The sequence below is a fragment of the Rhipicephalus sanguineus genome, chromosome 11 (assembly GCF_013339695.2).
Source record: "Rhipicephalus sanguineus isolate Rsan-2018 chromosome 11, BIME_Rsan_1.4, whole genome shotgun sequence".
Taxonomy (NCBI): Eukaryota; Metazoa; Arthropoda; class Arachnida; order Ixodida; family Ixodidae; genus Rhipicephalus; species Rhipicephalus sanguineus.
Genome location: NC_051186.1, coordinates 134,422,438 through 134,566,616, shown reverse-complemented (window position 1 = coordinate 134,566,616; position 144,179 = coordinate 134,422,438). Strand labels below are relative to the sequence as shown.

Here is a 144,179-nt window from a genome sequence, read left to right as displayed (position 1 = left end):
ATAAAGAAGGGCGTACGGCAGGGAGACACGATCTCTCCAATGCTATTCAACGCGTGTTTACAGGAGGTTATCAGGGCCCTAGCTTGGGAAGAATTAGGGTTAAGAGTTAATGGAGAGTATCGCAGTAACCTGCGATTCGCTGATGACATTGCATTGATGAGTAACGCGGGAGACGAATTACAGCTCATGATTACTGAACTGGATACGGAAAGTAGAAGAGTAGGTCTGAAAATTAATATGCATAAAGCTAAAGTAATGTTGAACAATCTTGGCAGAGAACAGCGCTTTGCGATAGGGGGCGAGACACTGGAAGTTGTAAAGGAGTACGTCTGCTTAGGACATGTAGTAACCGCGGAGCCGAACCATGAGAGTGAAATAACTAGAAGAATAAGGATGGGATGGGGCTCATTCGGCAAGCATTATCAAATCATGAATGGTAGTCTATCACTATCCCTCAAGAGGAAGGTATATAACAGCTGCATCTTACCGGTACTTACCTACGGAGCAGAAACCTGGAGACTTACAAAGAGAGTTCAACTTAAATTGAGGACGACGCAGCGAGCGATGGAAAGGAAAATGATAGGTGTAACCTTAAGAGACAGGAAGAGAGCAGAGTGGGTCAGGGAACAAACGGGGGTTAAGGATATCATAGGTGAAATCAAGAAAAAGAAATGGATATGGGCCGGGCACGTAGCACGTCGGCAGGATAACCGGTGGTCATTAAGGGTAACTGACTGGATTCCAAGAGATGGCAAACGCGTGAGGGGAAGACAGAAAATTAAGTGGGTAGATGAGATAAAGAAGTTTGTAGGTATAACGTGGCAGCAGAAAGCACAGGACCGGGTTGATTGGCGGAACATGGGAGAGGCCTTTGCCCTGCAGTGGTCGTAGGCATGATGATGATGATGATGATGATGATGATGATGATGATGATGATGATGATGATGTGACCTTCCAATGACATGTAAAAACCTCCCATTATTTCTCGTGTGCGCTGATCCCTGTGCCTATGCAAAATTTCTGTCCTATCAAAACTGGGATTACAACCACTTTTGCGACAATTAAGAGCCAAATGAGAACCTGTGCCATTTTTAACATTTTGCGCATGCTCTTGGATCCTAATGTTTATGCACTGACTTCAGCCTTGCGAAGAGGCTCGCGGGAACGCTGCTCGCCCGGAGCCATCAGCGCTTCCGGGCCGTGGCGGCAGATGGCGTTGTCGGCGCTTTGCGCATCGCCTATAAAGTTGGGATTCCATCTTGTCACACTTTAAATGTTTTCATTACTCATTTGTACCCAGAACTTGTGTCAGTTGAAATGCCCTTCCCCATGACATCGCCGGCATAACAGATATAAATATGTTTCGTAAAATAATTGCTATCTTGTGAATATATTTATGCTTGTTACTCTTTGTATAATTTTTTCTCTTATTATCAAAATTGTTGTCGTGTATTCCCGCTGCTATTTTCCCTTGTCTTGTTGTGAGTTTTCGCCAGCAACTTTGTACTTTTACTTTTTTTTTCCTTTATGATTTGCTCTTTATTGTATTCTTTATGTATCCCCACTCCCCTCTTAATGCCTTCGGGCCCTGAGGGTACAATAAGAAATAGATCGTTCGCGCGCACTTCCCGCGGGCTAATGGTGCTTATCTCCCGCAGGATGGAAAAAGCGCTACCTTTTACCAGGTGCGGTACCATCTCAGTACCTTCCCGTGCGACCTCTTGATCGTCGAACCCGTGCTCAGCGTCCACAAAATCGGCTGCAGATACTTAAGTCCTTGTTTAGATACGTTAGATTTTAAAAACTCACAGGGTCCCTTATGCATTCCCCTGAGATGACTGGAAGGCGAACGCCATCTTCTTCTTCGTGTCAGTCGATGTTCTCCCCCGCCACCCTCCGAAAGCTTTCTGCGCCTAACGCGGTTTTGCACTGCCTCCGTGATCGGCCCGCCGATCACGGAGGCTGTGCAAAGCGACGATTTCTTGTGAATATGCCATCATGTGACGTCACGTTATGTGGAGTCATGTTGATGTCATAATGACGTCACAAATATCGGCGATCTGTGACGTCATGATGACGTCATATGGTAACGCCATCACGTAATGATTTTTTACATCATGTTGACGCCACCGACGCGGGACGCCGACGGTCAATCTTCCCGTTTGGTAAGGCATCTAAGGCTTTCGCCTTCATAAGCTACACGGCGCTTGCGGGTAGATGTACATAGTGATCGAGTCAAAAGCTGTGTGTGATGTGTACTGCATTTATGTTGGCAATAACATTCTTTCAGCCAAGCTTGCGTTCTCCTGACGCAAACACTATGTGCTTTTTTAAAAAGCCCAAATTTATTTGTGCCACTCTGAAACTCACGTTGGGCTTCTCCAACCCCATGTATTTTCTTGGAGCGTTATTTATTTATGTGGGAAAGATGCCGCGCTGTTGACGTTAGACACGACACTGCATAAATTGCTGGACAACTCGCCAAATAATGCTGCGCATTAAAATCTTGCATTACTCTTTACGCATTGTTGTTACCCTGCTCTGCAGCTGCAGGTTGCTGCAATAACTTCTCTTTCTTTCACCGCTCTTTCAAGTTCATGTGGGTCCTTGTTCACAGCCGAAGTTTGCAGAACAAGTCCGGCGAACGTTACTGTATTTTCTTTTTAGGGGCGAAGCTCCTCAGGGTGTGGGCCTGTCCCTCCTTTGTAGTATGTAGTATGTAGCCACGCATAGTGGGATGTATCCACTCCATGTGATAAAGATGACGATGACCACTGATGACCATGAAGAATAAGCGCGTTCCAGTATAGTGGAATGTACCCACTACACGTGATAACGATGACGCTGATGACCATGAAGTATAAGCGTGTTGCAGACCACACATTCTCTTTCTGCCATGGATGAAAACAATCGTGAAGGCGCTCTCGCCCCCGAAAGGCAAAACGTCAACGTCGACAATAAACTTTCCCCTGAGCTTAACGTCATGTATAAGGACCCCCGCGTTTGTGTGTCAGGTCTTTGTATGATGATCGAGTGGGCAAAATTTACGGGGATTGGCGGTTTACGAGATTACCTCCGGAGCTTCGCCCACTCATCATCATTCACTTCGTGGATATGGCGTGATTTATTTTTTTTCCTTGGCGTTGCATGCTACTACATGTTTGGCCTCGTAGACCGCTTCTCCTTCCACCAGCAGTCTCGAAGTGGTGAAGCTTTGGTCTATGTTGATGGTAGAGAGCGGCAAGTTCACTGTACTGCAAAATGAACGATAATTAAAGAGTGTATTGTTACGGTGAGAGATGTTTATTTTACAAGGCGGGATGATGGATGGTTGTTGTTGTTTGTGGTTATGTGGAGGAAGAGACGCTTATTTCTGCAGCCCTGTCGGGAGCACGGCGCAGAATCCAACTCCACTTCTTCCTTCTCCTATTTCACCCTTCGTCGAAAGTCCATGGTATCAATTCCATCGTTGTAGACCGGGCGAGTCAGTCAGTGTCGCGCGTGGTACGGCTTCAAACGAGCGACATGCACGACGTCAGTTCTTCTGGAGCGACGGCCAGTAGATGTGAGCCGTGATACGACGTACGTGCTAAGGCGCCACAAAACGACGAAGGGACCTGTGTAGCGGGCCAGAAATTTTTGGTACAAGCCACGATTGCGGTATGGAGTCCACAGCCACACCATATGTCTCCTTCGCTGTCCGAGACAAGTCGATGTCGCTTATCGTAGCGAGCCTTTGAACGGCCTTGGGATGCGAAAGTCCGGAGACGCGCGATGCGCCTGCCTCCTCTGTGTGACAGAGTGTCTCTCCAGGAGGTGGCTTTTCCTGATCCGAAAACGGGAGAATGGTGTCAAGGAGAAGTTTAAGGGCTCGTTTTTCTTTGTTAAGTTCAAAGAAAAACATGTATATCTCATAAAGTGGACCGGGGGATGACCGCCGCTGTATCTCAGTTGGTAGAGCATCGGACGTGTTATTCGAAGGTCGCAGGTTCGGTCCCTGCAAACGGCAAGTTACCTTTTCGTCCACTTTACTTTCTTCACATTTACATCATAATTACTACAAATAACATCCCCTATAATTTCCTTAGCTATTTTGTCTGTTAGTTCTAATTAGAACACATTGTATTTCGCGACTGTCCTCCTTTCGTGCAACAGCAGCAGACGGGGGCCTCTATAGGCTGGCTGACGTGGGAGTGCAAGCATTAATTGAAAGCTGCATTTCTCCAGGGTCTGTTAGAGTATTTTCATAATCCGCGAGCGCGCTTATTTGCGCTGCATATTCGCCGAACTAAAGGCGGCACCTGTTGTGCTTCAAGTAGACATGTGCGCCGGACCCAAAATCACCGGCGGCGGCGCGCCGGTGTTTCCACTTCCGGCGGCGGTGCGTGAACGGCGCGGGGTTCATCGGACCGGCGGCGGCGTGGCGCGGGGGGGGGGGGGGGGGGGGAAAGGTGAAGCAGTGAATGCGATAAGTACACGCAACGCTACATGAACGAGGGCTAGCAGCTAACTCTTTTTGCTCCGATCTCACTTAACTCTACAAAACGCTGGTGTATGGCAATACGGCCGCTCCCGGGAGAGAAGCGGGTTTCGGTCAGTTTGTCGTATCACTGGTCCGAGTGCGACGCAGTGAGATCGCAGCGCTCACAACGCTCACAGCGCAAAGTAAAGGAGCCGTTCGCTGGGGGATGTCTGCCGAAATCGCGCGCGTGCCAGCGCTCTCGACCGCGCCCTTACAGTCAAAGTTCACAGTTGCTGCTCGAGTTACGCAGTCCCATTCCCCAGACATCCCTTCCTGCTCCTTCGCCCAGCAAATGAAGGGCGGGGCGTTTCCTTCTGCTTGAGGAGCAATCGACGGCAGGCCTCGCACGCGGGTTGATGTTATTCCGTGTGGCTTAGATGGCCAGCTTGTTTGATCCCTGCTTTAGCCGTGCCAACGCTCGCGAGCTTTTACTCGCTGGTAGAACATACAATGTGCAGAGCGATGTTATCGATTTAGAGTTTATACGGAGCATGACGGCGACGGTGAAAACCTGTCCTGAGTGTCCATACAATTGCTAACGCAATAAAAATATACAAAAAACCATCGAAGTAGGCTCGCCTTTTTCCTGGAAAGCTGCATCGTCTGCGCTGTAAAGACTGCGTCCGTTAGAAGAATCATATAATCCGGAGCCTTTTCCATTGGTTTCGTTCCCTCCTTCAATACCCTTCTTAAAGTGGACATCTCCTCGCCACTACTTTCTTCATAAAGCACGCGTACAATGTCAGCACTAAGCGTTGAACCTATCATGATTTCGCGCTTGTCGGCTACAGTCTGTTATGTCTGCATGCGCGGTCGCAAGCGCACAAAATAAAGCGAAATAGTTAATCGCGCACGATAGTCGTGCGAGAGAAGCAAGAGCGGGTGGGCGGCTGCATAGCGAGGCAATATGGGAGACAATTCACAACTATTATTTCTCGTATATGGAGCAGTCGAGAGTATGTGCCCTGATGACGTCACGTGAATCACTGTTTTGGCATCACGAAGTGCACAAAAAGACACGAAACGCCAATAGAGAATAACGCGCTCGTTGTTTTTGTTTTTTGTTCTATTTTCAGAGGCTGTTAGGGGCCCTTTATAAAAACAGGGCTAGCAAACACGGACACAGGAGAGTAGTCAAGACACCAGAAACTCCGCTAACAACTGAAAAATCACACAGCGGCGGAACCGAAGGTAGAAACAAATATTTATCTGCGCATTCCCACGCAACAGGCCACACCTATCAATCAAGTGCGAGTAGTGGTCTACGTGAGAGATAGCTCTTCACTCTCTCGACTTTTCTCCTATGTCCGTGTTTCCACGTCACGTCTTCTTAACATGAATACCTACCAACTAGCTCAGCTATATTCTAAGTTTGCCATTCTTTTTATTTCTGTATTTATTTATCGATTTACTCGAGTAAGAATGAAAGGAAGAAGTGTACTAACTCACCGAGATATATATTTAACTTGTCTATTTTATTTATTTATGCACAGTGTATTAGGTCCAAGACTCCAAGAATATGCTATCCAGCGAGTTGGGTCGACGCCCTTTAACGCGGCAGCGTTAAGGTCAGGCAATACTCGCGATATTTCTGGAGAAGAAAAAGATACTACAACTTCTGGGGAGCTACTCTCGATGCGTTCATCCAAAGGACATGTCCACAGTCCATTTCGGCAGAGCGCATTCAGTTATTCGAAAAAGCGGTGAGCCGTGATGTCACCTCGCTCTTGACCACGTCGCCGCACCGAACCCGCCAGCGCATTCCTAGCGTAAGAAGAGAGTGGACGAAATGCGCAGAAACAGGAACTTTTCAAGTCTGAATTTGCATATGAATGTGTCCCAGATGCTTGAGGACGATGCAGGGAATGCGTACCGACCTTGCAGCTGCGTTAGACAAGCGTCCGCATTAAATCTAAATCAATGGCTAACACGATCAAAAGATATGTGCACCGAAAATCGGATCTCTGAGGGCTGCGTTCGTTGCATTGAAGCGTATTCCGTCCCTATCATTCGTGTCGAGATTGTTTGAAAGCTTTGTGATGTCATGATGGCGCTGCAGAACAAGAACCGGAAACAGGGGGCGCGCTTCTCGCCGAGCTCCCGCTATTCAGCGGCCGCTAAAGTGGACAGTTCATTACATGTACACATCGAGAAGAGCTCCTCCGGCGAAGTGCTGTATTTGATTTCCAGATTCCCCATTCGAATAAAAGAAAACATTTATTGCGCGGCGGCGGGGGCGGCGGCAGCGTGATCTCTCTTGGGATTTCTGCGACGGCGCACACCTCTAGCTTCAAGTGGAGACGAGGTCGTAGTTGCACGTGCTGGGGTTTGTCTATTATGCGTGTTTATGTCAAGAGAGCTGCTGAGTCTACATTTTCCGCGTCATAGCGCACGCAAACTGCGCTTGAACACGCTGTTTGCGGAGGTTACTAGACTAACGGCTATGAACTGGGCTAACTGCATCGCAGGAAAGCTAGCTTTACAATCATGAAAAGGATATATATATATATATATATATATATATATATATATATATATATATATATATATATATATATATATATATATATATACACGCTATAAGGCGGACATTTGGGCTAGTTGGTATATAGTATAATAAAAATATTATTAGCTTCCTTGACCCCTTTGTTTTATTCTATATATGTGTGTGTGTGTGTGTGTGTGTGTGTGTGTGTGTGTGTGTGTGTGTGTGTGTGTGTGTGTGTGTGTGTGTGTGTGTGTGTGTGTGTGTGTGTGTGTGTGTGCGTGTGTGTGTGTGTGTGCGTGTGTGTGTGTGTGTGTGTGTGTGTGTGTGTGTGTGTGTGTGTGTGTGTGTGTGTGTGTGTGTGTGTGTGTGTGTGTGTGTGTGTGTTTTAACTCATCCCCTGAGGAAAGGAGGTCCCCTCCCGAAACTGTTGGGAAATAAATATTTATATCACAGCTGACAACGCCTCCGTTGTGTTATACCCATTACTCGAAAAGACTATATATATATATATATATATATATATATATATATATATATATATATATATATATATATATATATATATATATATATATATATATATATATATATTCTTTCTTCTTTCTGTCACCATCATCATACTTCATCGCTATTTTTCCCCGTTGCCTTTTCCCCAGCGCAGTGACGTAGGAGGCCGGGGCGTACTAGCTCAGGCCACCCTCCCTGCCTTGTAGTATATTTTCTCTCTTTCATTTATTGGTAAACAATAATCTTTTATTTGCTCAGGAGTAAAATATAACGGCAATAAGAACCAGTCAAGAAATAAACAATGCATATTACGATGTCGCACCTCTTGGACCACTGTATAGTGCAGTTAAACAAGATAAAAACAACAAATAAAGCCTGAGAGTTAAATGATAATAATATGTGAGGTTTTACGTCCCAAAACCACGATATGATTATGAGGGATGCCGAAATGGAGGGCTCCGGAAATTTTGACAATCGGGTGTTATTTAACGTGCACTACATTGCACAGTACACAGGCCTCTACCAGGGGCGTAGCCAGAAATTTTTTTCCGGGGAGGGGGTGCACCTCCTTGATTTGAAGTAGGGATCGGGCAGGCAGATGTGATCGAGTGTCAATTTGAGCTCTGTATGCCATGGCAAAAAAAAACATTTCGGAGTGGTCATGGGCTCGGTGTACAAATATGCGCTAGCGCTACAAATATGCGCTGTAGTGGAAAAGAGTAGCTGCGTTCGACTTCTGCGTCTCGGCATCGCTCGCCTCGCACTCATGCGCACCGGCCAAGGGGCGGTTTTGGGGGTGACCGTGGTGGGGTTGCCGTAATCGATTAATCGAAGAGTTTTCATCGATTAATTCGATTAACTGAAAGGCGGAAATCGATGACAATTAATCGATTAACAGTGCTCCTTCAATCGATTAATCGTTAATCGATTTTACCATCCCTACTGAATCGACTGTGGGCTGAAGGGCAGGACGAACGATGCGGTCGGCTAATCCCCTTCTGTATTTCATGCAGGTGAGCAGGCGTTTTGAAAAATGCTTTCGCTCTGACGACCCATTTTTGATTATGCTGCCGTGTCCGCGGCTCTATTGCTCGCTTGTAACTAATATTTGTAGATTGTGCTGGAAATTTAATTGTCCGGAGACGTACAAACTAACCCCGGTCCTGACATTACCCAGTTCGCCAAGAAGCTACAAAGTATCGCTGATGATTTGAATATTATACACGTGTACTTCTATTGAGTTGAATATTATATACTTATTCTATTCTATTATACTTCTATTGAGTTGAAGCTAACTTATATTAGTGCCCTAGACAATAAAATAGCAAACTACGTAACTGAAATATGTACCCTTCAGCAAGTAGTTCACAAACTTGAACTACAGATCGACGATCTTCTCAGCTCGCATTCGTAACATAAGGAAGAATTATGGTAAATTAAGAAACGAAGCAGTAGAGAAAGTGACCTTAAATTATGACAAGCTCCGCATTAATGGTGAACTTTTTTCCTTATGTGAAGAAAATAATGAAGCGGTTCCCGTGAGCCATGATGCAAACACCTACCTTTGCGGGGCTGTAGAAACTAGAGCCCCGCAAAGAGAAGTAACCTTCATCAATCCAAACGCGCGAAGTTTATGAAACAAATCCCATTTGCTTGAACCTTTATTACGGAAACTAAACCCGATTTTCCAGCCATTACTGAAGCCTAGCTGTCAAGTGACATTCATGATCAGGAAACGGGTAGCCCAAACAACGCGATAATACGGAAAGACCGGCCCACACGTGTGTGTGTGTGTGGGGGGGGGGGGGGGGGCTATTTTTATCAGTAAAAGTTTACCTTTCAAAGTTCTTCCAGATGTTGAAGGCGTAGAAGTAATATTTAGCAAATTGCTCATAGGTTCAGGTGCCATCACTGTGGGTTGTGTATACCGTAGCCCCTCTGCTTGTAGTGACGTTATAAGTTCACTTTGTAACTATATGCAGAGTCATGTGTGAAATGCCAAACTAATCCTTCTTGGTGATTTTAATGTGCCAGAAAGAGATTAGAAATATATGCATTTCAAGTCTGAGAACTCTCAATTAACACGTGATCTAATGCTCAATTTCAGTTTACATCAGATAGTGACTCAGCCCACGCGAGTACATGAATTATCATCGAACATTCTTGATTTAGTTTTCTTAAGTGATTATTTCTCGCATGACAGTACTAATGAAAATTATGCCGGGCATATCAGATCATGATTTGATTTACTGCACTGTAACTGTGAATGATACGAAATTTCATCAGCAGACATCGCTTTATTATCGTAACTTTACCCGTGCTAATGATACGAGCATAATCGACTGTCCTTCTTTCGATTACGATTCATTCGTAGCACTTTCACACAACCTATCCACTGACGTCGAAACACTTTGCAGTAGATTTACAGTCGTCGTGACGTCATGCATAAAAATCTACATACCGATCAAAAAGAAGAAAACCGGAAGAGTAAACCTCTGAATAGCACGTGACGTAATACATGCTAAACGAAAGGTAAAAGGAGTAAGAAAAAAACTGAACACGAAACCAACTAATCTAACTAGAAAGGATCTGACTGTAGTCGTTAATCGTATTAGAAGTAGCTGAACTTCAATTGATGGCGCAAATGTTAAGACAGGAACGTAGAAGACACGTAAGACACGGACAAGCGCACACTAGCAACTAAATTTTATTCTTCCGAAAGCTTAGCTTAAGAACCCTCAAGCATGCGCACAACACCACAAAAGCAAAATCAATCTCTGATACCCCCGCTTAATCAAAACCTATCCACCAAAAAACTATACTCATTTTGATAAAGAGTTATAGAAGGAACACTGACACACAGATCGCCAGCTTTCTGTATGTACATAGCCTCAGCCAATTCCCTTGCCACTTTGTCTTTGCTTTTCCGCAAAATGCGCGCGCTGCCCAGTAGTGGTTTACACGTGCAAACTTTACAGTGATGTGGCAAATGAGATCCGGTCCCATTCCTCATAGACAGGGCATGCTCTGCTAGTCGATCATTAATACATCTGCCTGTCTGGCCGATATACATCCGGCCGCAACTCAAAGGAATCTTATAAATAACACCCGTAGCACATTCCATAAAGCGCGTCTTCTTCGTGTGTTCTTTCCCACACCCAGAGCTCTTATCTGACGACACACGAGCACAAATACGAGATAGTTTTTTCGGAGCCGAAAACACCACCGGTACATTATATCTAGAGGCCACATTTTTCAAAGAATGAGATACCCTGTGAATGTAGGGAATGACGACGGGACGCCTATTTTTAGCATTCACTGGAGGAGCACCACTGACATCACGCCGAACTTTCTTCAATAAAGCCTCGCACACAGATCCTAAAAGCAATGAAGGGTAACCCGCGGAAACAAGTCCAGAAACTTGCAGTTCAAAGCTTTCTTGAACTGCATGTGAGCAGGACCTATTTAGAGCCATCGTCACCGCCAGGTGACGTAGACACGTCCGAGCGTGTCAGTGTGATGCCTGCGACAGCCTCTTCTGCAGCGGTAACTGAGGGTGTAAGAAAGAAGAAACCCGCCTCGTTTGGAGCATTGAAGACATCCACTATATCTGTAGCTCAGCGGCCACAACGGCCACAACGGCCAAAGGCCATTTTTGTTACGAAGCTGAGCCCAGACACCACTGCTGCTGACATCAAAAAACATATTGCTTCATTCGATATGTCTCCCATTTCCTGCCGGCGACTTCAAACGAGATTCCAGTCATATTCTTCATTCTATATCGAAGTTGACGAGGAAACGCTACAACGCCCGAATGACCCTTCGATGTGGCCCCTCGGATGCCTCTTCAAGCCATTTCGTGGGGAGCTGCGCGATGACATGCTTCATCCCTCTGAGCTAGTGCCCGGAATTTCGAAAGTGCCGTGTAACCTAGACATATTCTACCAAAATGATCGGGGTCTGCGTACCAAGACACTCGAGTTTTTCTCTAATGTTCTTTCGTCTTCTTTTCCTATTATTGGTATTTCTGAAACTTGGCTCGGCACTGAAATTCCCTCATCGGACTTTTTTCCCCCGACCTACACCACCTTCCGCCGTGACCGAGATTTCAGTGAAACCAAGCAGAAAGGCGGTGGCGTGCTGATTGCCATTGACAATTCACTGAAATCCGTTAGACGGAAAGACCTAGAAACTGTCGAAGAATCGATCTGGCTAGAAATCAACCTTGAGCGCCGTGAAAAATTGTTGATTGGATGCTTCTATTTACCGCCCAGCATTTCCCCTGCCTCGTTTCACGATGTCATGTCTTCTATTGAACTTGTGATATCTTCTCATAGTGGGCACAGAATTATTGTTCTTGGGGATTTCAATGCAGCTGGAATTGACTGGAGCACGCTTACCTTTTCTCATTACAATCATTTCACAGAGAAAAAGTGCAGCCTGCTCTTGGATTTTCTGGCGTTTAATTCCCTACTGCAACATAATTCAGTCGTCAATTCCAGTGGCAACGTCTTAGACCTGTGTGTGTATGCCGACGAAATCGTTCTGATCTCTTATTTCTTTACAAGCTAGTCCACGGTATCATATCCTGCCCTGTACTTCTCAATTGTGTTAATTTTCGAATTCCGCGTAAGTTAACCAGAGAGAACAGACCGTTTCATGTACCCGCCTGCTTCTTCCAACACTCTACCGTTCACAGAATACAAAGTCTTTATAATATTAATGTTCTTGATCTTGACGTTTTTCATAGTCCACAATCATTGTTTTTATTCGAGCTTTGCACTGTTTTGACATAGTATGGCACAATGTACAAAGTCTTCCCTTCTCCGTCTTTCCGCATAGTTGTATATGTGCAATCTAATTTTTTATTCCCCTTCAATATTTCTCATATTGTCTTGTTTTACTCCTCCCCTTTTGTGTTCATTTCTCTTTGTCTACATGTTTTTGCTTTTTTTATTTCTGAAGACTGTCTGTATTGTATTGTTTATTTTTATTGATTTTTTTTGCGTGCGCCTGCACAAAAAACCTCACGGTTGTTCCTGGGCACGGTAAATAAATAATTGATTGATTGATTGATTGATTGATTGATTGATTGATTGATTGATTGATTGATTGATTGATTGATTGATTGATTGATTGATTGATTGGTTATTCCTGCTACTGTGATTGCGACTCAAAGCTACATGCGGAAAACAGTGGCTGGCCATTATGCAGTGACTTTCATAATAATAAAGCACGAATTATGATGCCTTCAACAAAAAATGTGCAATTTTGTTATTTTCAAGTACGCCGACGACCGACATGTGCATTTGAAATACACGTTTCCTAAACATTTTTCCCAAAGAATAAGTTTTGCGTCATTTCTTACGCCGGTCAATGACGGATCATACGGCCGAGCCTTCTGAGTGCGACGCACAATCACGCATGCGCGCCAAATGCAGTATTCATCCTCTTACTTATTCTCGAAGTTACAGAAAACTAAAAAAAAGGCTTTGTTATAACCGCGTCGATGCTCTGCCGAGCAACAGAAGAGGGCGTATGAGCTGCCTGCGCCACCCCTTCTGAAAAGCGGAAGTTACCATAGTCATCATATATACTTGTTACCCATGCATACCACATAATGTAACTTCATAAAGGGCCACGGTAAGTCTGAAGCCAAGCACTCCTTGCGCGCGCTAGCCTACGCAACGGCCGGGGGATGGATGGATGGATGCTATGAGCGTCCCCTTTATAACGGGGCGGTGACAAGTGTGCCACCAGGCTCGAAAAAAAAAAAAAGAAAAGAAAACCTTTACTCTCTTTTTCCTTTTTTTTAGCGTTGGCCTAGTGTCTTTACTTCAATTAAAACTATTTTACTCCAGAAGACAAAAAAAAACCTTAAGTTTTCAGCTTCGTTCTGTGCCCTTTACGGCAGAATGTCCTTATTTTTTTTTTTCCCATTATTTATTTTTGTCCTTTCTCTCTAGTTTTCTGCCACCAATACTCTAACCGTCTCTTACTTATTTCAATCGCGGGTGTGTTCAGCTTTCCATTGTCTCTAAAACCCAAGGCGTCATGTAGGCTCGTGCCCAAACGTACACCTGGGTGGATGTCTCCACATTCAATCAGAACATGCTCCGCCGTTTCCTGATCTTCCCCGCAGCACGTGCATTGTTCTTCTTCTTTACTGAATCTCGCTTTATAACTACCCGTTCTAAGGCAACCCGATCTCGCTTCAAACAGTAAAGCGCTTCCCATTGAATTGTCGTAAAATGCCTCCCTCCTTATTTCATTTTTGCCCTTCCGGTAGTTACTCAAAGCCGGTTTTTTCTCCATAGCTGTCATCCAGTAAATCCTCTCCGCCTCTCTGACTTTTCGCTTAACGCTCTTTGTTGACATACTGCTTACACTACCAGCCGTATATTTACTAGTGAGCCTCCTAGTTCTTTTTCTCCACTGTGTGTCCACGCTCTTCCTATACAAGTAACGGAACACCTTCTCTGCCCATCTACTCTCCTTCATATTCCTTAGCCTTTCTTCGAACCTTATTTTGCTCTGAGCCTCCCTCGCCTCAAAACCTGCCCATCCCATATCGCCCTTTACAGCCTCATTTGTCGTCTTCCCGTGAGCACCCAACGCGAGGCGTCCCACAGTCCTTTGATTTATATCCATTCCCGATTGCACCTCTGCTCTCATGCACACCACTGAGTTCCCAAAAGTAAGCCCCGGAACCATTACACCCTTCCACAGACCTCGAAGCACCTCGTACCTATTGTATCCCCACAATGCTCTGTGCTTCATTATTGCAGCATTCCTCTTTCCTTTTGCTGCTGAGGCTTTTTCCTGTACCTCCATGTACCTGTCACCCTCATTTATCCATACTCCGAGGTACTTGTATTCGCTCACTCTCGGTATTTCTTGGCCCTGTATTGACACCGCCTGATCACAAGGGTCATTGAATACCATCAATCCACATTTTGTTACACTAAATCCTAGTCCTAGAGCTTCCCCTTCCCTTCCGCATATATCCGCCAGCTGCTGTATATCCTCTCGACTGTCAGCAAATAAGACAATATCGTCAGCATAAAATAATCCTGGAAGCTTCTGCTCAATCATCACGCCGCCCTGTTTGTGTGACAGATTAAAACCAAAGTTGCTACCTTCTAGCGCTTTTTCCATATTCACCATGTACAGCATGAATAACAGCGGGGACAAAGGACATCCCTGTCTCAGCCCCTTGCTAATTTCAACGCTGTCCTTGCTACTTATTCCTTCCCATTCTATACAAACTGTATTTTCTCGGTATATTTCCCTCAAAAGCTGTATACAGTCGTCACCTATGCCCACTTCTTTCAGTATATCCCACAAAATTTCCTGATACAGAGCGCCCCCACGAAGTTCCGGTCATAGGTAGAAACAGCCCCCCGTGCGCAGGCCGTAAGGAAAGGAGCGAGCGCGCGCGCGCCTCCAGACCGGCCGTGCCACGACAAGCGAGTTCCTTCACGGGGGCAGGGAGGCTGGGAACATATGCATTGTATTTTGACTATGCTTGCTCTTGGGGGGGGGGGGGGGGGGGGGCAGGCGGAAATTTTGGGGGGGATCAGCCGCCCCAAACCCCCCACTGGCGCCGCCCCTGCTTGTTCTGTGTGTAAATTATTAGAACATATGATAATGGAACACGTACATTTATACTTAGAAGAACAACATATCCCTGTGCAGCATGGTTTCCTAAGGGCCTGTCACAAACGAGCGCGTTAATAAGGCGCGCGCACGGCCGCTTTCAGACGACAGCGGGAATTCACGGCGCCAGCCGTTCGCTCAACAAGCGCACGCAACGAAAAAACAAGTATCAAAAGACGCCGGCGCGCCTCGCCTCCTCAACCCCTCGAAACGGCCACCGTCGAACAGCAGCCTCGGATCAAACGCCCGGCAAAGTCTGGAAACATCGCGAAAGAAAGCATGACGCGACCCCGAGTGACGCCACTGCGAATGGAACCGACGAGAAGAATCTCGCCCTTTCCCTAGCTTTGGCTGTGCTTCACGCCAAAGAACACACCCGACGCTTCTGGAACACAGGAGCGAGGAGATATAAGCGTGCACCGACGACCAGCAGTCAGACAGTCGGTCCGGAGATGATGAAGTTATGTTGAGTGTGGTTCCGTCGGCCAAATACGTGTTTTATGATGATGTGCGTTCAGTCGATCGTCGATCTGGAAGAATCGGATGATGGCGCCGTGTGAGCAGTGACAAGTTACGTGAGTGTTTCCTGGAAGAGAAGCATTCAAGTTACATTCCAAAAACTGTGGTCTGGATACGTTTAGTGAATATTCAAGACTTTAAGTGTTCTTGAATAGTTTGTAATGCATGAGATTGCATTTGTAGCGTGTGATCTGTTTGTTTAGTTCCCGTGTGTTTAAACACCATAAAAGTTATGTTGTGTATTTTAATTGATACCAGCCGAGTGTCCATGTCTGCCTTAACTGAGAATATCTGAGTTATCAACTCTTGGCTCTGACTCGGTTTTTGACCACAACCGGCGTTCGCTGGCGCACTAAAAGGACCAACTCTAAATTGTCCGCGCTGTCGTGGTGCGTTTAACAGCAGACACATCAGGCGTACCACAGGGCAGCGTCCTAGTGCCAGTTTTATTCACAATCTTTATTAATGATCTGCCCCTCTCTACTAATGTAAAACTTAGGTTCTTTGCAGATGACTGCGTACTCTACCAAGAAATTAATACTCCTGCCGATCTCCTAATTCTTAACGAAGCATTAGATTACGTAAACAAGTGGCGAAAAAAATGGCAAATGTCCCTCAATATTGGTAACCAGAGTCAGTAATCACAAATATCTAGGCATAACCATTTCAAATGGTCTGAGATTAGAAACTCACACTGATAACATTGCAAGTACAGTCCTGAATAAGACTATTTTTACTGAAAAGACGTCTTACGCACACACCACCGAACTAATAGCTTATACCACGCTCGTCTGATCTGTACTAGAAATATATGCTAGCCCTATCTGGTTCCTGTTTACCCACCAACAGATTATAAAATAGCAGTTCAAAGAAAAGCGTGTGTCTCTTTCTTGTTCTTGTCTTTTGTGCGCGCTAAAAAAGGTTAAATGTGATTAAATATAAAAGCGACAAGGTTTATTTTCAACAAGTATAGACTGACAGACATAGGCGCGCGCAGGGTTCCCCTTCAGGAGGGGGCGAAGGCTCGTCGCAGCGCCCCCCCCCCCTCCAAATTAAGTCAATGTGTGGCGCTGACATTACGCCCCCCCCCCCCCCCCGAGTCGCAGCGCCCCCTCCCTATTATGTCAATGTGTTTGGCTTAAAGTCCATCTATCTTTCAAAAGTAGCGAAAGGTCTTGATCCAGCCGCCGCGCCCTCCGATAGGCCGGTTGGCGACACGTGACCTTTTCGCCTTCGCGCCCCGCCCAAAGGGTCCGGCGGCGGCAGCGCTGTGCCGGCGATAGGTAGGGATTCGCTCGCTGGATTTCAAGCAAGACGGACGTGCCTACCGCGATGTCCTGGATTACTCCTCGTACCTCTCGCTGACCGGTGCCCCGTGACGGACTCCTCGCCCGCTATGCCGTGCGCCGCTCATCGTCGGGGCCTTCGCCGCTTCGCCGATGTTGTGCATTGTGCCTCTAGCTGTGTTTCGCGGACCCGTCCCTGAACTCCCGTGACCGTTTCCACATCTTTCCTGTCCTCTTTTCTCTTCGTTGGATGGATGGCTCTCTCACTTTTCTCTCTAATTTCCTACTATTCTTTTATTCCCTCCTTACCCCCACCCCTACAGGGCGCTTAGCCGTGTCGCCACTAGGCAGACAGAAATTAGCGCCCTTTTCCTTTCCTTAAGAACCACAGACAGACAGACAGACAGACAGACAGACAGACAGACAGACAGACAGACAGACAGACAGACAGACAGACAGACAGACAGACAGACAGACAGACAGGTACGGATCACTGTGTTTTCAAGCGTGGAGTGGGGCGATTTTAGCATGTAAAGAGTACTTCACGCGCCTCTGACTCACTGCTGTTGCAAACTAGAAGCGTTTATACCTTGAAACTGAGTGGGCGCAGGAATTCCTTGTTTCAATTTAATGTTTGGAGCGTGACGTGCTAGTATGTCGGGTCTCTATGCCTTCGGTTGCCTCCCCGCGCGGAGGACAGAAAAAACGTTCCTTTTTTTTTTCGTTCCTCGCGGTGACAAAAATATATGCTGAAGGAAGGCCCAACAAGACCAGTCGCAAGAAATTTGTGCCCTCAGAAAACACCCGGCTATGCGAAGTAAGTGATTTTGTGATAGTTATAACTTCAATCAGTCTTTCGCCTGGCCCGCGTGCTTTTGTTCGTGCATATGCATGAGCATTATCTCAGCAACGCTATTATTGCTTCGGCTTTCCTTATGCCGTGGATTTGTGCGTAGTAGTCAATGCAGAAACACACCCCGTGTCTCTAACATTAAATAGCTCGGAACCCAATACAGCTGCCTTTGTCTTTCTCACTGGGGTGGCTTCAACGCTACAAGCTCACAGGGAAATGAGCATTTGGGATTACTTTTTTGCCACACATTGCCGTGTTTTCCCACACTGCTGTGTGCGAGATCGATTAAGGCTTCTTCGTTGATGCATTCCGCGTAATGTTTTCCCTAGAGGATCACAATGCTTTTCAGAAGTTTGAATAAATTATACTGCAAGACACTTGGAGGAAAAAACTGAAACCATATATGCCGCACCAAGCATCTTTGCTAATTAGCAGATTACCTGCCTATTTTATTCGAACAAGAAAACAAGCACCTTTAACTGACCCAAACACCACCTGTTCTTCAAGTTACGCTCATTTTCAAAATATGCGAAGTAACAAAAAAAAATGCCCTGCATGACAGCTGCTGTGGGGAACCCGCTCGGCACCTGCTTCGGAAACGCACGCGTTTTATTTCTATATTGAACGTGCTCCGTGCTCATTAAACTTATTGTTCCTGTAGTTTGATAACTGATGAGCATCTTAGGCCACAAATATTAATAATTTAATGGTTCAAGCGCGCACCGAGTTCGGTTTTAGGCGCCCGCTATATGCACGGGAGCGAGCGGTGCACGTCTGCTCCTTGGACCCCTCGAGAGGCCGCGCGTGTAGTTGTCGCTACCTTTAAAAATATAGGGACCTTAGTTGGGCTGACTTTGCGCCCCCTCTCTCTTAGGTGAATAGGGGGGGCGGCCGCCCCCCCCCCTGCCCCCCCCCCCCTTGCGCACGCCTATGCTGACAGACTCACCAACACATCTAGTGTACTTAACAACGCTGGCACCCTCACACTAGAAAACCGATCGAAACTATTTGACATCTTGACCACACAAAAAAGATGAGGACAGAAGGACGTACGACGACACGGGCGGTAAACTTTCAACTCATTTATTCCCTGAAAGACATAGCAATATATAGCGACTTATGACATGCGCAGACACAGTTACGTCCGCTCATCAGTCTAGCGGGGCAGCCACTTATCGAAGGGTGAACTTGTTGGCTAGTTGTATAGTGTACTAGAATATCCTAGTTGGTTGATCATATCGTAGGGGGAAACAGCGCGAGGACCAGGCAAAAAAAGGCACACACGTAGCGCTGACTGGCAAGTGGAGTTTATTGCGGCGAACAACGTAAATAAATCGGAACGCGTGAAATAATTGAGGCCCACAAAATTGCCATGTTAAAGGATAGATGTGTCAGCACTCCTTCTGTTTTATTAGCTGATAAGGAAATTGTGTATCTCTCTGCTGGCGATTCATGGTAGCCATTGGTGTCATGCGCTCAAAGCGTTTTTACATCGGAGTAGTTTTATCGTTTTTCGTTTTCCTTCTTTTCTTTCTTCTGTTGTCTATTCTTGATTTCTTTGACGTTGGCTGATACGTGGATATGTATTTAGTTACGTTGTTCGCCGCAATAAACTTCAGTTGCCAGTCAGCGCTACGTGTGGTTGTATGTGTGCCTTTTTTTGTCCTGGTCCTCGCGCTGTTTCCCCCTACGACACTTATCGAAGAAAGACATTTCTGATTGAAATAATCTGATCCAAGTGTCACTGACACATTCATCACTTTTCTTTCTAATAAAATAAGCTTCTAATAGCTCTCGAGCTGTTTGGTCCTGGCTTCTGCCCAGAATCTTTATCCCCTGAAACTTTCAGGGAATAAATGAGTTGAAAGTTCACCACCCGTGTCGTCGTACCTCCTTCTGTCCTCGTCTTTTTTTGTGCGGTCAAGATGTCAAACAGTAAGCACGAACTAGGCCAAACGCAAGTTCTCCCGAACGAAACTAACACGACTAAAACTATAATGTTTCAACTACTACACAACATATTAAAATTTGATACTTCAAGATACATATATTATTCACATGGCTGACCAACCTGTCATAAGCACTCCTATACACTTACTGAATACTCTTTCAACACTAATTGCTTCAAATGTTCATTTTTCCCTTTAAAAATACTGGGACTGATTGAAACCTACTGTAAGCAACGAATCATCCATAAATTGTTTTACAACTGCGATTGAAAATGAATTGCTTGGTTCACAAAAAGCACTAACGACATTGCAAAATCAATGAACCCGCTAAGCGATGAGTCTAAGTAGTGTTACTAATACACAACTTTTTTCTTCTATATTTATGATTTTATTATTTTAAGTGACATATTGTTCGATTACTTTGATGTCCTAAAAATTTTTTTTTATAATGTGGAACTTCTAATAGTAACGTGTAATTGCTCATCCAAGGCCATGTTACAAATGTATACGTTATTTTTTTATTTATTTATTTATTTATTTATTTGTCGATACTGCAGGCCAATATGCTGGCCCATGCAGGAGGGGCAATACAATGACAAGGTATTCACAAAAGACTGACAATGCATAAAGAATAACAAACTGTACAAAAAAAGATACAACCTATACTATAAGCCATAAAAAAAACACGCCTAATACTATAAGCCATCAAAGAACGAAATGCTTGCTTTGTACAAAGTTTACACAGGTGAAAAACTACGCGAAAAAACTCTTCAGACAATAGCAAGGCACTGTACACAGCATGCGATTCATGACGGAATTGCAAGAACACGCCTAATACTATAGCCATCAAAGAACGAAATGCTTGCTTTGTACAAAGTTTACACAGGTGAAAAACTACGCGAAAAAACTCTTCAGACAATAGCAAGGCACTGTACACAGCATGCGATTCATGACGGAATTGCAAGAACACGCCTAATACTATAGCCATCAAAGAACGAAATGCTTGCTTTGTACAAAGTTTACACAGGTGAAAAACTACGCGAAAGAACTCTTCAGACAATAGCAAGGCACTGTACACAGCATGCGATTCATGACGGAATTGCAAGAACACGCCTAATACTATAGCCATCAAAGAACGAAATGCTTGCTTTGTACAAAGTTTACACAGGTGAAAAACTACGCGAAAAAACTCTTCAGACAATAGCAAGGCACTGTACACAGCATGCGATTCATGACGGAATTGCAAGAACACGCCTAATACTATAGCCATCAAAGAACGAAATGCTTGCTTTGTACAAAGTTTACACAGGTGAAAAACTACGCGAAAAAACTCTTCAGACAATAGCAAGGCACTGTACACAGCATGCGATTCATGACGGAATTGCAAGAACAGTTTGAAACACTGCTCAAATTTATACTCAATTTTGAGAAAAATGCTTTTCTAATTCTTTTGTAAAATTCCTTGATTGTATGACGTGAATAGGTAGAGAATTCCATTCTGTTATGGTACGCGGGAAAAAACTGTTCATGTGAGACTTGGTTTTGGCAAATAATGGGGTAAGAGAAAAGTTGTGTCTGTGTCTAGTCAATTTCAGTCAGTTTCAGTAGTCAACCGTGTTTTAAGGGGTACTAAAAAACGAGGCAACTGAAGGCCAGTTTCCCCTTTTATGATGTTGTGTAGAAACTGAAGGCGACTAAGTTTACGGCGATGTTCCAGTGAACTTATTTTATTGGTAAGCATTAGCAGTGACGGGGAATGTTCTCTTTTATATTTTCCGAAAATAAATCTAACAGCTTTCCTTCGCACACGCTCCAAATTCATAATGTCTTTTTTGGTGTGTGGGTCCCATACAACCGCCGCATATTCAAGTTTTGAACGCACAATTGTGTTATACGCTAAAAGTTTTGTATTCGCCGGCGCTTTTCTAAGTTTTCTTTTCAGAAACCACAATTTGCGCAAGGCTGCAGAGCATGTAAGAGATATATGATCTGACCAAGTAAACCTGTTATTAAATGTTACGCCTAAGTATATGTACTGGTCAACTTCCGTAGTTTCTTTGTAGTTTTCAGTGATAATCTCGTCCATGATATTTGTTACCGAAATTGTTTTAATATTGTGTTCTTCTAATAGTAATGTGTAATGTTAACCATGGATGATTTTGTGTAAACAAATAATGTTTTACTTGTGTTTTCCCTGCTATAATCTCTCAAGAGATTGGCAGTATTGTTAAATAAATAAATAAATAATTCCGCCCCTCTCTTGTTGGTACGTATACATATCCCCAGTCTACATGTGCGCAATTAAAGCCCCCTAAGATAATGAGAGGGTGTTTCTTTGCGTCGGTGGAGGCGGCTTTAATGAGTGTATTTAGTTCTGAAACCGGTCGCTCTGGAAGGAGGTAACAGTTTAGGATGAAAAGGGGGCGGGATCTGTGAGTTGACCTGAGAGTTTAGCACATGACAGGTGTACGGTACATATGAAGGTGGAAACTTGGGCAAGTTGGTAGGTCATAATTGAATATACGAACAGCGCAACGCACAAGGACAGAGGAAGGTAACAACACACAGCGCTGATTGTTGAAAGTCAGCGCTGTGTGCTAGCTGTTACCTTCCTCTGTCCTTGTCAGTTGCGCTGTTCGTATATTCAAGTACGGTACATAGTTTTGAACATACGTGGTAACCCTGGGGTTTAAAGTGAAGTCAGAGGGCACCAAATTTGCGCAGAGGCGTACACAGAAATTTGTTCGGGGAGGAGGGGGGTGAGGGGAGGCACCTCCTTGATCTGAAGTGAGGGCCGGGCATGCGGATGTGGTCAAGTGTCAGTTTGTGCGCTGTATCCCATGGCTGAAAAAAAACTCGGGGGGGGGGGGGTTACGTACCCGGTGTGCCACCCCCTGGCTACGCCACTGGGGCAGCGATATATTTGTAACGGCGTCTTGTAGTGCTACTATATCAGGGGGTGTGGAGGAAACAGTAGCTGCTGCAGAGGGCCTCGTTTGCGGCTAAATCAGGGCGGAGGATGGGAGCTGCTCATTTTCAATCATTGTGCTTGATTGCACAGTTCCACCTATCAAAAAATAGCAGGCAAAATTTTATGTGAAAATATTTATTAAAAGGAAAGTTAGCACTGTTCGCGTAACTGTAGGATGCAAAAAATCACTCAATGTATCTAAAATTCACCGGGCTCGTAGCTTGGGACCGCCTTTAAAGCAGCACAATCTCCTTTTGAGCGAGCTGAAGCAAGCATTCCTTTTTTTTTCTAGCTCGTTTTGCGTCACCGGCTGCCTATCATCCACGTGCTCTCCAACGGATCCACGCTTGGTATATTGCTTCCATAACTTGCGGTGACGCTTCTTTTTCGTCCTATAATTTGCCATATTTCATGGAGTTCTATAACGTTCTCCTTGAAAGGTTAGAACTAAGTACAACAGCTTGAAATATTAATGAGAACTAACAGACAATAACGCCAAGGAAAGTACAGGGGGTGTTGTCTGTAGTATTTAGAATATAAATGTGAAGAAAGCTCGTTTTGCGTTTAGCTCGTTTTGCGTTTAGCTCGTTTTGCGTCACCGGCTGCCTATCATCCACGTGCTCTCCAACGGATCCACGCTTGGTATATTGCTTCCATAACTTGCGTTGACGCTTCTTTTTCGTCCTATAATTTGCCATATTTCATGGAGTTCTATAACGTTCTCCTTGAAAGGTTAGAACTAAGTACAACAGCTTGAAATATTAATGAGAACTAACAGACAATAACGCCAAGGAAAGTACAGGGGGTGTTGTCTGTAGTATTTAGAATATAAATGTGAAGAAAGCTCGTTTTGCGTTTAGCTCGTTTTGCGTCACCGGCTGCCTATCATCCACGTGCTCTCCAACGGATCCACGCTTGGTATATTGCTTCCATAACTTGCGTTGACGCTTCTTTTTCGTCCTATAATTTGCCATATTTCATGGAGTTCTATAACGTTCTCCTTGAAAGGTTAGAACTAAGTACAACAGCTTGAAATGGCGTACGAAAAAGCACAGACAGCCGAGCGAAAACGCGCGCCACGTAAAAAAACAGAGTGCCGCAGCTGTGTAGTGGAAACTTTAAAATACATCGAAAATACCATGTCCTACAAGCTTTAGAACAGTGGTTCTCAAGTGGGGGTCCGCGAAACCCATCCTCGAACAAAAAAAAATTAAGGCAGCTTCGTACTAGGGGTGCCAAGCCTGAAGGAAGTGCGCAGCTGGACAGCCAAGCTTTGTTTCTCTTCGGTTTTCTCCTCCTCTCTCTTTCTTTTTCAGTTTTTCCGCGGTTTTTTTTTCCTGTCTTTTTTCTCTATTGATATTTATTTTATTTCTTTCTCTTGTTCTTTCTGTTTTTCTTATTTTTTCCCTTTCTCTCTTTCTATTCCTCGCTTGCTTCCTCTTTTTCTTCTATTTTTATACGTGGTTTTGCCAGCGTTACGTCAAGCGACGACAGTATGCGACAGCGTACGACAGGCCGGGCCCCTAAAGTGCTCCGCACTTATACCGCCTTTTTACAGCGAAAGCTGTTATGAAATCACAAACACGGCCGTTTTTGGCGCCGTAGTTGTCCGCCGCCGCCGCCGGTGTCCGGCCGCTATCGCGCGAAATATAAAAAAACGAAGTAACAAAACATATCCAGAATGGAACGGGGTTCGAACCTAGGCCCTCTGCGTGAAAGCCCAGTATTCTACCTCAGAGCCAGGCCGGTTCTTTTTTTTTCTTTATTTCCAGACATTAGGAAACACTTTCCCACCGCAGAGCCATGCCGGTGCTTGAAACGCCTTTGCAGAAACACCCTACACAGCCTTCATGTCGGGAAGGAACCACATTAACATACGTAATATGGCATGGTAGAAGAGTAATATAACAACCAGGCGTCAGACAATGCGAATTGCAGAGCGAGTGGGTTGGTCAATGCGTCCGACCCACTACAAAGGCTCTGCCATATTTCTTCACCGTCATCAGCTACAGCATCAACAAAGTGCACAGCGGGTACCATGATTCTCCGCAGAATGACGAAAAATGGCATAGTGGCTCCTTCCCTGCTTCACAAAAATTATGATCATTTATAGCCCATAAGGCCCCCATGATCCATTTCCTCAGGTTCTCAATAAAATTCTTTTCTCTATTTCTCACGTTAACGTATACATGTTAATTATATAGCGTGGTGGGCATAGGCGTGCGCACAGGGGGGGGGGGGCCGCCCCACCTAATCACCTAAGAGGGGGGGGGGGCGCAAAATCGGCCCCGTACATTGACTCTTCTAGTTACCTAAGAGGGGGGGGGGGGCGCAAAATCTGCCACATACGTTGACTTAGTAGGGTGGGGGGGAGGGCGCTGCGATGAAGCTTCGCCCTCCCCCCCCCCCCCCCCCCCCCGGCTGATGGGGAACCCTGTGCACGCCTATGGTGGTGGGAGAGTTAAATAACGACCGGGCGTCACACAATCCGAATTACGTAACTAGTGGGTCATTTAAAGCTTTCAACCCATTACAAAGGCCTCAGCCATAATTCTTCATCGTCATCAGCCGTCGCATCAACAAAGTGCACATAATGCCTTAGAGATGTGTAGCTGGTACCTCGCTTCTCCGCAAATGAGGAATAATGGCGTAATGGGTGCTTCCCAACTTCACAAATATTATGATTTACGGCGTAGTGGGTACCTTGCTAGTGTACTTGTATAGTAGCCCCAAGAGAGTTTATAACGGGCTCTAGAAATGCCGCTCTTCTAGCTTTCGCTGCGACTGTGCTTTCCCCGCAGGCCAGGCGTTGTTTTGAACGCACACGATGTCTAGTGACAGCGGCTCTTTCCGATTTGTGTATGCTTCACCGCATAACGGTTTTGCATTGCGGCGAAGCTGACTCATGTTTTCCCTTCTTCACGAGATTGCTGTAAAGCTTTTGCCGCAATTTTCTACGACATATGTTTTTTTTTTTTTTTTTCAGGCTTGCATATTTGAGGAGCAATCATAGCTAGAAACAGGTAGATTGTGGCTGCAGACCGCAAAACGTATTGACAAGCTGTTGAGATCAAATTGGCTTGATACTTTAGTTTGACCATTCTTTGCCACAGAGAAACAAAGGGCACCTATTTCACGCTGCATGTTGTGTTAATTTAGGACACCTCCTCCCCGCCCCCCTTTTTTTTCTCTCTCACTGCAAGGGTTTCCTCATCACTTCCATCAGTCCACAAGGGGCCCCCAAAACATCCATGACTGAGAACCACTGCTTTAGAGCATACTTAGCATCAAGTAATATGTATACGACGAGACATTTATGACGAGATGGCAAGTGTTGTGGAATCAGAAACCTTCAGTTTCGGTTTCGGATGCGTCTAGGAGGGGCTGAAAAAATGGTCATAACTTTCTAACGGCTCACGATAACTACATAATTATTTTTGCTAAATATCCCTGAGCAGACAGGAAGCTTGAAAATGTTAAATCCCCTCCAATTTTTTTTTTTTTTGGAAAATGTGTTTTTGAAGGTGGTGACCTACCTTAACGCGATAGCGTTAAAGAGCTCCTTTCGCAGAAATTCCGGTGTCGGCGGCTGTGAGCGAAAGATCACCGTCGTCCATGAGAGAAAATTCGAGAGTGATTCAAGTAAAAAATAATAAAATTTTCCTCTTCGAATAGGAATCGAGCCCAGGACTTCTGCGTGAAAAGCAAGTATTCTGCAACAAAGCCACGCCCGGGTTCGAAACTGTTGAGGAGTGTCATTAACATGTACAGGGATGGTCAAAGTTCCCAGGCCGCAACGATATAGGCCAGAGAACATCTAGGCCGCGGAGCAGCAGCTCGCTGCTATCGGGGCGCTGCCATCGCAATCACGCCTTGGCGCACGCTGGCGTCGAGCGTGTGCGAGGAGGGAGGGGGGCGGGTGTATCTCCCTCTCTTTCTTGCTCTCCTTGATAAAAAAGCGAGGTATAAACTACTACTGTGCAGCGCTGCTTATTCCACTAAGATGTTCCAACTAGACCCGACACAAGCTCTTCTGAATACATTTCGGGTTCCGACCATGTTCGCATCAGCGAACATGGTCTGCGCAGACGGCTGAGAGAGCCACCGCAGTGCGAATGGAGCGTTAAGCGCACGATATTAGATGCGAAGCAGCTTATGGCCGAGTTCAGTCCGGTGGTGCGCGTCCCGACCTCCGGACCACCCTTACTGCACATGCGCAGACCCTCCCCACACACCTTTGAAACTTTGAAACTTTATTCATTCCAACATTCCATAATTTGGGATGCTGAGGGCCGGGGTCAAAAAGCCTCTTCACGGGCTTGACTAGGACCACGACCCCATACAAAATTAATACAAAATCCTCCCCTCTCCCCCTATTTCCCTCTCCACTCCCCCTCTCGCGCGCCTGTAGACCGCGTGACCGCGTTCTCCGCTCGTCATGTGAGAATTAACGGCCAGGCTAGAGGAAAGACACAACGCGCGTAGCGTCCCACTTCGCGTTCCACGACGCTTTTAATGGATGGATGTAGCTTACGGCGCGGGCCTGGCGAGCCAGCTCCTAAAAATAATTATACCATCTCCCACTCAAGCGAACCATCTCCCCGCTGCTTCGCATCCACACATGGTTCCCTTTAGCGGGAGATGATGTTCTCCAGGAAGCCAAAAACCATGGTAATGTATATGGTGTCTAGCGAAATGTGGCCTCAAGCATGATGCGCGTCAGTTTTCCGAAAAACTGCCGCCTCGCTACGCGCTGCACAGTAGCGAAAAATCGAAGAGCGGACAGTGAGGGAAACTAAATTCGAAACGCGCGCCGATCTGGACTACTTCGCGGAAGTACATGTGCAGTAGCTCCGCTCCCGTCCCTAGCAAAAATTCCCAATAGAAAACCAATAGCCTATTGGGTTATTGACACCTATTGGTCTATTGGTTCTATAGGTCTATTGGAACTGTATTTGGCTATTGGTCTATTGGTTCTATATCAGCCTACTGGACCTATATTGGTGTATTGGTTCTCTATTAGGCAATTGGAATTATATTGGCCTATTGGTTCTGTATTTGCCTGCTGGCATTGTATTAGTTTTGTATTTGCCCACTTCTCAGCCCCATTAGAATTAGTCTTGCGCAAGTGTTTTACGGGTGTCTTGTCGTCATGCAGAAGGCCCACACTGTGGCAGCGCCCCTGCAATGATAATCACAGTGGATGAATGAGACATATGTTCAAATATATTCTCATAATCAAAACTACAAGTGCTTCTTCTGGCCCTTGATGATGTTGGCGATCTTGCGGGCCTCATCCGCACTCGAGGAAGTGCCTGAAAGATTCTGTAAATAAACAAAGCCATGAAATCAGAAAACAGTAACACATGTTTAATTAAAGTTTACCTTCAAAGCAATGTATAGAAAGTAGACGGCACAGTGAGAAATTATCTAGACCTTAATTCACTGCACATGTTCACAATGTTGCAGGAGCTGAACTATAGCAAAAAACTGAGTGAAATATTACACACCCAACTGTGGCTTATTGCGTGGAAGAAAACAGTATATCGGCAAAATTTTGCGGCAAAAAAGGAAGGAAAAGAAAGGGGCAAAATTTTTTTAAAAATAAGCAGCACCTTATCCCGTTTACACGCTTGCGTCCTGTGTTTTTTGAGCTGTACCCAAGAATGAACTGCAAACTCGTCCTTAAATTACAGCAAACTCAATAATCACTATCTGTGACGTGCTCTTTTTCACGGTGGTGGTGCGACTATCATATTAGAGCATGCCACTAAATCTTAACTTAAAGATGGCATGAAATAATTAAGCTAGGGTAGATTCACGATGAGGCAACGGTAATATGTAAGACAGTAGTAAAGGCAGCCTAGATTCCATATCGTTGCAAGCCCAACACAGCAGTCAGGCTGCAATGAGTTGGATATAACACACGTGCTGCATGTTACGTGCTTATGCAATTAAGCCAACAACATTAATAAACCCACTCCTGCGATAGCCCTAATTGGGCTGCAGTATGTAAAAATAAAAAAATATGAAATAAAAAATCGCACCAGTGCAGTACATATGCTATGCACATTTTGTATAATGAATTATCATGTGGCCTTCTGTGGTTCTTGTGACATTATGTCGAACAAGTATGATAAGCCGATTGGCGCGCACTACCACACACAAACAGCATCGACTAGAGCGTTTTACTATGAGGCGATAAACGCGTTTTCGGCTTAACACGCACGTTGTAAATACTTACAAAGGGCTTGCGAGACTCCAACTACACTCACGAGCAGGGCGCCTGTCCTTTACCTCTAATCTATGCTACGTTTTTTTGTGCATACTGACAAACACAAAAACAAACTGCAATAATATATGCGCTCAATCATTCAACTTCTGAGAGCGTGTGGACTTGCAATCGAGGCGTTGCTGGTCTCGCTGTCGTCAAATACCGGAGACAAATGACGAGGGACTTGTTTTCCTGACCTTTCAGCTTCGTCCCAAGTTTGAATACAAAAAAAAGGTGATATCAAATAAATACTAAATAGGAGTAACTACCATGCCCACTCAACTCACCAAACAATCGGAGCACATGGGCCTTGTTGCTCGTCTTGCCATTATTCTTGGTGCCACTTTGTAGAGTCGAAATCGGTCGAAATCCAAGACATTTATGGCTCAGAACGTCTCCATCTGGTGCACGCTGAACACAGTCTTCACGTTATCGTCGCGGAAGCACACTAAAGCAAACATCGTGTAAGCAGGCTTACGTGAAGCATCGAGAACACACAAAGCGCGCGCTATGGCGACAGACACAACGTTTTGGCTTAGCTTGGCCGCAGGCTGGGCTTGTCTTCGTATCGGCCGAGCGCGGATGGCGCGCCAAACGCACGGTCGGTCGCGTTTGCAGATCCACAATTCTTTCTCCTGTATCTTTACAGCACTACTTATATTGCTTAGCATAAATAGTTATAAACTTTACATATTATCCAAAGCTTATCTTAAAGCTTAGCACATGGCTTAGCCTGCTTAACCAAGGAACTTGTAAAAAAAAATGTTCACACATGCAGCGTCGCCACGCCGCGCACCGTCTCACTTTTTTTTTTGTTCGTCACCTGGCTGGTTCTATGCCGGTTGTGATCTCATGGCGGTTTCTTTATTATTATTCTGTGGTGTCTGTGTTGTCGATTCCTTCGCAAGTTCTTCTTTAGCGTGTTTTACTATAGTGCCCGTTTACCGCACGGCATGTACGGAGACACCGTACCGCCGTGGTCGACACGCAGCCTTTTTATATAACTCTTTTAGTCGCGTGAGTTGCTAACTGCACACGGTGTCTCACGGTGTGCAGTTAGCTCAATCGGGATCAGACTTATCAAAAGTGAATTGATCCCGTCTGCAGCTTGCGTATAATATAGCCACTCATGATCAAGAAATTTGATCGGGATCGGGTCCGACGCGCTCAATCAGTCATAAGATGTTATAAACAGCTACCAATAGGCGGTAGCTGTTTGAACAATAAAACTCCTGTTGGCCTTATACATCTTCTGTTAGTACATTAAGAAACCAATAGGAGTACTTATTTGACCAATACAACTCCTATTGGCCCAATAAGTCACCGATAGGCGGCACCGATTTGACCAATACAACTCCTATTGGTCCAATAAGACACCAAAAGGCAGCCCCTATTTGACCAATACAACTTCTATTGGTCTAATAAGACACCAATAGGTGGTGGCTGTTGGTGTCTATTGGTACCCATAGAAGTCTTATACAACCAATACAGCTCCAATAGATGTCCTATAGAACCAATAGTGATTTCCTATTGGACCAATAGGAAATCCTATTGGCATTTTTGCTAGGGGTAGCCTTTCCTTCATTGCCAAGAAAAGTTGTCCGCGAGTAAGATAGCTTGAAAGGGCCAGTTTACAGGCGCACAAACGTTCCTTTCCTAGCGGCACGGTTTGGGCGTCCACCGAGAAACGAAGCCAGACTGGCGATTGAGAAGGCGATGCAAACAGGGTCCGATTACGCTCTCGCGTTTTACTCTTGAAGGTGAAGCTCAAGCGTCCTCCAAGTTTTTAATTTAAGTACCAAGGCAATAAGCTAACTTTAAACAAAAAGAAAATTTTTCGAGCTTGGTGGCGCACAGGTAAACAAATGGTTACCTGCGCAGAGATAACAAGAGCCAAATAAAAACTAGAAAACTACGAGAAGGTTTTATTGCCCTTTTCGCGACGCGGGCCTTCTTGGCCACCACTGCAGAAACTGCAGTTTCAAGCCCAAGTACTTGCACTACTATGCGGTAGCAAGAAGCGCTACAGAACTGACACGATAATAGAGGCGGTGCATATCGCTAAATTGAGGGACACCTGATTGGGCGCACCACTGGTTCATTTAACAAAAAAAAATATATCTTAACCACAAGCCACGAAAGACTTGGTGAAAAAAGCAATAAAAGCGTCTAATAATCTTTTTTTTTACTTGGCTTTTATTTTGCACTGATCGTCGTATGTGGTGCCAAACGTTCCAAATGCGGTTGCGCATGCTTCTGATCATCCCCACATATATGACTCCCTGAAAACAAATCTGTTGGAAGTGAGTGCCTAGTCTTCATTGGTTATCACTCCGTCATTGTGTTGCATCACACGCGTCTGTGACTTTGACAACAAACGCGCAATGGATGAGACGTTACAGGGAGCCTTTTTAGCTCACGGTAGCCCGAGCAGCCACTAAACGTGACGTACTGAAGGCTATGTGAGCTGCTAAAGAAGATCATCTCTCTCGCTTACTTGAAAAACCCAATGAAATACATTTATAGCAGTGTTTGCCGTAATACTCGGTCAGAGGAACCAACACGTGTAAAAAAATGAAACAGTAGAGACATCTCCGAACTGAAACATTGGACTTGGCAGATCTGAAATTGAAAATAGACATAGCTGTTTTTCAGAGCATGGGGCAGTTTAGGAATTGCACAACTTCACATTGAGCATTTCCTTAGTGAGAGGGACGTTATGTGTTGGTCAGTGCCTGTGCGGTGATCTTTCCTTGTCGCGATGTTCTTTCCTAACGAGAAGTTATATGACTGCAGTGGAGCATCTGCTTTTACTTTACATGACGAAATCATGCTGAGGCACACAAAAACTGTGAGAGTCTGCATAAGCATTTGTAGAATGTGCTCCCACAACTGCGATAAAGTTCAGGCAAACAGATATTAAAGTGCACCTTTATGTGGGAGGAACCCACCACTCCTGAACCAAAAACAAGCGGACGAAAAATGCAACACATTCAACATGAAAAATCTTGCATGCTGCTGGTGTGGAGGCAGACACGGGCAGAAGGTATAAAAGAAATACTATGTACACTATTACTAGCCCAGTGGTTTGTCGTTCTTAAGAAGAAGTGACCACAGACTCGCTTAGAAATAAGTTTTTATTATTGATTTACGCACATTATTCTCTGTATATGTGGTTACACCAGAAGCTTCTCCACTCAGCCTAGAACACGTCTTGTTTCAGGCAACAAAGACCACAAAGATAATAAAGAAAACGATGAGCACGGCGAACACCTTGATCATGAGCCACCGGTTAGAGGTCACCGACTGGAAGTAGCGCAGGATTTCCGAATGTGCAGCCTCCACGTTTAGCGACGTGTCCTCCACATTGGCATCGATCCTGAAATGGTATTAGTGTGTCAACTACTCAATACACAAAGCTGCTCAAAATGGAGCCGCAGCTGCTCCAGAGCATAGCAAAGCAAGAATTTCCTTACAATGGTGTGATTAAACGGCACGTTGTGCCCATCCTCCTCGACAACGGCCGCACAAAGCAGATGACCGCAAGTTAAGCCCATGTACGTGGCTCAGGCCTACTGTTCTACATAAGCAGCATGTCATCGGTACATTCTGCAGCACGAAACCTGCTGCATTCACACCCATGCATGCTGTCCTGCCAAGTGACCCTCGTGGCGCAAGTCCACTGCTTGGAGGTGAACCTTTTCAAACGGCTTTGCCACATTAAAAATAATTTGTGCCCCCAACATAACGCCTCAGTGTATTTCTGTTTCATCAACAACAGCCGAGTATGCGACTGCGCTGATTGTATGAAACCGTTCAAAAAATAGGAGTTACCGAGCACTATTTTTTATATGCAAAGGACAAAAAGTGCTATTTGAACAAAATGCTGCTAATAAGAAGTAGTTTATAGATCAGAAAAGCAGGGATGCATATGATATGTTAATGTACAAATTAACAGGTATGGGCAAGACAGGTTCACAGAAACAAGGCAATCGATAACAGCAGAGGCCAATGTTTTAAACAATGCCAGGTGCTTTCCTCAAAGGGGTGCTACAACACCTTTCCAAGTAATCATGAAATGAACTCACTATCGGAGTTCATTTCCCCACAAATCAACTGCCGCAGAAACTTTTAGAATATGTCAAGTACCAGCGAAGTTGCAGGGATTTGTTGCACACTTCAAGTGCTTTCTCTCTACTTTCATCCCAGCGAGCACGCTGAAAGCTAGACAGGGAATGATGACAGGGGGGCAAGAAGCCAAGTCCGTACATCAGTGTGCGTGACTTTGAGCACTTTGAATGTGCAGCTCATTTGCAGCAAGATCACAAGTGCGCTGGTGCAATGCTATAGAGTAACTAGCCCTGTTGAATGCAGTGCGGGCACTTCGTGGCACACCATGGCAGCCGTGCTAACTATGAAGCACACAATGCTCATATCAGCCAAAGGCCGTCCCCATGTGCCTCTGAATATCTGACGCAGTTGATCTCGGGTATACGGCATCATTTGTCAAAAGAGGAGTGAACAATTTCTAGCTCATTTTGACATTTAATTGCCAATTCAGTTCCACGTGCTGCGCTATAATGTTTGGCTCACATCTTCACAGAAGCCTCAATGAAAGGGCTAGTAAACAATGCCGCGGTCCAAAACGTGCAATGAAGCAATAACTGTGCACTCATACGATGTGAACATGCTGCCACAAGAATTTCGCAAATAAGTGCTATATAATAAGGAAGTTACAAGGTATAAAACAACCCACTTCGGCTGATTTCGGTTTCTCGCTCAGCCTTCCCACCCTTCTCAGCAGTGAAGAGGGGTAGGCGTAGCCTGCTGTCATGACTACGCCCACGTCAGCAATGCAACACGAAGTCAGCGAATACATCATCGGCACGCAGCCAACAACCGAGCAAGGCTTCTTTGACGTGCTGCTCATGTCTGAGCAGCGCTATGGTCACCCTAGCGGCACGGTGAAGAAGCACTGTAAATGCATGGCCAAAATCACATCACCGTAGGGCCGAGGAGCCGTTTCGTAGTGCAGAGCACCAATCGATGAAGTCGGTGCAACGTAATGTTGCCCATGGGCAAGATTAGGTCACTTCGTGGATGAGGAGGATTGAACAGGCACTGGAGAGGGACGCCAGAATTTTTTTTCAAGATGGAGCGTCTGTGCAGCGCACAGTGCTGTGCTATGCATAAAATGTGTTTGTCACGGCTGTCTACACGAACTGGCGAGCTTGTTTGGGATATGCAAAAAAAAAAAAGAAGTCTGAGCTTATTTACTGGCCCTTTAACGATCGGCAGCATTTTCTGACAATGTTCAAAAAGTGTTGCAGGGCCTCTTTAAAGAGACATTAAAGCGAAACAATGAATCGGTTTAGACTGATAAATTGTACTCTGAACAGTCTAATGTCGTTAATTTCACCATCATATGTTTATTAATAGCAGAGAAAATCGGGGTCGAAGTTTCATTTTTACATCTCGTGCCGAAATCTCTGCTTTTTCGTATTTTGGTGACATCGGCTCAAGGATATTTTCTAAAACTTGGTATGTTAAGTCTATGGCCCCCTCAGAGGACAATGTACTTCATTTTTACCGATTAGAGACTACGTATGACCTTGCAAACGCCGCCAAAATCTATGACATCAGGGCGTTCGGTGCGGGAATTTCCAAGTGGCATCGCCATCAACATTTTCTTTTCGCGTGTTTTCTCGCTTACCAAGCGTCTTCTTGCAGTAAGAGTGGTGTTTTTGGTATTGTGAAATTTTACTCTGTCATGTGAAAGTTTACTCTGCCATGGAAACCTGCTGTGCATACCTGCCAAGTTTGGAGAAACGGAATCCGGGAGATCTACTCAACGGGGGGAAGGGGGGGGGGGTTACTGCGAACCCGTTTATAACGAACTCGAAAGTGTCGCGAAAAGTGGTCGTTATATCAGTAGTTCGTTGTATATGGACTCGCCCTTAAAAACGTGCGCTTAGCGGCCAAGCCGTTTTTTTTTTTTTGTGCACTTTTGTTAAAGTGCTAACAACCCCTTCGGTGACAAGCTAAGCCTTTTCGCGTCATGAAGCGACGCCCGCTGCGTGCTCACGAGTGAATTAACCGCCTTTGCAATGAGCCGACACCGTTTCACCGAAGCGCGGTACCGCGACGTGGAGCCGATCATCCCTGGCTAGTTGCGTGCAGCGCGTCGCCTGCTCGGGTCGCGGAGTCACTGCCGGGCCGCTTGCTGTATGCCGTATGCGCGCGTTTGTACGCTCTTCGTGCTTGCTTCACTTCGGACCGTGCACGGGTGCGGCGACTAGCCTCTTCGTTCAACGCGGCGAAAACAAGTATTTTCCAAGCAACGCGCACTCTACGTCTCCGCGATGCTCTCGCGGCCCTGCACGACGATGCGCGGCGCACTTGAGTTGTCACCTAGTCAAACACGCAGTATACGCTCGCTGTCAGTACATCGACGTTTCTCGCTGCCCGCGCCGCTCAACAACAGCAAGCTTTCGTTTCTACAAAGCGATGCGCACTTTAAAGCGGTCTCGCACGACGCGGCGGCGGCGAACTTGCGAACGGCAGCATGGCGCGCTCGTACTGCCGTCAATCTGCACAGTGTACAGTGTACGCCGCACGCGCAGCCGAGCAGATATCTACAGATGACTGTGATAAGGTTGTCGGCTATAAGGCATAATGGCACGTTCATCGACGGCCGCCACCTCGCCTTCGCTCTTTTCTGATGCTTATCCGCGAAGGCATCGCCGCAATCGCGCGGAAATCGTTATCACCGATCGACCGGTCTCTGCCGTTACCGGAAAGACGGACGACTTTTCGCGGCACATTGTGGCGTCGACGAGTTTAGGGACGCAGTGAACCTTTTTGCGATGGAAAGTTATCGCGGTTATCACTTCAATTGCATTTATGCCTTCTTGCGTTCCAAGGCATTGTTTGGTTCATCGCAGGCGGTCGTAGCTGCAGAGAACGGCGTCAGGAAAGGTTACTGTGCGAAAGCTGACCGCAAGGCTTCATGATGCCTACTATTTTTTTTCCCCACTGCCATTCTAGCACTGAAGAAACGCCTGGAAAGTGAGCGACCTCGCTCGCAGCGTCCGAAATCTGCGTGCGGTGCTCGCCGATCTGGGTATCTTAGTCGCGAGTAAACTAGAGCGGGGCACGCGCGAGCGCGCGCCCCTGTCACGCTTTAGAAGGCATATTTTAACTTTTTTTCGCTTCGTATGCACCATATTTTTACCGCGACCGTGTCTGAAGTGTTCGTTGTAAAAGTAGGAGGCTTTGAAAAATGTTCGCTATATCTGGACGCAGCTTCAATGGTTAGCATAGGAAAATCGTAAGTGCACCCAAATATGGTCATTATAACCGATAGATCGTTATATGTGGGATCGTTATAAGTGGGTTTATATGGACATTGTCGGAGGGATTTTGCGGTCGCCGCTGATTTGCACAGAGTCCAAACCTCGCTTACGCATCGTCTGTTTCACGTGCGAGTGAAAGCGCGCTAGGGACGAACGCGGTTGAAGCAGAGATGAAACGACCCGGCCGTCATGCGATAACATCGCTCCGGGTGCGAGGCCTGTCGTCGCTTGCTTACCAGTTATTTCGTCGGGCAAGATTTTTTGTGCACAAACGCATCATCTACGAGATATTAACGGCTGATATAACCTATAACACATTTAGGATGTAGCCAGACGTGGCCAGACAACTTTGCTCATGTGGCCAGACAAAGCATTGGACGCGCGGGGCTAAACTGGATTTCCGGGAGATTTTCCTATGACCCGTACAACCGGGAGAAACGTTCAAAATCCGGGAGTCTCCCGAATAATCCGGGAGACTTGGCAGGTATGTGCTGTGTAACGAGATGGCTCTAAACAAGTGAAGAGCTCAGTAAATGCTGATATTTTATCCTGACATTAGAGTCAATTTTCGCATGGCACACCTACTGACATCAACATTGGCATGGCGTCAGGCTACAGTATCAATTCTGGTGACTTCGCGCACCAGTATTCGTGTCCAGTTGTGATGACATCAGGTACTGAAAAATACAAAATGGCCGCTTTTGCACCACCAACAGAACCCCGGAGCAGAGCAGCCATGGAGATGTCACGATATCTTGTGCAAGCACGTGACGAGAAGCTCATACCGTGTCGTGACGTCAGCGTACAGCAGGAACCAAAACCAGCTTTTGAAAACACGTAATTCATTTTTCGAGGTGCACTTCCACTTAAAGGCCAACTCCGGTGACTTTTTTGACCACGTTGAAGTAATGGTGCTTTTATGTTTCTGAAATGCTCTAGTCACAGGCCGGATAGCATAAATACTCAACAAGTCGGAAAATAATTTTAAATAAGTGAGAAAGTGCAACACCAAAATCGAAACCCAAACGAGCAGTACTGTCTCCTCGTGACGTATAAGATGGTGAAAACCGGAAAACGTGCAAGGCATGCCGGTCCTGCCAGTGAGGAGTATGAAAGCCGTGAGGAGCAGATATTTGCGGAAAGGTGACCACACCGCACCAGCAATATCATGTCAGTGACTTGACCGTGCCGCGTGCAGCAGCTCCTCGAAGCTGTCTGACAATTACAGCTGCGATTTGGTTGCATTTGGAGGTCAACTGGAATCACAATTCCTCTTCGATGAAGTAGAACACACTTATTTATTTATGTGCTTGCCTGGTTGCGCACTCCACTGCCAGATGGCACCACCTGTCCAGCCTGCTAAAGTTTGTGGCTGCTGGGATTGGGTAAAGTGCTAACACTAAGAAGTTTGCAGACAAACTACTAAAACTTTTTTAAAAAGGTGGACCTTAATATTTTTAATATTAAAGGGGCCCTGCAACACCTTTCTTAGTTATATTGGAATAGTCTCATTATTGACGTATGACTCTTCATGAGTCATATGCCGCAAAAATTTTTCGAATCCGTCAAGTCTAAGTGGTGTTACCAAATTATAGAGATCACATTCCGCAGCTTTCTCCCTCAACTCAACGCAGCGAGCGCGCGGAAAGCTGCGCGGGGCGTGAAGGGAGGGAGGGCGGAGGTGCAAGGAGGCGCCGAAGAGTTACGTCAGTGCTGGCGGCATTTTATTTTTTCATTTTTTTCTATCTGGCGTCTCGGCGCAACCACGTGGTCTGTGGCGCCACTTCCGGTCGGCTTGCGTGGACGTCGTCTCGATCGCACCGTGTATCGCGCATGCTTGAAAACTACGAGTCGGTTTGGTAATGTTGGGTGTGCACCTCGAACTGCCGTAGTGTTTTCATCGCTCTGCCAACCATGGACGCAAACTTGCGTGTGCGTTTGGAACGAATGACAGCTGAGATGGGTATCGACCCACACTCCGATACACCGCCTCGTCGCACTGCTCGCGCTTGAATCGTATTCAACACGGCAAAGCTGCGTGCACCCTTCTCCCAGTGGCGGTACTTCGATGCTGTTTGCTCTTCGAATGCGGGCGCACAGCGAGTGCGGGCTGACAACAAAGAACTAAAGACTAGAAGAAAGGATCGTGGGGCATCGGGCCGGCGTGGACCCATCCCCCGGCTGTCTGCAGCTACCGTGAAAATGCGAGTCTGCTTGGTTGCTGTGTCACGGTTTCTCAGGAACATGAGACTATGGGGAGGATACACCGAGGTACGGCTCGATGACATACTGAACAGACAGCGAACGGGACTCTCGCCATACAGCAAACACAGGTATCCTAAACTAGCCGGCGCCAGCATTGTTATCGGAGAAATGCTGCACCGCTGCCTCGGTCGGTCGTGAGAACGTGCCGACGATGCAGTTTCCAGCTGACGAGGAAACACTCGAACGGCTGCCACTCTCAACGACAACCGGCGATGGTCAAAAGCACAGAAATATTCACGATTTCGGCACTGCGCGTGGTGAAGAAAGCGCAACCGCGCAACTACAAGCAGACGAGCTGTCGGTGAGACCGGAAGTGCTAATATTAATGTTTGTTCGGTGTTTCAACGGCATAACACCATATAAACATACATATTATCTACTTATTGAACTCAAAATTAACAACGAAGGTAATTATGAGGGTGTTATGATTATAACATCAGCCAATGGTGGAACTGCTGACAATCGCGTCATATATTGCGGACTAATACATTATTTGTCGAGAGAAGAGGGAGCGATTTTCAGCTGACTTTGAGAATTTATTGTAAATTCCAGGCCGCTCGCTTCACTATAATATTTGGCTCGCGTGTTCTCGGGAGCCTCGACTACCGATTGGCAGCATTTTTTGACCCTGCTCAAAAAGTGTTGCGGGCCCCTTTAAGGCTCAATTTTTAATATTGCTATGGGAAGAGTGCATAAGTTTGTGAATAGCGGCATTTGACACTGCGTCGTTAGGATTGACAAAATTTAATATACTTTCGCATGATGCACGGCCTACTGTATACGGATAGACCCGGTTACGGCTGTCGTGTTGGTCGTGTGTTCATGCGGTGTCTTCTTAGTGCTTCCACGTTTCCAAGAACTGAGCGCGGCACTGCCACGTGGCACTGCAGCCACGTGGCACTGCAGCTGCCTGAGAGATGCCTTGTAGGGATCGGGCGTGAGAAAATGTGCCAGGCAACGCTGCACAATTTCTCCGAGAGAGATTTGAAACAAAATTGTGCGCTTCTCGCCACTACTCTAATTTCTCATTTTTTCCCGTTTCTCAGTTTTTACGTTTCCCGGCTCTTTCGCTGTTTTTTTACGGTCCCGTGGAAAACGTATCAGTGGCGTTCTACTCAGTACGCACCGTGCAAGTGCTTTCAGGACAAGTTGTACAGAGGAAGCCCAATAAATTGACATACGAGGAAGCAGTCAAAGTTTTGGATGAATGCTCCAACCCTAAGTGTCATGACATAATGGAAAGTGTCTGCCTTTGCATTCACTGCCGGTTGGCAGGTGAGCCCATTCAACAGCTTCCCATTGGAATTCACCAAATTGCAGGTCATTGTAACTTTGGTGGCATGCTAGTCATGTGGTCGGCCTGTTCTGTACCTTTGCGCCAAAAGTAATCTTTCACGACTTTTAGTGAAAATTTAAATATATAAATCCACATCTAATGAGAAAAATAGGGCTCATTTTAGACAATGCGACAGACAATTTTTTCATTAGGGGGGTTATCTCAATTCGTGTTGTGAGCACTTGTTTGTCTGTTCTGGGTACTGCTTACACACAATTTTGTTGCTTTCACTTTTAGAAATACAACTTTTTCACTGCATAATGATCTCACTCACGTTGTGATCTCACCCAGAACGTGGTCCATAATACCAATGCCGTTTTTCAGGTTCCCACGAGCGAAAGCATAGCCTGCATAATCTGTATTTGCAGTTAAACTATGGTACCTATCACGTATTTTACATATAATTAGCAAAAGTAAGGCCTTCAAGACCTGTGTCACTTGCCCTCATCATCATTGTAGGTGCTTCCACGCTTCCCACGGTCTGATCCTGATTGCATTCCTTCTCCTGTGGAGCTGAGGCAAGGACTACATTTGCAAAATCATTGCTTTCAGAGGTACTTTTGAGAGGCATCTGGCTGTCTACAAGCCACTGCAGTCTTGCACTGTGCCAACTGTGCTAATCCAACAGGCCGAGAATGTCATTGCTCAGAGATGCCGACACATGCGGCAATAATTGTACGAAAATATAGGCAAAAGCGATCGCATGAGAATCAAAGTCTTCAACGGTCATAGCGGTACAAGATTAAGAAGATGGCACTGCAGGTCCTCAAAAAATGCTTTGTGCTGGAGATCATGGGTTGCAGCACAAACATGGCCGCGCGGCTGCATTAGGCAGGCATTTTTAAAAGGTGAGTGTGGCTCACACGAATAACACTTTTCTCACTTATTTTGTCCAAAAAAGAGGCGTGCGGCTTTTACTCGGGCACATTTCTTTATGCACGGCATTCCTTTTCTCTTGTGGAGTAGTTTTCTTCAGTGCAGAGGAATGTAGAACATGAAGACAACAGCGCAGTCCATTTGTGTTCAGAAGGATGGAAGAGAAACCGGGGACAAGTGGCCAGCACAAAAGGAAGATGGAAAAATAGTTCTATTCTATGAAAGCGTAGAAAAGAAGGGTGAAGCAGCTCACGTTCCTCTTTCCTTTTGTGCAGACACAAAGAAGCCAGGGGAACATGGCTGCTGTTCATGTGGCATAGCAACATTGGAGTAAGTGGGCTTACGTCTCCATGTAAAAAAATTCGCGGAGCTTTGGCTGCTTATATTGTAAAAAGCAGGTTCCTTATAAATGGGTCGCTAAGCCCTGCTCCCATCTCACATAAGCAGTGAAATTGCTACTCAGGTCAGTCCATGTGCTGCAACCTGCATGTGGAACACACACCTCTGCACCATCTCCTCCTGCTCCTTGACCATGAGTGCCAGCTGCTGGAAGATGGAGCCCAGTTCCACAATGGTGCTCTCAATGCTTGCCATGGTGTCTGCACGACTCTGGATGTACGCATCCTGCATGTCATTCACAGCATGCGTTATTCTACTGCTTTTTTTTTACTCTACAGGACAGCCATGCTGAAGAAAGCCTGTCATTAAGAACAGCCACCAATGAAGCAAAAAGGGCAATGCTCCAAAAAGCCACACTTTCAACCACGCACACACAGTCAAATCCCCCAACAAATTTAAAGAGCTGAGCATACAAAGTCCTTCGAACAGAATTTTGTCGTTGCAGGATTCGTTGTCCACACACATTGTGAACTGAGGATCAAAAAGCGTGACTACAACGAGGACACAAAGTAGCAAATACACTGATTCGATGCTTTAAAAAAATGCTGACTTCTGAATGTGTTTCATTGGAACTTTGAATGCTGGTGCCTACGCAGACTTTTATTAAAGAAACTATGAGACCGTGGTCTGCATCCCCTCCTTTGTCCCGTCTTTTAGTGCTGTTTATTATTGCTCATAACTTAAAAGACCAACCTAAACTGAGAAAAATGTTTTCCAGCAACCCCAGAACGCCCCGCAGGCAGGCAGAGCACTACGGGAAAAGTGTGTACGTCGAGCGAGGCAGCTGCTCGCTGGCCCCATGGGAGCACGAAACGAAAAGAACACGTCGCCGCTTCTTGACTATTACAGTAGAACCCCGCTGATACGTTTCTGAAGGGACCGTAGAAAATAAACGTAAGAGACGGGAAACGTAAGAGCCGAAAAACAGGAAAAACGGCAAAATATTTAGTGGTACAGAATTTTATTTCAATTCTTACGAGCAGCACGAAAATTGGCACGCTCAGCCGCGATCTAGTCGATGGATAGAAACGCGGAGCTTAGGACGGCCTCATCCACAGAAATGTAATTAACGTATGTGATTTTTTTAACACCAACAGCTGTAGGCATGAAAGAAATAAGCACACGCAATCACGACCGGCGCGGCGAGTCCGACCGCGAACCGCACGCACGACCGTGCGAGCTCCAACCAGCTCGAACTCCTCCCGCTCTCCGACAAATAACGATGATGATGAGTCTACGCCAACCCGATGGCAGAAGTGAATGCCAATCTCGAAGGCCTTGCTTTTGCATGCAATTACGTCATACACGCCATGTTTGTGCAATACAAATCTCAAAGGCTATGCTTTTGTCAATAGTAAGTGCCAATCTCGAAGGCCTTGCTTTCGCGAGCAGTTACGTCATAGACGCCATCTTTGCAATTTGAATCTCGAAGGCCATGCTTTTGTTTGCATCAATTGAAAGATTCTGTTGCTTGCGCCTCTCATGCGGCTAATATTACGGTCAAACGAGGCCAAGCTGCGTGAAAATGCACCATGGCGGCTCTCTTTGGTAGTCACTCGGTCGGCTCCGAGCACACTTCGCGACGTATCATACGGGAACGGTCCGACAGTTACGACGTAACAGCGGGGTTCCCAATACATTGTATCCTATGGGAGCTATGCCGGGACCGGCGGAAAACGACGTAACAGCCGGGAAAATGCAGCAGTGAGGAACGTAACAGCGGGGTTCTACTGTATTCAATTGTAAATGCTACACATTTCATCTGTAAACTCGTCACTTTAAAAGTTTTAATACTACCGATCTGAGCATACGCAAATGTTATTTGGGACCCCTTTACATAGATTAACAAACATAAGCTGGAAAAAGCTCAGAGTAAGGCTTTACAATTTATTTTTAATAGTTACAGTGCCTCCTCTATCACTCAGTTACTTTGCTCAGTTACTTAACCAAGCAGACTTGAAACGTATAGAAGTAAGAAATAAAATCGCTCGCCTTAAGCTCATTTTTAAAATTGTCAAGGGCAAGTTAAATAGCCGAACATGCGACTATATATATATTTTTTCTCTGGTTATTCTACTAGGCAACGACATCCTTTTTCATTAGTTCCATTTTAATCCAACAACCATGTTTTTAAATATTCTTTTTCCCCCGAACTGTAACAGAGTGGAGTGGCCTTGATGTACATGTAGTCACAGAAGAAACAATGAGGCTCTTCTCAAAGTGTAACTCAGTTGTTATTTGCATCACGAAATTCAATTGCTTTACAATGTAACATATTGATATTTCACGTTGGTGTTGACTGCTGTATTACTTTATATTTCCTGGATTTATAAAGTGAGTTAACAGATCTTGATATATGCTTTGTACCACCCAGCTAGAACCTCTATCATTGGGGTTAGCCATACTATAAATAAATAAATATCCGAACGCATCTGTATGTATCTCTACGCATGAAATGTGTGGCAGTCAATGTAGGTATTACCGAGCAGATGTATATCGGATGTAGCAGTTAAGCGGCATGCGCGTTATCACGTGCCGATATCGTCAAGACGTATTAGTGTAAGCAATATGAGCTGGCACACCGAATTCAGGTTTATTCAATGATTACTTGTAATGTACTGATATGAATGTGACTTGTGGAATTACAAAAGATACCTTTCTGCTTGAGCATTTAGTGTCATGTACACTTTGCGCTTGCCAACTACGTTTACAAGGCAAGTTCAGTGTTCCATCTCATATTGCTCACAACTATACATATCTACGGTATATATGGTCACCTGTGAGCCAACACACGAAAACACAAGCGGCGCTTATATAATCCAACACCTGCAGATAGTGTCAACAAAGGGTGGTAGATGTTTATCGTTTGTCACCTATGGTGCGAGCGACGCAGAAGTTGTCTAGTTAATCTATCTTATTATACTAACTGCCAACTATGCACTCTCGCGGACTCTAAATATCAGAACCTCACCATGTGCTTGTCGACAGTGGCGGTTAACATTGATTCCAAATGCCATCCGCGAATTTCATAGACTGCTCCTGAACTTCATCTAGTAAACCCCTTTGTATCTTTTTTATTTAGCTTATGCCGTAAAGCACACCGGCGCAAAAAAAAAAAAAAAATGACGCTTCAGAATTGCTCAGCTGGTGCAACAGTGGCACGTCGAAACACTAGACAGAGGGAAATTGTAGAGGCCATTGCAGCTAAACACAGAAGATCGTGATTGAATTATGCAGTAATACGGAGCAACTTGCCAAATTCACTTGATCTGAGAAGTGGTGGCGTGGCGGAAAGCTATAGCGTGAGCTCGTCGCAGCTGCTACTGCGGTGTACACATTTCCCCATGAGCGCTTGCACAGCCGCTGGTGGCGCTCGTGTGCTGGAAAAAGGTCTATTGCAACAGCAAACTACATAACTCAATAGCCAGGACTATTTGGCTGCCACTTGAAGCCCACAGGGTGCAGGAAGATTCACTGAACGTCCAAAATTTTACTACACACCACTCATAAAAAAAAGCACACCCGCTGAAATGCAACTTTTCATGTTTATATTACACCCAAGACTGTATTTAGTTCTTTGATGATAAATGGGAATCTATCTTACAAAGGCCACTATGTTGAACTGTTCAAAAAAAGTTACAGTTTCACCGCAAGGGAGAAGCAATGAATGCGATAGCAACAAATCGTAGTGTTATACGAAGTGAGGCTGGCAGCTAACTCTTTTGTATCCGATCTCGCGTAACTACAAAACGCTGGTGTAAGGGAATACGGCCGCTCCAGGGAGAGATGCTCTTTCCGCATAGTCACTTCGCGTTGAGAGCGCAGCACGCAGAAGGGGGTATATGAGCCGCCCGCTGATAGCTCCCGAGATAGTGCACGTGCCAGCGATCGCGACCGTGCCCTTAGAATCAAAGTTCAAAGTTGCTGCTCGCGCAACAACCCCCCTCCTCTCCCCCCCCTCGCGTCTTTTCATGCTTGTTCAAGACGGGCAGGGGGTTTCCTGTCTGCTTCGACGGCAGGCCTCCCGAGCGGGGTAATGTTATCGCATGTGCCCTCCGAGCGACGGAAATGGGCCAGCTCGTTTGATCTCTGCTTCGGCCGTGTTCCGTCGCCCCCGCTAGCGTGCTTTTACTCACGGTAGAACATACGATGCGCGGGGGGGTCTTACCAATTTGGACTTCATACAGGACGTGACGGCGACGGCAAAAACCCGCTGAGACTGTCCATATAACTGCTATTGCAATAAATGTGCCTGAGTTCACCTGCTCGTCTAGCAGCTGCTGTTGCTGCTGCAGCTGCCGATGCCGTGGTCCCTCGTCCATGTTGATGGCCAGAAAGTCTCCGGCCGCCCCCTGCTGTGAAGCATACTCATCCGCTAACAGCACCGATCCACCTCCCATGGCCGACGGGGGCAGTGCTGCATTCACACCCTGGCTGCCAAACTGCTCACGGCGGCTCTTCTGGTGCTTCAGGTTCTGCAAGGCAAGGTATCCGCAATCTCATGCATCGCTTCACTATCATCAAACAGCGTCATCACAGGTGACAGCAATGTCCTTTGCTTTTTGGCACAAGGGTCAATTCAGCCTGTGACTGGAGACGGCAGATGTATCGTGGCGGTAAAGAGCCCCAAAATCATTAGCTACACAACGAACAAAAATGAGAGCAACGAAAATTGCCAAGGTCCTGAGGCCCTTCCCAAAAGACAACAAGGCCAGATATCAATTTCGCATCAATTGATGTGTCAGCAGGACTCCCGTCAAGATTTGTGAAAAGGTCACCCACCAAACTAAAAATTTCAAAAAGCATGCCAAATTGTTGCAAACATGTCTGTCAACCTGACCAAAACAAAGAAAATTTCGTTTAAAACAGGTGCCCAGCAAGATCCAGTACAAACACTGCTTTTCTGCGGGTATAAGTATCCATACCATTTTATACAAGTACAATAACAACACTGCAGGTGTACAGTAACTAAAAGCAAATTAGCTGCAGAGAGTATGCAACCGAAATAAGCTTTCTAGTCAAATTGTCTAAGGAAGCCTTTTATCCTCGTAAAATTTATTCGCCATGTTGAATAAGTGTCAAAGATCCCCTTTCAAAGGATACTAAAAAGAAAAAACATATTTCTCGTATTAGTAAAATTGTTAACGTAGTGTTCTGAGGGACACAAAGTTGCGACATAGCAAGTTCCAGAAATTTTCATTGAACAAATGTGGCCAGAATACAAGACACTGAAGCACCACGCTGACGTTCACGTGCCGAAGCGCAAAATTCAAAGAAACTCTGACCTTCAATTCCTCTTCTAATTGTCCTATTATGGCAAAGTTAACAATGTAGTTCTGAGAGAATAATTTACTGTCTAAACTGATTTAATGTTTAGCTTTAGTGTCCCTTTATGATAACAAGGATCATTATCACCATCAAACAATAATACAACACTTCCTCATTGCATTCTCAAGAGTATGCAGTTCACAATATCAATTTCTGCCATAATTTTCAAAGAAAGCTGAAGAAAATTCTTGGAGAAATCTGCAGTGAAATCTCCAAAGAATAAAACGAAAACGATTTTATGCAATTCCACAAAAAATGTTATATAAAAATCCATGCAAAGAAAAAGCTTCCTTGCCAGTATCAGTGCTAAGCATTCACAATAGCTCATAGTTGCTGTTAACATTTTTGACTGAACTCTGAATTGAGTAAATTTTTTTAGCAACTCTTGGTGTCTTGGACAATTGGCTCAAGCAGTGTTTAACAGGTTTTGTCGACTAGTAGGTTTTGTCGTTTTTAATGGCAACACAAAAATTCATTGTGCATTCAACTATGTCAAAAACAAAGCACTTTACCTCTGTACGAACTTCTAGGATGCTCTTGAAATCGTTGGACATAGCTGCCAGTTTGGACTGCAAGGAAGCAAATTGAGGTTGTTGACACAAAGCATCACAAGATTCAGTTAAAGAAAGGTGCACAGAGCTCTCCTGCGATCATTTGATCACAGCAATGATTGCGATACATTGGCCAACTTTGGCATCGCTAAGGATGTTCTCCCAATAAAGAAATCAGCCAATACTTGTTGGGCCTGTTTGCTGTGCAGCTGCTAGCGACATTACACAGAAGAAAGCAAATGACTGTGGGCTTGTTTTGGTGCAAAACTGTAAACACCATGCTGGCACATGTTGCTTGGTATTTGGCCATTTGAAAGCGCTTCAAAATGTGCCATCTCGACTTGGCTGCTATCTAGGATCCGCATTTGCTTACTATGCAGGACAAATCCACGGTGCGCTGTATTTGTCCTGCCTTAGTAAGCTCGCTAAGCTAAGCCTGGCTGAGTTCAAATGCTCGCTTGTTCAAAACCTAGGCTAGTGTCTCTGTATATATTCTATTTATTTATTTATTTTGTGACATGACTTTCATACGGATGCTTGCTCTGAACATGATGGCACACACCCAGTGCAATCAATTTCTTATTAGCACGCTTACACTTTGCATAAATAATAAATGTCAAACTTGACCAAAAATGAACTGGGTGTCTGGCAAAGATCCAGTTTAAATTTTATTCACACTGATAACCGCATCACTATAAATGAAGAAACAAAATTGGGGGATGCTTAAGCTTCGCCTTTAAGAGTTGAACGCGATAGCGATATCTGGCCCCGTCCCTATAGTCCTCTCTTTTTTGCTTTCCATGCTCTCGAGTCACGCAACCACGTAATTATCATAACACTCCTTTCTTGGTGTTTTGCAAAGTAATGATGTACCCACTATGCGTTTGTAAGGCAATACCTCGTTGCTGCACACTTTGCTCATGATGGGTTCCATGATGCTGATAACTAATGATGTGAGTCCTTTGTATGGTGGCCAGCTTTGAACCACCTACTAGTTACAATCTATGCTTCTGACAAGCAATATTAACGTGATATTGCATGACTTCTTGCCCAACGTGGCGATTGTATTGCTGAAGCTTGAAAGTGCTCCGATCTTCTTTCGAAGCAGTTCCAAGCACTGGTGTGGCTTTGTGGCAGAATGCCTGCTTGCCACAGAGAAGACCTGGGTTCGATTTCGGCTTGGACCCATGATTTTTATTATTTGCACCTATCACGATTTTTCAGTCATGGACAGCAACACCAGCGCCATCACCAACACCAGAATGTCTGTGAGACGGGCTCTTCAGCACTATCACATTAGAAAAACAATTTTGTCTGGTACTGGGTGTCGCTCGGGAGGTAAGTAGTAGATGCCACCAAAGTAGCAATGAAGGGGCATAATCATCGGCACATTCTTCCTAATCGTGTTGGTGTGATCTGACTCAACACGGCCAGTGCAAGGTCCCAACCGAATGCGAGAAGAGCACACAAGAATATAGTAAACACTAGTATCCAGACAGGCATCAACACATCTTCAGTAAGCAAAGGCATGTCGACAGAGTGAGCCTGGAAATCATCAGTTATGGTGACTGGAATTTAGAGAAGACTTTCTCCAGTCATACTGACAAGCCTGGCGCCACATTCACAAAGCAAGCCTACATCTAATATAACATCATGAGTTGCACGGGCCAATAGAGTGAATTCGACCTTCGTTACTTCCATCTCTTTTCTATTTATCATAAAGTATTTATGTGAAGAGCACAGCACATTCAGTTGGCCATCAACCAATCCAATCTTTATTTAAAGTCATAGATATATATACATACATATATATTACATACACACATACATGACGGCACATATGCAGTACAATTCTCCTTGCGTTGTCTCTTGTATTTGTTTTTGTAACACTTTTCATATAGACAAGTTCGTACCAACTAAATCATACAAACACCCTATTAATGACAAGTTATGAATGTCATTACATGATATCCAAGCGCACAGTCCTAGAGTTTTCATTTTCCTGGGGAAGAGGGGCAGCCTGACATTCTGTCCTTATCATTATACCTACATGGTTAGGTAGCGCACTTTGGACGGGGACAAAAGAAACAGGAAGTAGCAAGTGTCGTGTCCTTCCTGTTTCTTTTGTCCCCGTCCAAAGTGCGCTACCTAACCATATAGGTACAATGATCAGTCACCAACTAGCCCAGCTCTCAACCTTACTGACATTCTGTATCACCTTACATTCCCTCCATGCATAACACACACACGCACACACAACACACACACATATATATGCGCAGGCTGCAGGTTTCGTCCCTGCCTGCGGCAAGTTATCTTTTCGTCCACTTTACTTCCTTCACATTTATATCACAAATACTACAAAAAACATCCGCTATACTTTCCTTGGCATTATTGTCTGTTAGTTCTCATTAATATTGTGTCTAACAAAGAAAACACGGGCCCTAAAATTCCCCTTCTTTCGCGTTTATATATATATATATATATATATATATATATATATATATATATGTATATATATATATATATATATATATATATATATATAGTTAGGATGTGATTTTATTTTATATTATGATTTTATAATAAAAGTCACATCCTAACTATATATATATATATATATATATATATATATATATATATATATATATATAGTTAGGATGTGACTTTTATTCAGCCTTAATCTACAGGCAGAGCATTTCAACCACCTGCGCGACAAGTCGGTGCCGTTCTTCCCTTTTAGCGCCAATCCAGTCGAGTCAGGTGGTGATGGTAAGGGAAGACAGAGGGCAGGAAGCCGATTGCTGGGAAGCTGGGCAGCAGAATAGGGAACATGACATACCACTACTTCTGGAGAGCACAACCTCCAAATTCGCTATTTCAACATAACTTCAGTCTTTTACGTGCCAGCATCACAAACTCTTTATGATGCACTGTAGTGGGAGACTCTAGATTTATTTTCATCTCCTCGAGGTTACTCCTTTTGCGAATCAAATATGGCGCACGTGGGTAGCGCATCATCCGGAGGGCCAACCGTTCTCTTCCAAACAGGCTTTTGTTTCAAAGCAGGGTCCCCTTGTTTTTGTTGTGTTTTGCTATGCTACTATTTGGCTTCTTAGGTGTTTTTTATTGTCATGGTTTCTTTAGTTTGTTAAATGGACACTGAAGCGGTTTTCGATTCTCAAAATTACTGGTAATTCGGAATCTTTGCCTTTTATAACATATTTATGCAGATATTTTTCCAACAGCGCTACAAGCGGACAAACTTTGGCTGGGAGCATAGGAGAGGAGGATGGTAAAGAGTGAAAAGTAGAGAAGTGAGCAGGGATGCGCAAGATCGCTGCGTTCGTCTCTGCCTTTACCTGCTACAAATGGAAGTGCTGCAGTTCACGGGGACTGCTTGCCGCCGTCCCGTGCTGCTCGCTCACTTCAAGATTCTTACGATACCAAGTTCACCGGTGATATCCGAGCGTTTCTATGGCCTATGCGCCCTGGTGAAGCGGGCTCACGATGTTGAGCTCTGCGCGGCATTTGGCTGCAAAGCACCTACAGTCACGATAAAATCACATTTGACAAATTTCCACGAGATCAGAAGATGGCTGCAAAGTTGGCCAGTGCTATTACGAGCAAAATCTTCAAACCTACGAAAGCCAGTGTGCTATGCCCGAGGTAGCTCCAAGACGGTGGCTACACACAAATGTCGAATCGAATGCAGTCACTATCTTTGACAAAGTCGGTGCAAATGAACCGTGGCGTGGTCCCTTCTGTATTTTCGCAAAAGAGGAGGATCTTGCTGGCACTGATACTTGCCTTCACGGAAAAGAACAAACTCAAGTGACAACTCTGATCAGCAGTATTGCGTGGAGTGAAGAGTTGCAGCAGGGCCCGCCCTGAAGGAGCGGTGGGCGTGCTCGTTTCTTATACGAAGGTTAGTGATTGCTCCGTGGGAGCAGTTATGTTAATATTAAATAATACTTAAAAATGAGAACCCCAAGGAATTTGCAAGAAATGCACTATTTGAACTAACATCATTGCAGCACTGAGTGGTCCACGATGCATTAGCCTGCTGTGCCACCAAACTTGTACAGCTGGAACGAATAATAGGCTAAATTTATTTGTTAACACGCTGTTTATCACTACGTCTGAGTGCAACGCTAGACACTTTCTTCTGCAAAACGCTCATTTTGAATCCTTATTGAGCACGTTATGGATTGTGCGCTGTGACATGAGCACTTTCCATCATGCTTTCAGTCTAAGATCCAGTTGGCCATGATATTAGGCTGTTAGCTGCATTGTCCTGTCAAATGAGATCAACCTGCTAGAAACCGAGTGGCTGTATACACGTGTAGCAGCGACAGTTCTCGATCATGAACGAAGATGAGGCGGCAGTGGAGGTCTGAGCTCATGACAATATTGATCAGAGTAGGGTTTGATCGACAAAGAATGTGGCCATGCCACATCGATGTAACACCAGCAATTTCAGTCAAGCCCAACTCTGGTAGCATTTTTCGATCAAGATAGAGAATTGCCACTGCTACACTGTACGGCAATCACTCATTTGATGATGTAAACGTCAGCCTATATTCGCTACAGAGATTTTCGATGACGACCTAATGTCATCACATCAAACAAAACCACTATCCAAAGTATCCATGTAGCATCACCTGATGCAACAAAGATCCACATCGGGCTCGACCAAGATTACAGCCTGTGTGGCAGGTCTGATTGCAGTAAATTGGCTATTAGCGACACACTTAAATATTTTCAACCTGTGCTTACCACTGGTGAACGTTGCGGGTTGGGCTGCGCTTTCTCGAGCCGTGTTATCGACGATGGCAGCATGTCTGGCCATCATTCGTATAGTACACACGTGACTGGATTGATCTAGTACGGATTTACAATGAGCTCATTGAAACAGCCACACATCGCCATATTAACAACGATGAGCTTATTGCAGACGAAAAAACACTTACTACACGCTATCACATGCTGCTATGCGCAACAAGTAGCCTTGGCAACAAGTAGCCTTGGCGGCATCCCCGATAACGTTACGAAACTTAAACCAATCGTATGCGGCAGACAGATTCGCGGTGCCATCAGAAGTCCGTGCAGCACGTTTTTGCCAGAATACTGTCATTCGCACTAGTTTATCCAAATTTCCGACGTGATTTTCGAGCTCGCTGTGCGATATTCTATTACACGACACCAAAATCTCACTTTCTGCGAAAAGTGCTTCAGTGTCCATTTAAAACATGCACCAGCAAGGGGAGAGTGGGGTAATTAATGCTGGCACAGGAAGCTTTTTATACGAGTGAAATCAACTTAAGATGGGGAAAAATAATTCTCAGGTGGTAGCAAATACCATTTGGTACCACGCACCGGGTGCAAAGCCAGGGTTACAATTTTTTCACCGCATGAGTATTCGTGTCGATGTTCGATGACAGAACTGGCAGTAAGACCCTTTGCTGACCAACCTAAAAGGCGTACTATCTTCTTTTCTCAGCACTTCTATGGGCACATTGAAGGGACACCCACTTGTAGACACTCGAGAAATTGCACTTCTTTTTGGCAAGCAAGTCTGTCCAAAAGCATTCACTGACTGACTGTGTCGGGGATGCCTTCTATTCTCAGAGGCATTTTTGTTTTCATAGAAGCAAGAGATGTCACTATGTGATTAAGACTCTTTTTAACCTGTCGTAGCTGAAGTGGGCACTTGAGTTGTTCGTCCAGACAAGATATTGCAGACATAAAAATCCATTTAAGGGGCATTTTCTACGAACATTCGACCTGTCACTGTCCCAAGATCCAAACTTTCAAAGCCTGAAAGGAAACAAAGCGGGAATGAACAGGCCCCTGTGAAATAGCTGCCGAGTAGGACGGCCAGCAGTCCCAGTTTCATGTCCTGAGCCGAACTAAGTGGGTCTAAATGAGTTCCGAATATGCTGCTGACCAATGGCCTTAGCTGCAGTGCTCCTCAACATGCGAGCAACTGGAAAGTTTCGCTTGGCCTATCTTTCTTGCACCTGAACCTTTTCAACTCGAATTATGCTGCATGTTGCTTTACAGAAGCAGCAGGAATGCATCTTTTGATAAGTCTTTGCATGTACGATTCAAAAAGCCACCAATTTCACAAAGTGCGTGAACTCAGTTAGTTCCCAGTTAGTACTCTGGTAATCACTTCTCTCGTAAAGAACCATCATTCATCTAGATGGATCTGTGAATCTGTGAATGGTCACATGCCAATTATTTCACCAATATAAGTGACAGGGGATGTGTTATTGGAATCAGTCGTAAATATCAGGTCAAGAATGTTAGAAGAACGAGTGCTTTTTATAGTAGTCGAAGTTACAACATGATGTAGGTTAAATGTGTGGCACAAGTTAAGAAAAACACTTGCAACGCTCTGTTTTAGAGTTATAGACAATAGATTGGACCAAGTTGCTGACAAACAAAATGCTAGCATCACTGATAAAGGACATATCCAGGTTGGGAAGGGGCCGATAGCAGGCAGGCAGCCTTGATAATGACAACAGCCGAGTTGAGAAGACAGAAGTATGGGTGCACCCTCTCCTCATCTGCTCTCGCATCACGCCTAAATATATCAAAATGAACAAGGGAAGGAGGCAATACATTGAAATGGCAGTCGACAATTGGATGGAGCCATGTTTCAGACAGACCACAAGTTGGAAACAGGATGGTTCGATGACAATGCACAATTTTACACATTTAGGTAAATCAGTAAATAAAAATAATAAGGTGCTTTTTTTTACACACCTGGATGGCTGTTTCAATTGCTATGTTTGTTTTAAAATAACTTCCTTTCAGTGCCACCAAATATGTACGTGTGTTTAGCAACAGCAACTTTGTTATGGCAAAGCTTCTGTTGCAAAATTTGTGATTTTTCAAATTTTATGAATGCACATTACAAAGCACATGTACATGCATCAATCACACCGCATAAATGACATGCTATGTCACAACATCTACATAGACAGAGTAACAGACATTGCAAAACATAAACGACATTACACGTCATACCGTATTTACCCGCATAATTTGCGCCCTCGCATAATTTGCGCACCCCTAATATTTCGCCAGCTTTGCTAAAAAAAAAATATTTACTCGCCTATTTTGCGCTCCCCGCCCCGCTCGAGCCAGCTCGCCGGCCCGCGCGCACGGGGAAACTTTGAACGGCCGCGCCCCCGAGGCCCTCACCGAGCAGGCGAGCGCAGTCATACACAAGACAGGCCGCGAGTGCGAAGTCCCTTCTTCCGATTACTTCGTTCTATTCTCCGGAAACGGCGCCGAGACCGTACCAACCGTACCCGAACACCCAAACCTGTTCACGGGTTGTCGGAACTGTTCGAGCGTTCTCCCGACGCGACACGGCACGGACTACTTTCTGCATCGGAGGCGTGCGAGGGCCAGTCGCGCCAACATTTCCCCTCGCTGACCCTCCTCCTCTGCGTCCGCGCTGCGACGCAGCCTTCGTTGATTTCGGAAGTTTAGGTTTCGCGATCAGCCAGTTGCGTTTTCACTGTTTTCTTGCGCTGGGCTACAATAACTATTCGGCAAAATCCAAGCTCACTGTTATAGAATTTGCCTAAGGAAACGGGAACCATGCCGCAGAAGAGTTCGCTTTTTAATACAAGACCGGGAAGGAGACCGTTCCGAGGATCGACCGAAGCGTGGAAAGTTTCCTGCCGTTGAAGAATACCTTTTCAAATATGTGCTAGAGCTTAGGCCCACCGGTATCTCCGTGCCGTGGCACCTCGTTACTCCCAGCATTGTCGCGAAGAGCTTCAAGAAGACGCCTCAACGCACTCGACGGAACCAAGGACGACGCGCTTTGGGAGGGCGGTGACAGCGGCCGCGGCGATGATTCTCAGTTGGACTTCTCAACCAGTGATTCTGACTAGACCGTGCATGACCGAATCTGGCTGGTTAAAATACGTGCTAATTCTGTTAAAGACCCTTCGTTTGCGCTATAATTTATTTTCTTCTTTAATGTATTATATCGCGCGTGTTAGGACTATATATCGTGCGTTATTTCAGATGTGCTCGTGAAATCTCCGCGTAATTTGCGCACCCCCTTTTTGGTGCTCCAAATTCGCGAAAAAAAGTGCGCAAATTATGCGAGTAAATACGGTATCATGTGATGTCATAACTAGGCTTGTGCGAATAGTAAATTTTAGGTTTGAAGCGAATAGTGATTTCGTCGAATAATTTCAAAGCGAATTCGAATAGTATATATTACATATAAAGAAAAATGAGCGTATTTGTCATGACCCAACTAACGTGCACAATATTTTTAAAGTTGAAACAAGGCATATGCAAATGTCATTTTTTTTTGTTCAAAGGGAAGTGGAAGCAACTTTGAGTAGTAGCTGGATTTGACTTTCGGTAGAATGCAAGTGATAGCTTGTAAAATACGTTATGTTTTAAAATTTACTATACTTAGAGCATATAAGCCTGTATAACAAGCTTTTTACCTTAAAAAATCGATTGTGAGGGTAATACGTACAGTAAAACTTCATTAATTCCGACTCGGTTATTTCAAAATCCCCAAAATTCAATGGATTTCTGTGGTGCCGTATTTTGCAATGTAAATTTAAGTGGATAATTTGAAACGGCAGTTAGTACCAGCCCGGTTAATTCGAAAATTTTAGGTGCCGTGTGCCAATTCTTGATCTTTATTTAGCCGCAAATCTGCAGAAACAATGGCCCTTAGAAGCCACAAGGCAATGCAATGTAGCGATACTAATGAGTGACAAGTCGAGCACTTCAGCCTCACTGCTGCCAGTGCAAGAAAAAAAAAGCGGTTTCGTGGTCAGCTGAAATGTGCAGCTGCGGAAAAGGCGTGCTTCACTACAAGACTGCGGTGACACGTGGGCAGCATGACGCATGCTTCTCGCAACGTCAGCGCATCATGATTTACCCATTCTTTCTGGGAAACTAGAGAAATTATTAAAGGGTGGTCTGACGAAATTAGCAACGTATGCGAACCTCCGATTGGTGGTTCTTCTGGCAATTTGTGCACCTGCACTGCTGGTGGAGTACTTGCCTGCAACGCCCTACTTCGAAAACTCAGTTCGAAAACTTCAATGATCGACTTTGCCACCCAGAACACATCGCGAATTCCGTCACACTGGTCATTATTAAATTCTTCATTTTACCAGAAAGAATGGGTGAATGGTCGCATAATGACGCACTGATGCTGCGATCAAATCATTTGCACCACAAATTAAGCGGCGTGCCATGTACCAAGGCCGCTATGGACAATTATATGTATACCCTCCTTCTCACCACTGCCTTGCCTCCTCAACTCATGATACACGCTGGCAATCGCAGCGCTCTCACGAGCACACTCGACAGTTTGAGCTTCGCCCAGTCATGGCCTCTGAGATTGCGCGCCGACAGGTTGCGCGCAATCTCGAAGGCCATGATGGCCCAGTGCGCCCGGCAGCACGCCGTCTGGAAACAGAGACAAAGCTTGCGGAGTGATTGATTTCTGCTCTGACAGGTGCCGCCACACAACCAGCCTTTTATTCTCCTGTATGGCGACAACCTGCAAAGGCATGCGGAAAAACAAAAAGAACTCGAGAATGATCTCCGATAAGTGCAAACTCGGGCAATCTGGTTGTGTCTCCAGGGGTGAAGTTACAGTCGCAGACACGTGGATCGTGGCGTTGACCGGATAGCGAGAGCGCAACACTCATTGCATCGACGAGCCGAAGCGATTCCACTCGCAAGATGCCTCACAAAAATTACAGACGATGTCGCAGCTTTACAAGTCACCAATTTCTAGACATGTGGTACACAACACGGCTAGAGCAATTCATTGTGTCCAAGAAAAGAAACCTCGAGATAAACACTGCCGCTCAGCTCACGTCAACACGGAGCATGTTGTAGCACAGGCAGACGACGCTCGCAGTCTACAAGAGGTTCAGTGATGTGGACTGGTCATATCCAATCAGATCGGTCGCTGGGTGCTACGTGTATTGAAACAATTCTACGTGCAAAAAGCGCGAGAAGTTGAAAACTCGTTCGGCTGAGCTGTTGCGATCTGTAGTGATTCACATGTTTAAAGTCTTGTAATAAATTACACAGCTGAAGCAGAGAGCTTGGATCGGCCTTCAGTTGATTCTTAGGACTTGCTTTATCGGCTCAATACGTTTATACAAAATCGTCAAAACCGTTCCAGGGCCCCTCTAAGGTGCAATGCAGTTGAGCCAGCTGCCTACAGACTGCTTCACATTGACCCTCAGTGCGTGGAGTCTGCTGGCAATATTTTTTCACTCCTACTTATTCAAAGCCGTTTGTATCACAGGTACTATGTAGCGCATTAAAAGACGACACATAATTTTCTCCCTACTCCTGTTATTTTTATTTTTTTTCCCTGTATTTCATGCTTTCTCCCCAAGCCCACCACTTGTTTACCGTGCAAGAATGCTCACCTGGAGGGAGACTACCACAGAATTGGAGTGGGATTGCATGTGCTTGCCGCCCAGCTGGTTCCTCGAACGGGCCACCTGCATAAGACTCTCTGCTGTACTGAACCACAAAGGCCCGCTTCCAAAAACACATCAGGTTTCACTCACTAAGTGCATTCTACAGTAGCAGCAGCAGAACCTGGACAAATTAGATCCACAGAATACTGCACGTGTTTGCACTTCAGTGCAATACAAGCCACACCAGTTCAATGAAAAACATCTGACCCTGTCTGATGCAAGTGACAGAAGACCAAGTCCACAGAGTGGAAGACCACCACAGCAACAGGGCAGAGAACATTTCACGATGAGAAGCACTCCGACTAAGCTCTATTTATTTAAACTGCCACGAAGGACGGGCTTGTTAGCAGACATCTATTCATAGTACAGTGCCAGGTTAGAGACATGGTTAAGAGTGCGTTAGAATATGAATGTAAAGGTACATATTCTTGTCTGCCCTGTACAATAGAGTTCCAAACTAAACAGAAGTTCATAGGTAAGCAAAGGACTGGACAGGGCAACTAGTAAATCGCACAAATCAAAGTCCCTCACTTTTCCAGCTTTTTCACTGTCCACGTCAGCTAAAGTTTTCTGAGCAACGCAATAAATGCAGTTTTGTAGAAATTGGCCACGAATCAGGTAAAAATAAAAGAGCAAATAAAACCGAAAGTATTCATTGTAGCTGCCCTTATTCTCCAAATTCACTTGTACAGTCATATCCGATTTTTCTGACTCCCTAGGGACCGTGAAATCGTCCGAAAAATCGGGCAGTTCAAAAAAATGAATTCATGCTTTTTATTCCACTCAAGTGGTCAAATCACCACAGCCACGTCCAAAATAGTTTTAATGCCTCCCAGCACACTTATCAGGCATTTTGGTGCGTGCCCGGGCCCTCGCAAATACTTTGGTACCTGGCGTGAACACCACTTAACTACGCGCCAGCCGCCACTTGCAAATTTGCGCCTCATGATAAGCGGCGCTGATACCAGCAAAGCGCGGAATAGATTACGGCTCTCTCACATGGAGCGTTCGGAAAAGAAGCGGAACACAAAGACTGTGGCGGAAAAGCGGTCAACTCGTCCGACTTTCCCCGGTGCATGTGCGCATGTAAACGATGCACGCACACATCGCCGAATCTCCACCGATACGCAACATTTGCTGCTGTGCGAAGCCAATCGTTTCTAGTTGTGTGCAGCAGATCGCCAACTAAGCTGACGCTGTCACTGTACTGTTGCTGTACCGTGTGCACGCGTTTGTCATGAAAGGGTTCGGGATGCCCACTCCGTGCCTGACCGCACACGGGCGTGGCAATGGTGAGCTGGTTTCGTTCGTGAAGGCAACGCATCTGTGCGGTGCACTTAGCGGTCTTGCACAAAGAGACAGCAAGAATGGGAGCGCGCCGCGTTTCGGTTCTTGCCTATTAAATGCGTGTAGTACACATGCAGCTACGCTTGGCCACATGCACTACCAACCAGTTAACTGAAGATGCTTATCATAAGGGTTGTCAGCGATTAAGCCGTACTGGCGCATTAGCCACCTGCGGCCATCACGCCTCTGTGCATTTCCGCTGCTTATCCGTAGAGACATAGCCGCACGACACCGTGATAGCAGCCCCTTTGAATTTCTGGTCTGCTTCACCCCAAAACACTTTGGCGTTGCGGCAAAGCTGACTTTCGGACTCTGCTACTGTCGCAAACAGATCGACTCGCGAAAGCACTGGTTTGAACCTACGAGATGAAAGAAGCGGAAGAGGTGGGGGCTTCAATTAATGCCATTTGCACCCGCAATTTGGGCAGAAAGTCCGAAAAATCAGACGCCGAAGAGTTTCAGCGCCCGAAATTTCAGACGTTCTTATACACTTGCCGCGAAAGCATCTTAATTTTTCGAGCTTGTCCATAAAATCGGGCGTCCGAAAAATCGGCAGTTGACTGTAGTATGCTTTCTGAAAGACAGAAGTTTTAGACGAGCACCCTCTATGAGCACTTCACTTCACTATGAGCACTCTATGATCACTTCTATGAGCACCCTCTGCTTTTTTTTTTTTTGTACCTCTTTGATTATCCCTGCTGTTCTCTTCTTTTTGGTCAAGAAACAGCCATTTCTGGTGTCTCCTCTTTTTAGTTTCCAGCTGCTCTTTGTAGAAGCTCCACCATCCTGCTGATAATTTCTAATTTCGTTACGCCACCTGCTGCCATGCTCAACTCTAAGAGCAACAAGTAACTTTCCCAGCCCACTCTCAAAAAGACACTACCCTACCAGCAGTGGCCGATGGCCGATCATTGGACACATCTTGGATTCCCATCGGCTTCAGTTATCATTGGCCAATGCCCTGACAGCGTGATAGAAAAGGGCATGGCCTACATGCAAAATATGGATAAGATGGCAGCGAAAGTGGCCAATTTATTTTTTAAGTGCGTGTTTCACGTAGTTGTTGGCTCTTACCACTTATTAGAATGAAACAAAAGGTTTGAAAGATATCTGCCACATTTAAGATGGAGGCCAAGGGCTTTTCTGTAACGTGCCATGGTTGCTGGCCAATGTTCTCGGAATGTGCTTGGCCATCAAGCATACTCACTTCTTTGTATTATTCTTCTCCATGGAAATTCGTGACGCACGAAGACGTACAAGCGGTTAAAAAAATGAGACGGAAGAGCGGTTGTGTCCGTTTCTCTAGCACAGTTTGTCGTGAAGTCTTACAAACAGCTACCGAATAGCCACGTGCTAATATTTTTTCCGGTCATTAATTCAGTTCGCTCTGATTGCTTTACGGAATACTTCATTTCTCATTTCTTTTTATCCAGAGGACCAGACCTGTACATGCGCTCGCGCGCAGTGCGACCGTGCGACGTTTCAATTTCGCACCTTTTCCCGCGCGCGGCACGGTTCGGCCTGTGCACAACCTTAGTGCGCTAAAAAAAATAGTTCACCAATGCATCCAAACAGGCAATTTTCACGAATTTACAAACTGCAGCGGCTGTTATGCGCTTGTGTAATAGTGCACAAGTCATCAAAAATATTGCAGTTAATGTGGCTTTAAGCGTGTATTCGCATGTACCGAATACACTCTCCAACCACGCGTGTATGACTGCGCGGCGCGGCCGGCGGCGGCGCCAGCGGCGCCTTGTTCCTTGTTCGCATGGCGTTGGTGGAAGGTGGAGGTGAGCTGTGCAGGGGGGCGACGAGCTTCTAATTCAAGTTGAAATAGAAGGTGAGTAAATTTCAGCAGTCTCTCTATTTGCCCCTGTTCCCTCTATGCAATATGGGATTCGATGACGAGGTTTACTGAGGCGAAAATCGCGGATGCTGCGTACGTAGTGCATGTGTAGTCCTAACTCTTTTCAATGTGTGTGATGCCGTAGTTTTCCCATGTTACCAGCGAAAACCGGGCATATGTCAAACGTTCTTCTGTACGGTGTTCGAGCATCGCTTCAATTCGCCTTAATTTTTCATGAGCGATCCACGGTTTTCTGTGAAAACTATTCGCGGTATGACATAAACTGAACGGACTGCCACCTGAGGTGTTGCCCGCTGCATGGTCCGAAAGACAGTTGCCGAGCCGCTGACGCAGTCTGTAGCTGCTACATCTCGGTAAATGCAAGGTTCCACTTAGTATGCAGTATGACCGTACTTTGTATCAAGCAGCGTCGAGCTTCGTATACTATGCCCTTTAACACGTAGCAGCGAGTGGCGTGTGGTCGGCGTGCGCGGCTATTTCTCGTTCGCTTCTGGAGGAGCGCCTCGCGTTGCCACATTGCCATGCTGAATTCTTACTGGGTTTTATTACTTTTAATCACAATTTTCCACCATGAAGGCATAGATTTTGTCAGTCCGCACAAGTACTGCGCAGAATGTATAATGAATATTTCAAGTGATGAAATAATGCTGTTTTATCACTGCAAGGTTATCTTTCTGTTGGCACCACAACCTCTGAATATAATAAAGACTTCTTTCCAAGCTTTTAAACATGTGTAACATTTCTTTGATAAACTTAATAATTTATTTATTGCTTTTTTTTTTATTACAGATCAGCTATTTCTCCCTAGAAGATGGCAGCAGTGCTAAAGATGCCATGCGCAGAGAGCTCCAGCACATTGTATCTAAAATGGTCGTACAGAAGTACAGCTGGGTTTCTGAGAACAAATTAGCATTTAAAAGCCTGGCAAATGTGCTGCTGTTTCTCCTTGGTAAGTGTCAATAAAAAACAAATTCTAGTTTTCTCTCCTGCTCTGCAGGACAACATCCTCATTATGAGGTTCAGTATTATGTAGACTTCTCCATGTTGTGATATTTCGGTCGTAGTTGTTTAGAAGATGCTTCACCACGACCAGTATATTTGCACATACTGCATTACTGATGTTTGTTTGGAAACTTGTCCAACTGATAAAAATTTTTCAGAGTTTATATATGCTGCCTTCATGAATACTGCCAACTTGTGCCATCAGGAGCAAGAATCAGCATTGAAACAAACAGTTTCACTACTACCAAGATGCTTCTCCAGTGCAGTGTTCGATCATCTTATTTTCTGTTTTATTGGAGTTCCTATTTTTAGGAGCCGAGAACCAGAGCACATAACCAATTTCTTTGTTTAACAGTCAGCAGCACTGCTAAGCAGCAGGACTCAACAGTAGCTCCCCGGCAACTACAACATTATGGTACATCGACTATCCCAGCAACGTTCATAAATCTCAAAGGACATACGTACAGGAAGAAAACAAGGACATAATAGAGTGCTCGTGCGCCAATGCTCCTTCCATAGTGCTATCAGCAAAAAAAGTATGATCTTTTATAATTTGAAAGAATATATTTGTTCTGGAAGAGGGTGCCAGAATAGAAGATTAAGTGGGTCATTTTTTGTTGTATTTCTTCATCTTTTGTTTCATATTGATGGGGTTCTCAAAAAACTACGCAAGCTACTCCATTAATAAACTTGTAGTTGAAAGTGAAAAAAAAATATGTATTATGCTGTCCAATCAACTCTTCCTGTCCGTGCATGTGTTCTGATCTTCATAATCATGCATAACCGATTAGCCTTCCAACAAATGTTCCCGCTATGTGTTGAAAATTGTTGAAAGCCTGAGAAATGACTTTTTAAAGAGAAGCTCATGATTTTTTGTCTCCTTGTATTTCACAGGTGCCAGACGTATCCTGTTCAACACAACTGACGCAGCTGTTTCGGACATAACAAAAAGGTGGCTCATGTTCGCTGTGGATCAAGAAGGTGCACCTATGCAAAGACGGCGTGCCACCTTGATGAAAGACTCAACAGAAGCCCAAGCAACACTTTATAATCGCAAGAGTTCAGGAAGGAATATAAAAATGGCGTATTGCCTTGTATATATTCAGTGTGTAATAAACCTGAAGCACCAGAAATATTTGCCTTGTGACTTGTTTGGGGGGTGGGGGGTACAGACAAAAATGTAGAAAAAAGTAGCCGGGCATCAAATTTTATCTAAGACAAAAAACTACAAAAAATGTGCCAGAAATTACATTGGCCAAAATGCTTGGCCTCCATATCTAGAACATGCTTGGTTATTGCATGGTGTTCCACTACAGTGCCAACCATGGCAAGAGGTGTTTCCAATGATTTGCCAAGCACGGCCTTCCTTTGCTTGGCCAATGGTAGGCTTGTTACAACTGCCAAGCTCATATTTTGCTTGGCCTCCAATAACTTTCCATTCATGGACAGCTTGGCCACTGATGATTTACCATGCTTGGGCCAAGCAAATTTTGCTGGTAGGGTAGAGTATGACAAAAAAGACCTCTGTCTTTACCAGTGTTGCTGTGAGACAATCCTGAGACAAGTTTCACAAAGAACTGCAGCTCTTTGTGATACCGAGAGGACATCTCTGTCCAGAGAGTAACAAACCTTTGTTGCTTTCTGACAAAATGTACGACTTGTGCCTGTTCGGTGCTTCTTGAGCACACCTTCTAGTAGGAACAATGGGGCTAACTCTGCCTGCAAGGCAGTCATCCACTGGGGCTCAGAAAGAACACCAAATGCCAGAGTAAGTTGCCTGGGGCAAGCGACCAAACACAATGCACATAAACAGGTATTTAAAGGAAAAGAGAGAACTCCAACCAAACTTTATCTTAAAGGGCCCCTACACCACCCAGAAGTCGAAATTTAGTTGCAGTGTTGCACTTCTGTTTTGGTTCTTTTTGTGGTTCTTTTTATGGATGACATCAGCAGACATATTGACATGAGGATGACATATTGACGCCACAACGAATGCTATGAGACTGAGGATTGCCGAAAGGCCCGGAGAGAAGAGATTGTTTCTCGGAATTTGTCGGGCACCCACGGCTCGTAGCGCTGCCGCGTTTCGCATTGCTGATCGTGATGGCACTTTGAACTCGATGCATGCGTTTACTTGAAACGTTAGAACATTATCGGAGGTGGTTTAGCGTGCATTGAAGCCGTTTCGGACATGCTGTGGTGATTCGACCGCTTGAGCAGAATACAAAAAGATGAATTCGTTTTTTCTGACTGCCCAATTTTTCAGGCGATATCGCGGTTCCTAGGGAGTCTAAAAAATTGGACGTTGACTGTATTTGCAATGTGTATAGCAAGCTCTTCTGTATTAGCAGTGTAAATACACACATGCTTTATACAAAAGGTACAAAGGAGAAGAATGAAGTCTCTGGCACATGGTATTAAAAAGACCGACCTAATGTTGTTCTCTTTATCTGTGCGTTAAGACCTCTGTTTTGACATCATGACACTCTGTCGTACCATATAACTGAGAAGTCTGCGCAAGCGACCACCAATGTTGTCAGGTGATGTCCATCTATGAGAACACTAAGATGGTACTACTTCACTGGTGTTAGCATTCAACGTCCTTCGTATTAGATATCATCTTCTTGTGGCGATGGTCTTTTCGGCGTCTCAACGATTGCCAACCTTGCCCCTAAAAGTTACTGCAGTTAGATTCTCTGGCGCAGGATCGGGAAACGGCCTCTCAAGACGTCAGCGTAACTCTGGCTGTTCGTGGAAGTGTGACACACAGGTGACAGAGATTGCCAGCAACCATGTGGTGAAGCTACTTGGCTGCTTGACAGGCAATCAATGTTGCGGGCGTGACCGTATTCAAAGCGGACAGAAGCGGGACGAGAAATGCGTCGGAACGCCACCTCTCAATGATGGCAGTACACAGTGGAAAATGTGGCCCGGTTCCATGCAGTGGAAGCGAAGAGGTCGATAGCTGGCTGTGCACCACAAGTCTGCTCAACGAACTGGTGGTCGTCTCACAGATTGTCATTGCCACTAAGGCACAGTAACGGGCCGTAGTTGGAAGGGCACTACCTCAGGTGAAGGTGAAAGACGACGGACCATATCGTCATAGCTCAACGAACGTTGCATAGGCTTGCCTCAACTCCTGGCATACATTTTGGTTCCTCATGAAGTTCCTCACGCAGTATTTCCCCGATCATTTGTCGTGGGGAGCTTTTGCAAACGGCAGCGTTTTGAGCTGTGGAACTTACTGGCGGGTGGTTGGGCAGGTGGTCAAAGTGGCAGCATCGTCGCTGCAGTCCCCACTTGATGAGAGTCGCCTCTTTTGTAAATTATTTACTACTGTTAGCGCATATCGTACAAGGACCGTGAACATCCCGCATCAGAGGACACTCTTTCTTTGCCTGGGACATGTCAGGGTCAGCTTGGCAAAAGTGATGGGCCATATGATCCTCTGCAAACATGGCGACGATTTCATTTTGTTTTTGCATGCAGGCTCCAATCAATTGTTGTGTGTGATCCTGCCTGCCCAAACTGAGGATGTTTCGAGGAACTTGTGGCAAAGATTGTCCCACATTTGGAAACTAGCCTCCCTGCTCCCGTACCATGTGTGTGTGCTATTTTCCAGCGCGAAATAGGCTCGCGCAAGTTTTTTCTTGTGTGCTCCTGTGAACGATCACGGCAACGTGTTCAAACTGCTCAAGCTAGTCCTAGACATATCCTTACACTTCCCACAGAAGAAAGGAAAATAAAGAAAGAAGATTCTGTGAATGCAAGGATGCTGCGAATGCAAGAGTCACCTGGGCAAGAAGAGCTGTCTCTGAAAGAAGGAGATCCACCGATGTTGTGGGAGCTGCCATGCTGGTAAGAGCAGGAACAGTCGATAACTCTGGGCTTAGGCCTAGTAGGCTCCAGCTGAGTTTCCAGAGTGGGTGTACAGTTGTGTGAAGAGTAAATTTTAGGTTCAAAGAGAATTTGAAGCAAATAGTGATTTGGCTGAATAATATCGAATTGAATTCGAATAGTATATATATCACATATTATTAAAAAAATGAGCATATTTGTCGTGACCCAGCTAACCTGCACAATATCTTTTTAAATTGAAGCAAGGCCCATTCATTCTTTCTGGCGCAAAGGAAAGTGAGAGCAACTTTGAATAGTAGCAGGATTTGACTTTCGGTAGAATGCAAGTGATGACCTGTAAAATGCCTGTAAACAAGCTTTTTTAAACATAAAAAATGATGAATCGATGTGAGGGTAATATGTTTATTTAACCTTGAATTGGGCTTTGTGGCAGTGCCGATTTCCCCTGGATAGGCGTATTCATGGTATAGCACCCCTCCACTGCAGTGAAACAACCTTTACAGGGGGTTACATACGGTTTATTTATGTCCATTCATTTCAGATACTTCGAAATTTCCAATAATTTAAATTTGTGTCAAAGCGAATTCGAATAGTGTAATATTCGTTTGAACATTCAAAATGCTCGAATATTCACACAAGTCTACAAACGAGGCTTTCCTGCAACAGGTTGCAAGCTCGAGCACTTCCATCATCAGGGTCGTAATGCATAGCAGCAGGTCAGTCTGTTTATTGCCGCGTGCCAGAGACTTCTTCTTTGTCCTTTGTATAGAGCATAAGCACATCTGCATTGCTGTCTTTCTCGCAGCATGCATGTGGCAATAAGCTGTGTTTTGTTGGCTATCTTACCTCTCGCTTTATGAAAGCTTGCCACATGCTGTGAACTTCTCAGTACGTATTCGAAGTATTGCATTTTTGTAAAACAGGTACAGAGGTCTCTATCAGGCATCGGTATGCCTTTAGTGTGGATTCAGATGGCGAACCAAAGGGCTCTTTTGGCCCACTGTCACCTGACCCTCCACTTCTGGTTTGGGCAGTTCCTGGCTCGTCCATGGGGTGTGCGATACAACAATGCCAATAACACTTCCATGGGCTGCCCATCCCCATCCTCGGCTACGAGCCGCACGCTCGCGGGAGTGGTGTGCTAACAAGACAAGTGGTTTTTTTCTCTCTCCTTTTTTTCAGCAGCCGGGCAGCTCTTCGAACGTGCAGTTTCTGTCTGAAAATGTGCGCGTGGGGTCGTTTGCAGCTTTGACCAAGCCCCCCCATAAAGATTGGTACTAGTTACTGATCAGTAGCAGTGAGCTTCTTGATGAGGGACCTACCTCCTGCAGCTGGGCGATGGCCTTGTTGAGACTGCCGATGTCCTGCTTGATGATGTACGTCAGCTCCTGTATCTCCTCTGGCCGGTCATCGAAGATGGTCTTGCGCCTGGCCACTGGGTGTGCACAACAGACTGATGGGGCAACATTGCTCACATGTCACCACCCTTCAACAAGAGATTTCTCTGAAAAATTGCGCTTTCTTTTTTTCTGCGCTTTTGCACTGCCTGTTTATTTGAGACTATTTAGGAAAAAGAAATATATTTTGGTCTTAACCTGTTCAAGCATTGTCATCATTTTTCCAACCCTGCCACACATGTATCCAAAACCAGAACTGAAAGCTTCCAATTCAGTAATGCACATCAACTCATCAGAAATGCCACTACGTGTAGATCTTAGATCACGACACTTTGTCACGGTGAGCTATAAAATCTTCGAGAAGCCTTTTCTAACACCTGATGCTCTTAAATTCAATAAAACATTCTGCTAGAGGGCTATGGTGCCTGCTGAAAATCACATATCCAATGTGTTTATTTACATTTTAGAAAGCTGTAACCCAAGTTCCCTGACGGGAACAGGGGCATTTTAAAGCAGGCAGGCAGTGAACCTGGCTGCCACACAACTGAACTCTGCATGCTAAACCATCGCAAGAAGGCTGCACTTGAGTCAAGTTGGGATGCTGCACAGGCGAGATAGAAAGAAATGTGTGCTTCCGCTCACGTGCAAGGAGAACATTCCAAACAGGGCCCCCCCCCCTAACGTCACGATAAATTTTAGACGTATTGAATGTGTTTTGTTACCTGGACATTCGCTTAAAAACTACACAAATTTCTCTCAAAACCTGACTTTTGGTATTCTAGTTACACGAACATTGATAACTTCTCTTCTAATATGTATTTATGCATGACATTCCGAACACCATGTCTTTATACACTCACCTGTACAATGAACTAGGTTAATTTAAAACGGATGGTAAATATTTATACTGAGGACAATTGTTTAAAAACTAAACGAGTAGGACGTAATGAAAATCAGTTCTGCGGAATCCCGCAAGGTGGCAAAAGGGTTAAGAAAGGGAAAATAGACAACCACCCGTTTGTAGCACGAAGCCACAAGGAAATCCATACGGATTTCTCAGAAATAAATCCTCTTAGTCGCCGAAAAATTCGTCCTGGTCCGGGGTTCGAACCCGGGACCAACGCCTTTCCGGGGCGGTCGCTCTGAGAAATCCGCATGGATTTCCTTGTGGCTTCATGCTACAAATGGCTGGTTGTCTATTTTCCCTTTCTTGAGTAGGACGTAACGTTCTTTAGTTTTTTATAATAACTCAACTGAACTTGCAGATTATCCGAGTTCATTTCACAGCTAATTGTGTCCATTATGTTCCTACTAAGCTGCTTTTGATTTGTGCAAAGTGTTTTTCAGTTATGACAACGGGCACAATGCCCACTTTTTGACAAATTTTATTGATTATAAAAATACTTTTTATAGTTTGAATACTTTTTTCATCTTAAAGGAACACTAAAGGCAAATAAAAATTTATATCAATGAAAGGTCCACGTTTGAGAACGTCTAAAACGTTGATATTATAAATAGCAGTGCTCTAGTAATCGAGAAATTAAGGTAAATGTAGGACACTATATGCACCACCACTGGGATGCTTTGGAACGAGCCCAATGACGTCCCAAGTATGATTAACCACTATAGTATTCAAGCTGCTCATGATGAAAAGAACATCCCCAGCATTGCAAGACATAATAAAATGCTGCTTGTGCGTTTCTCTTTGATTCAGGGAAAAAAGAACTTGTTCTGCTTTCGCAGGGCTGTGCTCCGCTTGTGCGGCCACGTCTCAGTGGTAGTTTCGTTGTCGCATACTGCTGTGTGCCTTGCATGATCACGAAAGTCGCTCTAACGGAAAGTTCAACAAAATGCCGTGTCCATGTGATGTTGTGTAATGTGTCTTTCAGACAAGAAACCACAGCGTCGGAGTAAAGGCGGGCAACGTTGGGCAAGGCAAATGCTATGTCAGGAGGCCTTTTCAGGCACACGATTTGAAGTGCGCTAATGCTGTTCAGACCACTAAAATGCAATTCTCTTTCAAAATAAGCATTTCCTTGACACGAAACAAGCACTACGACATTTCTAGAATGCTATTCCACAATAAGCGTTGACTTATCATTTGCCTTTAGTGTCTCTTTAAGCATCCTAAATAACTACTTCTTACAAGATAAGAATACAACTGCAACTTTTAGATTAAAACTCTAAAGCTTTTTTTGTCAAGAGTGGTGACCTTAAGTGTAAGCATTTTGTGACAGATCTGTCTGTCCAAATGGACCGAACAGGCCCCGAAATGTCGAGGTCATTTCAAAAACTGTGGCTGCAGCCATTTCAACATTAAATAATATCGCACAGATGGCAAAAGAAGCAGAAGGGGCTGGTGGTGGTCTCCTGACCGCTTCTCTCGCTACCTGAGTGCTTTTTTTGTTTTGCTTGCACTACCCTTTGACCAAGACCAAAAGAAAGCGTGACATTCGTGGATGTGGCCAACATGAGCAATGATAATCGTACATGGAGTGCTCTGCGAGTTTGAAAGGGCATTAAAAAATATCAGTCGTGAAGTGCCTCAAGAGGCATTGTAGCATGAGACAAAAACTATAAACGTAAATGCAGTGAGGAGCCATATGAATGTTAAGGCATCTCCACCATTCCTCTCTCTCCTGTTCCCTTCCTTCCACAAATAATTAACGAGTAGGTACAGACACAGAGTTTCTCAAAATTAAGTAGAGGGGACTCTGGTGCTGCGATCGTTCAGCCACCATGGTAATGATGGGTAGTACACAGATTTGCCTAATCTTTGTGCTTACTGCTTCGAATGCACTTGTGGCTTTGTTTATTGCTGTGTTTTGGCATTTGTTTCAAATAAAGGAATAGACCATTGTGAACTTCGTGACCAGATTTGAACTGGTGAGCCTAAAAAAGTTCAAGTGGTGAAGCGGAACTGCTGACATTTGTTGAACTTCGTTTCGCGACAAAGCGGATGCAGGTGACATGGAGCCAAACGGAGCCAAAAGAACAAAGTTTAGACAAATCCGTGCACTACCCATCATTCCCATGCTGGCTGAAGTGCCATGCGTCAGCTCCCATAGACACTAGTGCCAGAGTTCCCTCTAGTAAGTATTGTAGGAAACTCTATGGGTACAGAGACCAGATCAACCCAGCTTGCTAACAGCAACACAAGAACAGATAGTTTTGACCACTCGTCAGAATCTCATAAAATAGCATTCCATGCAAGAACAAAGAATGCAAAGAAAAGTTGAGGGTTTGCTGCATGAAATGCAGCATTTTTTGAGCCTCCAAGAAAAAACCTGTACCAGTGGTTTTCACCATTTTCACAACTTACTCCATGTTTGTGGACACCCATTCGTCCTCCATCAAACTGACAATTTTTCGTGATTTTTTTTTCTGTAAAACTATTTCAAATAAATTTTTGCAAACTGCTTCTTTTATTCTTGCTGATGTTTTTGTTTTTGTAGTGAGGGGGTTATTGGCTCACTCAACAACTCGGCAACATCACATAGAAAGTAGTTTTTGAAGGCAAAACCATGGCCCGTTGCCCCTGGCACACACGACTATATGGTATGAGTCTGAACACTCCAGGTTTGATATTATTAATAAATATGTGAAGTACACACACTATATAATTACCCAAACAGTTTTGCATTCCACCCCCATTGGAATGAGAATGACATATTCCAGAATCAAACTCGCAACATGGGGCTCAGTCACGCGAAGCCACTGAGCTCCCACAAGAGGCTGGCTACATGCATAGACAATGCTTACAATGTTTACTTCCTCTTTCACCTTTGTAACTGTGAGGTTTTACTGTGCGCACAAGGGCAGGGAGTGTTGCTGCTGCCAAATTAGTCAAGGTCAAGTTTCTTTCCTTTCAGCAGCAAGTTGTACTTGTGGGGAAGCTCATTTAACCTCCCCGTGTATTCGCCAAAAAAAGGAGACGTTGAAGTTCACTCACGTAATGTCAGCTTCTCAAGCTTGGCGAATGTGCTGGTGATATCCTTGCCAATTTGCCTGCATTAAGAAAGAGCCAGGTTGGCACAACATCTGCATCGAACTACTACCACAAGTGTCTTACTTTGTTGGCCTGTGAAAAAGCCCCCTTTCGTCTGTTTGAAAAATGCACATTTGGGTATGAGGAATGCCAATATGACAGGCTACAGATCAACTTGCGCGCATTTCTTCACAAACAGGGATCAGCACAAAGCACCAAGGCATCACAAGGAGTTTCATTCAAGGCGCCGCAAAGGAGACATCTCTCGCTTCCTTGGTAGGGCAAATATTTTACTTCGATATCTACAGGTTTTCCCACTCACTTTCATCCAAGTGCCAGCTAAAATATTCCGAGCTTCACAGATATGAGTGCCAAACTATTGAATCTATACGGCAAACATTTAATCCAAGCGCCAGCACAAATAGGCTGCGTGCCAGTCAATTTAATGCATACACAAGAAACAGCAAGATGGGGCGTGAAAATGGCACTGCTATTTAAATACTGTTGCCACATATGAAATATAATAATTGAAAAACAGATGGCAGTGCTAATATCTGAAGTCACTGCTATTGCTTATGGAATAAATTACGGCTCCAGTTTGATTGAGCCGTGCTTGTAGTGCTCATACTCTGCTAAACACAAGTTCGTAGAATAAAATTCAGCACGGGTGGTATCACTTCCAGGGGAGCGAAAGCATCCGTGTGCTGAAGCAAGTTAAAGAACCTTTTGTAGTTAAACGTGTTCCCCACTACAATTGGATTAGGCTTTTCGCATGCTGTACTGCCGTTCCTGGGCAGGTCACATAATGCAAAGCACAGATAATCTGTGGTCAGTTGGAGCTACGAAATGGATACCAAAAGCTAGGTGAGGACGGCAAAGGGTTAAGTGGAGCGACAAAATTAAGAAATTAGCTGGCTCGCACAGGGCAGGGCAAGATGGAGATCATTCGAAGAGACTTGTGTCCTGCAGTGCACATAAAACACAGACTGCCACTGATGACGACGATGACATGGGAAGCTATATTTTAGTTATTTTGATCGTTATAAACAAACGAAATAATGTGGGTCTGCAGATTTGTATAGTATTGATAGTTGGGATAGTCATCACGGTGACACGCTTAACGCAGCGTGAAAAGACGAAGATGGAGCAAACAGAAGGACAAGTGCTTGACCTTCTCTTTCCTCCGCCTTAGTCTTCACAAATAAGTAGTTGTTCCTGTCAGGCAACTTTCCTCACTGACAGCTATCTTAAATTATTATCTTGTTTACAGCAAAAAAGTGTAACGTCAAAACTTACCATGTAAGAACTATATATTTGCTTTCGATAGAGGCAGAAAGCTGATTTTTAATTGGAGCACCACGTGGTGAGTATCTCAACGTGGACGAAGTTTTTCTCTAATTTGAGATTTTCTTTTGAAACATTCTTAAACATCAGGGGTTGGAAAATAAGTTTAACGCAAAATTTATCAACTGTACAGTAGGTATTCATACTCAGATATAGAGACGTAGAGCAATATTACACGGGCAAAAATGCAAACATGGCATATTTTGGCAAAATTTGACGTGTATAAGGCAGAAAAATGCATTAATATTACAAAGCTTGAAACACCTTAAACAAATCATCTTTTATGTAAACCAAATTTCGTACTAGAACAAGAAACAATCATTTCAGAATAACTTTTCTGATTAACATCATTCAGGTGACATTGTGCACAATTCAGAAAGCTCCCACGTGACAAATTTTTTTTTTTCTCTCAAGAACATTGTAGCAATTAACTTGTAGCGGCAGCAGCATCGGCGTCGCATCTAAAACCACCGAGACGCTCGAGAGGCAGGTGCTGCTGGCACGGGTCTGCGCGCGCTAGCGTTCGAGTCAGTGATTAACCCTTTGAGGCACTTTGTACACTATTGTGTACACCACTTGTCTTGGCTATTTGCGTCTACTAGGGGCTAAGAAAGAGCAAGATACATTGAGGTTTGGATGAATTGAACCTCCTACCCAATAAATGTGTAACAATAAATGCAACGATTACAATATGCAACAATTGCAGGGGTGAGACGGCTGAAATCGATTTGGGAGCAGTTTTGGGAGCAGCAAAATTTCAATTTAGGAGCAGGAGAACCTTGTTTGGGAGCAGTTAGCGGCATTTATTATGTCGTTTTTGGAGCTTGAAAAAACAAATTTGTAGTAACTTGGGGGAACAAGCACATATTTTAATCGGCTTAGAATACACATAACATTCAAAGAGCCTTTGGAGAAAGCTTTTTTTAACAGATTATTGCCAGGTATGAACTACACTACCTTTTTACAAACCGTGCAATTTATATAACCCTGGTAACAACATATGAAATAGATAAAAAAAAAGTTTTTCCAAGTAGGTTCACTTTACATTTGAAAATAAGAAAAGAAAAAACATCACACTTCTCAAATAATAAAAAAAAGTCACAGTTTCACCGCAAGGGCGAAGCAATGAATGCGATAGCAACAAATTGCAGTGTTACACGAAGTAAGGCTGGCAGCTAACTGTTTTGTATCCGATCTCGCGTAACTATAAAACGATGGTGTAAGAAAATACGGCCGCTCCAGGGAGCCATGTTCTCCGCATAGTCACTTCGCTTTGAGAGCGCAGCACGTAGAAGCGTATACGAGCCGCCCGCCCCGCTGTGATGGCTTTCGAGATAGCGCGCGCGCCAGTGATCGCGACCGCGCAAAGTTCAAAGTTGCTCCCCCCCCCCCCCTCGCGTCTTCGTGTCTTTTAAGGCTTGTTAAAAACGGGCGGGGTGATGTTTTCGCATGCAGCCTCCGAGCGACGGCAATGGGCCGGCTCGTTTGCTTCGGCCGCGTACGTCGCCTCTGCTCGCGTGCTTTTACCCGCTGTAGAACATACAATTCGCGGGGGGATCTTATCAATTTGGACTTCATACCGGAAGGACATGACGGCGACGGCAAGAACCCGTCGAGACTGTCCATATAATTGCTATCGCAATAAAAACTGATAGGATAGCAGTACGTCTTTGAACGGTCAATGAATGATTCCGACTAGCACGCGATTGCGGCGACGCCTTCGCGCGTAACATCGGGAAAGAACAAAAGCGGTATGGCCACCGACGAACGCGCCAGTATTGCCAGTATGACCACCCCCCATAGGCGTGCGCACGAAGGGGGGGGGGGCAAAGTCGATACCGCCCATACTTTGATTTAATCGGAAGGAGGGGCGCTGCGATTAATATTTGCCCTCCCTGAAGGGCGAACCCTTAGGAAGCTTTCGAATAGCGTACGCAAAGCTTTGCGTTGGCTTTTCACACAACTGCGCATACGTCGTACGCTAACCGCTTGCGGGCTCCCGTTAAGTGACGGAAATAGCGGGCCGCAAATGCGAACTCAGCGTACGCTATTCGAAAACTGCCTAAAATAAAGCGCCTTCAGCTATCTGCTCGGCTGCGCGGGTGGCGTAGCGTCAAGTGTACCGCACGCTTTTAATAGGTGATAACAAAAGCGCGCTGCGCCACCGTTCGCTGCCACCTCGTGAGGGACCGCCTTCAAAAATTCGTCACGAGCGCCGAGAAACCTTACCCCTCGGACACTACGTCGTTACCGCTCAGACACTACACATATTTACAACCGCTCAGAGGCGGTTATCACAGCACTATGGAAGCCTCTATTACAAAGGCGCGTAGAAGGACACGCTTGGGCGCGTTAACGTGTTCTGCGAACATATCCCTGGCGCTGCTTCTAAAGTTACGTTTTCCCACGCTGAAAGTGACGCGGGCTTGAAAATTCTTGATTGTGGGGCTGTTTCGGCGCAGTTCGGCGCAATTTTTGCAATTTTTATGCTTTCGGAGCAGCTTGGCGCAGGAAAACGGAATCGTATCAAAAATGCGCAATATGCGCAGCTGTCTCACCCCTGCAATTGCAATATTGCAAAATGCAAAATTGCAATATGCAACAATTACAATATTACAATAAATAAATACAATAAATGTGTCTCCATTTAACTTCATTTTGCATTGTACTGTTGCAAATGATCACTTTGCTGAATGCACTACCATGTTCAACGAGTTGTTCAACGTGCCGCTTTCCACGAGCCAACAAAAGTATACTTTTTCTTTGTTCGAAATTATTACAATCGAAAACCAAATTGCACATATTTTATCTATGCATCAACAGAACCTGAATGACTTCAGTATAACTGCATATTCAATTACAATTTAAGTAAGATTAATTACTATAAAACACATAAATCAACATATGAGATTATTTTTGTTGCAATAAAATATCGAGTGCCTTGAAATAATGTTGTGTGAGTTTGACGCATTTACAGATTTACAGACAGTTCTTCATAGGTGGCGCCTGAAAGGGTTAAAGAACCTCTGATCTCAGCGGTCGTGTCGGGCTCGCTCTCTCACTCATAAGACCGAGACTTTGCCGGTATGCGAGGTCGCCACAGTTTGGTGACCATCGTGGCCATACGTTTCCGCGGCAGAAGCGACTATGGAACAGACCGACACTACAAGTGTCGGTCTGTTCTGTTCTGAGCAACGCGGTGAGCCCTTCCGTTCAGCATTCGTTATCTGGCTTCCTCAGTACTGGGACCAGTATCCGTCAGCGTGGTTACTTCAGGTGGAATTGCAATTTCAAGTTGGTGGTATCCGCTCCCAAGCTACGAAGTTCCACTACGCGGTTGCCGCACTCTCGCCCGCCGCGATTGACGAAGTAACGGATCTGTCCAGTGGCCCACCATCTGCGAACGCCTATGACGACCTCAAGACGACCCCGCTACAATGCACCGCAGCCTTACAGTGTGCTCGCATCCAACAGCTTCTGTCCGCTGAAGAACTCGGTGATCGACACCCCAGTCAACTTGTTCACCGAATGAAGCAGCGGCTTGGAGACAATGCGAGATCCATCGACGACGTGCTCTTACGCAAGTTGTTTTTACAACGAATACCGGCTAATGTTCAGATGGTTCTGGCGACAAGTTCTGCCATGGACCTCACGGGACTTGCCACGTTAGCTGACAAGGTGATGGAAGTAGCCACACCGACCCCAACCATCGCAGCCATTACAGCGTCTACTTGTAGAGTACAACCACACTGCGAACTCTCCCCTCTTCTGCGATAGCACAATCGCCACTCGACGCCCTGTGTGAGCGCCTCGAACGCATCGTCTCTGCTGCAAAACATCGTTGCGCATCACCTTGCCGTTCACGCAACCGAGGTTCCAGCAAGCTGAGACGCACTCCGACCAGCCGTGATGCGTCACCAACGCCTAGCGTCTGCTACTACCATCGCCGTTCCCGAAACGATGCTCGTCACTGCCGGCGTCCATGCCCGTGGCAGGGAAACGGGCCGGCCGACCTCTAACAGCGACAAGTGGCCCAGCCAGCACACAAGTTGCGTCGCCTCTTCTATCTCACGGATAGAGTCACTAGACAACGTTTCTCAGTTGAATCGGAGCAGACGTAAGCATTATTACTACTCAACACTCTGACCACAAAATGACGCCTGTTTCAATTTTGCAAGCAGTCAGCGGTACCAAGATTCCAGTTTTCACATCACGCTCCATCATGCTCAGTCTTGGCCTCCGACGAGCGTTCCACTGGATTTTCCTGGTTGCGGACGTCAGACGCGCCCTCATCGGAGCAGATTTCCTGCATTACTACGGACTCCTTGTCGACGTGAAACAACGCCGTCTCATCGACTCTGTTACGCACCTGACCGTTACTGCATCATCCCTGCGACAACCACGTCGCCAATAGCGCCGGTATCTTCTATGCTGGAAGAACCATTCGACGAGCTCCTCCGTGAGTTTTCAACTCTGACGCGCCAGCTGGACTGGACGCAACCAGTCCAACATGACGTTTGTCACCACATTGTCACCTCCGGCCCTCCAGTCTATTTCCAAACTCGGCGTTCGTTCCCTGAGAAACTCAAGGTCGCTCGCGCAGAGTTCGAGCACATGCTTGCACTAGGCATCATCCGACCTTCTTCCAGCAGCTGGGCGTCGCCACTTCACATGGTGCCCAAGAAGACTGGGGATTGGCGTCCATGTGGCGATTACCAGGCACTTACCAAATCACGGTTCCTGATCGCTACTCGCTCCCGAATATCCAAGACTTCGCAGTAGCGCTGCACGGTGCAACAATCTTTTCTTAGCTCAATCTTGTTCGCGCTTATTATCAGTTGCCAGTCACTGAGGAAGACATCCCAAAGACCGCCATCACCACACCATTCAGTCTTTTTGAATTCCTCCTATGCCCTTCGGCCTAAGGAACGCTGGCCAATCGTTCTAGCATTTCATTGATTCCGTCACCCTAGGCTTGCCATTCGTTTTTGCCTACATCGACGACCTCCTTGTCGCAAGCCCTTCCGTTCAAGAACATCTTCAACACCTGCGGTTGTTGTTTTCCCGCCTTGCCAACAGAGCAATTGTTATCAATGCCGCCAAAAGTGAATTTGGACGACAGGAACTCGAGTTCCTTGGACACGTAGTCGACACAAACAGCATTCAACTATTGCCGTCCAAGATTCACGTCGTCGAAGATTTTCTACGACCAACTACGATGACCAAGCTTCACCAATTTCTCAGGTTTGTCAATTTCTATTGACAGTTTATACCCGATTGTGCACGACTTGTGGCCCCTCTAGACGATCTGTTAAGCTCCAAATGGAAGCAAGCGCTTCAGTGGACTGAGGAGGCCGCCCACACGTTCATAAGAATCGAGTCTGCCCTCACCAGTGCAATGCTGCTGAGATATCCGAAACCAGATGCACCTACTTCTATCATGACAGACGCCTTGACAACGCTGTTGGCGACGTTTTGCAACAATTAATCAACGGTGCATGGCATCTGCTCGCTTTCTTTTCAAAGAAACTGAAGCCTGCACAGACCCGCTACAGCGCATTCAGCTGCGAGGTCCTCGCCATGTACTTGGCTGTCTGACACTTCCGGCACTTCCTCGAAGGTCGTCAGTTTACTGTCTTGACAGACCTGGTGCAGGTCGGGTCTCCTTAACGGCCCTCTCACATTCTGTCTTCACAGACCATAAGCCCCTTGTGCACACGATGAACCGGACAGTGTCCTGTTACTCAACGTGTTCAGCGCAAAAAAGGAACACGAAAACACAAGGAAGTGGACGACACAAGCACTGTGTTTTCGTGTTCCTTTTTTGCGCTGAACATGTTGAGTATGTTCCAACTAGACCAATTTGCCACCTTACTCGTGTTACTCACCTCGCGAGTCGACATCTCTCCTACATCTCGGAGTTCACAACAACGTTCCATCACGTCAAAGGCACCGACAACATTCCTGCTGATGTTCTGAGCTGCGTCAATGCAGTCTCCACACCAACTGCAGAGCCTTCCATAATCGACGTCGGCCTACTCGCCACTCATCAGAGTGACGACACGATGCTACGTACCCTCCAAAATTTGTCAACATCCCTGCAACTGGAGGACGTTGTTTTTCTACTGGCACACCTCGACCTTTCTTTCCGGCACAACTTCGCAGACGCCTGTTTGATGCTGTACACAAGCTGTCACATCCCGCAATTCACGTGACACGGAAGCTTATTTCCAGTCGTTACATTTGGCCTCAGCTAAATGCACATGTTCGTGACTGGGTGTGCTGTTTTTTGCCATGTTGGACAACGGGACATGGCAAATACTCCAAGATCCAGCACCATCCCGTCCCTCCTGTGGAGTCCTTCCTTCCACCGGACGCGTGTTTTGACACCGCCGGTGGAAGGACTCGCCGGCCATCTCCCACCTTCCAATGGCTACAGCTACATACTGCCATGCATCGACTGCTATACACGGTGGACGGAAGCTACACCCATCGCCGACATATCAGCACCCACAGTTGCAGCAGCCTTCGTGTCTACATGGATAGCAAGGTTCAGCTGCCTATCCACTATAGTCACCAAACCCAGTCGGCAGTTTGATTCAGCACTCTTCAACAGAATCTTCAAGCTGCTCGGAACGACACACCTACGCACGACCTCTTACCACCCACAAACAATTGGACTAGTCGAGCGTTTTCGCAGGCATCTCAAGTCCTCCCACATGGCACATGGATCACGGGAGAAATTGGTCGTCCAATTGCCACTCGTCTTGCTTAGCATTGAGCTGCCATCAAAAGCGACCTGGGTTGCTCATGCGCTGAGTTGGTTTATGGCAGTTCGCTACGCCTGCCATGTGACTTCTTCGATGCCCCTGCCAAAACACCTGTACCACTAGCCAAAGATTACGTTTCCGAACTGCAAAACATCTTCAAGCAGATACGCCCCGTGCCAGCACGCGCGCATGAATTGAGATCTCCTTACGTGTCTCTGCAGCTCACCTCTGCTACACACGTTTTCGTGCACAACTGTGCTGTGTGTAAGCCTTTGCAGCCATAGAGTTTCCTACAATACTTACTAGAGGGAACTCTGGCACTAGTGTCTATGGGAGCAGCAGCGCATGGCGCTTCAGCCAGCATGGAAATGATGGGTAGTATACGGATTTGTCTAAACCTCATTCTTTCGGCTCCGTTTGGCTACGCATCGCCTGCATCCGCTTTGTAGCAAGACGAAGTACAGCAAAGGTCAGCAGTTTCACTTCACCACTTTATTCGTTTTAGGCTCACCGATTTAAATCTGGTCACGAAGTTCACGACGACCCATTCTTTTATCCGAAAGAAAACCAAAACACAGCAATAAACAAAGCCACAAGTGCGTTCAAAGCCCGCAAGTACGAAGACTAGGCAAATCCATGTACTACCCAACATTCCCATGGTGGCTGAACGATCCCAGCACCAGAGTCTCCTCTAGTTAATTTTAGGAAACTATGTTTGCAGCCACGCTACTCTGAGCCGCATAGAGTTCTCAAGCGTCGTCCATCGACATTCATAGTCAACGTAAACGGCCGGATGGTCACAACTGCTCTAGAACGTCTCAAGCCTGCCTACTGTGAAACAATGTTGCCATCGGCCCCACCATTGTGCAACACAACGTTGCTGCATCCCGGATCGTTGTCTTCTTACACGACACCCAAGGCACATCACGTATGCTGGAGTTTCCATCGTTTGTCGGACTTTCCTCCTCTCTAGGGGAGGAGCCGTTTGTAGCGGCAGCAGCATCGGCATCGCATCTAAAACCGAGGTGCTTACTCTTGCACGAGGCAGGTGCCACTGGCACGAGCCTGCGCACTAGCGTTCGAATCGGTGATTAAAGAACCTCAGATCTCAACAGTCGTGTCGGGCTCGCTCTCTCTAAGGCTGAGACTTTGCCGGTCTGCGAGGTTGCTCATCGCCATAAACTGTTCCCAATGTAGTAAATCAGCACAATTTTTTTCGAATAGACTTGAGATGGTCGCCAAAATGGCTGGGACATTTGGTGTGGAATGACTCATCTAGAGACATGCGCGTTTCCAGAGATGTCATGCCAAAGTTCCACCTCTTCTTCGTGTTAAAAGCGAACACGCTTCAGCAACATAGTGTCGCCTGTTACGTAAACATGAGCATCACCTCTGGCGCATAACTTATTGTTATAAAACAGATATAAATGCATCGTAAGTTATCTTAAATTGTTGTTCTTTGATTTGAACAATGGGTGAATGTTGTGTGTAAGTCACCATCAGGCCAAGCAGACGACAGTGAGTTTCTGCAAGATGCAATCAACCGTCTACATGATGACCCGATATTCTGCAATAGCTATGAAGCAAATTGACTCTGTGCTTAAATTAATTTAACTCTTACCATGCGCTCTCTGAGCATATACATTTAGCACCCAAACATGTCATTTAACCAGGGTGCTTCTTCAATTCTAGGTTTCCCACCAAAGCGTACGGAGAATATGCCGCAGTATCATACTTCATAAGCACTATCATGCAGTGGCAAAAAATTACTGCTGTTGTCTCATGTTGACTTTGTCCCCCCATTTAGACGGTCTGAACTGGTAAATCTTTAGTTTTGTGTGTATGGATTAAATTGGCTGGTGCTTGAATTAAAGCTGTTGGCAATTGGATTAAACATTGTGGCACTTGGATTAAACTCACTGGCACGCGGCCTACTTGCACTGACGCTTGGATTACATATGTCGGCACTAAGATTAAATGTCTAACATACAGATCAAACAGCCTGGCACTCAGATTATTATAGCTGGCAACTGAATTACAAGTGCGAGGGAAAACCTGTAGTTTTTATCAACCAGCATCTACAAGCCAGCCACACCACAATGGACATTACCATGATGAGTCAACACAGTTCACTGGGTTTGCGAACTCTGCGTTCCGAAATTGCTGTTGGAGTTGCTGGATGACAATTCACTCATTGCTGTTTACGTGCATCACGTGCAACTGATAGCAGACAACAGAGTTGCAGATAGTAGACATCACAAGCTCCTGTCCCCATGCGACATTGATGTGCATCAGACTGTGTTGACACATCACTGTGAAACTGCTCCCATGATATCGAAACCAAAAGTGGTTTTTTAATGTAGTGGGATTACAAGTCTATTCAATGCGTTCCGAGGCACCACAATACTCTTTCTAGGGTTCTCGACAGCAGTGTTTTTATTTAGAGCAACAATATGAAAATTTTTGGAATGCATGTCAGTACTCCTTTGAAAGGCACACAAACAACGAAGGTCCTAGGTGAGAGAATGATTCTAGCCAAAAGCCAGCCGCACTACCCTTTATTTGGCAAGGTAGCTGCTGTGCATCCCTCAATGAGGAAAACCACTGGCTCAGGAGTGCCAGCAGTCACATTTGTCATGAAGGTGTCAGTGCAGCAGGTGGCATGGCTAATCTCCTTAGCAACCTTGATCTAATCAATGTCTTCGGACGTCCCTGCCTCTGTTGGTGTTTGCATGTCTTTTTCCAATTTCGCGCTGGAAATGCATCAAAGTTCAGTATTCCAACTAGCCCAGCAAGCTGCCTTAAACACTCTAGAGTATCGTAATTCACAGAGGCATTCGTAGTGTCAATTTCCTACGCACACAAAGCCACAGTGCAAAGGGTGTCTTCCTATACTCGCCATACTAGATCGTAGAATAGACAGCTTCGTGAAGACAGCATCAAAGACAAATACGATGCAGGCTACGTGGCTATCCAATGGGATGGTGGCCAAGTAAACCTTGCCGGCGCAGTCGTCTGTCCAGAAGTCGTCCATAGATTTGAGCACGAAAGAAGTTGAACCAAATATTTCTGTTCTGTTTTTCTCGGCTTTATCTCGCTGACGCGAGGTGGCATCCCAGTGCACAGACATCATCCAGACAATTTCATTATTCAGACGACTCGGGCTCGATGCTGTCAGCGTGGATTGTCCTGATGCTGAGCAGAATTGGGAGCCCACAGAGTCCAGAGCTTGAATAAAATTCCAGAGAGCACCAGTTCTCATTGGCCCTTTGACCGAATTATGTGCTTGGGTTGTTTGTTACTTACTTGGCCACATGCATGAAGCGCCCCCACTCCTGGGCTCCCCGTTCCCCAGGGCCACGTATCCGACGCTGCTGCAGGGCCTGCAAACAGTCACTCCTTCAGGCACAGCTCCTTTTTTCACTCAAACTAGGTTGTCAAACAATACGCAGTGGTTTTAAAAGACTTGTTCACATCTTCGGCAGCGTAAGTGCTAATGTAAGATGTATTACACGAGAACTTGGTTACTAAAGCTTGCCCCAAGAAAAGGTGTCGTGTTTACAGCCACACCAGTATCCACTAGAATATACCCAATATCATGATGAACACAATGGTAGAGAAGCAGTTAGTATTTATTTTTTAAAAATTGAATTACCATAGTCGTCATGACCCAGTGAGCAAAAGCAAAATATCTGTTGCAGCATAATGCTGTTAAGTGGGACTTCCCTTGTAATCAGAGTTGTCTACAGGCATCTCAGTGCTCCAATTGGCATTTCTAGAGTAGACTGAAGATCACCCAAAAAAGAATGTAACAGCTCACATGCATGATATTTCTTGCCAGCTTCCAAGATTAAAATGGCATTAACTAGATCCAGGCACTATTGGCGAAAAGCACTGTAAAACTTTGTCCAGTCTTGCTTTGAAGATTGACTTGACACAAGTTGCATGGGAATGACACCAGAGGGAGGACTACAAAGTACACAAGTGGTCCATAGCTCGTGTGGGTGGCTAGACACTGCAGCTACGGCTGCCTTCAACTGATGGCTATGGCCATCTATCTCACAGAGTTGTTAACAAAGAAACAGGGTTGAGAACAACGTCATTCTTGGATATCCAGATGAAGGAAATGTTTTATTACATGGCTGCCATCTGCAGAGGGCTTTTCTGCTTGTTTTAACCCTTTGACACGCTATGTACACACTTGTATACACCCCTTGTTTTTGTCATTTGTAATGACTAGGTGCTCAGAGAGAACAAGATACACTGAGCTTTGCATGAAATGAACCTCCTACATCAGAAATTTGCCCTCATTTTGCAGCCTACTGTTGCATACGATCACTTTGCTGAAGGCACTACGCTGCTCAACATGCCCCTTCCCACGAGCCATGTCAAAAGTATAATTTTTCTTTGCTCCAAATAGACATACCCGAAAATGAATTTGCACTATATTTCCGGCGTAACATTTCATTCTACTAATGCGAAAATGGAGCATGAATGGCTTCACAATAAACAGATATTTAATTACATTTCAATTTGAATTACTATAACACACATAAATTAATGCATTATGACATTATTTTTGTTGCAATAGAATGTCGAGTGCCTTAAAATAATGTTGCATCAATTTGATGCATTTACAGACAGTTCTTCGTAGGTGGCATCTGAAAGGGTTAAAAGTGTTGCTGACCCGAGGAAATCCAGCAGCCACTGGGAGTCCCTGAGCCAGCGCAGCCTCAGCCAGAAGCTAGAGTTATGCAGCTGCTGAATTAGGTATACACACTCTTGTACAGACTCCACAGGATTGTTGGCAACCATGAATCATGTTCCGGAAGTGCACCTCAGTTGTGTTGAAGGACAGTAAAGAGGAAAGCAATTCTTCTCATTAAGTACTCTTTCACAACACCAAAAGCACAACTATTGTCACAAGAAGACACGTGGTGAGCAACCAAATCCACAGGAAGAAAACACAACACCTCCTTCAAGTTCACACATGAGATTTTGACAGAGTCTAATAGGGTCTATGCATCGGTATAACTAAGCATACTGTCCTCTGAGGGCACCAGGAACTAAACATACCAAATTAAGGAAGGTTCATTGAGCCTATTTGTCCAAAACACACAAAAAAAATACATCGAAATCTGTACATTGTGCGCAGGATTCAACGGAAAACTTACAAATGGAACTATGACCTTAATTTTCATTTTAAATGCGAAGCATTTCTTAGCCAATTCTTCCTTCCTTCCTTCCTTCCTTCCTTCCTTCCTTCCTTCCTTCCTTCCTTCCTTCCTTCCTTCCTTTCTTTCTTTCTTTCTTTCTTTCTTTCTTTCTTTCTTTCTTTCTTTCTTTCTGTGTCTGTCTGTCTGTCCGTCTAGGTGCCTATCCCTGGGTGCTCTCATGATCACCTCCTTAACTTAGTGTAGACCTAAATTGGTATGGGAGGGTAAGAGGATTTGATGAATATGACTGTCAGGTCATGACATGAATAACGTGAAAATCTTGTCGCGTATGTCGTCAAACCCTTTCCTCCAGACACGTGTGGCACCTACCCGTTTACAACGGGCCGCGGTGTACGGGTATGCGCCACAGGTGATTGACAGTTTATATCTACTTAGGAATGGTGAGAACAGACATTGGTAATTTAAATGCAAGAGCATTAAGAAAAACTGACATCAGCAGCATTGACCTGACGAATGGAAAGAATATATATTAGGATCCCAGCAGGAATCGAACCCAAGCATTCTGCGTGGCAATCAAGTATTCTACCGCAGAGCCACGTCAGGTCTATAAACTGGTTTGGAAAAACAGCATATGCAGGCGTAATGTCGGTGCAACGTCAATTGTGGTTGTGGCGTAGCTAATTTTACAAGAAGGCAATAAACACTACATATGTACTCCTACGATTGTGGAGATAGGTTTGCACTAGGCTTACCTACGAGCGCGACCGTGCAGGGACGCGACGTTCTCCACTGCCGCTGCGTGCGACGACGCTGCGGCCGGGTTCGTCGTTTTCTCCGACACGGCGCAGAAACCACGCACGAGGCAGGGTAACAGCAACAACGGGTTTATTAACCCAAGATGCAGCACAGTACGACACTCACAGGCTTGCAGGCCGTAAGGGGAACTCCGCAAGACCGAACGAGTACGCTTGCCAGCGGCGCTAGGACTACCACACAAAGGGCAGCGGTCGAGCACACGAACGAGAAGCCGCCTGCTAGAGCAGCGCGTCAACCTCTCGTGCTAGCCTGAGAGCATCTGACGCGGGCAAGCCCGCGCCAGACAGAAGCGAGCTCAAGGGGGAAGGGGGTTGTCACTGGCGGCCAATGAGGAACGGCGTTGCACAGTGACGTAAGCTAGCTTGGCGGCGTGAGCATGTGAGCATGTCGAGGCATGCCCGGACGCGTGCCCGCGCGCCGGGAGGCTGACGCATGGCTTGCACCAGACAAAGAGGCCTGGCGCTGCCGCCGCGGTCGCCATACCGCCGATTAACGGCGGTTCCCGGCGCTCGAGCCGCGCGGGGCCAACACGCGCGCTAGCTGGGGAACGAGGCGCCAAAGGGAAGGGCGCGCTCGATTCCCACATTCCCCCCTCCTAAAGACCGAGGCCAGCCTGTGAAAGAGGCTGTCCGAGGCCAAGTGGCAAGGTCAGCTCAGCCGCAAGGGGGCTGGCCAACGGGGCAAAGTCCAACAGGGGGGTGTCGTCTTCCCAAAGGTACCAGTCCATAGGTCGTCCATAACCACACAAAAGTTCCACCGAAAGTTCCACCACAAGGGGGAGCCCACTGCCGGGAGAAGGTCCACAGCCCAGGAGGAACGGGGGCAAGACTGCACAAGGGCGGGCAGCCAGCCCGCTTGAAGTTCACCGGTCTGGAGAGGTTGGCAGCCGGGAACGTACGAGGCGTGGCTGCCAGTTGCGTGCGGCAGCCAACCGCCGAAAGTCACTGGGACGGGGGCCTCACAGGAACAGCAGGCAGCCAGGAAACGGGAGCCGGAGCGACCACGCTCGGGACTGGGCCGAAGCTTCGGTGGGCGGACTAGCCGCCGAGGGCGGCTGCCGAAGCTGCCAGGTGGGTAAGGCAGGATGGAGGTGGCCGCAGGGCAGAAGGCAGGCAGCAGGCCACAGCTGGGACGACCAGGGAACAGCAGGCCATCAGGTCTGGAACAGGCTGGTGGCAAGGTAGGCGCAGGGAGACGACAGGGCGATGCAGGAGTGGACAGAAATGCCCCCAGCATAGCCGGCTGCCGAAAAGGGGTGCCTGCCTGACCGTGCTGCCCAACAAAGGGGCGCTTGCCAGGTTATGGCTTGGACAACACGTCAGAGGGTATTTTCGGCCAAGAGGGCCTTCTACCACTTACAGACGTGCGCCGCCGCACCTTAGCGGTTATTCTCCATTCACTGTCATGGTATGGAATAAAGTCCAACTACCCGTCAGTGGGAGAAAGGTTGCTTAGGTGCGTTTCCGCAGGTTGTACCGATGGCGTGGCTTGGAGCCAGCCTTCTCACGGTTTTCCCGCGGTTCGGTGACCGCCTCCCCCCCTCCCAAGTCGTTGCTGCGGGCAACGAAAGGTTTGAGGTCGGAGACGTTAACTGGACCGCCGACTTGTCTCCCTTGGGAGTCAGCCAGCTTGTACACCAGAGGCGACATTTTGGTCTGCACTCGGTATGGGCCCAACCACTTGGCCGACAGGGAGGCAGAGATGCCTTTGGCGGCGTCACTCAAGACGTGATTGCGCCTGAGGACGAGATCGCCGACATCGTAGTGCACTTCCCGATGCGACCGGTCGTATTGAGCCTTCTGTCCAGCTCGCGCTTTTGCCAGGTTGGAACGCGCCAGGTCGAGGGCTGCGTCCATCCGTGAGCGCCAGACAAAGAGGCCTGGCGCTGCCGCCGCGGTCGCCATACCGCCGATTAACGGCGGTTCCCGGCGCTCGAGCCGCGCGGGGCCAACACGCGCGCTAGCTGGGGAACGAGGCGCCAAAGGGAAGGGCGCGCTCGATTCCCACACGATACAGACGGCATATCAGATTAACGTCTGTGGTTCCAGTGGCGGCTCCGCTTTTACAGCAGCCTAATAAACATTACATTTGTATTCCTATGATTCAGCAAGCTGTACTGAAGCATTGCTTAACGAAAGTTACGTGTGATATTCACATGATTGCACCATAAAGTGCACTTAGTTTCGATAATACTCCCGTATGTACTCTAACGTGAGTGTTGACATTACCTCGCACCATAAGTTACCCTTTAAACGCCAGTGCTGTCGACGTGCCTGGTAAGCCCACGATGTGCACACAGCTACTACACTTACAAAAACACATCAATACACCTCGCAACACTTGGCTCAAAGCCATAAAATACAGCATAGAAGTACTCGCCGACTGCTTCGCATGAAACAGATTCCCACAGCGCGTGGGATCTGCCACATTTTTTATTCATAAGCCTGAGATGGCAAAAGTAACAACAGTACAGCTTTCAAAGTGTGCTTTAGCAGTATAACGCATTCATTGTCTGACTGTAATGTCCCTTTACATTTTTTAAGAGGCCACTGTTGGCACATTGCTCCTGAAGAAGTTATACAGTAAAAGCTCATTAACTCAGACTTCACAGTACTGGAAAAAATGTCCGAATTAACCGAATTTTAAACTATGATTAAGTATCAAGAAAACAATAAAGAAATGTCTGTTATATCAACACAATTTTATTTTGTTGATGAATATGTAAATGCTGTGCTTATTTTGTCTAATAACAGCGTAAAAGCCCCAATTTTCGTCATCCTGGGACTTCATTCTCAATGCTACTGCGGCGCCAGACACCCGTGTCTTAATTAGCCCAAAACGTGTTCTGACCTTCTTACGTACCGCCACCATGCGCACATGACAACACTTTTTTTGCCAGTAAACGAAATACATTTGCCGCAGCCAATGAAGCCTTGGTCACCAAGAACGCAATTGTGGATGGCAACCATGACCTTTTGAACGCCCACCGCCAACAAGATGCCACACGCAGTGGTAAACGCAAATAGGCATGAACCGTTCTGCCTTTGCTGTCATTACCGTACAGTTTATGATGATGATGATGGCAATGCGGACTGCAATGCTTCCTTTCAGTTGGCCGCGAGTGTCGTTTTTGTCCTTTTCTGCCGCACATATCCGGCGCTGCGCACTCGGTGTGCTTCCATCATCATCCGAATAAACCGGGTTGCGGCTAAATATGATGGAATTAACAAGAGTTTGAAGCCATTAAACAGTGTATATGATGGCTGGGACCGGAGAACGCATCCGAATTATCCGATTTTTTTAAAATTAACAAGGGTTTAATTAACAAGCTTTTACTCTATTATGATAAGGAAGAAATGCACAGGAACAAAATGAGGACACGCATTCAGGATTGTAACCTTGAACATTAAACATATCAGCCTTAAAGCAATACGGGAAATGTCTTGGGCAGAAAAGTACTCACAATGGTTCCCTGCATGAGCTTGGCAGCCGACTTGAACTCAGCCGTGCGGTCGCGGCTCGTCATGGTTGAGACCGAGATACACGAGGTCACAGGGAGGCTGTCCTCGTGGTCTGTGCTCGAGACAGTGCGTCTACGACGTGCTATCATTGGGCCCAGCGCAGGCTGCATGCCAGAAATACACGGCAAGCTGCTCAGCTCTACTGTCACAAGTGGCTGCAAGCCTCAAGCAAATCCTGTTTGAGTTAAGGCAATGCTTGTTCAGCCTAGTCGAGCGCTGCTGCAAAGTGCAACCTCGTTATACTGACCAGAAAGAAACAGCAAAAGAATGAAGTAGTTTGCTTCTTCAAATTTTACGCTAGAGCACCATTATGTTCAGGCTCATTTACACTTGTGACTAGAACTTGTCGTGCAACCATTTGCAACTTAAGGGGGGAATGGTACCTGGGGCTATCGTGTTCATTTTCTGACCAGATTCAATTAAACAGCACAGATATATATGTATTTCTTTGTGCTGATTTTAAAAGTGCTGTAATTTTTTCTTTGACTCAAATAATTATTGAGATAATTAATGTTAATTACTATTATTTGGTGAGGCAATAGATAATAATAAACTGGGCAGAAAGTTATGTTTAATACATGAGTGGAAAGCAGAATGAATAAGAATCGAATTGCTGCAAACAGTTTTCAAATCCAACAATAATTAGAAATTTAGCAGCCCATAAAAATTTATGGGAACCATCGTTAAAGAAATTTAGCATTTACAGTACAGCTACTAGCGATCAAGAACACAGGCAGTTTAAAAAATTATAAAAGAAGAAAAGAAGGAATCTGCTTGCAGCATTTCAAGCTTTATGCATTTAGCTTCATACAGCAAAAAACGTTACAGCTGTGGCTATTCTAGAGCTTGAGCAATTTCTGCACCAAACAAGCAGAGTGAGTAAAAGCTTGTTTTGAGAAAATGCAAGAAAACAGATAAAGCTCATTTTGAATCACATGTAATAGACGATATTGAAATATTTTTGTTAGATGATTAGTCTCCACCAGGGACATAACCTGCATGCCTACTGCTGCAGCACGTCATTCAGAAGCAGCATGTCAATAAAAAAGCCCAATATTTGTGCTTTTTCTCAATCGAAATATAGCTTGTTTTGGTTATATATAAATTGTTGTTGGGGCTGAAATATCAATCCAAGATGTAAGAAACTTGGTCAGCACTTGCGGCAATGCCTACATGTTACGAAAATACTATATTCAGAAAATTGATTTTTTCCATGATTTTTCATCTCTAAGACCAGTGTCCCCCCTTAAACTGGAAAAGTTGGGCAAGTAGGTACGTTTTCATGATGAAAAACAGCGCATAAGGTGAGGGACTTGTTGTGCAGTGTCTGTGCTGTTTCCTTTGAACAAGTCCCACGTCTTTATGAGCTCTTTTTCATCATTAGCGACTGGAGACTAAAAAGCAAATCAAGGCAACCTGATGTTCACACCTGCGTGCAACCGATACCTGCTGCAACGCACAATTCATGTCTGCTCGCATTGTCACTGCCCCATAAAATAAGACGTCCCGTTCCTGCGAATGTGAATGGTTCAGAGGTTTGAGACTGAAGTCATGTGAGTGAAAAATAGAGCAGTCACTCTGCAACCAAACTGGCAATTTGTGACCATTTGCAATGAGTTGCTTTGCAAACAAATTGGTTGTGCCATTGGTGCTGGTAGCATCTGTCAATGAGCCTTTAGTGCAACGTAACAAGCTTTCTTGTTGCTACAATATGGGTGACGTTAAAATGCTATGCTGTCCTAGTTTATCTGTGAACTTGGTCTTCAAACTGCGAATTACTGGTGTCAAAGGCCATCCTTTTGCTCCCAGGATCTTGCAAATTGCCATCGGTGTTGTACGCCCAGTTCGGGGTGTGTTCATTATACAGGGCAAAAAAATCAGTTTGATGTCAAATTTCAGGCACAGGCACTTAGGGATTGGGCTGCTAAGCAGGACTGGATTGGATTTAAGCAGGCCAATGTTGCCCAGACACAGTTCTTGATATCAGGGTGCCAGGAGGGGGAGGGGAGGTCCTGTCACAGTGAGGAGAAATGTGAAATTTCACGACAGACCCCCATGGCAGAAGCCTTTGTCCTACCTAGTTTGGAAGGAAATAGGACTGTGCCAACTGAGGCTAGCACATCATATTCATCACAGTTGTAACTCGATTTAACGAAGTTATGAGGGCGCTCAAATTACTCCGTTAAATCTAGGAAGAAATTTTTCAGTCCTTCCAAGTTTAACATTGTAACTTAAGAGACAATAGGATTGGGCGTGTTGGTATAACATGACAAAGAGTGCTTAACAGCGCAAACGACCGGAGGGGATAGAAGAGACGAGACAGAGCGCTGAACTGCCAACAATTTATTTCTTGCGAAGCTCTTCGCTTTTATACAGTCACCAGTTACACTAGTCATGCGCGAAACACAATGATAATGCATAAGTACATCACACCGACAAGCGAAGGAACAACTTTTCTTTATCGGTGAGCGCGACAGAAGGGGTGCTAACACAAGCATCTTTCAATGAGCATATCTTTTCTGCCTCTATGATCTCGCGTGTGGTGCGATCCCTGCATGTAGCAACAATAGTACACTCTGAAAATATTGGCCAGCAGCCACACGTGCTGCAGTGAACGGACAGCCATCCTTGTTTATAATGATTCACATTGTACATATGTTCCTTCAGCCTCTCATTTATACAACGACCTGTTTGACCGATGTAATATCTTCCACACGATAACAGCAGCTGATACACCACATTACAGACACAATCTCTAAATTTATTTGCATGTTTAGTAGTGCAACCAAGGGTGGGTCTGGATGGAGGAACGGACAGCTTGCACAGGCGACCCAATTTTTGGGGGGCGGTAAAGACCACCTTCACATTAACTAGCTGTGCCACTTTCTTAAGATTGTGCGCTATCTTGTGCATATATGGAACCACGGCGAAAGCCTGTCTAGCAGTGACAGGTTGGACTACGTTATCGTTCCCTTTGGCCTGAAGTTCACGCAGCAGGCCCTCGGCAACGGAAACTTGCACGTGGTCAGGGTATCCAGCCGACGTCAGCCTTGAAGATTGCTCAACAAAGCTTTCGGTAATCTTGTGCACACAGGATTTTCGCAAGGCATTCATGAAACAAGATTTTGCGATAAGCCTGTTTTGCCATTTCATTCCGCGCATTCTAAATTAGTTAAGCGAGGTATCGCAAAATCTTGTTTCATGAATGCCTTGCGAAAATCCTGTGTGCACAAGATTACCGAAAGCTTTGTTGAGCAATCTTCAAGGCTGACGTCGGCTGGATACCCTGACCACGTGCAAGTTTCCGTTGCCGAGGGCCTGCTGCGTGAACTTCAGGCCAAAGGGAACGATAACGTAGTCCAACCTGTCACTGCTAGACAGGCTTTCGCCGTGGTTCCATATATGCACAAGATAGCGCACAATCTTAAGAAAGTGGCACAGCTAGTTAATGTGAAGGTGGTCTTTACCGCCCCCCAAAAATTGAGTCGCCTGTGCAAGCTGTCCGTTCCTCCGTCCAGACCCACCCTTGGTTGCACTACTAAACATGCAAATAAATTTAGAGATTGTATCTGTAATGTGGTGTATCAGCTGCTGTTATCGTGTGGAAGATATTACATCAGTCAAACAGGTCGTTCTATAAATGAGAGGCTGAAGGAACATATGTACAATGTGAATCATTATAAACAAGGATGGCTGTCCGTTCACTGCAGCACGTGTGGCTGCCGGCCAATATTTTCAGAGTATACTATTGTTGCTACATGCAGGGATCGCACCACACGCGAGATCATAGAGGCAGAAAAGATATGCTCATTGAAAGATGCTTGTGTTAGCACCCCTTCTGTCGCGCTCACCGATAAAGAAAAGTTGTTCCTTCGCTTGTCGGTGTGATGTACTTATGCATTATCATTGTGTTTCACGCATGACTAGTGCAACTGGTGACTATAAAAGCGAAGATCTTCGCAAGAAATAAATTGTCGGCAGTTCAGCGCTCTGTCTCGTCTCTTCTATCCCCTTCGGTCGTTTGCGCTGTTAAAGGCCAACTCCGGCGATTTTTCGAGGGCCATGGATCTCAATAAAATTCGCTGGGTACGTTCCTTTTCACGTTCCCGTTATATATGCCAAATTACAAGCTGGAGACATACGCAGATTCATTGCAAATGAATTTTATTGATTGCCCCGACTCTCCCCACCTCGCTTCCCAAAATTATTGGCAACATTGGGTGCGTGACGTCATTTTTGTTAAGCGGAAGTGACGGAACCGAGGGGCCCCTAGAGCGTCTACTATCCGCAAGGCAACAATCGCGAGTGTTTGGCGAGCGCTTCGTTGGCTGGGCGTGTGAATTTCAGTTCCTTGCGGTAATGCGTGCGATGGGTGGCAAGTGGTGTCGCGTTGTGGGCTGCACACGATTCCCCGTTGGCAGTCACGAAACACTCGCACCTAACGATTACCCTGCGTCTCTATATTAATCTTTTAGCTAGCAATGCCGGTTTACCGCGCGGAAAGTACGGTGATACCGTACCGGCTAAAGAATGCACATGCGTGAACATCACGGAAACACTTTCCGTAACATATACAGGGTGCACCGTGACCGGGCCTATCGGTATACGGTGAGCTTCGCATCGTGCGAAACAACGTAACCTAATGGTGCGAAAGGTGGCTCATACTTGGCTTATATTACATTCCTTCGGCCGTACCAACGCGATGTTGAACGCCGCTATTGCCAAACTTACGCACTCTTCCCATAGCGATATTAAGAAGCTTTAGTTAGTCCGCGAACTTCTCAGCGATAGCATTTTACCCGATCACGGTCCCACAAACTTGAGCTCCCTGGACAGGTGGTGCCATCTGGCGGTGGAATGTGCAACCAGGCAAGCAAAGAGCTAAACAGATGAGTTCCACTTCATCGAAGAGGAATGGCCATTACAGTTGGCCTCCAAATGCGTCGGAATCGCAGCTGTCGTTTTCCGACAGCTCAGCTTGTGCACGTGACACGGTCAGTCAGACACAAGATTTCCGATGGAGTCACCTTTCAAATGAGCGTCTGCTCTTCGCCGCTTTCGCAGCTTTCATACTACGCGCTGGTGGGACCGGCATGCATTGCATGATTTCCGGTTTTGTAACCACTTATACGTCACGCGAAGACAGTATGCTCGGTTGGGTTTCGGTTTCGATGTTGCGCTTTTTTGCTTATTTAAAATTATTCTCCAATTTGCCGAGTGTTTCTGCTATCGGACCCGTGACAGGAGCGTCTCAGGAATATAAAAGCACCATTACTTTGACATGGCCAAAAAATCGCCAGAGTTGGCCTTTAAGCACTCTAACATTGTAACGTAGCGGTGCCAAAAAGCTACCATAGCATTTTATTTGCCCCTAGAACACACCTGTGCAGGTGAAAATTCCATGAGGGCAGCCAGAGCATAAGTTCCTCCCATGTTCGAGCGATAGCGATACAGGCGAGGTCACGTGAAGCTACGACAAGCTGCTGATACTCAAAGACAGGGAGAACTAATGCGGTTAATGTCTGAACAGACGGAGCAAGAAAGTTCCAAGGAGACAATCAGTGCCATCTGTCACATAAACCATTAAATAACAAAAGGAACCGCCACGTTCCAGTGGGAGTATTCGCAGGGACAACAAACCACTAGCGCCCAGCACCATTTGATATGTAAAAGCGCTACCGACTGCAGCGTCGGTAGTGTCGTGACTAGGGTGGCTAGATGTTGTAATGCGATAGCGTTACAGAGCATGTCCGAAGAAAAGCCGTATGCGTAAAAATTGGAAAGAAATCACTGCATTTTTGCTCAATTATTTCCGGAAAAACTTCGTTAAATTGAATTCAGTGCCATGAAAACTTCGTTAATTCGAGTTGATGAGAACACTGAACCCTATGGGCACCTGCCAAGGAATGGAAATTTGTTCGTTAGATCGAGAAATTCGTAAAATCGGGTTTCGTTAGATCAAGTTTTAACTGTATTAGAAAACACCATACTAAGGCATCACCTTGTCACTGCAGCACTGGCTCACAACCTAATGCACTTCTCTGAAATACTGTTCTTGCATCCTGCCAAGCAGAAGCACCATTTCTTACTTTTCCAACTGCAGTAACCATTCTGGAATTTCACATACAAAATTCAGGCCTTTCAGATAAGGAACCCGAATAAGGAGCTTTGCTGACATACAATTTTTACGTCCTCATAAAGATGTACAAAACATCCACACGCATTAAGACATAAACATAAACTTTCATTTTTGCAAAAAGCAATGCTAAGACGAAGGTCTAGCTCTTGTATGGAAATATTTTTTTACCTTATAGTATAAATCTATTCCATTACTTATACAGGTAATACTAGTCAGGCTGTTTCATCAAGGAACTGGAATTCCCAGACAAAGGTAAGGAGGGCAGTGTGATCAGCAATTGCTATGACATAGTGAAGAACACTTCTACTCAGAACTATCCACAGACAAGCCATGCAACGTGGAGTGAAGTTGAACAGGGCAGTGAAGTCCCTTGTGCCAACGAGGTTAGATGAGCATCATGTGAGGATGGCATAAGTGTTGAAGGTGGCTGCAAAACTGTAGCCAGGTTAGACTCTAAAAATCAGCATGCAACACACAACTGTTACACTGAGACATATTTGTTGTTCCTGTTCTGAAGTACAGCCGATCTCTGTGCGACATTAAGACTTTGATCTGGGCGAGTTGGTTCATAGATATAGGAAAGCGCAGCGCGACTAAGACAAGGGACGAAGAACACACATGAGCACTGACTTACAACTTGATTTATTTTGCACCACATATGCGCATAAACTTGGTAAATGGCACATCAATCGTCAAACAGAAATGGTCGTATGTGGTTTATCACGCAAGATACACCAACAACATGATTTTTTCCTTTCCTTTTCAAGCTGCCTCTTGAAAAGGAAAAACCATGTTGTTGGTGTATCTTGCGTGATAAGCCACGTACGACCATTTCTATTAGACGACTGATGTGCCATTTGCCAAGCTTATGCGCATATGTAACGCTATCTTGGTGCAAAATAAATCCATTTGTAAGTCAGCGCTCGTGAGTGTTCTTCGTCCCTTGTCTTAGTTGCGCTGTGCTTTCCTATTGGTGCGTGACATGCTGCAGTGGAGTGGAGTTAGCTTTCATCAACTGTGAACAGAGCAAAGCTACCGCAGCGTAGACGGTCTGATTGTAAACAGCATGATCGGTGCAGCCATGAGCCTCACTGTGAAGCTTGAATTTGCGAGTTTCTAAGGCTTGCCCAGTGTTAGAAACCCGAGTAAATAACCTGTGCCTAAATAAAAAAATTGGACCATCTCCCCGAAGGGAACCCTGATGGGATGCGAAGCAGCAGCGTTGCGCACGGGTGGCGTCACGGGTTGAACGGCGCTAACGCGGGTGCTGCGGTGAGCGCTGGAAGATTCGTTTGAAGCGAAACTCGGTGTAGCGTTTACTGGTGTAAACGTTTGTTTGAAACGCAGACACGGGAGGCGAGCGGGCGTTGGAGCCGGCAGCTGCGGGCGCTCCGGCGAGTGAGGGAGAGAGTGACATACGCGCGCACCTGCGAGGGGAGCGTGACGTCAACGCCCAGCTGCGGCGTGACCTACTTGGCACCGCTCCAACACCTGCGCCAAGGGAAGCGCGTTGCCTCGCGTTTCTGCAGACGGAGTGACAGCGTTACACAGGCTAGTCAAAGAGCTGCTTCGCATCTAATAAATAATCTCACACTCCTGTGGTAAAAAGCTGTAAAGCACCAGCACACACCCTCAATACTGCTGTCTCCACAACTGATACCACCACAGCCTTGATATCTAGCAGAGGTAACTGAAAGTAAGTTTTTATTGAGCATGAATGCAACAACAACATTGTATGTCTGGCGAAGTACGAGTCATAGTAGAATATGATTCAAGATAAACAACTGCCTCGAACCAGTTTCAACTGAGCGTGGTGACACGGATGCCTCCCCCGCTGCAGTTTCTGTCCCTTTATGAAACTGAGTTTTGTGACCAGAAAAGCATCGAAATGACTCTGCTATGATGAAAGGAATGTCAATGCTGAGTGAGTTACAGAACAGACACTTGTATTTTGTTTGATGCGTTTGACCACATTATGCACTGAACATTTTTATTTATTTATTCAGAATATGAACTGCATTATGGTGCATACAACAATTCATTCTCGGCACTGATGCGCACAAGTGCTTCAGACTACGCATTGAATGTGCTATTTTCTGACACTGGAAACAAACGTGAGCAGCATAAAAAGTGGATTGTTTTTAATAGACATCTCCTGCATTACACAAGAGCCACGTTCTGGAGCCAACACTTAGAAGAGGTTCTACCCCTCACCTTGCCCAACTTGTCTTGTACAAGTTTAGAAAAACTGCCACACATAAGCTGTCCCATCAAAGACGCAGGCCACAAGAATATTCCCTGACTGAAGATTTCTCATCAGCACATAATAATGATTGGTATAGCAAAAAAAAATATATTGTAGCAGCCGGGTCTGGCATGTTGTGTTTACAACACACTGCACTCAGACATAAAAGTATTTAAAACAACTGGCAATGTTCAGCATTTCGGGTGGGCCAAGGAAAGTTACAGTTCAGTCCAAGCTTGCACTCCTGTGGCTTGAGAAGTATGAACCACATTACTATGATGACTAACTTGACACAACATGAAGCTTCTCACGATACTAGAAGACCAGGATATTGGCATGCACCACAATAACGCACTAACTACAGGTCACAAATGCTGTTGCACTCAAGATTACCTCGCCTACTTAACCCTTTGCGGTGCATTGTCGGGCACAATGCAACACTGCTTTTTCATGGTTGATTAACGTGCAGGTTTTCTCCATAGATTGAGATTGAGTACATGGTTTTCTCACTGCAGTATGCGCCATCTCTAAAAGAATAAGTAAAACGTCTTTTAAAGAACTATAATCTAAAGCTTTGATTTCTTCAGTCTCAGACCGGAATGGACGGAGGGTGGGTAAAGGGTTCGGGCCGCAAATGGTGAATAGGTCTGATTGTTTATAACATTCATACTGAGTCCTGTTTTGCTTCTGCTGTTCCTGATATTTTTCTCTCGTGCGTTCGTAAGATGCTTTTATTCATTCTATGAAGTACAGAGGCATGATTTTGTTATCTGCCATATTCGTGTAACCAGCTAGGAAAACTATTTCCACGCTGCTGCCCCTGTATATTATTAGGGGTTTTAGGGTCTGGTCAATCGGTCATGAGGTGCCTTTTTCCTCACTTGCCCTCTGCAACACTGAATTGGTCGTGGGGGAAGTAGAGCATACATACATACATACATACATACATACATACATACATACATACATACACACACACACACACACACACACACACACACACACACACACATACATACATACATACATACATACATACATACATACATACATACATACATACATACATACATACATACATACATACATACATACATACATACATACATACATGAAGCATCTCAAACTAAAGCGTCAATGCCTCAGCAGTTCCTACGCTACTGACTCACTTAGCCATAGGAAAATGATAAGCTTGCGGCTTTTGTCCAGGAGTATTGACAACGGATGAAAGAAAGACATGTTGCGGTCATGTCGGCCCTCTGTTGATGCAAATGTCTGGTGTAAATATTTGCACAGAGGGCCACGACATTTCGATACGGGTGCGATCATCTGCTGACGTCACTGGGGGGGACGGTGGTGTGAAAAGGCGCTTACCTGTGCAACGTGTACTTGGCGGGGGCATACGCGCACTCCTCAAAGCCCTACGAGCGGTCCCTCATTCAAAAAAAGGTGTCCTTTTGCCCACCAGCTGCTTGGAGCCGCCACAGAAACACACCGGGCCCGACGTCGCTTACGCTCGCGTCAAGTACACACTCTACCTGTTTGATACGATGCTGCTGCTGCTGATGATGATGAGGGGAAAAGTCCTTTCGCGCGCGATTTAAATTCTACTACGCAATGCAGGCTTGATGTTTGCTCCACTTAGGAGTTTCAGGGGAAAATGTTGTTCAGTTTCTTCCTGCCCCAAACCTGAATACAGCTGACTACAGGGCAACGTCTAGAAGGCTCTAGTTCACTGTAGCCTGGTAGCGTCGGTAACCGTGACACTTACGCGGACTCTCATTTCTGTACTGCGCATGCACATAACAATTAACAATACTTTCATTTTGGTTACAGTGTTCTATATTGGGATTTAGGGAGTTCTTTTCCTTTGGTCATCTGCCGTTGCCGATAGCAGAGTCTAGTTAAAGATACTGACGTGATGTGCCATACCGGTGTTACAGTGCAGCGTACAGGGTACCGGTGTAGCCACTGTACCGGCGTCACACGGGCACTTTTGCGGATAAGGCAAGGATAAGGTACCGCGCCAAACCAGAGAACAAACTCGATCCGGATTACGACGGACTGTGCAGCAGCGACCAGGGGCGTAGCCAGAAATTTTTTTCGGGGGGGGGGGGGGGGGGGCTCAACTATACTTTATGTATGTTCGTGCGTGCGTTTATATGTGTGCGTGCCTACATACGCAAGCAAAACCGAAAAAATTCGGGGGGGGGGGGGTTGGACCCCCCCCCCCTTTGGCTACGCCTGTGGCAGCGACTGGAGTAGCAAGATGGCGATGTTGGGCTAGTTGGTTTACGTTCATCTTTGGAAAATTAAGGACAGCAGAAACGTGGACAGTAGAAGTGGACAGGACAGCAGTAGTGCCACACGGTGCACTGCTGATCGCGGTTAAGCCCAGTGCTGAGCACATCGCTCAACGTGGCCCACCTCTGCAGCTTGCGTCGCTTCATAACGAAGCCAATCACGACATCAAAAAGATCGTTTCGGATCGGGCCCAATCGCGATCAGAAGTGACTGTCTGACACTGGTGTAAGTTGTCGACCGCGATCAAGAAGTCCGAGCATTAAAGTTATTTCAATCTCATTACAGTTATTTCAATCAATCAATCAAGAAGTCCGATCGGCATCCAACCCTGATCGCGATCAAAAGTGCCCGTCACTGTGACATCGACTTTTCCGCGCATGTTGTGCTGACAAGCCGGCCGGTAATCTAGCAGAAAACGTCATCCGCAGAAGCACCTGACAATGGCAAACGTCCAAGAAAATAAAATTCGTAAAACTCAAAACTGAATATTATTTTCTCGCGCAGAACAGGAATAAGAATGCGCGTGACCGTCAGGTGTACGGGCTGTTGCAGATGACGTTGACCTGCAGCTACCACACTACGGTGAAGATGGTGTTCACGAGCCTCTGTTAAACACACTGCTTCTTTGCATTCCTTTAAAACTTTTCTTGGTAATAAGGGACGCTTCGAAACACGACACGGTGGTCTCGAGCAGAGTCGTCGGACGTCGGTGTCCTCTCAAAAACCGGCCTGCTAGAGAAAGTTGCAGCGGCGGCACCTGGTGGTGTCAACATAGGGGGGTACGCGCAGTTCCCCTATTTGTGGTCGTGTCACTAGCACATTTATAGAACGGGCGGTTGGTTTCTCGGTGGTGATCAACGTTACTAGATGTGGTGATCGCGCATGCTATGAACCGAGAGATCCGCGTGCTCCACTGCAGCGCGCACTTCCTTGTGGTGGACAAGCCGGCCGATCTGGTGATCAACACACAGAAAGCGCACGAGCACCCGGTGAGCGTCGAGTCTCTCCTACGCCGACAGCACCCGGAGCTGGTGGACCCGGATGTCGAGCACGGCTTCCGCTTCTGCCACCGCCTGGACTTCGCCACCAGCGGCGTGCTGTGCCTGGCGCTCACACGCGCCGGGGCCCGGGCTGCGCAGGTATCGTCACCTGCCCGCACGCGATGGGTACTGTCAACCAGTGTTGCGGAATGGGCGCCTGCATTCCATTCCGGGGAATCTGCCGCAATTCCATTCCTTTCAATACCTCGGAATGAAAAAACTTAGCCCATTCCCACTCCGCGGCAATGGCCATGCGGTTCATTTCAATTCCTGTAATTCAATTCCTGTAATTCCTCAACGTAAGAAAGGCATCTTAAGAGTTTTATCGAGTTAAGAATGAACGCTCATAAAGCTGATGTCATCATATGCATTAAGAACTACAAAAGTACGCACAACACGTTACCGAGGTCGAGAGATAGTAGCCTGGCGACATATGTCGTGGAGTACAACCAGCCTACTAATTCCCACACAGGCAGTTCTCCCGCTGTGTTTGCATGGTCAGCATGTTTGAACGAATGGTGCTGTTTTAAAGGGACACTAAAGAGAAACAATGAATCGGTTTAGATCGATAATCTGTGCTCTGAGAACGCTAACGTCGTTAATTTCGCCATCATAGGTTTAGTATAGAGGTGAAAATGAAAGTTCAAAGTTTCGTTTTTAAATTTCGCGCCGAAATCTTCCCACGTGACGTCACGGATTTCAAAGTGTACTTATCGTATTTAGGCGCCATTGGCTCAACAAAATTACCCCAAACTTGGTATGTTATGCCTATGGCCCCCTCAAAGGACAATGTACTTCGTTTTTACCAATTAGGAACTATGTAGTCCCTAGTAGGCGCTGTCAACACATGTGACGTCGCGGTGAATGGTGCTGAAGCTTCAAGGTGGCGTCACCACCCACATTTTGTTTTTGTGCGTTTTCTTGCTTACTAAGCGTGTTCTCGCAGCAAGCGTTATGTTTTTGGTATCGTGAAAGAGTACTTTACTAATATGAGAAAAATCGTTTAGCACTTTAGTGTCCCTTTAATATTGTTTAAGCATAAATGTGTTAACGCTAAAATGACGATACAGCATATTTTTATGCTGGCAAAAGTAGTGTTCAAGAAGACTAAACAGTTATGCCACGCGCCTGGAGCGGTCGTGAATATGGGAAAACTAAGATTTGTTTAATGGGGAACAAAACCCTCTAGATCTGCACCGTTCAGTGCACTGTTTGGACACCTTGTGCCTTTGCATTGAATACGGAACAGCCCTGCCGCGGTAGTCTAGTGGTTATGGCGCTCGACTGCCGACTCGAAGGTCGCGGGATCGAATCCTGGCCGTGGCATCTGCATTTTTGATGGAGGCGAGAATGTTTGAGGTCCGTGTACATTAGATTTAGGTGCACATTAAAGAACCCCAAGTGGTCTAAATTTCTGGAGCCCTCCACTACGGCGTCTGTCATAATCATATCGTGGTTTTGGGACGTTAAACCCCGGATATTATTCGAATACGGAACACTGGGCCGCATTGCTTGTCAACACTCATGCTTGTCAAGCGCGCCTCGCAAGCATGGATGGGGTGAGGAGAAATTTCTGTGTTCGCCTGTGCACAGGTATGCAATGTCTTCCTTGTCGCAAAGGTTATTTACGTGTGTCAGGTACTAAACTGCTCGTGAGATAAACATCAAGCTGTGCATAGAGTATTCTCGCCATTTTCGTGTGGGAGTTTCAGTGGGAACCAACGCGCAGGGATAATTGGTCCTACCCCGGAGCAGTGGGAGTGTGGGCTGACCAGCTCTCAGTTCGAGACTCAGGAACGCCTGATCTCCCGGGCTAGAGCAGCATCGGTTGCTCGCAGCTTTCTGAACTTAGAAAAGCCCACCCACCTTTAATTTATTTTTACCGGCTCAGACAAGTGTTTCTACAACAACAACAACACATCCGGCAAATGGTCACTAGTCCTTTGGAAATCACTACTTCATAAAAAGTGCTTGTGTCCTCGGGATTTTTAAATGCTGCAATAAAGGTCGCAAGCAGTGAAAAGTGCATAGAAGGGAAAACAGTGCGAATTTTTGAACAAACACAAAAGGGAGACAGACGACAACAGGCGCTGTCTCCCTTTTAACCCTAGCAGTGAAAGGTGCAAAAAGAAGCTTCATTTTGGTTTTATTCATCGTGCGTAGTTCCGCACGACGGATACCAACGGCATAGAGCCACGGTTACGCGAAGAAGAGAGACAAACTTGGGAGCAACACAGTCTATATAAGAACAGAATTGTAGTAGGCGTGTTGCATATAAATGTACCGCGCTTGTAATCAGCCAAGCCATTTTAAAAATACTGCTTTATTGTTAAATTCGAGACTCTGACTTACTAATGTTTGAACTTTGAAAAACAGCGCGTAGACGAAAACGTGCTCTGTTTTCAGAAAAAGACGTAATTCTGTTCCCATTCCATTCCGTGCAGAAGGCGCTTAATTTCATTCCCATTCCATTCCTCCAAGCATTGTCCCCATTCCATTCCGGGGTTGCGAAAATGTGGAATGATTCCGGAGTCATTTCAATTCTGGAGTGGCAACTCCGCAACACTGCTGTCAACGTGTGTGTGCGCTGCACAGTCCGTGTGTGTGCTTCTATAAGGCCGTACCGCCTCGATCGACACAGAAATCTGTAAAGTTGACTCCTGCACGAATATTCTCCATCTGGGAACTCTCGTTCACAGAATGCTTTTCTCACGTCACTGCTGCACATTCCAGAGAAGCACCCAGAGCACCACGAAGGGTTTTCAATATTACTGCGTGAATGTCACGCCTTGTGGTCTACAGGGAGAGGCAGGCGAGTGTTGAACGGAAAAAAATCCAGCACATCCCACGCACTGTGGGAATTATGTAATGCGAAGTATATACAATGCATGACCTGTCATTCACGTTCGTCTCGCACTCATCTCATACCATATCCAGTTTACAAAACGGCCGGAAGCACACCAAGACAGTGTCATATAAATCATGTAGTACATGACATGCATGTCATCATTTGCATGTTACAAACTGTCATGTATGTTCGTCATACAGTCACGCCCAGGGTGTCGAAACGGAACAAAAACCGAAAACGAAAAACGAAAAAAACGATATTTTCGACCGGAACGAAAACGTAACCGAAACTTTATCTATTATTTCGTTCCGGAGTGAAACCGAAATTTTTTCAATCGTTTTTCGGTTCACGAGAAAACTTCCCAATCTGGAGCAACTGAGGCCATGCATTGTGAGCATATCTCAAGGTACAGTACTAGCGCGTACCTCAGGCAGGAATTCCAAAGCAAAGATATGTTGAAATTGTGCGAAAAACAAAAACAGTGGCAACCAGAGATGTTTATAATAACGCAAGTGGACTTTTGCGTGCCTGTCACGCAAGCCAGCGTAGAGAGGGCATTGTGGACGCTGAAGTTTGTTACAGCGAAAGCTGTTATGAGATCACAACAGCTGATTTTGGCGCCATAGTTGTCCGCCGCCGCCGGTGTCCGTGACCGCTATCGCGTGATATAAGAAAAACTAAATGATAAACAAATTTCTAGGATCGGATGGGATTAAAACCCGTGCCCTCTGCGTGGCAATCGGGTCTTCCACCACAGTGCCACGCTGGTGCTTGTAACTCCTTTGTAAAAATAGTCTATACAGGCGTCATGTTGGGCACAGAATCGTGTTAATATATGTAATATAGCATGGCAGAAGAGCAAAATAACAAACAGTCATTACACAATGCTAATAGCGCAAGGAGTGTGTTGTTTAATGCTTCCCACCAGTGTTGCGGAGTTGCCCCACCAGAATTGGAATGACTCCGGAATCATTCCACATTTTCGCGACCCCGGAATGGAATGGGGACAACGCTTGGAGGAATGGAATGGAAGTGAAATTAAGCACCTTTTGCATGAAATGTAATGGGAATGGAATTACGTCTTTTTCCGAAAATAGAGCACATTTTCGTCTACATGGTGCTTTTCCAACTTCGAATATGAGTAAGTCAGAGCCTCCAAATTAACAATAAAGCAGTATTTTTAAAATGGCTTGGCTGATTACAAGCACGGTACGTTTATAAGCAACGCGCCTACTAGAAACCGAGGCGTAAGTTAGTGTACAAACAAATGCATTATCCCAGCAGATACAGAAGGGAGAAACAAGTTATCTCTGCGCGTTGGTTCCCATTGAAACCCCCACATGAAAGTGGCGAATACACTATGCACAGCCTGATCTTTATCTCACGAGCAGTTTAGTACCTGACACACGTATATACCGTCTGCGACAAGGAAGACATTGCGTACCTGCGCACAGGCAAACACAGAAAGTTCTCCTCACCACATCCATGCTTGCGAAGCGCGCTTGACAAGCGTGAGTGCTGACGAGCAGTGCGGTCCAGTGTTCCGTATTCGATACAAAAGCGCAAGGTGCCAGAGCGGTACACTGTTCCAACTAATACCAGCAGATCTAGAGGATCTTATTCCCCATTAACCAAATCTTACTTTTCTCTGTATTCACGACCGCTCCAGACACATGGCAAAACTGCTTAGTCTTCTTGAATACTACTTTTCTCAGCATAAAAATACGCTATGTCGTCATTTTACCATTAACACATTAAGGCATAAACAATATTAAAACACCACTATTCGTTCAAACATGCTGACCATGCAAATACTATAGGTAGCGGGAAAACTGCCCCTATGGAAATTAGTAGGGTGGTTGTACTGCACGAGATATGTCACCAAGCTACTATCCCTCGACCTTGTTAACGTGGTTTGCGTACTTTTGCAGTTCTTAATGCATCTGTTGACATCAGCTTTATGGGGCGTTCATTCTTAACTCGATAAAACTATCAAGATGCCTTTCCTACGTCGAGGAATTACAGGATTGGAATTGAACTGTCCGGCCATTCCCAGAGTGCGAACGGGCTAAGTTTTTTTCATTCCGAGGAATTGAAAGGAATGGAACTGTTGCAAGTTCTAATTCCCCGCAGTGGAATTGAAATGGAATGGAGGCGCCCATTCCGCAACACTGCTTCCCACCCATTGCAAAGTGCTCAGCCATAATTCTTTATCATCATCAGTCACAGCACAAAGTGCACATGCCTTACAGATGTGTATCGTGTACCACGAGGCTCCGAAGAATGATGAAAAAAGGCATAGTGGGAACTTCTCTACTTCAAAAAATTGGGATGATTTATGGCGTAGTAGGTACCTTGCATGTGTACTTGTATTATTGCCCGGGGCAATAGACTCTCCGACGGGCTCTACAAAGTCCGCTCTTCCAGCTTTCGCTGTGACTGTGCTGCGTGTTCCGCGCAGTACTGGCTATCTCTTTACCAGAACAGCGGTCTCGCACATCAGAGAGTACACTCAATGACGCGCTGCTTCGGGGATCGTGCTCACTCCCTTGACACAAAGCATTGAGCCCACTAAAAAAATTCGTATTTGTCTTTTGAGAAAATAATTACTATCACTTTGAAATTATTACTGGTTTGTGCTAGTTGGTAGGAATTCGTGGTACAGTTACTTCCGCTCCTTTGAAGCATGTGTTTTACCCTTGTCCCACTTTCTTAGGACGAGGGCAAGTAACTACATCACAAATCCAATGTTCTTTATAATTACCTTAACTTCAAATTTTTGCATAAAAAACCGTTACGAACCGTTACGGAACATTTTTTTTCGTTCCGGAACAGAAACGGAATGGAACTTTTTGCGGTGGAACGAAACTAAAACCGAAACGAAAAACATTTCGTTCCGACACCCTGGTCACGCCACACGATACCAGTTTCAGTGTATGTCAAGCTACTATGTATGGCATGTAAATCATGCCATACATTACATGCGTGTCATGATTTTCATGTTACCACCTGTCATTTATGTTCGTCATACAGTCACGTCACGCAATGCAAAACTTGGTATATGTCAAGCTAGCAAAACGACCGCGAGCGCACCATGAGCGTGGCATGTAGGTCATGCTGTGCATGACAGCCGGCATGTCATAATTTTCATTTTAACACCTGCCATTTCTGTTCTTCATACAAAAATGTCTCGTCATACCAGTTTTAGTATATTATATATCCATTTAATTAAATGGCTGCGAGTGCACCGAGACCATGTCTAGTAAATCATGCTGTACATGACACGTATGTCATGATTTGCTCATTAGGACCTGTCACTTATGTTCGTCATACACTCTTGTCACACCATACTAATTTTGGAATATATCAAGTTAACGAAACAGCCGCAAGACCACCAAGACCATGGTGCCATGAGCGGCATGTAAATTGTGCCAGTCATGACATGCATGTCATGTCATGTTATGACCTGTTATTTATGTGTGCCATATAGTCATGTCATGCCATATCAATTTTGGTATGCATCCCATTGACGAAACAGCCACGAGAGCACAAAGTCGTAGGCAGCTTGATAGATTAGATAGATACGCTCAAAGTCGCAGAAGTTTGCTAAGAAATGCTTTGCATTAAAAAAAGGATGCCTTGTTCGGCTATTCTGCGGTTGAGGCGACTTGGTTGGAAAATGCACTTGCTTGTGTGTGCGCAGTAACATTTTTGTGAATTGTTAATTTCCCATATTTCGCTCTGTCTGTGTGTGTGTAATGGTGTATTCGGTTGGCTGATCCGGTCCTCTGCCTCGTAGTCAGCAGATGCAAAGGCAGCCTGCAATCGGAGCGCATGAAGCAGCGTACCAATCGAATGCGTTGGCAATGTCGAAGCAGCTAAGAGCAGCGCGTCCGTAGCGTCACCGTACTACCAACACAGGAAGCCGTCGGGTAAACATTTGTGCGCCACATCGACAATGAAGAGAAACGCCCACAATGAAGTGGGCGTTGCCCACTTCATTGGCCAGTTCTGACATGTCTGGACACAGCGACAGCCCTCTGAGCCCAGTGCTTCTGTTTCGACATAGCGCAGTTACGGCTTGGCAGTTGTAAACTCACCACACACACGCTCAAGAACGCCACGAACACAATTCAACGCATGTTCATGAAGTATTATGTGTCCGACGCTGTCCCCTTCCATAATGTGCACTCGCGCTGTCACCTGTCAAAGAACGAAGCGAGATTGTTCGAGCGCTGAAATTGTACCAATGGAACGTGCGGCCACTTTTCAGAGCACTCGAAAATGCCCATCCAAATCCGCCATAAGAGAGAAAAAGGATTGAGCTGTGGAAAAGAGCTCATGGACCTTTTCCGGCAGGGTAGTCTGCGCATGCGTGGCAGTAGTGATGAAACGCGCGCTATGTTTTTTGGGGGCCGCAGCGCAGCGATAAATCTATGGATAGGGCTGTACCCCTTTTGATTGGGCGGTGGCTCACGCCACCTAGCCGTAACTCATAATGAAGTACTAACTCTATGTAGTGAACGATTTCACTCCTGCATTGATTTTAGCCACCAATCAGAAAACCTCGCCTTAGTTACTTTTACCCTCTTAAAGTCTATTTTGCCTTCACTGTCCCTAAATCCCAGTACATTGACAGATTTAGCCCCATTGCCTTGGACTATAGGGTGAAGCCGTTTACAGAAAAGTATCAAGTGTTCAGCCATTTCCTCCTCCTCTCCACACGCACTGCTGGTGTTTATGTCCCTTCATACTTGGCTTGGCAAGTGTTAGTCTGCAATACTCCCGTCCTGACTTCGAACAATGGAAAGCTATGCCGAGAGTTACATTAGATTTTTTCTTTGGTAATTTCCTGATTTAAAGTTCTGTACATTTCCAGTGCTGATTTCACAGGCACGCCTATTTTCCACAGGCCCTTTTCCATTTCTTTAACTTTTTTTTTCTTGACCGATGATTCTTTTTGTCTCGGTTTTTTACTGTTTAAGTAGTTGCGTGACAATTTCCCGATTCCATTTTGTATCGATACTCCTCACGTACAAGTAGCTGAAAACTTTCCTCGCCCACCGCTCCATTTCTCTCGAATTGCTCTTCAAATTGACTATCTTGCTGCTAGCTTCCCTGCTTTTGAATGATGACCATCCTATCCTGATTGTACTTCCTGATTTGTTGTATTCCCTTAAGCTCCCAAAGCAAGCCTACCTACGACTGCAACCATCACCACCACCTCGTACCTACTGTAATTCAACAGTGCCCAATTTTTCATTACAGCTGCATTCCTGTTACCTTTAGTCATTATGTGTCTTTCGTGTTCCCCTAGGCACTTGACCCCGTTGTTTATCCACACGCCAAGATACATATTTGTATTTATGACCTCCTGTATACTGTTCCTTGCTTAAAGCTAAGTCAACTCCTGTCTAATTTGGCCTCTAATCCTTGTGGGTACAGTATTAAGAGCAAAGGTGACAGGGGATGCCCTTGTCTAGGCCCCCATTGTCACTGGCGTAGCTAGGGGGTTTGCATGTGGATGCATATATATACATGCACTTATACAACTTTCTGGCTCGGCCACTGGCTCAGGTACCTGTTTTCCCCATATTATGACTACCTTGTTACTTCTATAGATATTTTTTAAAAGATTAGTCACTCCATCTTCCACCTCCAGTGTGTCCAGTATCCCCCACTATTCTCCTTGAGTCACACCATCGTAGGCTCCCTTGATATCCACAAATGCCAGCCCTAGGGGCCTGTGTTCCTTTTGTGCTATTTCAATGAGAATAGATCACCCTCTAACATCCTTTGTTCCCGGAACCCATTTTGTAGTTCCCTCAGCACTCCCTCATCCTCTAACCATGTCTGCAGTCTCTCCTTTATAGTCTGCATCACCAGCCTCTAAGCCACTGATGTCACTGTTATGGGGCGATAGCTGTTTATGTCAGCTTTCTCCTCCTTTCCTTTATAAATCATGCTCATCCTGCTTAGTCTCCACTCATCGGGGGCTTCGCCAACCATTATTGTTTTGCTATCTACATCTCTTAGTCCCTGCTTAGAATTTGGACCCGATTCCTTCATTAACGTAATTGGGATGCCATCAGGACTTGTTGATGTCCTATTAGGAACCCTCTTCTCTGCCTTTCCCACCCTCGTTGTTCAAGTGGAGCCACTGTGCTAATTGATCTACCTTGTGCCTGTAGTGACAGGAGCAAACCGGGCGACATCTGTTGTCACAAGCTTGCGAATTATCCCAAAAAACAAAGTGCAAATCCAGGCCCCTGAGATCGTCTTCCAGTGTGCGGCGGACAACTGCGAGGGCCACGGACCCCCAGTTTCGATTTCAGCAATCTCCACTGGAGGGGAGGCACTGTGCGCGGACGTGGAAAAGGTTCATTTTGCTACTGAGCGATTGGAGCTGCAGCACTGGCATGGGGTGGGGAGGCCACCTTCTCAACCACAGCGATGGTCAAATGACAGATTGTCCACTTCCGACACAGGAAGTGCTGCATTCAGTTCCCAGTGCCATTGGGCACCCACCTACTTTTCTTATTGGAACGAGGTATGTGACGAGCTAGGTACCCCTAGCGCTTCTTGGTGGGGGTACTCACCTCGAAAAGGTGTTCTCCTCCCGATTCTATCTTTCAGCTCCTTTCCTGAAACATGTCTTTCCCAACTTGAAACAACTATCAGATGAGTGCGCACACTACTGAGTGCCAGGTTAGGGCTTCTTTCTCCACTTAAGAAAAACTGGTGGGTCCTGGCGGCACTGGGAGCTCCCGAATTGGAGGTGGACCCTTTACCAGTTCAACACCACTATGCATGAGGGAAGTGTGGACGAGATTCTGCATTTCCCTGTGTGAGCAAGGCTACTTTAATATGCCTAGCTGCTGACCTGAAAGGCACAGGTTTGATCCCGGCCACTACAGTCGCATTTCGATGGAGGTGAAATACTAGAGGCGCGTGTACTCTTCGATGGAGGTGCAAGTTGGAGAACCCCAGGTGGTCGAAATTATCTGGAGTCCTCCACTACGGCATCTCACATAGCCTGACTTGCTTTGGGACATTAAACCCCATAAACAAACCATCCGTAATACCCCTGTCACACAGCTATTTTATATTGCCACGCCCACTTCTTGTCTTGTTTTGATGTATTCGGGTTTGACCGGCAGGGACGGTTATCAACGCTCGACGCTGTCCGCGAAGTAGTGTTCTAGAAGCGTCGCGATTGTTGTAGATCGGTTTGTTAAGATTGCGCGCCGCACGCGAATGTTCCAGCTTTGTCTAGAGATAACGTCGCCACCAGCGATATTGCTGGAAAGTTCGATAGCGCCTGTATAAAAGCCGACGCGCTTGATCGCTTGTCAGTTGATCGACGGACGACGCCCTGTTCGCCGCTATCATTGTACAGCGTGTATTGCTGTAGTTCTAGTTCTCATTTTCCCGGCCACAAGTTCGGCCAAATAAACAGTTTCATTCTGCAAACGCCGACTGCTGTCTTCGTCGACGTCACGACCACGTGACATCTGGTGGAGGTGCTGCTTCATGATCCGGACGCCACCGCGGAGCGCTGACCCAAGCCCAAGCCGCGAAGAAGAGGACTCTAAGGACAACCCGGAACCTCGAACCAGCCGCCGGCAGAAGGGACTGCAACCAGAGTACGGGCTCCTTCCCGAAAACGCCAGGCAGCCGAAGATCGTCACATCGACCGCCGAGACGATGACTGACGCAGTGCCCCCTACGGCGATCGTTATGCAGCCACCCAGGGAGCCGCCGACGTTCCGTGGTTCGCCATGTGAAGACCCCGAGACTTGGCTCGAGACCTTCGAAAGGGTCTCAACGTTTAATAACTGGAACTGCGAGGACAAGCTGCGCCACGTATACTTCTACCTAGAAGACGCCGCGAGGACGTGGTTCGAGAACCGAGAATCCGCCCTACAAACATGGGATCTCTTTCGGACGACGTTCCTAAGCACGTTCACGAGCGTGGTCCGCAAGGAACGGGCCGCGGCTATGCTGGAGACCCGTGTGCAGCTGCCCAACGAAAATATTGCCATCTACACGGAAGAGATGAATCGCCTGTTTCGACACGCCGACCCAAGTATGCCCGAAGAGAAGAAAGTGAGGTTCCTCATGCGGGGTGTCAAACAGGAACTCTTCGCTGGATTGATAAGGAACCCGCCGCAGACGGTCGCTGAATTCGCATCGGAGGCTTCCACGATCGAAAAAACGCTTGAGATGCGAACGCGGCAATACAACCGCAGCTTCTCGGCTACAAGCTACGCCGACGTTCAAGCCCTAGGACCCGCCGACCTGCGTGAGACGATTCGAGCAATCGTGCAAGAGGAGTTGCGAAAAATTCTACCTCCGTCGCAACCTCAAGTAGAGTCCATCGCCGACGTCGTGCGCCAGGAGATCCAGCATTCACTCGGCGCGCCTCAGCTAGCAGAGCCGCAGCCGCAAGCTATTAGCTATGCTGCTGCAGCCCGCCGTCATGCTCCTCCTCCACGCCCCCGCCAAGACGCCACACCGCCGCAGTACCGTCGCCAGACGCCGCCGCCTCCACCGACGCCCTACCGACCACCTGTCGGCCAGCGCAGCACCCCGAGGAAGACCGATGTCTGGCGTGCCCCCGACAACCGCCCGCTCTGCTACCACTGCGGGGAGGCCGGCCACACGTACCGCCGCTGCCAGTACCGACAGATGGGACTACGGGGATTCGCTATCAACGCGCCGCGCCCGCAGCCAGGCGAACGGCCGCGCGACATCGACGACTACCTCACCGGAACACAGTGGCAAGAACGACGACCTTCCCGCTCGCCGTCGCCCGGCCGCTACATGTCACAGCACCGCCGGCCGTACACTGGCCCAAACCGGGGCCGGTCGCCTAGCCCGTATCCGGAAAACTAAGGGCAGCAACCGATGGAGGTGCGGTTGCTGTACGACGAACTACCGAAGATCCTCCGCCGCCGACGACGACGCCGCGACGAAACCTTCAGAACACGACGCGAACCAGACAGACCCCTGACGACGAAATCTCGCGGTCTGAAGAAGACCCGACGACGCAAAATGGAAGCGGCGGAACACACCGACGCAGCCGTGACCCCACGCCACGACCTAACTGCAACGCGAGACGACGAACTAGCGACCTCGACGTTCTTATCGACGGCCACAGCATCACAGCCCTCGTCGACACCGGCGCCGACTATTCTGTCTTTAGTGGACCGTTCGCCACCAAGCTGAAGAAAGTAAAGACCGCTTGGAGTGGACCCGAAATCCGGACAGCTGGAGGCCACCTGATAACGCCGATTGGTGTCTGCACGGCGCGAGTCACCATCAATAACCGGACTTATCCTGCGAGCTTTGTAATCCTACAAAACTGCTCCAGGGATGTGATACTTGGAATGGACTTCCTAAGTGACCACGGCGCCGTCATCGACCTGAGGTCTGAGTCGATAACACTGAACTCGGACAAAGCGCTCCCGCCCCACGCGATGCCAGGCAACCATGAATTGAATGTGATAGAAGAGCAGGTGACCATTCCGCCGCGCTCCAGCGTCATTATTTCCGTCGGCACCGAAAAACCTGCGAACCTTGAAGGCGTCATCGAGGGTGATCAGCACCTACTCCTGAACCATCAAATATGCGTCGCACGAGGTATAGCCGAGCTGCGTGACGGTAAAGCAAAAGTAGTGCTGACAAACTTCCGCCACGAATATAGGCACCTCAACATTGGTACGACGGTTGCCTACATCGACGAATGTGTAGCCGCCAGCGATGCTTTCGCCCTCTTCGATGCTGCCGAACCTGCTTCGACGAATAGAGGTCCCGAACCGGATTTTGACGTCAACCCAATCCTTTCGAAGGCCAAGCAAGACCAGCTCAAAACCCTGCTCTTGCAATACAAGGACTGTTTCTCGTCGTCATCGCGGGTCCGACAAACGCCCCTCGCGAAGCACCGCATTATAACAGAAGAAAATTCTCGACCACTCCGTCAGAGCCCCTACAGAGTTTCTACTCGAGAGCGCGACGCGATAAAGAAACAAGTCGACGAGATGCTACGCGACAACATCATCCAACCGTCCAAGAGTCCGTGGGCGTCACCCGTGGTGTTAGTGAAGAAGAAGGACGGGACACTGCGCTTCTGCGTTGATTATCGGCGCCTGAACAAAATCACGAAGAAGGACGTGTACCCCCTCCCACGAATAGACGACACCCTGGATCGACTTCACAACGCGACGTACTTTTCGTCGATGGACCTCAAGACCGGCTACTGGCAAATCGAAGTCGACGAGAGAGACCGAGAAAAGACGGCCTTTATAACACCCGACGGCCTCTTTGAGTTCAAGGTCATGCCTTTCGGTCTTTGCTCGGCACCTGCGACGTTCCAGCGTGTCATGGACACCGTACTGGCCGGATTGAAGTGGCAGACATGCCTTGTGTATTTGGACGACGTCGTCGTGTTTTCCTCGACCTTCGACGAGCATCTCCGGCGGCTTGAGGCAGTACTTCAAGCAATCAAGACCTCTGGACTGACCCTGAAGCCAGAAAAGTGCAGATTCGCGTATGACGAGCTCTTGTTTCTGGGTCATGTGATCAGCAAGTCTGGAGTGCGCCCAGACCCGCGGAAAACAGCTGCCATCACCGAATTTGCGCCACCCACCGACAAGAAGGCCGTGCGCCGATTTCTCGGTTTATGTGCCTATTACCGACGCTTCGTCAAAAACTTTTCACGGATCGCCGAACCACTGACGCTTCTCACGAAGAGTAACGTGGAATTCAGGTGGGAAACAGCGCAAGTGCAAGCCTTTCAAGAACTTAAACGACGCCTGCAGACACCACCCATACTTGCGCATTTCGACGATTGCGCCGATACAGAAATACACACCGACGCAAGCAGCGTAGGACTCGGTGCCGTCCTTGTGCAAAAGACTAACGGGATTGAAAGGGTTATCAGTTATGCTAGCCGGTCACTATCCAAGGCAGAAGCAAACTATTCCACAACAGAAAAGGAATGCCTTGCCATTCTCTGGGCTACCTCAAAGTTTCGCCCCTACCTCTATGGCAGGCCCTTCAAAGTTGTCAGTGACCATCACGCCTTATGTTGGCTAGCTAACTTGAAGGACCCTTCAGGTCGTCTCGCACGATGGAGTCTCAGGCTTCAAGAATTCGATATTACCGTCGTGTACAAGTCCGGACGAAAACACTCTGACGCCGACTGCCTGTCTCGTGCCCCCGTCGACGCGCCGCCGCAAGACGACGACGACGACTGCTTCCTCGGAACTATAAGTGCCGACGACTTCGCCGAAAGGCAACGGACCGACGCGGAACTGGGGGGTCTTATTGAGTACCTCGAGTGCAAGACCGCCGTTGTCCCGAAGGTATTCAAGCGAGGACTGCCGTCGTTTTTCTTACGGAACGGCGTTCTCCTGAAGAAGAACTTCTCGCCACTTCGAACCGACTACCTTCTCGTCGTGCCCTCATCATTGCGACCAGAAGTCCTCCAGGCCCTACACGACGACCCGACGGCTGGACACCTCGGTGTTTCCCGCACGCTCGCCAGAATACAGAAAAAATACTACTGGCCACGCCTTGCTGCCGACGTCGCCCACTACGTCAAGACTTGCCGAGATTGCCAGCGACGGAAGACACCGCCGACTAGGCCAGCGGGACTTCTGCAGCCAATCGAACCACCTCACCGGCCGTTCCAGCAAATCGGGATGGACCTACTGGGGCCGTTCCCGACGTCGACTTCCGGCAACAAGTGGATCGTCGTAGCGACTGACTACCTCACCCGCTACGCCGAGACAAAGGCCTTGCCCAAAGGCAGCGCCGCCGAGGTAGCCAAGTTCTTCGTGGAGAACATCGTCTTGCGACACGGCGCCCCAGAGGTTCTCATCACCGACAGAGGTACGGCGTTCACGGCTGACCTAACTCAGGCGATCTTGGAATACAGCCACACAAGCCACCGCCGCACCACCGCGTACCACCCACAGACCAACGGCCTCACCGAGCGTCTAAACAAGACTATTGCCGACATGCTGGCCATGTGCGTCGACGTCGAACACAAGACGTGGGACGCCATCCTTCCGTACGTCACCTTCGCGTACAACACGGCCGTACAGGAAACGACGCAGATGACGCCATACAAGTTGGTCTACGGACGGAGCCCGGCAACGACGCTCGACGCCATGCTACCAAACGTGACCGACGAGGAAAACATCGACGTGACCACCTACCTACAGCGCGCCGAAGAAGCACGACAGCTCGCCCGCCTACGGATCAAGAACCAGCAGACGACTGACAGTCGCCGCTACAACCTTCGACGACGCCACATGGAATACCAGCCCGGTGACCGTGTATGGGTATGGACGCCAATACGCCGACGAGGACTTAGTGAGAAGCTTCTTCGACGATACTTCGGACCGCACAGGGTACTTCGACGCCTCGGCGCACTCGATTATGAGGTTGTCCCTGACGGCATTACGAACTCTCAGCGGCGCCGTGCGCGACCTGAAATCGTCCATGTCGTGCGCCTTAAGCCGTTTTTTGCGCGTTAGCGAGCCTGGGGACTCTATCTTTTCCTTTGTTATTGTAATTTAGTTGTGTATGCACTTGTTTTTTCCTCTTCTATGTTCTTTCACAAGCATCGGGACGATGCTTTTTCAGAGGGGGGCAATGCCACGCCCACTTCTTGTCTTGTTTTGATGTATTCGGGTTTGACCGGCAGGGACGGTTATCAACGCTCGACGCTGTCCGCGAAGTAGTGTTCTAGAAGCGTCGCGATTGTTGTAGATCGGTTTGTTAAGATTGCGCGCCGCACGCGAATGTTCCAGCTTTGTCTAGAGATAACGTCGCCACCAGCGATATTGCTGGAAAGTTCGATAGCGCCTGTATAAAAGCCGACGCGCTTGATCGCTTGTCAGTTGATCGACGGACGACGCCCTGTTCGCCGCTATCATTGTACAGCGTGTATTGCTGTAGTTCTAGTTCTCATTTTCCCGGCCACAAGTTCGGCCAAATAAACAGTTTCATTCTGCAAACGCCGACTGCTGTCTTCGTCGACGTCACGACCACGTGACAATATGCACGGAGTGTCACTGTGCTGCTACATGAGAATGAGAAGTGTACTTTGTGAGTGATGATAATGGTATTGGCCAATTGAATCCAACGGACAGTTAGGCCAAGGAAAGCTTAATTATTGTGTTTAACTGTAGTGTGATGTAAATTGAAGGGTGGACGAGAAATCTCCTTTTGCTTCGGGGGGATCCGAACCTGCAACCTTCAGATTGCGTGTCCTATCGTCTACCAATCGAGCTACAATGAAAGGAGCTTCCCTGTCCACTTTGTTGGGTATTTTTATGTGTGTAAGCGTTGGGAGTGTTGGCCAGCGCCAGGTAGTGGGATCGAATCCCATAGACTGAAAGGGTAAATTTTTATCCATTTTAGTTCGTTTCAATTTACCTCATAATTATTACAACATAGTTAAAGACCGCAATTAATGTCCTCTATGCTTTCCTTGGCCTAATTTCTTTTTGGACTCATTTAGTTGTGTCTAACAAAGAAACGAGCTCCTCGAAAAAATCCCCTTCTTTTGTTCTCAATGGCAATGGGTGTCACAACATACCTTTGTTACTGTAGGCCATATTTGTTAGGTAATAATGTGCTATAATTATAAACAGCCTTTAGAATGAACTTTGTACTCTTGTCGCATGGGCATTTAAAATTCTTTCGAGCAATAAGACTTCTTCCGCTCTTCAGATGAGGTCTTCTCTGGCAACGAAGTTTGTCGACCTCTTGCTCGGCCAAAAGGAAGTAGTCTCGAGAGCAGTGGGCGCCAGTAATTATTATTTAATAAAATAATAAGCAAATGCATATTTTGCTGTCACCTGGGCTCAAGCTACATTGTGAAGCGGTAGTCTGGTATGACAGCGTGCTTTTGTTTTTAAAAATGAAACATCACTTCCAAAGTGTGCCTCTTGAGCTGAACTTACTCCATGGCCTAACTGTATCTGCTCATGCTCATCTGACCTGATCCAATTTATGGCAACTTTTCGACTATGGTCCAGTTAGTTTGCCTGTGCCTTTTCTTTTTCTGTGCTTGTAAGTGGGTCAGTTTTATTCTGTTAAAACACAATGAATAAACACCAGTTCCTTGCCTTACTCTAGAACTGTTAACATTAGTGCATAAAACCAATAGCTTGCTTGTTGTATGGTAAAGAAGTACTAAATCTACAGCATGGATGTTACCACACCATGTGTCAGAAAAGTCCTCCTACAGGCCTTCTTTTCAATAAGCACGAGACCGTCCAAGGATAAAAAGCATCGTACTCCAAGCCTTGATACTGCCTTTTCCTTCATGAAGGAAAGAAGTGGAAATTTTTCTTCCTTCATGTGCTTCAGTGCAATTCGCAATTCGTAATGCTAATAACCATTATTTAACACAGTTTCATTGAATTGTGAAGAATATTTAGTGCCATTCAACTACAGCCAGAAGAAATACCACATGAATAGCGTATATACTGTATGGCTAGTGCACAAGTCATTGTTGTTCCTTCCTCTGTGCAGGCAGCATTGGGACCTCCTCTTCGAACAGCACGCAAGTGTTATGCAGCCTTGCTGGATGGACACGTAGTCTTGCCTACAGGGTGGCGTGGCATTGAGATCGACCTGGCTGTGGGAGAGGACGGCAGGGAGGGCCACCAGCACAAGATGTGCACAGCCAATGTCGAGTACTGCGTGAACCCCAGAGAAGCCCAGACACGGCTGCTTCTGCTTGGTTGGGGCCTGTTTCATGGACAGCCGGCCACACAGGTATGCTTGCTTCTTCAAGTAACTGCTACAACCAAACATTGCCTAATGATACATTAGAATGCCTGCCATCAATAAAGCACAATAAACGAATGTGCTTTTTGATGAACCTCACTTGCTCCTTGGATCCTATTTGAGACTTGGTATTGCTAAAACATCATCCACATTCGAGAGTATGCATCATTTTTCATAGCTGTGCTACAGAGTGTGGCATGTGTTTGTTGAGGGTTGTTACTCGTGCCCGATATAAGTAGCAAGCGAATTGAGACACTCACTGCTCAGTTTGTCATCCATGAAGTGGTGATTCTGCCAATTTTTTTTGCTTTATTTCAGTGCTTGGCAAATCTTCTCCAAAAATTCTTTAACATATGTAGGCAGATTCCAACACTGGAACTGTCATCTTCAAAAACTTAAACACGCATTACAGGTACGGTGCTCAACGATAATAATTCAATACTTGGAGCGCGTGGCTGCTGGCAGCAAGGTTGACGGTGAAAGCGTTCGTTACAGGTGATGGCCGTATCCGGTTAACAGTTGTTCAGTCTGTGGTTCTCAGTGGGGACCCAGCAGAGCGCTACATTCCTTCGAAACACATTCCTGCCAGCTCCAGCTGCTTTGCGCCGTGCGGCACATGAGCACGGTCTCGAAGCTATGGCAAGCACTGCTCCGCTGGTACCACAAAGAACTACAGACTGAATGACTGTGTACTGGATGCAGTCACCATGTGTAATGGACACTTTCACTGTCACCCTCACCGCCAGCAGCCACGCGCTCCGAGTATCCCGTTTCAGTTGCCAAGCACTCGGTATTGTCATCCGAAGTGTACATAATTATTTATAATTATGGCAATACATTCTTCTCTGGCTGCATTACTTCGATCAGTGCCCGAAGGTGGAGTGGCTGCCGGGAAGTGTTTAAGTATACACCATGATTCCAACCGCAGGGTAGCAAAAGCACAGAGAACTGTGCAAGGAAGAGTCGGCTTCGTCATCGCTCTGTTGGTGATGCTATCATGACACTACCCATTGAAGCAAGCTTGCAGGTGCCTGAAATTATGATTATCAGCAATGTATGTGATACTAGCATAGCACCTTGCAGGTACTTCGGCGACCAATACAGACATTGGTTTCAATGTTACCCATCGACAAACTGGCCCTCATGGAATAGAAAAGGGGCTCACCGTGATGGCCCGACCAAGGGGCACGGCAGCAAACTTGCAATGCGCACCACTAATCCTTTTACCTTTCTCGTGTAAGTAAAAAAACACTACGGCACATGCCTTCGCTCAAGTAACTTATTCCTGGTATTGCTGACATTCCCAAGGCTACTCATTGACTTACTAGATGTGCATACAACTAAAAAATTGCTGGGAGAAGATACCGAGATCAACTATGGTCCCAACAATGCAGCAGTGCAGAAGCAGTTGCAACTAATTGCTGATGATTCAAAAGAGATCAAAGAGGATCACTTGGCCTGCATTGATGCATTGCTATGGTTGGACCTCCCTTATTCGAACTCGCATGATTTGAACTGGTACAATAGTCCTGGCAAAGCGACACATAATTGAATGGAGGAAAACTCTCCTTGATTCGAACCTGAAATACACTACGGTTAATTTGAAAGAGATTGCCCGTCCACACAGACTGCTTTTCGTGCAGTATGCAAGCCAAAGTTCAGTACATCAGTAGCTGCCGCAGCTTTGCAAACCCACAACCATGGGTTCGGTCTGTGGACACTAGAAGGCACATTGCCTCGTTATCTCGGGAGCGCTTGCAATGTGGAATGGAGTTGGGAGAGAGACAGAGTCGGGAGAGACTGTGGTCGCACTGCAAAAACACTTTATCTCACACACCACGGCAAACAAAATTCACACACTCAAAATCTACAACAAAAAGTAACATTAGAAAATGCGACGCTAGTGCGCAATCACTAACAACACATCGCAAAACATTCGAGCTATGCTTAGCTCCCCTAACCTGAAAGTCTGGCCATTATGGCGCCTAGTCAGTCGCTATCCCAATCGAATGTTCTTACTGTTCATGGGGTTCGCTGACTCTGTTTGCTGCCAAAGTCGACACCCTTTCCCGTCATTGAAGCTCCTGTCGACGTCTCGGAGTCGTCGTCGTTGATCAGCCGCCTCGCTGATTGTCTTCATCGCCGATGCTTCATTCTCCATCGAGAACATCGGTCTTTCCCGGTTAGGCCTAACTCTCTGCCTCTCCTCAGTGCCACTGGATCTAACTGCCGACATGGCTCTCCGGGGATTGTCGGTGGGTGGCCGTCTTGTCAAGCGGGGGTAGTGCCGCAGACGCCCTGAGAACTGCTGTGATGAGGCTGCTGCAAGCCCGGGAAGCCTGGCTCGGTCGACACCAAGGTCGACGGCCACCTCGGCACGCGCCTCGTGCCCCCTTTACTCGTGACACACATGCTCAGCTGGTGGAAATATGTGGTCATGTTTCACGTGCCACTAGTACGTGACAGCATCTCGCACGCTGGCAGGGGCCCAGTCCTTTTCCTTCTCCTACTGGCGCAAATATGGCCCCTCCTCCTAAACTGTGTTACTGCTGCATGCATTGGCAATTCGGCATTCTCAGCCACGATCTCGTCAACAGACACAACATGGAAGTGAGAGTGGTGCCATTCACAGAAACATAACCTTTGTACTTCCGAAAGATAATCATTGGCACCAACAGTTGCAGGTGTGAAAGAACTAAGCACATGCAGCAAACTTGCACAACCACCACGAGGAAAAGAAAAAGACAGTGCAAGAAGACCGTGAGATGCCTGGGCAACGAGTCCACGCGAACACAACAGTGACAAGCAGAGTCGCTCTTGGAGGCCTTTCTTTTACTAACAGCGTGGCATCATAGTCGCCATGTTGAAAATAGCATGTACAGTACTCACGAATTCAAACGCGGCATCAAATTTTTTAGTATGACTACTAGTATGCGCAATTGCTCGAGGTAAGCACGTCATGTCTCTAAAGGTAGTGTTGGCTCTGATCTACGAGTTCAAGTTGAAATTGCACCGATACGACCCGAACTGAAGATGGTGGGAATGAAAGTACAGTAGACTCTCAGTAAACGGAAATCTCTTAAACGGAACTGCTGCTTAAACAGAACTACTGCCCCTAATGTGATTGGTTTCATACTTGGATTCTGCACCCCTGCTCCTCTCTCAGTAAACAGAACTCCTGTTAAACGGAGCACATTTTCCTGGTCCCTTCCGGTTCCGTTTAACGAGAGTCTACTCTATGTGTGTTAGCCCTAAATTATGCTGTTTCAATCCGTGAGTACTGTACATATCACGGGATCTGTTTTTGCTGGAACGAATCGAAAATGTCACGGATGACCAGTCCCATAGTCAAGCTAGGCCAAGCTGCATGAAAAGTCAAGGTGGTGACTCTTCATGACCACTTGGGCCAGCTCGGTGTGCCAGTGTGCGGCATATCTCACCAGAGCAGTTGTGACGTTACAGCGGAGCTCTCAACGCATTGGTAACTGTGCCGGGACTGACAAAAACAAGCTAGAAGCTGGGAAAACGTAGCACCCAGGAATGTAGCGGTTGCTACATAGAGGGGTTCCACTGTATTGTGCACTATTCCACTAATTAAAGGGACCCCCGCTAGTTGGAACTCTGGTTAATTTGAGCAGATTTTCTGTCCCTTTGGAGTTTGAATTAAGGAGATTCAGCTGTGTTAGACTTAGCAGGACTTGACAACCGAATCTCATACTACGTAGACAGTGTTGAAGGTCCTCTAAACAACCCAGAGAATATAGGGGTTCTTAATTAAAATATGAACACAACAAATCGGCGCATGCGAACCTGTCCCTCCTTGGAATCGCTCCGCGTGCAATCGGAGTGGCAGTGACCCCTATCCAGCAGTTCACATTGAATCGTGACCGTGGTGGGTGTCACGGATCTCCGTACAACAGTCGGCTAGAATGAACGGATGAGACGAGAGCGTTACACACACCTATTTTAATTACACACAAAAAGAAAAACACACATTTTTACCCCAAACCACTGCAAACATATAAAACATACCGGCACAAAATAAAGCTATGACAAAAAGAACAAGTGAAGGAAACAAACTTCTATACAGTTCGAAGCGTTCTTCGCTCAAACAACTCACGGCGTTCTGTGCCGATGCATGATGAGGCGAGGCGTTGTCGGGACACTTGCTTAACGTCGGCGTTCGAGTCGATGTGTCGATGCCGCAGGCTTTACCGGTTGCAGAACGCGAGCTGGCGTGGTGCTTGAAGCTGGGGGGCTCGGAGTTCACTGACCTTAGCGTCTACTTGCGCTGGTCAGCGTTTCACGGGAACAGGACTGGCTCAGGCGAGGTCTACGGAGCGGTGCCGCAGGACGAAGCGCTCGGGACACAAGCAGATGACGCTTCCTGGCCGCTGCGGGTGTTCGCGCCTGCCATCCAGTTCCCAGGACGTGTCCTTGAATGGCCGGTGACTACGGTGCGGTGCCGTAGAGCGATGGAGCACGAGACTACGGCGCGATGCCGTAGAACAAAGGGAGCCGGAGTGCCCGGAACACAGGCCGGCGACGCTTGTGCCCGCCTCACGCGCTCCCGATCGAACACCCAGGGCCCCTCTGCCCCCGTCATCTTCTCTTTTATATCTTCTCCTTCGTTTTTCTCTTCTTCTCGTCGTGCAGTTACACGTCAGGCTACGCTTGACGTCTTCCTCTTCTTCTATCACATTTTATTTGTCACCTCCTATATGTGACAGTGGGTTTCAGGCCAGTGGGGACAGAGGTGCGTCTTTCAACGGGAGGTTCACCTTAGTTACACCTCTGCGTAAATGTATTATGAGCCGAGGCGCCGCATTGAAGACACTAGGTTGCGCATGCAATCCGACAAGATCAAAATTTAGTTGCGGTGTTGCAGTTGTGCATGAGTCTTCAAGAAACACGTAGCCATGAGAACTTCTCGAAACGGTGCCGTAATAGCTGAGTTAATCGCTTTTGATGATCCAAAAGCGGCCCTCGCTCGCTTGACTCTTTCCTTCGCTACGCTCTGTTCGTCAGCTCGTCTCTCCTGCTAGCCGAGTGCTCCTGCTCACCGTGCGAGGAGGAAGAGCGGCGAGTGCACGTACGTGCGTGCAGACAAACAGGTTCTTTTTTCCACAGACATGACCAAATGCAAGTGGTGACGTCACGGCCAACGCTGGGAATACCGAAAGGTCCGGAAAAGGACAAAGGAATTGTTTTTTTTTTTAATTATCTCGTGGCGTGCTCGCGGCTTATAGGGCTGCCACATTCGGCATTGGTGACCGTTATGGCAATCTGAACTCTACAGGTGCATTCACTTGAAATCTTAAAAAATTAGCGGAGGTTGTTTAGGGGCCCTTTAACATGCAGAAAGTGATTCATGATCTAGGGCTTAAAGTTGATGACCAAGAAAACCGCTCACATGGGTCAAGTCTCATAACCTAATAATTGTCATTATTTGTTTGTCTTTCTAAGTGCTGATAAACGTTTTCACCCAAACACTAAAACAATAGCGTGCCACCAGCTTACCTTGCAGGAGAGAGCTGATAATGCCTGTGAGTGACACATGCAGATGGGGTCATTCAACCTTCTTGACCCTTGCGCATAACTCACTCGGGTTGACAGAGAACAACTCGGGCAGTTGTGCAGCTTTGAGTACGAAGACCTCTATTACTCTCTGCCACATGACAAGCTTTTAAATTGTGTCGGTCTGTATCAGTGAAAAAGCCCACAAATTGGTTTTTTCACAGACATATGTTTCAGTGGGGGTCTCCTGGAATTTCCATGTGTTCAGTCTATGCTGGCTGGGTGGAGAGAAGTCATTTTTGTGCAGAAACTGGAAATTTGCATTAGCTCTAAGAGTGCCTCTGTTCTTAGTGATGTATACCTCAGCAAGGTTGAGAAATGCTCAGATAACACCTTAACTGATGGTGCTATAAAGGTATTTCGGAGCAAGACAGCAAGGTGTTTTGATTCATCGTACTTTGGGTAACAGCGCAACTTTACGACGGGACAAAAAGAGGAAAAAAAGTGCTGTGTCATGTTTATCATCCTTCCTTTGTTCGTGTGTTACCTAAAGTACGATGACACGTGTCTTGCTTTATAGGCGATTACTTGAAACTTTGTGGTTTCAAGCCTTCGTGTGCAGGCTGGCCAACGCTGATTTCATGCCGAATGCACATAACTGATTGGAGAGTGTGGTTTTCGACATGTGTTGCCTCTGCCAGCAGACCACTGACAAAATTGCTTGCTGCCAAGATTTTCAAGCAAGACTTTGATTTGGGCGAGTTGGTACATGCTTAGCTGGGGAAAAATAGCGCAAAAAAGGACGAGGGCGCAGGAACACAGTAGACTGGACGAGCGCTGAACTTACAACTGACACCTTTATTGCACCAACCGCTCGTTTTTACAGCGCATCGAACCGAGCATGCCATTCCAATCAAACCGCCAATCAAAAGCATCAGGTATGCAAACTACATTTTCACTGAAAGCTAACACGTGTACATGAATTACACTGTGCGCACGCATCTTCCACACTCAGATGAAATGAACAAAAGTGGCAAACCGATAAAACCATTTCCTAACAAGGATGAACAAGCAACGGAAAAAAACCGACCAAAAACAAAAACAATCAAGAATCCATTTTCGAGCCACAGGCTCACTTACCGCGATAACAATGATTGGGAGTGTGTCGATGGAAAATTAGAGGATGACCAACAAAAAACACGGTAAAAGAACTGATTCATATGAAACCTTTGAGATATTGAATCTCAGCGTCAGTGAGCAAAATAGATGGCTTGCTGAGGCAACTGTCTCCTGCTTCCCTGGTAAAAAAACGCTTCCACGATTTCATGTTCTGTTTTGCCGTTTGCCTTCTTTAAAAATTGTGTGTTCTCAAAAGTGGGTGCTGGAATTGATAGACACAACCTTCATTTTAAGCAGAAACTGGTGGAAAATAATGAATTTAATGCATTTTTCACAAACTGACACATCTAGTGCCCGCGCCGTGAACTAGAGGAAACAGGCATGACAACCTTGCCAGCCGTCCCTCGCATCTCTCAACCTTCTCTTTTCCCGCTGCGGTTCCTCTAACCAGTACGATTGGTATTGGCAACAAACAATGCTTCCGGGTAGATCCCATCTCAGTTCCTTTGTGGAAGCGGGAGAGTGAGATGTAAAGTAGAGGTAGAGAAAGGTAAGTAGCAAGCGTAGTGTGAGTGGTTGGTGTAGGCCTCGGTGCTGTTCTTACGCAGCGCAAACCAGGGTTCGCCGAATATGTCGTAGCATATGCAAGTCGTACGCTTACTGGAGCCGAGACCAATTACACCGTCACAGAAAAAGAGTGCCTGGCGATCATCTGGGCCTTTACAAAGTTCCGACCTTATTTGTATGGTCGCCCATTTGATGTCGTCACCGGCCATCATGCACTATGCTGGCTGTCGTCATTGAAGGATCCCTCGGGTCGTCTCGCTCGCTGGGCACTTCGCCTGCAAGACTATGACATCCACATGCTGTACCGCAACGGACGCCAGCATGCTGACGCCGACGCCGTCTCGCGCTCCCCCTTGCCTGACGACAATGCCCCCTGCTCTAACATTCTAACATTCTAGCAAGTCTATCACCTCGCTGATAGACTTGCTCACTGATCCGTCAGCAACACCAACCACTCGTGCGTTCCGTCGTCAAGCCCACCATTTCGTCATTCGTGACGACCTACTGCACCGACGCAATTACAACGCCGACGGCCGCCTGTGGCTACTTGTGATACCCCGCAGTCTGCGTTCTGAAATATGCGAGTCCTTCCACTCTTTTTCGGAATGCACGCACTCCAGGGTACCCAAAACTTACCACCGCATTCGACAGCGATACTTCTGATGAGGGATGTACTGCCACGTGCAGAAGTTCGTTCGCTCCTGCCTCGATTGCCAACGCTGAAAACCTTCAACACACGTGTCACCAGCTGGTCTACAACCATTACCTTGCCCTAACCGTTCGTTTGGGCGCATGGGCATCGATTTGTGTGGACCACTTCCTCTGACGTCGGCTGCTAACCGCTAGGCCATCGTCGCTGTCAGGGCCGTAACTAAGGGAGGGTTGAGAGGGTTCTGACGCCCCCTGAAATTTTTTCATGCTTTAACTTTTCAGGTGATACTAAAATACTTGCACGCCTTCACAGCGACCACCTGTTGCCAAAGTTAGCCATTCTACACACAAACACCCCCCGAAAAATATTCCTGGGTACGGCTCTGGTCGCTGTTGACCATCTAACGCGATACGCCGAAACTGCCACCCTCCCAGAGGCTACAGCGCACGATGTTGCCGCCTTCATACTGCGTCACAGTCCACCCCAGGAGCTTCTCAGTGATTGAGGCCATGTCTTGTCCGAAGTCGTCGAAGCCATTCTCAAAGAGTGCCATGCTGTTCACCGCAAACTACTGCTTACCACCCGCAGACGAATGGCCTAACCGAACGCTTTAACCGCACGCTCGGTGACATGCTCTCAATGTACGTCGCCGCCGATCACACAACTTGGGATGCCATTCTGCCCTTCGGCACCTACGCCTATAATACCGCCCCTCAGAGCACTACTGGTTTTTCACCCTTCTTATTGTATGGAAGGCACCCGTCGCACACCATCACAATACTTCCATACAAGCCGGATCGATCGGAGTGTGCGCCTATTTCTGCCACAGCCAGACTTGCTGAGGAGTGTCGCGAGCTTGCCAGAACCTTTACTACGCAGGACCAAAAGCGGCAGAAGAGCATTTGCGGTGGCACCACCACTTGTGAGCCCACGTTCCTCCCTGGAGCGCTCGTATGGCTCTCGGTCCCTGCCACTGCAACTGGCCTCTATTCAAAACTACTGCCGAAATACAAAGGCCCCTACCGTGTGGTCGAGCGCACATCCCCGGTCAGCTACCTGATCGAACCATCTTCAGACACGGGCCATCGAGGGCGCCACATTGTTAACGTGGAGCGCCTCAAGGCCCATTATGACCTGCTCATATTGACAAGCTGTTAGGTCGCCTGGCGGCTCCCTTTTTGTACCCGGGGTAATTGTAGTGAAGCCTTGGAGCTAAGTAATGGGTTGCGCTCTCCAGCGCCTTCTAGTAGGTCGTCCTCTTTGGCTTCTCCTGAAAAGACGCCGCTCGCGCTGAGTGTCCGTGCTTTGCCTTGAATGTTGCCATTGCGCATTGTCGCTGACTCTTGTCAAATAAACACCTTCACACAGGATAGGAAAAAATTCACCGACGATTACGATACGGCCTAATGCGAATTCTGAGCGCAGCTTCATGTTGGGGCAATGCCAACTGTGTTTGAAGTTTTGGCTATCTGCAGTTGTAGCAATGTAGCATTCGTTACATATTGCCGCAGAAACTGCTAGCGCTCGAGTGCTATGCACACCACTCTGTGCATTGCAGGCGTCGTGAACCAAGCGAAATGCCAACAGCCTCGTTACGACAAGCGAAGCCAGCCGCTTGTGTTCAACCTGTACTTCCTATTTGTCCTCATTTGTTTCCGCGGTATGCTACAAGATAGCCGCAGTGCACGTGCCTGCCCTGCATGTGCACGAGCTCCGACCGAGGGGCCAGCGCGCGTGATGAAAGAAGAAAGCGCGGTGAGAGGCCAGTGGCTCGCAATATTGACAGACTCCGCATTCGCTCTCTTTCATCTTCGTTCGCTCTATCGGTTACGCCACCGCCGACAGCGCTCAACGCAGGAATGGACGCCTAAGAGCTGCGTCCTAAAACATGCACCCTGCATCCACCGCGAGGACATTTGACGTCACGGCTGTTGAAGAGCAGCCTGGCATGCACTGACAAACCTTCAAAAATACAGCCAACTGTTAAAAATATGCGAAAAAAACGCAGTTTAGCAGAACAGTCATTTTTCATGTGGAATTTCGATGTTTACATAAATTTTTCCAATTTTTGTTCAGTATCCCTTTAAAGGGACAGTAAACCTACAAACCCTTAGTCCAAAATTTGGGATGAAAAGACAACTGCACACTTGTATGATGTGAACATGCTGCCTCAAGAATTTTGCATATAAGTGCTATAATAAGGAAGTTACAGGGTATAGAACAACCCGCTTCGGCTGGTTTCAGTTTCTCGCTCGGCCTTCCCACGCTTTTCAGCAGCATAGAGGGCTGAGCGTAGCCCGCTTTTGTGACTATGCCCATTTCGGCAAAGTAACACGACGTCAGCAAATACGTCATCGGCACACAGCCAACGACCGAGCAAGGCTTCTTCGACGCGTCGCTCGTGTCAGGCGGTGTGGTTGTGGAGATGGGTTTGCGAGAAGCTTACCCTACGAGGCGACCGGGAAGGGAAGCGATGTTCTCCACTGCCGCAGCGAACAAAGACGCTACAGCCTGGTTCGTCAACTCTCCAGCACGGCGCAGAAAAGACACTCGAGGCAGGTTGTCAACAAACAAGGGTTTATTAACCCAAGCTGCAGCACAGTGCAACAGTTGCGGGACTGCGGGCCGTCAGGGTAACTCCGCAAGACCGATAGAGTACACTTGCCTACAGCGCCACAGTTACCACACAAAGAAAGAACCACCGAAGCGCACGAACAAGAAGTTGTTGTTTGTGGTTATGTGGAGGAAGAGACACTAATTTCTGCAACCCTATGGGGAGCACAGCGCAGTGTCTAGGGGAAGGGGAAATGAAAGAGGATAGAAGTGTGTAGGGTGTCGTTGTGTCTCGTTCACCATGGCCGGAGTAGCAGGCAAGTCGGCAGCAAGGGCAGGGGCGGCAAGGTTCCAGCTCATCTGTCGGCGGCTATTCCCGTTTCGTCCAGGAACTCCACCAGGCTCCGGAGTGCTGGCAGGTGGGGACGGGACGGGAAGAGCACTGTTCTAGTGTGAAGGCAGGCAGGTCCTGTCTCCGGTAGGCCGTAGTGACCCTTGAGCGTTCCTGTGCCAAGGCAGGGCAATCACAGAGGAGGTGCTCGAGGGTCTCAGGGTCACCGCAGCGACTGCAGGCTGGGGAGGCGCAGCGACCCTTAGCGTGGCGGCAGGCAGCGGTCCACACGCAGCCGGTCTGCAGGCGCAGCAGGGCAGACCGATCCCTCCTGGAGAGGCCCGTCTCTGGTAGCAGCCTTGGTCCTCGTCCATTGGCTACCCTTGAGTCTGGGTGGACCGTGACCAGGAGCTTCTTGAGACGGGCCTTGAGATGGGAGTGCCAGGCTGGTGTGCTGCCTTGGCAAGCGTGTCCGCCTCCTTGTTACCAGCTATGCCCACATGGGAGGGCAACCAGTGGAAAGAGACGGACGTGCCAGATGCAGCAAGGGCCCGGTACTTGGCTGCCAGGAGGCTTCCGGTCAGCCCGGTGCCGCGATGGTTGGCCAGGATCTGCAGTCCGGCCAATTCTGCAGCCGCGGAGCTCGCCGGGAAAGGCACCTTACACTGCCTGCTGCTGGTCCATGCAGGTACGACGTAAGAAGCCGCCACAGTGCCGCCTGGCATCATGGGTCCGTCCGTGAAAACCTGCAGCCGGCCCTCCAGTTGCTCCTGGAGCTTGCATGTGGCTGCCTGCTGTAGTGCTGCTGCAGGAGTTCATCACTTCGTTGCCCCGTCCAAGTGGAGGTGCACCTCCGGGGGCCGGTGGTGTGGCGGCGGAGAAGCAACAGGAGCAGGCGGATCTGGAACCATCTGATGGTACAACGGGACGAGGCCTCCCATCCTGGATCCTGGCAGGCTGCACAGGCGTTCCAGAAGGGCTGCACCGTCGGCAGCATGGTGAAGGCAGTCAATATGCGTAGCCTCAGGGGCCACTCTCCCGCCTCCGCAAGCGTAGCTGCAACAGGAGAGCACCTGGGGAGCCCCAGGATGGCCCTCACGGCTCCTCTGTGCATTCCATCCAGCAGGCGTCAGGTTCACCAGCGGGAGGGCATATAGCATCACAGAGGACGCCGCAGCCTGGTTGAGCCGCAGCGCCCACTTCAAAGAGCATCCACGGCCACGCTGCTGCAGCTTGCCGATGGCCCCCTGGACTCGTCGGACCTTGGTGGTGGCGGCCTTGGCAATGGGGATCCAGGTACCTCATCTTTCTCCAGGGGAGACTGCGGTTGCCGACCCTCAGCTGCTTCACGTGGACCCGTGCCGCGGCGAGTGAATGGATTAGCAGGGCCTCAGTCTTGGTGGCAGAGACATTGAGGCCGATGCCTCCGAGGAAGGAGTTCACTGTATCCAGGGCGGCCTGCAGCGAACTCCTGATGGCAACAAGAGCTTGATTTGGGCGAGTTGGTTCATGCTTAATATCGTGGGTACAGCGCAACATCAGAAGGAAAAGAAAACGACACACAGGAAAGAGCGCTGACTTTCAACTAGACTTTATTGAAGGTGCTCCGGCCGCTTTTATACATGGTGCAGCTACCGTGCGCATGCTCTATAACACGTGTGATTCTATGTATGATTACGCTAACTAAGAAAAGAATATTCTATATCGGATAAGTGAAGAGAAGGTGTACTAATGCACTGATCCGAGGCCTTCCTGATAAAAAACGCTTCTATAATTTCTCTTTCATGCTTCGTTTTTGCTTTTTTCAGAAACCTTGTCTTATGGAATACAGGACTGCACTTGCATTCCTTGCAATGTATGGCCATATGGCTACCATACCCATTCTTAAAGAAAATAAAGAAAATAGCAACCAGATATGATATTAATTTGTTGTTTTCCGCCCCGTGCAAGCTTTCAAAAGTGTGTGTCCTGAATTGCAAGAAGAATGATCGACCATGTAATATACGTCATGAGCACAGCTTCACAGAATGCCAATCAAATGTTGTCTATGAGATACCGTTAACCTGTGGAAAATTATATATAGGTCAAACAGGGCAATGTTTTAATGATCGAGCTAGGCAGCATGCGTACAACGTCAAGAATGGGTATGGTAGCCATATGGCCATACATTGCAAGGAATGCAAGTACAGTCCTGTATTCCATAAGACAAGGTTTCTGAAAAAAGCAAAAACGAAGCATGAAAGAGAAATTATAGAAGCGTTTTTTATCAGGAAGGCCTCGGATCAGTGCATTAGTACACCTTCTCTTCAGTTATCTGATATAGAATATTCTTTTCTTAGTTAGCGTAATCATACATAGAATCACACGTGTTATAGAGCATGCGCACGGTACCTGCACCATGTATAAAAGCGGCCGAAGCACCTTCAATAAAGTCTAGTTGAAAGTCAGCGCTCTTTCCTGTGTGTCGTTTTCTTTTCCTTCTGATGTTGCGCTGTACCCACGATATCCTGATGGCAGGAATGGCAGGAACTCCTGATGGCCTTGGTCCCCTTGCCCACAGTGCCACGTCATCAGCGTAGACGGAGCAGCGGGCCAGGAACCTGGTGTCTGTTGGGAGGGAGGCTGGAAGACCTGTCAGCGCCATGTTGAAGAGAAAAGGACTTAGCACAGAACCCTGCGGGACACCGGCAGTGATGTCCCTAGGCTGGCTGGTCGCTCATCCAACACGGACGCAGAAGGTCCTCCCGGACAGGAAGCGGACACAAAGCCTCGGAGGCACCCACTCATGCAAAGCCGGACCATGGCTGCCTCGACGACCACGTGAGGGAGGCCGTCGAAGGCACTCTGTGCGTCCACCAGCAGCAGCATGGCCACGTCCCCGCAGCTCTTCACGTCCTCCAGGGTGGCGACGACGTCTGCAATGGAGTCGGCGGTGCACCGGTGTCGCCTGATGCACGTCTGTTGCTCCGGGAAGAAGCCCAGTTGGTCGGCGATCCACTGCATTCTCTCCAGTGCCACCTTCTCCAGCACCTTGCACGCTTCACCCAATAATGATTGGGAGAAGATACCCACACCTGCTCTCTTATCATTCATGGATGCATCTGTTGCAATTGCATTATTAATTCCTAATTGTAAGAGGTGATCTTCTAATATGCCAATTAAATACTTAGAGGGCAAGAGTTTGGCATTTGCTGGGAATATGTCGTCGAATTCTATTTTTACATTGGATATGTATTTATCTAATGGAATGATTTTGGATATATTAACATTTAGGGGTTACTGTAATGTTTAAACAAACAAAATCTGAGGTTTATGGAAACGGGACCAGTGCTCATTGAAAAAAGCACTCGATTCAGCAAAAAATACGAATTGCAACCGTCTTGGAGTAGACTCATATAATTTTAAATATATTTTAGCTGTCAAAATACGGAATCTGCAAGCAAGAGTGGGTACGCGAGCTTCTTGATACAAAACGCTATTAGCTGTAAGTTTAGGAACACCAAGACAACTCCGAAGAGCTTCTCGCTCAAAGAGAATCAAAGGATTAATCTTGTATGCTGGCCCACCAGAAAAAAGCACGCAACCAAATTCAAGAATCGGGTGAACGTACATACGGTAAATCATGATCAGAGTACCTCTGCGTAGCCCGGAACGGAGCCGACCAAGTTTAGTTATCATTCCGACAGCGCGTGTAGCCTTAGCTTTAACATGTTCAATGTGACTACACCAGCTCAGTTTTTCATCATATATTGCTCCCAGATATTTAATACAGTCCACTTGGGGAATTCTTTCTTGTCGGTAGTGAAGAGAAATATTAAGAGGCATATTTAAAGGTAAAACAATTATGGCACTTTCGGTAACTATTAGTTTCATTCGAATATCTTCAAACCAGGAGTCTAATGTTGCTAAATATGATTGTAACGTTAAGTGGAGTAAATGTATGTCATAATCAAATGTGAAAAACACAATGTCATCTGTGTATACATACACTTGTACCTTATCACACAGTGGAATCGAACTTAATAAGATATTAAATAAAACAGGCGAAAGAACAGAGCCCTGAGGAACACCTCTCGTTTGACTATACTTGGACGTAGAACCGCCTCATTGGGAGCAATAAAACTTTCTATCTTTTAAAAATTCGTACATCCGATTTGTAATATATTGCAGAAAATTTAATTCGTTTAGGGCATTGAGGAGAATGATATGTTCAACGCTATCATATGCCTTGGCTAAATCTAGGGTTACTAAAGCCGATAATTGTCTTCTGTGCCGGGCAAGCTTTATACGAGCCTCTAAATCGACATGAGCACACCATATCGAGCAACCGGGTCTAAATCCAATCTGGCACGCGCTCAGTATTGCATTATCTGTGATAAACTTCATAATTCTTATCTATAGAATTCTTTCTATTAATTTAACGACATGGGACGTTAGAGCGATTGGTCTAATGTTGTCTATCTGCATTCCCGTTCCCTGTTTTTTAAGAAGGGGAACAACTTTTGTAAGTCTCCAGTCAGGAAGAATCCAGCCATTTCTAAGGGAGTGGTTGACGACGTTAAGAAGATCTTCTGGAGAAATATCGGATAATATCTTTAACACTTCTGACGTAATTCCATCTGGGCCTGGAGCTGAATTAGGGAGAAGGCGAATGACATGCGCAAGTTCTTCCATATTTACTTCGATAAAATCGTTCACACATGAATGCTTTACAAACTTCAGTTGTAACTGTGATGTAAATCGCTTTTCAAGGCCCGATGCAATTTCAGTTAATAAATCTGCCAATTCCTTAGGTGAAAGAATAACCGAATCAATGTTTACGGGCGCTGCAATAGCCTTACGACTACGAAGAAATCTAAACAGAGCTTTTTTATTACCACTCTTGGATAGAAAATTATATCGTTTTTCGTCATATTCATCTTTCGCTAATGATACTGCTCTTTTAAACATAGCTTTAGCATACAAATAATTTCGCCAATTAGTAGGACTTTGGTTTATAAGAAGTTTCTTCTAGGCAGCTTTTCGGCGTCTATAATCCCTTGCACAATCCGAATTCCACCATGCACACACTGAATTTCCTTTTGCTGACGATATAGTGAACTGTGATTTTGTTATGGTACGTTTTAAAACTGAGCAAAGACTCATAGCTTTAACATTTCTCTCCATACTAGACAAGGATGACAAAGTTGACTGTAAATTCTTTTTAAATTTGGAGTAGTTTACAAAATTTTGCGCCTGGTAGTCTACCAATAATACTGGGATCTTGACTTCAAATACAAGTGGATGGTGATCACTACTTGTAGCAGTATCAAGCACAGTCCAAGACGAGACTAAAACGCATGAGCTAGCGAATGTTCAATCTAAAACGGATCTCGAGGTACGTCAAACAAAAGTGGCAACTTTGTAATTTAGACATATAAAGTTGTATGTGTTAGTCCAGTCCTATAACCGTTTTCCCGATGTGTCTGTGTGGAAACCCCATGACACATGATGAGAGTTGAAGTCGCCCGCAAACAGAATGTTCTTTTTGCAAAAGCTCAGAGTGACGTCAAGAGCGCTTTCATCTTGTATCCCAGCAGGAAAATAGTTATTAACTATGGATAGTCGAGCGCAGCCAGGAAGGTTTAATTCCACTATCAAAACTTCATAGTCAGACGATATTGCTTTATAAGCTATCTTCGCTCTATGGCAAAATTTTGAAGAAATGAAAACACTTAATCCTCCACCACGTGAATTTCTGTCCAATCGAAAGCATTGATAGTTTTTCAAAATAAAGGTTCTGATCAGCTGACAACCAAGTTTCTTGTAAAAGTACAATGTCGGGAGATTGCTGAGAAATAAGGTATAATATATCTGTAGCTGCAGAGAGAATTGAACGGCAGTTCCACTGAAGCACCCTAAAACACCCTATGATGATGATAGACGAGCAGCGGAAACTGCCTGCTCTAAAATACTTTCTTTCAACAACTCAGTCCTAGTCACGGATTCCTTCACACACTTCTTTGTTTTTGGATTCGAAGAATTACGGAGCTTGTTAGTAGGCGATCTGGTGCGTTTGAGAATACGGGCATCCATATCGACGTCCCAATTGCTCATTGAATCTGAATCAGAGATGTAATCTTGATCAGTCTTCTGAGAGGAAGACGGCCCTGCTCCATAATTGGTGGGGGCAACAATCATGTTCAGCAGGCTTATTGATTGGAGCGATAGGAGTTGGGAAGCGCTTTGTGATCGTCTCAGAAACACCAGCCAAATGGGAAGATATAACCTGAGTCAATTAGTCGGACAGATTTAATAGAAATTTTTCGAGAACCTTTCCTACCGCATTCTCTACCACAGCTGAAATGTAGTAGAAAAATGTTGCGTCCATGCCGAGAGTCTGACGGGCTGTTACACCGGCATATCCCTGTGTCCTGCTTTGAACTTCTGCTAGAGCTTCTCAACGAGAGCGTCGTATCCTTTCAATAATTTCTAGCACCTGAAGTTCTTTCGATCTCGCAGGGCAGTTAGGATCGTCAGCAGAGTGATTTGCTTTACATAAGCAACATGACTCATTGCCTGACTGGCACTCATCAGTACTATGTTCGACCCCACAGATGCGGCATCGAGTATCAGAACGACAACCGTTGGCACTGTGTCCATAACGCCAGCATTTGGAGCACTGTAAAGGACGAGGAGCTAGAGCTTCGACCCTGTAGATAAGCGGCCATGCCTTGATCTCCGAAGGGTGATTTGTCCTAGCAAATGTTGCGATCACTGTTTCAGTAGGGACTGTCGTATTGTCTACTTGTCTGGTACAGCGGTACTCAGAAATTACTCCTGCAGGGGAAAAAATGTCCAAGACTTCTGCTAGACTTAGGCTTGTGCCTACTCCGTGGACTAAACCTTTGCAACATGCTAGATGAGGTGGGATAAAACAGCTCACCTGATGTGAGGCAAAAGTAGTACACTCCAGTAGGTCTTGAATACAAGCCTGGTCTGGTGAACAGCATAGGATCCCCCCGCGTCCAAACTGTTGAACTTCGGTTATCAGTAGGGAATGAGGAGTGATCGCACGAAGTTCTGTCTGAATGGCCTTGGGGTTCTTCATAGGGATGAATCCACCATTGGTCGGCACCAAAGCAACAGGAACGCTGCGGTTTCCATTGCGGAGAAACAATTCCAAGGGTAGATCCTGAGGGGAAATAGAGGCAGACCAGAGGGAAGCCCTCTGGCCCGGAGAAGAGACAGACATCAAAGAAAACGGGAAGTTACACTTAAATGAGGCGTGCACTCAAGGCAAATATGAAAAGAGAGGGAAATCAGATAAAAATAACCGCCGGCTACTTGACCGCAACCCTGGAAACCGTCAACACCAGGACAGGCAGCACGACGTTCCTGCTGGAACAACGGCGACGGTGTTCCCATGGGCGTCCGGAGGGGGGTGCAAGTGGGGCAGCTGGCCCCCCTTGGAATTCCGTATAATATTTTTCTATGCAGTAGCAATAAGCTACACAGCTTCATCTTTCAGAAGCCACAGATGTGGCTATTTCGCGCAAAGAAAACACAAGGGGAGGGTTAAGGGGGGGTAGTTCCCCATCTTTCCCTTAACCCTCCCCTTGTGTTTTCTTTGCGCGAAATAGCCACATCCGTGGCTTCTGAAAGAACATGAACCGACTAGCCCAACAACGTGTGCTTCTGGTACACAGCTTGATTAGCACACTCAGGTCCCGCATATATGTGTGAAATGACCTTTCGCATTGCCAGTCAACTTTGCATGTTTCACTATTGAATAATCTTGCCGGTCATGTCACTGAGTGAAAGAAAGTCTGCCAGTGCTGGATGCACCCCCCTGCGAAAAGTTCTGTGGACGCCCTTGGGTGTTCCCCATCTTTCCTGTCTTCTTCTCTCTTCGTCGTTCTTGCTGGCCACCTATCACCTCCTTTCCTTTTTATTCCGTAGGCAGACAGAAATTAGCGCCCTCTTCCTTTTCCTCAAGAACCACTTCATCATCATCCCGCGGCAAGCCAGCGCTAGACAGAAGCGAGATCACGGGAGAGGGGGTTGCCACTGGCGGCCAATGAGGACCAGCAAAGTGCAGTTACGTAGGCTAGCACAGTAAGCCGCGAGCAAGTATTCAGGCATGTCGTGGTCCGGACACGTGGTGCCGTGCGGGGAAGACCGACGCATGGCTCGCACTATGGTGGAAGGAAGTTTTCCTTCCTCCATGGCTCGCACCAGGCAAAAAGGCCTGGCGGCGTAGCCACGGTAGCCACATTGCCGATTAACAGCGGTTCCCAGCGCTCGAGCCGTGCGAGGCCAGCACACACGCTAGCTGGGGAACGAGGCGCCAAAGGGGAGGGCGCGCTCGATTCCCACACGGTGAAGAAGCTCTAAATGCGCAACCGCATCACCGCAGGGCCAAGGCGCTGTTTTGTAGTGCACGAGACCAATCGACGAAGTCAGTACAATGTAATGTTGCCCATGGGCATGGTTACGCACAAGAAGGATTGGACAGGCACTGGAGGAGACGCAGGAATTGTTTTTCGAAATGGAGCGTATGTGCGACGCGCAGGACGGTGATATTTGCAGAATGTGACTGTCGTGGCCTTCTGGACGAATTGGCGAGCTTGTTTGGGAGGTGTAAAAAGAAAAAGTCAGAGCCAGTTTACTGCTCTTTTAGTGGTGCAAACACATGGAATGTGCTTGGTTTCATGGTGTCACGTCATGCCGATCACCTGCTGAAGCAGGCGCTCCAGTGACTTGGCAAAACCAACACACCCGTTTGATGTTAGCTTCGCAGAGGCCGCTGCCCAAGACTAACCCATTTTGGTGAAATTACCAGTCACATTTTCTGGCCCTCCTCTCCTAATTTTGAACTCTCATGCTTCATCGTTTCTGTTTTTTTCCATCTTCTGTTTATTTCCAGGTTGCTGACGAAGAGGGTTACTGTGTGGCTGCCTTGTCTTGTTTGTGCTGTATATAAGAATAGCAGCAACGTACAACTTGCTGTGGCAGTTCTTTACCAGTCTGTCACATTTTCACATTGGACTCTGGTGGGGAGTTAACTCCGCTGCCATAGAATTTCCGCATGCTATGGCTGCTTCAGATGCCGCACCGATGTATTTTTTTTTTTAGTTTTGTAGAAGTTAGGACCACCATATGAAATACCACATCGTGTGTAGAAACCAAAGCCAGACCAATTTCGTCAATTGTAGTTGCTAGGTCCCTGAGAGAGACCATTCATGTAGGCTACAAAGCTACCAAGATGGCCAGCAGAGACTCTTGGAAGTCTGCAACAAAGTTAAATTATTTTCTGAATCTTGCTGACATTCCTATAAGCATCACTCAGTGGCATACTATGAATATCTCTAAAGGTGTTGTCCCAATTATAGATTTTGTCAACCTCAGTAATTCTGAACAATTAGATGATAGGAAAGAAAAGGATGCCAGTGAAGTGTAAAGGATCAAGCTAAAAACACTGCAATAACCGCAAATTATAGATGAAACAGTTGAATATGGATCTGTAGAGATCAGACCAAACCAGGTGCACTGCTTCAAATGTGAAAGGTTTGGTCATGAGTCCCAGAACTGCCAAGGTCAGCTGACATGCAGAAAATGTGATGCAAAGGACTGTGCTTCCGATAGCTGTGCAGAAACACCTTAAAACGTATGAGGCATACTCTTAGTCCATTCTCATTTTGGGAAAAATAACAGGTCTTACTTATCAAGGAAAATATCATTGTGCATGCAAAGACGTTTTTTCATCGCTAAACAGTTAGCGGTTATTCTGTTTCACAAATGCATCACTCTCCACCTGAATGAAAACCAACAGATAATGAAGCTAAGGAAGGTATAGAGGACTTTAATTGTGCTGTTGCAACTGTATTGTTGTAATTATGACATAAGTGTGAAGAAAGTGGACGATAAGACAACTTGCCGCGGCAGGGACTGAACCTGCAACCTTCGGATAATGCACCTGGTGCTTTTCCCTTCTTTCATTCTCTACCTGAATGCACCACGTGTCACTTGTTTAAAGGGACCGCACAAATAATACACTAGAATACTGGCAGCCTTCTTCATTTGGATGATTTCTCAAATTATTGTGTTATTTGCAGGTGGTGCTGAAGCCAGTGACGGGTCGGCGACACCAGCTGCGAGTGCACTGTGCCACATTGGGCCACCCTGTCGTAGGCGACACCACTTATGGCGGCCTGGGTGCTGCTGCACACAGTCGCATGTACCTGCATGCATGGCGGCTCCGGCTGCCCACTCAGCTGGCCGTGGTTGATGTGAGCACTGGAAGTGAGCACCCGTTTTGCCACCATCAGGCCTGGCAGGATGTGCCATCTCAAGACAGAACGAAGTGGACTGTGAACGACGTGTTTGAGCAGCTCGAGTGCTCAGAGCTGTTCCTTGCCTGGAGCATGCAATCGCCAAAGTGCCGCACTGACAAGATCCAGGGCAGGGGATGTGTGGATGATAGCAAGTGACTTAGACTGGCCACTTTCACTGAGTACAAAAGGTGCCCATTCATTGGCATCAAATGTTGATGACTGATATTGTGGCTACTTTGATCTTCAGCCTAAATTGGACTCGTTTGTCAGTGATGAAGACGGCCATGTGGTATGCAAAGGCAGAAATTGTCTTATTTGAAGGATCTTTCAATTCATCTCCACTGAGGAGGAAAGTAGAGCATGCAGTTGGGTCAACAAGTGTCAAAAAGAAATGAATGGGTGCTGTTGCAGAGAATAGGAAAACTGGTGTGCCATCGCTTGTGTAGAGTGCACCAGAAGGAAGGAAAAACTTTATTGAGCGAGTGAGTGTGGGCCATCACATTGCGCCTATGTGTCCAGACCACACAGGGCCAGGGCACTGGCGCCCCGGTTCACAAAGCGAAGCTGTGCGTCCAGATCCTGCGACGCAAGGAAGGCCTCCCATGTTCTGATGGCGGGCGGCCCCTGCGGGGGAGGAGTATATGAATGCCAGTGAGACAGACATGTTTAATGCAGGTTCTTTTAGGATAAGATTGAAATTTCTCCGTGACCTCTAGAATAGTGTGTAACCATCTTGCACATCAGTGGCCTCCATTTTTCTTATCTTTCACTTTTGTTAACATTTAATTTTTTGCATCATTGAACTTGTAGCTTAATAGCATGACCGAAATAAGAGCTTTAGTTTGTTTGCTGAGAAAGAGCATTCAGGATTGATATAGCTTATGACCGAGGTATTTACCCATCTGGTAGTGATTCCCTAAACTATTCCAACAGTGCAGCTCAAGGAATCTAGCTTCTTTCGTATTTCCGCAAGGTTCATGAGTCACGCATAGCTTGTCACAGCTCTCATCTTTATGCTCAAAAAAGGACGAGCCTTTTTGCACACTTTTCTTACTTTTTGAATGAGGGTTTTCAATTCTTATTCTTGCTGCCATTAATGCAAGTTAGCTACTTTTGCTCTTGAAAGTTTGATTCTGGCTGTGGTGGTCTCATTTTGATGGAGGCCAAGTGCTGGAGACCCACGTGCTGTGCGATGTCAGTGCACATTAAAGAACCCAAGGTGATCAAAATTATTCGGAGCCTTCCCCTGTGGCATGCCTCATAATCATATGATTCTGGCACATAAAACCACAGAAATGATTATCACCTTTGCTCCTGCTTTTATATCACCGGTTTTCTGATGAACCAGGAGTTCAGGGGAAGATGAACAATCCTTGAACACGTGGTGTTGCTGGAGCCAACATTTTGACAAGCGTCTTCTTCAAGGCTGCAACTGTTTTCCTGAAGCCTTGAAGAAGCCAAGTCCGCTTGTCGAAACGTTGGCTCCGAGGACGTCCTGTATTCACGAATTTTTAATGTGTTTTTCATGTCACAGTTTGTTAATACACATTATATATATAAGTTAGGCGTGTATGGAGAAAGAATACAACCCCGCCCTACTTCACCTTTAAATCAATGCTGATTATCTTCAGTTTGCAAGCTCTGCCTGAGGATTAAGCATCTCCTTTCCGTCTCCTGTCAAGTGGCAGCGCTGTTGTCGCAGTAAGCTAGAAAAATTCACTCACCTGGGCCTTCTGCTGCACATGCATTTCCGGTGCACTTTTTTTTTTTCAGTGTTTCTTTTACCAATTTGCAAAATTGTATTCTTTTTACACAGTAATACGTAACGAAAAGTAGAAGTAACAGCTGCTATTTCTGCCTGGCTATGGTCCAACGTCTAATATTTCCAGATTGAATTCAGCATTTTCATTTACGAAATCATTAAGTAGCGCTTGAGAAAACGCCAGATTGAAGTGAAACACATCCCAAACACAACAAACGCCTGCAAAACCATACGCATAAGTTGCAAGGAGGTTTTACACACAATTGCTTATTAAAGAATAGGCTGTAGCAAATAATGCTAACAATAATAATGAACAAACAGTGTAGGAAAGTAGGAAGCTTAAGTGTCCTTTATGATGTCATGCAACTACGGTCATCGCTCATTGACAGATCTGTTGGGTTTTTGTGTACACACGAAAAAAGGGCTTGTAAACTTGCTTGAAAAAATAACCCAAGTGTTACATGCACAGCCACACGCTATAAACCTCAGTTCGTATTGTTTGCAGCATGCAGGAAAATCCCTTTAAACTTCACATGAACTCTGCAATGTGTGCAAAGGACTGAGTTCTAAATATTATGCATTAAGCTTCTGTATATTGAACATGGGAGCACAATATTGATTGGATTTGGCTACTAAAACCTTGTGGCAATAGTGGTTGAGGTTAACGGATGAAAACAAGCTATGCTATTGCCACTCATTTTCAGCACGCCAAGGAGAACGTGCAATTTAAAAATTTTGAGGTGTGCACAATTTTGTTTACCATGGTTTCTGTTGAACTGTTTTCAGTGATGTATGTGGTATTAGTGATGCACTCCCTCACTGTAATGGCATATTTAACCTCCAGGCAGCTGAAAGAGTCTGGCTTAAAACAGCTAAAAGAGCTGTATGCTCATTCTGTCCACTATTTTCATGTAATTTAGTCTCTCTGCAATCCACACCGACCTCCACGTTCTGACATATTTAACAGTGAAAATGAAGTCCATATAATTTCATTTCAATTCTGATTTCTGCCCTTCATTTGTACATAAGATGAAAGTAGTAAGGGAACATTCTGTGGTATGCTAATGCTCATGTGTAGTGTGTTTAAACTTCCAGTGTATAAGCTAAGCATTATATGTGCAATAGCATTTGGGGCATGTAATAAAGTATCTAAGATCCATTTTCAAAAGATCCTTTCTTTGACGTTCCATTTTCCTAACAAGTACAGTGGGTTTATATTTACTTTTGTAATTTTTACTGCTGCTTTCAAATAAAGAAACCACGGGAGTACTAAAAGTCTCCTCTTTTTCGGATGGCTAAACAAAATACTTGTGAAAGCTTTCTTCGACGTACCAAACTGCAGGAACATACTTTCAAGGTGACCCAGAACTCACATAAGAAATTTTAGCTATTAGTAATACGCGATCTAAATAATATAAATGTTCAGCAGAGGATGGACGCTTCAAGTGAGGAAACGGTATTGAACAAGAGCAGCACGACAATAGATCTTGGCAGCTGGCAGTGAGATGTGGTGTGTGCATTTTGCACAAGTTAATATTTGGACAGGTTTCTGTGTATTAGACTATGTATTTCCTATTACTGCTCAGTAGATGCACTACGAATTTACCCTTTGGATAAGGCAATAACTTTATAAAGAAGCACTAGCTTGAAAGAATGTAAGAATGGGCTTGTTGGTGGTGATACATGGTGAAACTTTTCATTGCATTTGATTTTGCTTTGTCGGCCCAGCCAGGACTCTCAGCGCCTGCGCGCACTGTTCAACGTATATGTTCCGCCTCTGTTGAATAAACATTCTGTTGGAAGTAAGCGCATCATCCAGTCACATTCTTTGTCCGTGTCTTTTTTGCACGCCATAAGTTTCACCATGAAGCACTAGCTGTATCTTTTGCTTCTCGTCGTCGTACTATATCGCATATTAATTTAAGTTGATGCATTTGCTGCCTGTTTGTAATGTTGCAGGATCTAGAGAAGCTGTGGTATCTGCCAGTTGCTGTGGTGCTTGCAACTGCTTAGCACAAGAACATAGCAAGCATTTTTACTAGTGATGGTCTCATTCTGCATTTTTTCTAAGTGAAAAGCAACATTGCTAAAATATTGATGTACAATTTGCGCTCCTAGTCGGTTGCAAAACTAGCAACCTTCTTGTGAAAAAAATGCCATCTCAGAGGTGTTCGAAGCCTGCGAGTACAAATAAGCCGCAGCATTTTTTTTCACATTTTAACATTTTTTTCTTGCATATGACGTCCATTTTGCAGCCAATGAAAACTTGACCATTTGCAGAAAAATTTAGTTTGTGTATACTGACAGGCAGCATTCGTTCTTGATTATTTTGAAATTCCTAAATATGGCACATATTTCAATTCTGTTAATGCATAGTGTATACAGATTCAATCCATGCAACTTTTCACTTGGAGAAATAATTTGTCTATGACATCATATCAGACTGTCCAATTGCGCGTACACAGGCATCGCATTGCACTATGGGTTGTGCCATGGGGTAAACATTTCCAGCAACTGAACATTTTTGTACTACATTATCCGCTGGACAATTTCCAAGCCCGCAAAATGTCAAGAAGTATGTAAAATAAGGTTATATACTGTCTGTGCATTTTTGCTCTTGTCCCTGCAATATAGTCATTTCAAACTTGCAAATGTGTGGCATGCCTGCCTAAAATAATGCCTTTGCGATTAAACTTCACCTGCAAGGTTACCACAGTGGGAAGGATGCTTGTCTAATGTTATTTCTTCACAGTTTAAACAAATTGAAGGCAGGTGTGAAAAGAGAAAGAGCGCTTACTTTGAATTTAGCAAGCACCACTGTAAAACTTATGACGAACATTCATTTAGCTCACATCTGCACCAAGCAAAAACAATACCTCACCGATCTTAAGCAAACTACGGGTCATTCACAGCTGTTAAGCCAGATGTTAAAGCAAATACAAAGTAGTTGGTGGATATGCATCACTGCAAATTGCAATGCAAACTGGGACATGAAAGAACAACAACACCAGCGCTCACAATCAACTGAAACCTTTATTATGTCAAAAAGAACATACACACCCAGCCAGGGCACGTGTACCTTCCGCACACATGCACCATTCTAAGTGCAAACACGGGCCGATATCATGCGCTGCATCTTTTATACCAAGCCGCTTAATTTAAAGGGACACTAAAGAGAAACAATGAATTGGTTTAGATTGATAAAGTGTGCTCGGAAAACTCTTGTGTAGTTTATT

The 144,179-nt window shown here is 46.3% G+C and overlaps 2 protein-coding genes across 2 annotated transcripts; one reads left to right on the top strand and one right to left on the bottom strand.

Moving 5' to 3' along the window:
* Positions 1 to 32,151: 32,151 nt before the first annotated feature.
* Positions 32,152 to 98,710, bottom strand: LOC119374600 (syntaxin-5). The gene is made up of 10 exons (XM_037644770.2): positions 98,495 to 98,710; positions 88,679 to 88,840; positions 82,529 to 82,605; positions 71,073 to 71,128; positions 67,046 to 67,158; positions 57,596 to 57,670; positions 47,100 to 47,156; positions 45,522 to 45,734; positions 41,363 to 41,484; positions 32,152 to 32,407 (listed from the first exon to the last, which is right to left on the bottom strand). Exons 2-10 carry the CDS (start codon positions 88,823 to 88,825, stop codon positions 32,248 to 32,250), a joined length of 1,020 nt encoding a protein of 339 aa, XP_037500698.1. The 5' UTR covers positions 88,826 to 88,840; positions 98,495 to 98,710; the 3' UTR covers positions 32,152 to 32,247.
* A 1,548-nt stretch (positions 98,711 to 100,258) lies between these two features.
* On the top strand, positions 100,259 to 142,767 carry LOC119374598 (RNA pseudouridylate synthase domain-containing protein 1). Its single transcript, XM_037644769.2, has 3 exons — positions 100,259 to 100,563; positions 117,869 to 118,114; positions 138,963 to 142,767. The coding sequence occupies exons 1-3, from the start codon at positions 100,312 to 100,314 to the stop codon at positions 139,335 to 139,337; spliced, it is 873 nt and encodes a 290-aa protein (XP_037500697.1). The 5' UTR covers positions 100,259 to 100,311; the 3' UTR covers positions 139,338 to 142,767.
* Positions 142,768 to 144,179: the final 1,412 nt, after the last annotated feature.

Coding starts and splice junctions, on each gene's coding strand:
- LOC119374600 (XM_037644770.2), bottom strand. CDS start 88,825: ATGATAGCACGTCGTAGACGCACTGTCTCGAGCACAGACCACGAGGAC. Junction 71,129..82,528: donor CGCTTCATGCATGTGGCCAA/GTAAGTAACAAA, acceptor TTCTTAATGCAG/GCAAATTGGCAAGGATATCA. Junction 32,408..41,362: donor CAGGAGGAGATGGTGCAGAG/GTGTGTGTTCCA, acceptor ATACCATTTCAG/GATCGATGCCAATGTGGAGG.
- LOC119374598 (XM_037644769.2), top strand. CDS start 100,312: ATGAACCGAGAGATCCGCGTGCTCCACTGCAGCGCGCACTTCCTTGTG. Junction 100,564..117,868: donor CCGGGGCCCGGGCTGCGCAG/GTATCGTCACCT, acceptor TCCTCTGTGCAG/GCAGCATTGGGACCTCCTCT. Junction 118,115..138,962: donor ATGGACAGCCGGCCACACAG/GTATGCTTGCTT, acceptor TGTTATTTGCAG/GTGGTGCTGAAGCCAGTGAC.